Source organism: Pelobates fuscus, chromosome 1 (assembly GCF_036172605.1).
Source record: "Pelobates fuscus isolate aPelFus1 chromosome 1, aPelFus1.pri, whole genome shotgun sequence".
Taxonomy (NCBI): domain Eukaryota; kingdom Metazoa; phylum Chordata; class Amphibia; order Anura; family Pelobatidae; genus Pelobates; species Pelobates fuscus.
Window position 1 is genome coordinate 69,042,167 of NC_086317.1, and position 135,908 is coordinate 69,178,074.

General features: G+C 42.0%; 3 protein-coding genes across 3 annotated transcripts; 2 read left to right on the plus strand and 1 right to left on the minus strand.

Annotated features, from left to right (window-relative positions):
* Nucleotides 1–57,781: 57,781 nt before the first annotated feature.
* On the minus strand, nucleotides 57,782–80,493 carry FKBP6 (FKBP prolyl isomerase family member 6 (inactive)). The gene is made up of 9 exons (XM_063443748.1): nucleotides 80,447–80,493; nucleotides 76,234–76,351; nucleotides 72,701–72,790; nucleotides 72,050–72,252; nucleotides 71,845–71,964; nucleotides 63,823–64,014; nucleotides 63,170–63,279; nucleotides 62,365–62,454; nucleotides 57,782–57,841 (listed from the first exon to the last, which is right to left on the minus strand). The coding sequence occupies exons 1-8, from the start codon at nucleotides 80,477–80,479 to the stop codon at nucleotides 62,370–62,372; spliced, it is 951 nt and encodes a 316-aa protein (XP_063299818.1). The 5' UTR covers nucleotides 80,480–80,493; the 3' UTR covers nucleotides 57,782–57,841; nucleotides 62,365–62,369.
* Nucleotides 80,494–85,997: 5,504 nt separating this feature from the next.
* TRIM50 (tripartite motif containing 50) lies at nucleotides 85,998–108,853 on the plus strand. Its single transcript, XM_063449585.1, has 7 exons — nucleotides 85,998–86,076; nucleotides 89,044–89,463; nucleotides 90,012–90,107; nucleotides 93,450–93,680; nucleotides 105,412–105,434; nucleotides 105,523–105,647; nucleotides 106,942–108,853. Exons 2-7 carry the CDS (start codon nucleotides 89,059–89,061, stop codon nucleotides 107,487–107,489), a joined length of 1,428 nt encoding a protein of 475 aa, XP_063305655.1. The 5' UTR covers nucleotides 85,998–86,076; nucleotides 89,044–89,058; the 3' UTR covers nucleotides 107,490–108,853.
* Nucleotides 108,854–112,705: 3,852 nt separating this feature from the next.
* On the plus strand, nucleotides 112,706–124,101 carry NSUN5 (NOP2/Sun RNA methyltransferase 5). The gene is made up of 10 exons (XM_063443757.1): nucleotides 112,706–112,871; nucleotides 115,542–115,664; nucleotides 116,439–116,610; nucleotides 117,216–117,324; nucleotides 118,364–118,511; nucleotides 118,825–118,940; nucleotides 119,895–120,073; nucleotides 121,253–121,466; nucleotides 122,550–122,696; nucleotides 123,920–124,101. Exons 1-10 carry the CDS (start codon nucleotides 112,779–112,781, stop codon nucleotides 124,092–124,094), a joined length of 1,476 nt encoding a protein of 491 aa, XP_063299827.1. The 5' UTR covers nucleotides 112,706–112,778; the 3' UTR covers nucleotides 124,095–124,101.
* The last annotated feature ends 11,807 nt before the right edge of the window (nucleotides 124,102–135,908 follow it).

The window sequence follows — 135,908 nt, forward strand, 5'->3', positions numbered from 1 at the left end:
GCTGATGTGGATTTGGCCTTCCGTCTACTGTCTGTGCACCCGGAATGTCACCATCTTCTGGGCTGTGTTTTGTAGGCATGTATTACATGGATATGTGCCTCCCTGTGGGTAGTTCCATATTCTGTTGTTACTTTGCATGCTTCAGCATGTTCTTGGACTGGGTGGTGAGGGAGGAGACTGGGATAGACTCCTTGCTACACTTCCTCGCTGATTTCATTTGTGTGGGTCCTGCCAATTCGACAGCCTGTGCGCTGCTGCAACAGGTTCTGGGTGAGGTGTTCCATTAGTTTGGGATCCCGTTGGCACACAGCGAGACGGTGAGCCCGGTCACTTGTCTCAGCTTTCTGGGCATTGAGATTGACCCTTTGGCGGGGGACTGCCGCTTGCCTTTGAATGTGATTCAAGGCTGGCGGCGCGAGGGGAACTTGGCCATGGGGCGGCACGAGATTCAGCTGCACTGCCTGCAGTCGCACCTGGGTGAGCTGAATTTTGCCTGTCGGTTCATGCCTGTGGGGCGGGTCTTTAACCGGCGTCTGGCTGCGGCGACAGCTGGGTTCTCCGGGCCTCACCATTTCATTCGACTCAGTCGGCCGCTGCGGGAGATTTTGGCGGTTTGGGACTCCTTCTTAGCTGCATATCATGGCCGGTCCTCCTGGCAAAGGCCCGAGGTTTCTAACGCCGACCTCCACCTATTTACGGACGCGGCTGGCGCGGTGGGGTTTGGGGCCATTCTGATCTCACAAAGAATGTGGCCTTTTTGGAGCGTTTCCCCATTTTGGTGATGGGGGAGGTCTGGCGGTCGCATTTTAAGGATCTAAGGGTAGTGTTTCAATGTGACAATTTAGGGGTTGTTCAAGCCATTACTCGGCTCACAGCCTCCTTCCCTCCAGTGGTTCACTTGCTTAAGGGGCAATCGCCTCACAGGCGGATCTGGAGGGGACGCCTTGCCGGCGGACTCATGGTCGCTCAGTCTGTCAGAGTGACGGAATGGGTCCGTGGATCAGTTTCCACGGCCACCTGGACGTTATGCTCCTGGGGGCCGTGCATGTTGGGGTATTGGTGATTCCTAGCAGGCCATGCGGTGGTGGGGTATTGTTTGCCACCATTCGGCGCCCTGCGGGTCATATCACTATAGGTATTTGACAATCCAGTTTGGATGTTTTTCAAAAAGGGTATGGCGGTTCGGCTGTTGCACTTTTCCTTTGTAGAGAACTGTGAGCTGCGCCCAGTATGCACGGGCCCTCTTTTGGGTTATGCGGATGGGATTTTTTCTTTCCCATTCCCAATTTTTTGGGGTCTTTCGCTCAAGTCTGATGGTTCTGGGGATTGTCGGCAAGGAATCTTGTGGCATTCCTTTCGGTTTAGCGCTGCCTTGGAGGCTTTTAGGATGGGTATGTCAGCGCACGTGGCGCAAAGAACCAGGAAGGGGTATGGTGAGATGTCTCGGTGAAGTAATGCTGGTTTTCTGGAATTTGTTCAATCCTTGGGGGGGGTTCGGATTCAATTCTCAGCGGCGGTGGCTCATCCATTCATTCCTTTGAGGTAGATAATTAAGTACCGCTTCCTTGGGTACAAGTAACAATTCCCAGGGTGCACTTGGAAAACAGATAATATCTGGATGTCCTTTTCCTGGTTATACTCCCAGGTGGGATGCGGGTGTCCGTCCGGGAGGTGAGCTATTGGGTTGTGCGCCTTCTGGAGCGGAGGTTCGTTGGTTTGGTACCAGAGGTATGAAATGTGTTCGGCTCCTCCCGGAGCAGGTTCAGCTGTCTCACCTGTCCCTAATGTTCGGGTTATCCACCTGGCGGGAATTGAGCTTGGGACGATACCAAGGTGGTGTTTGGCGTCTGCCCCTAAAAGGTTATTGGTACGTGTTTTAGTTGTTTCGTGATGCGTGGTGTTGGGTTCACTGTATGACCCTGTGTGTTAAGTTATATATGTTAAGTTATGGTTATTTATGTTTAACGTTTTGGTTTCAGAAAAGAAGAGAGATTATGGTTATAGAGATTATTATAATAAGTTCGGGATGTGTTTTACAGGACTTGTCGTATGTTATAACAACAGCAGTTAAAAAAAAATTTTTTTTTAATAATAAATAATAAAAATAAGGTAATTTCCCGTATCTTTTGGCAGTGGGCCCATAATCAGTGCATGGTACGCTGCCGTATGAAGCAAAATTGGAGGGCCTTTCGAGGTGTTTGAAGGTAAGGAGATTTTGGTTTGCCACGGGGTGTTTTTGCGCATGTGGCAGCTACTGTGTTTCTGGGTGATGAAGGTCGGGCTAGACCTTTTTTCGTCATGCCATGCAGGAAGTGGTGGAACAGGCCTGGTTGGTTTTGGTGGGGCTCCCCGCTGATTTTAGGTTTAAAACAGCGGGGTTTGTGGCGGGGAGCATGTCCTTGCCAACAGGGTTGGGGACCAGATGGAATGTCAGGAGATGGACAAGGTGGGTCTCGACCTCCCCTGCTCTGTAAGGTAAACTTTTAAGTTACCGAATAGGACGTGCCCACCGAGCAAAAAGCCGGCTGGTGGTAGAGCATTTAAGATGATGGGAATTTTTGGTTTGGACGAGGGGGGAGGCGAGACACCAGTGGGTAAAGTTTTGGTGCATAAGCACCTGGTTAAGTTCGTTGGCAAGGACGGTTATTTAAGTTGGAGGCTGTAGGGCAATAAGTGTAATTTATATGTTAATTATGGTATGTATATATTTATATGTTTATTTATATTTGAATTAAAGAAAAAGAATAAAGTTCGGATGAGTCCTACAGTTGTAAGTTTAATAAATGCTGTGGCCTGTTTCATCCAATATTCGTTGTTTGTCATTATTGGGGGGAGAATTGGGGTAGTCTCCTTACTCTTAGTCGCACCACATTCCCCGCTACGTACATACATAGAGACAGGGACTGCTGCGGTGGGAGCAGCACAGCATGGATGGAAACAGGCGAGTAAAAAATCCTTACCTGTGTGATTGGAGGGGAACCGGTCACCTAATCACACACTCACTCACTCACTGACACACACACACACACACTCTTACTCACTGACACTCACCACTCACTGGCACACACTCACTCACAGTCTCAGTCACTGCCATAACAACACACATTAAGGTGACCACCCAGCCTCCTTACAGTGTGTGTATTGGGGTGCAGTGTGTGTATGGGGGGGTAGTTGCAGCTCCTGGGCTAGAGTTCACTCTTGCGAGAATGGAGCGTTGCCATGGTAACCACAGAAACACTCCTTCCTTGTTAGAGGAGACCTGGCGGAGCTGCAAGCTAGAGTGTAAGTTAACCACACATTTATTGGTTGTTGGGCTATCACAATACACATCTTAAAATTAGGGAAACATTAAAGTGTATTAAAATATTAGGAATATAAAACTGTATTCCTATTGCGTTAGTGTCCCTGTCCTTACTAATACACATAATCCCCACCATTAGTTAAACAAATGGAATATTTTCTTAATTTTTACAACATTTTCCAGCGCCGAGTCTCTCTCTGTGTAGTCAAGGAATAGGCATGGCCTTCTCCATGATAGTCCAATCCAATGCTCCTCATGGAGCTGATGCATATCTGGGACTACACATTCAAGCTTTTAAATGGGAAAGCATTCAACTAATGCTTTCCTATGGGTGTTTCATGTGACTGTTTTAAATGGCAAATATAATTTTTGTACTGTTCTAATGCTGTTGTCATGTATTTTTGGGATATGTAAAAATTGTATGTAAGTTTTCCTATTTGAGATATAATTGGATTAGCTTAATTGGAGTTCAACTATCTCTCATACACAATGGCTTGTGGGAAGGAAACCCCTGTGATTTTGTATTAAAAACCCCATGCTAGAGGCACTGCATGCATAAGAAACAGAGTGTGGCCTAATAAAGTTCAGATTGCTGCTTTTACCCAATACTACTGGTCTTGTCCACTATATTTGGGAATTTTACAACGTTCCAGAGGGCTAGAATCACTGTATGCTGTAGCTGAATCCGGAACCAGCGGAGGATTAGAAAAGCGGCGACCAAGGGACACTAAGAGACCCTGAAACCCATGACAGATATTTTTCCAGCTGGGCTATTTTGACTTAGAATTTGCAGTTCTGTGATAAGTCTAACAACTGCAATAGTGAATAACCCGGTTTTAGCAGTCAAATAAATTAGGATACAGATAATAGTATCCAGTGCAGAAAATTAGATGAAAATGACTAAGGTTTAACAAAATAAAGTGTTTCATGTTGCATTCAAGTTAGCCAAGTCTGCAATGGAGGATGACCTTGGAAAATTACTAGCGGCTTCAATGTTATTTGAACATAGAACTAAAAAATGCTGTGGATCACAAAGATGATATTGTTGAGTTGGTTTTGACTTAAAATGAGAAGAATGTTTTGATTTTTATAGGTTTTTACAATAAAATTTCTCGGAGAGTAAAAAAAGACATAAAAAAGCTGTGATTTATTCAAGACTCCACCACTTTCCAAACAAATATAGATTTTTCTCAAGCATGCTAAGGTATTTATTTCATAGAATAGGGTGAAGCAGACTTGCTCAACTGGCCTACAAGCCAGATATGGCCCTCATGGGCCATATCACTGTTTTAACAGGATCTGGTTGCCCAGTGTATGCTTATGCACAAATGTTGGACAACACTGGTGTAAAGAATTCACGCACAAAATAGGATGCATTACAAATTTAACAGTCACTAAAATCTGCAATCCATTTAACTAGCACGTGTCTGTTCATCATAGTGCTAGGTTTAACATACACAATAAGTAAACAATTGCAATTATTCTGCGCGCTGTACAATAAGTAAACAATTAAACATTCTATTCTATGAAACCATATATGTTATACGGGTACAGTAGGTAAAGAGTTACAATCTAAAGATAAAATTGTGTAATATTATACAGTTAGTTAACATTCTATATGTCACGCTCTAGAATAGGAGAACACAAAGACACTACTTTATATGGCTAACTAAACAACAAACAAACAAACAAAATATTAAGATAATAGGTACAGTGGAATGCTAAGCCTATGCTTACTAACTGTAAGGCTTGTGAGGCATCCAGCAATAAATCAAGCATTTTATCTCTATGTCCCAATTGTATAGATGTATCAAAGCAACAGGGACCCCGTAGGTCCTGCTACATAAAGTGGGCATGTCAGCATCATGGGAGTGGATTGTCCTGCTTGGGAAAGAATAAAGCTACAATCATGGCAGCTTTGGACTAGAGGTAAGTAATTGGCAAGAAACAAATTGCAATTTAATATATAATTTGTGGTCGGTTAATATCGTATATTGAAATACCTTGTGATTGGAAATAAGTCGGTGTGGTGTGCCGGAACCGACGTAGGGGGTAGGCCTGTAAAAGAGGGCCTCCCCGAATGAATTGTTTAAGAGGGAGAGGTGGGTGGGGTGAACAGCGTGCGTACGGCAGGTAGGAAGGGGGGAGTAGCGTTTATATAGGAATGCTTAACTCCTCCCACAAATACAGGCCTTACGGCCTTAAACTTGTGGTCGGTTAATATCATATAGTGAAATACCTTGTGATTGGAATTAAGTCGGTGTGGTGTGCCGGAACCGACGTAGGGGGTAGGCCTGTAAAAAAGGGCCTCCCCGAATGAATTGTATAAGAGGGAGAGGTGGGTGGGGTGAACAGTGTGCGTACGGCAGGTAGGAAGGGGGGAGTAGCGTTTATATAGGAATGCTTAACTCCTCCCACAAATACAGGCCTTACGGCCTTAAACTTGTGGTCGGTTAATATCATATAGTGAAATACCTTGTGATTGGAATTAAGTCGGTGTGGTGTGCCGGAACCGACGTAGGGGGTAGGCCTGTAAAAGAGGGCCTCCCCGAATGAATTGTATAAGAGGGAGAGGTGGGTGGGGTGAACAGCGTGCGTACGGCAGGTAGGAAGGGGGGAGTAGCGTTTATATAGGAATGCTTAACTCCTCCCACAAATACAGGCCTTACGGCCTTAAGCTTGTGGTCGGTTAATATCATATAGTGAAATACCTTGTGATTGGAATTAAGTCGGTGTGGTGTGCCGGAACCGACGTAGGGGGTAAACCTGTAAAAGAGGGCAAAAAGAAATGCAAAAAACACACTTATTGCACTATAATTATCATATAAAATCCGTTTGCCTTACTTCTTATGCGTTAGGAATGTTCCTGTATAATGTAGCTGATTCCTAGTGACTCTAATTATGTGTACCGGCGTACTGCTACTGGATGCCGTGCTTATTGAAAAGATGTGCTAAATAGGAGCCAGTGGTCCTAACCTGCTCTAATGACAGGAGTATGAATGTAGAATCGTATTTAGAAGTAGTTAGGGAATGATTAGTAGGTCAAGTGTCTTGATTGTCTGGTTTGAATGTTGGCGTGACACGATGTAGTGTTTGTACCTTCTAAAATCTTCCTTGAGCAGACATGATTTGCCAGTCTGATTAGTTGTGATCGTGGAGTTGTAGGGTTCCAGAACCCTTGTACGGTTGCAGGCACATAGATTTAAGACCTGGTTGTGTGGTGCAAATGCTGTTTAGGGAGTCTGATACTGCCCAGAATTCCCATCTGTGGACGTACGTTACTGTAGAGTGATAAACCAATGATTTATCTTTTGATATCTTATGTTAAGATGGGGTATGGTTTGAAAGGCTTGTCAGAACGTGTATGTCAGTTCGGTATAGTGCGATCGTGTGCGTATGAAGGTTTGAATAAAAGGTGGCAAAAAATGTAGAAAAGACTACAAGTTGATCAGTATGCCTGTGGATGTCGTGCTCCACTGAGTCTTGGAAGAATGTCACGACTCTGTCATATGTATCTTAGAGCAAACGAATAATGCTCTAGGTGATAACTTGTGTCGAGCCCCAATAGCAGAGTGACCGGAAGGGGATGCTGACATGCGGATTATGCTTGAGTGTTGTGAGTTGGGTGAGGTACGAGACTGAGCGTCTCTTGGTCAGTTAACCCTAATAGTTATGTAAATGCTGCAATCCCCTGTCCGATGTTGCCTTCTTAGGACATACTGAAAAAGAACAAGACAACAACAATGAACTCAAATAACAACAATACGGTTAAGTAATATGGAACTGTCTGGCTAACTAGTGCCGAAGCGAAAAGCTCTCTACCCCGTGACAAGTGAGGCCCTGCTAGTAGCCAAGCGGCTGGTGAGAGGCTCTACCTACGATTCGGGTGTGGGGCTCGAGCCACTAGCGTGGTGGCGGGGAGTCGGCCTCTCGGTGACAGTAAAAGATCCAAAACGTGTGGCCGTGTCAGGTGAGGCCCTAACTATAAACCCGATAGGTGGGTGAATGCGAGGCTCTAACTATGATTTGGCCCGAGGGGCGAAAATCTCCGTGTTGAAATTGGGGAGTTGACCTCGTGGGACCAGCTACGTTGTACAGCTAAGCCCAGCTCCTAACCCTAGATAGCCAGTTCTCTGACCCTAGACGGGGGCTTGATAAGGGGGTAACGTAACGTGCTTGGTAAACCCAAGTTGTGGTTAATGATAGGCACCTGGAGATTCCCAGTCAGAGACAGAGGAAAAGAAGGGAGTAAAAGGAGGAAGAAAGAAGAGGAAAGGAACTGTGGTCGAGGGAAAGAAAATGATGTGCAGTATAGTGCAGTTCTTGGAGATATAGCTGATAGTACAGTATCCTTAGACCCTGAGGGTGCTGAAGATTCTCGTGATGGCTACTATATAATCCTGAAGGGAGATGTAGGAAGGCGTAGTGCCAAGAAAGTGTGCTAGTACCTGACGGAGAGAGAAGGTTGAAATTAGCAAGGTAGTGAGTAATAGGACGAATGTTATGGATAGTGAGTTTGAATGAACGTATGAAGAGTTGTTGAGTGAAGCCGTGGCCTGACGAGGCAAGGCAGGAATCAAGCCCCCGTACCCCAATACCCAATCATGTAACAACGTGGCCTTGTAGAGGCAGTTGTTTGGAATGTGAACAAAAAACTTATTTAAACCTGATAGAAACAGGCGACAATCGTTTGACTAATGGTGGTATTATGAACATAATTCAAGTTAGCCTTAAAATATGGCAATTCATGGCAGAAAAGGCAACATCTGGTACTGGTGTATTCTAAATATCACGTTACGTTAGTTACAAGTCAGTTCATGCAAAGCAAGCATACAATTGGCACAGGAAGCTCTGTGCATACATAAAGTGACCTACCTATCTCACACCTAGCCGAAAGGACCGTAAAGCACACATTGACATGTAGTATGAATTGACGAACAACCTGGTATAGCAGGTATTGAGGGTTTGTGAGTTTCGAGTGTTCATGAGTTTCAAGTGTTCGTGAGTTTGAGCGTATGAAATATAGGACATAACGCACAAGTGTCGTATGGCGGGAATAGCCCGAACGAAGCTATTCCCACCGATTACCTGAACGTTCGTTTGTTTGTCGGTTCGTGAGTTTGCACGAATGGGCGGAAGGCAGAAGGATGACGGGAAACCGGAAGTGCGGCTGGCAGGAACCGGAAGTTTTCTGCTGACGGAGAGGCGGCAGCTGTCACAGAGAGACGAGATCAGGGTGAACAGCGTGCGTACGGCAGGTAGGAAGGGGGGAGTAGCGTTTATATAGGAACGCTTAACTCCTCCCACAAATACAGGCCTTACGGCCTTAAACTTATTTCAATATCCATTGCTTATAGGACCACCCCAAACTCCTAAAGCACTTTAGTATCCTATTTTCATCTCAGTTTATAAAAGTGCCGATTCCTATGAGAAATTGGCACTTTTATAAATAAATTATGGGACACCCCCACCAGCTGTCAAACAGCCAGGAAGGTTTGGAACCTCATGCAAGCTATTTTTTTTTAGGATATACTCACAATGCACACATGGTTGAAAAAAAACAAAAACATGCATGTATTCATTAAACATTGATCTACTAAACAGTGATTTCAACTTGTTTGCCCATTTGGGAAGAGGAGTGTTCCTTTAAGGAGCTATTAAACAGTGAACCTGTCATGACATCTTAGATCTGAATTGGGCTTAAAGTCCAGAATGTCTTGGAATATAAAAAACATAGTTTGAACTACGATTTTCTGATGATTTTATGATTGATGCAATGATAGCAACCACTTTCTATATATTAGGAAAGTGGTAATGTATGAAAACCATCCAAAATCTTTAATCCATAATTTCCAGGTTTCATTGCATAATATAGATATACATTACTTATTTCCTTTTGAGTGACTATTTAAAGGGGCACTATAACCATGTCAGCTTTTGTAGAGGTTATGGTGTCATAAGTCTATTGGGTTTTGCTGTATAGGTCATGTCCCTGCAGTCTTACTGTTCCATTCTCTACCATTTAGGAGTTTAATCACTTTTGTCACGTTAATCACGTTTATGCAGCCTTACTCACACCTCCCTGTATGTGACATACACAGCCTTCCTAAACACTTCCTGTAAAGAGTCATCTAATTTTTACACTTTCTCTATTGCAAAATCTACTTAATTTAGAATTTCTGATCTCCTGTTCTGTTAACAGCTTGCTGGACCCTGCAGGAGCCTCATGTATGTCCTTAAAGTTCAGTTTACATAGAAAGAGTTAAAAATGTTTAACCCCTTAAGGACTGAGCCAAATGTACACGTTGTGAACAGAACAAAACGTAAACAAAACATGGCATTTGCGCTATATGTCTGTCCAACCGTAATTCACCTCTTTCATATTTCTTATTATATATAATTTTATTCAGGGGAAACAGGGCTTTCATTTAATATCAAATATTTAGCTATGAAACATAATTTAATATGAAAAAAATGGGAGAAAATAAGAATTTTTAAAAAATTTTTTAGTTCTACATGACATTTTAACTGTCAATGTCATAATACTGTTTGCTTTTACTGCAATAAAATACACATATTTGTATTCAGCAAAGTCTCACGTGTAAAACAGTACCCCCTATGTACATGTTTTATGGTGTTTTGGGAAGTTACAGGGTCAAATATAGCACGTTACATTTGAAATTGAAATTTGCCAGATTGCTTACGTTGCCTTTGTGACCCTATGGTAGCCCAAGAATGAAAATTACCCCTATGATGGCATACCATTTGCAATAGTAGACAACCCAAGGTATTGCAAATGGGGTATGTCCAGTCTTTTTTAGTAGCCATTTGGTCACAAACACTGGCCAAAGTTAGCGTTAGTATTTGTTTGTGTGTGAAAAATGCAAAATCCGCCAATTTTGGCCAGTGTTTGTGACTAAGTGGCTACTAAAAAAGACTGGACATACCCCATTTGCAATACCTTGGGTTGTCTACTATTGCAAATGGTATGCCATCATAGGGGTAATTTTCATTCTTGGGCTACCATAGGGTCACAAAGGCAACGTTAGCAATCTGGAGAATTTTAATGTGAAAAAAATGAAACACAAGCCTTATATTTGAAGCTGTAACTTTTGAAAACACCATAAAACCTGTACATGAGGGGTACTGTTGTACTCGGGAGACTTCACTGAACACAAATATATGTGTTTCAAAACAGTAAAAAGTATCACAGCAATAATATCGTCCGTGTAAGTGCTGTTTGTGCGTGAAAAATGCAAAAAAACGTCACTTTTACTGGCGATATCATCGTTGTAATATATTTTACGGTTTTGAAACACTAATATTTGTGTTCAGCGAAGTCTCCAGAGTAAAACAGTACCCCCCATGTACAGGTTTTATGGTGTCTTGGAAAGTTAGAGGGTTAAATATAGTGCTAGCAAATTAAATTCCCTATACTTTCGACATGGGTTGTCAGGCAGGTCCCGCTAATTGTAATTAATTAGGATACCTAATTATGTAAAAAATATTACATAAATATATGTGTAGACTATATATATAATTTTTTTAAAATAATTTTATTTATATATAGATATATACGTATATATTTATGTATATAGATATATATATTATTTCGTTCTACGTGTATTTTGATATAAATATATATATATTAATATCACAATACAGTTAGAACGAAATAACACACATCTATATATTTTTTAATTATTTATTTGTAATTATTTTTTTAATTTTATTTTTTTTACGTATTTACATATTTTTTATATTATATATAAATATATATATATAACAATAATTATATATATATTGAATCAGTATCAGTCTACGTGTAATTTGATATTAATATATATATATATATATATATATAATTATATATATATTAATAGTAAAATACACCTAGACAGTGTATATGTGTGTATGTATATGTGTATATATATATACACTTAGATCATATATATATATATATATATATATATATATATATATATATAAAATATGTATATATATTTATTTTTTACACTGATTAATTTCATTTTATTTTATTTCCAGCCAGCAGGGGGACTAACTGTCATTACAGTTAGTCCTCCTGCTGGCAATACCTGAGCCAGCTATCCCGGCCATGTGATTGTGAGGTCCTCGCAAGGACCTCACTCTCACATGGCCGGGGGGGGCTGAAGAGGACGGATGTGCCGCGGGGGGCTCCCTGGGAGTCCCCCCAACCGCGATCGCTGGCGTGGGATCGCCGGCGGCAGGGTAAGTAAGAAAAGACCGGAGGGCGTACAATTACACCCGGCGGCGTTTAGAGCTGCTCAAAATAGGGCGTAATTGTACGCCCTCCGGTCTTAAGGGGTTAAAGTAAGCTACATCAGATTGGTAATGTAACTATTTATTTTTTTCATGCAGGCTGTGTGAATCACAGCCAGGGGAGGTGTGGCTAGGGCTGCATGGACAGAAACAAAACTTAATTAACTCCTAAATGGCAGAGAATTGAGCAGCGAAAGATGCATGATCTATACACAAAGACTACTTTAGTAGGCTAAAGTGTTTTTTCTGTGTAAATTAATTTTACCTTAGGTGGCAATAATAGATTACGAATCCGGGGAGCAGGTCAGCCCAACACTCTCAGCCTGATGTTCAGGACTGCTGGATACACACTTGATAATGTGAAAGTCTAATTACTGCAATATCAGCTCCAGGGTTTTGGTGACAGGGAGAGACAGTGCTGTCAAACAGTTTCAAAAGAGTTTGACAGAAACTCAGGTGATGATGACCATGTACTATAACCACTATAATGAACTGTAGTGGTTATGGTGCTTAGAGCATCCATTTAATGTAGGAAATTATGTTGCTCTTCAAAAGTACTGCAAATAGGGGGGTAGGGGGCAATAATCAAAACATCACATGAAAAAGCTGTGAAGTAACTAAAATACAATTATATATACAGCTGTAAAGATGAGTCATATTAACTTCATTGCCAATTAGTGGTATGTGTCAACTTTAAAAGAGGCCAGATAACTAGCACTTCAACATGCCAGTTTTCAAATAAACAAGACCACAAATAGAGTCCGAGGAACTAAATAGCTGGAATCTGGATTCACTTAAAGGAACTCTCCAAAGCATCATAACCACTACAGCTCACTGTAGTAGTTAGTGTCTGGAGTGCCCTGGTGTCCTCCCAGAGTAGGTAGTTAAACCGTAGAAGAACCGCATTGGGCACCTATCTTTGCCTCCCTCGGAGGCTGCTGCAATGAGCGTCTGTTAGCTCTTACAAGGCAAGCCCTGCCAAGCAAGTCCATCTCACTGGCTAAGAAAGTGATTTGAGTGCTCTCAGCCAATGAAAGCACTCCTGCACCACCGGTGTACTGTCAGATTTCCCTACGTTATCTGCTGACGCGGGTCACCTCTTCCCTGTGCTACACATGCGTGTTTTCACTCCTGTTGGTTATAGAAATCTGATATTGGGAGCATGCACGAGACCATTGTGTCAGTCCCAATAACGAGTCATCCGCTGGAATGGTAACTCCTCCTCAGCAAGGTCAGTAAAGCTAGTTTCACTCTGACATTATAGTTAAGGCATTCACTAAGCACAGGCGCATGGGACATTTGGGGTTCAGTGAGAGTTAATCCTAGGGTTAGATTTAGGGAATAATTTTAATTTAGAGATTTTTATACCTGTTAGAAGTGCTACCACGCATGACGGACGTGATCTGGGTACAGATTTCTGACGGGTATCAAATTCTAAAAGAACACCTGGATACTCCAGAAGAATGGGAGGCACTGGTGTCCCAGCGGAAACCAAGCGAAGTAGTTTCAACATTCTTAAAAGGAATATAACTAGAAGATGCCATGGCACCTCTGGCACCATAACTACTATAGTCAGCTATAGTAGTTATGGTGTTCCTTTAAATCAAAAATAGAAGTAACCAATAATGTCACTATAATTGTAGATTGTTTCTATTCATGGGTAATATAAGGATGGTAAAATGTCCTTAGCAATTCCATAGGAACTCTACAACTTTAAAGAAAAAATACAAAAGCATAAAACATAAAAAATAAACCTACATAGAAAAGCAAAATGACATGCTTCTTCTTTAAGGCTCTTGTGATCATTGGGTTCTTGTAATAAAATATCACTGGGGAAAAATATGCTCGGGGAATGATTGGGAAGGAACCATAACACAACCAAGAATCTGCATTAAAAACAAAAAACTTTCCACAAGGAGCTTATTCAATTTCATTTTAAATTCGCTTACTGAATATGTAGAAAGAAAAACAAAAACACAAAAAACTACAATATGTTCCATCGAGAATCATGGAGCAAATCTGCACATGTATTCTAAAGCAGAAAACATTTATTGCGTACCTTAGTTTTGACAGATAAATTAAGTTTTCTAAACAGAGCTGTAAACCATCTGTCTACTCTGACACTAGCAACGTCTCGTACAGGACTAGAAACATTTCCTTTTTTTATTACATTTCATGTCAACATTACTGTTCGACTGTCTGACAACGCACAAATATCCTCTATTGCTCTCCCCTCCACACCCCCCTTAGAACCTTGTTAAAAAAAAAAGTCAAGGGAGCCCTCTGGAAAAATTAAGCAACGGTGGCAATATGCCTGAACGTTCTTAAAGGAGAATTACCATGAGGATTTCTTTCCCTCCAATTTGACTTTAAGCACAGCCTAAACTAAAAAATCTTTTTCACAGAATCTAGATGTCAGATATCAGTTGTGTTTTGTCTGGAACCTTTGTGCTTCACTATGCTAAGAAAAGATATTCAAATTCTATTTTTACCTGCCCAGCGTATAAACGTTGTTTAAAGGGACACTATAGTCACTAGAACAACTACAGCTTATTGAATTTGTTCTGGTGAGTAAAATCATTCCCTTCAGGCTTTTTTCTGTAAACACTGTATTTTCAGAGAAAATGCAGTGTTTACATTACAGCCTAGTGATAACTGCACTGGCCACTCCTCCGATAGCTGTTAGCGATCCTTCCTGGGTCATGGCTGCCTAAAATGCATCCAAACATTCAGTGTCTTCACCATCTGCATGCAGACACTGAACTTTCCTCATGGAGATTCATTGATTCAATTCTTCTCTATGAGGAGATGCTCATTGGTCAGGGCTGTGTTAGAATTGTGCAGCCCCGATCTGCCTCCTTGTCAGTCTCAGCCAATCCTAAGGGGAAGTATTGTGATTGGATCAGGCCACCACTTCTGATGTCAGCAGACAGCTTGCTATTCTGAGGCAAACAGCATGCAGAGCTACAGCTTCAGGCTTGAATACAAGTAAGATTTTGCTATATTTAAGGAGGCATGAGGGGCCCAGGGGGGCTAGATGGTGGTTTTAACACTATAGAGTCAGGAATACATGTTTGTGTTCCTGACCCTATAGGGTTCCTTTAATCTACAAACAAAATCTGAATATAGTTCTATAAGAGATGACATTATCATGACACGGAATACAAAAATAGTAATTCTTCTCATTCTTCCCATATCCCTCTAATGTTAGTGGTCCATGGTAAAGAAAGAGTGTATTAGCAATGAAATAAAGTCACAATTTAATGTGTGACATACAGAAATCGCATATACCTGCAATCAAAATCACAGATAGCATATAAAGGGTAAGATGCAGTTGACAAGTAGAGAATTCACACCATCTACCTAATAAACATATTAGTGACCAACTATAGAGCATGTAAAAAATATACAAGGGTATCATTTGTATCAACAAATACTCCCTCAAATCAACAAATAAATCACACCGGTTTCTAGTAGTGTCATAGGCGTGCGCAGCCTATTGCAATAGGTGTATATATTGTATATGTGTGTGTGTATGTATATATATATATATATATATATATATATATATACACACACACACACATACATACACTGCTGTGTGTGCTGTGTGAGAGTGCTGTGTGTGTGTGCTGTTAGTGTGATGTGTGGGTGAGGGTGTTTGTGTGTGTGTGTTTGTGAGGGTGCTGTTTGTGTGTGAGGGTGTTTGTCCGGTGAGGGTGCTGTGTGTGTGAGGGTGCTGTTTGTGTGAGGGTGCTGTTTGTGTGAGTGTCGTGCATTTGTGAGGGTGCTGTTTGTGTGTGTGTCGTGTATTTGTGAGGGTGCTGTTAGTGTGCTGTGTGTGAGGGTGTTGTGTGTTTGTAAAGGTGCTGTGTGTGTTTGTGAGGGTGCGGTTAGTGTGCTGTGTGTGTGAGCGTGCTGTGTGTGTGAGGGTGCTGTATGTGTGAGGGTGCAGTGTGTGTGCTGTATGTGTGTAGGTGCTGTATGTGTGTGTCTGCTGTATGTTTGGAAGTATTGTGGAGGTGGGGGCAGATTAGTAAATATCCCCCCTCCTTTCTGACCTTATGTAGGGAGGGGGGATCCTTGCTGCCATGTGCCATCCCTGGTGGTCCAGTGGAGAATGAACTCTAGCCTGCGGTGCTAGAGTAAACTCTTGCGAACCTGGGGTCCTCTCCTGCCTCCCTCCATGCTGCTTTGGGCCGGTGAGGTAGATCTTTGATCTCCCCGCCGGCCCATGGAGGCTTAGAGCAGAGCCGGCACTCAGATAGTGCCAGCTCTGCGTGAGCCAACAGGGGAGATCTCCAGTCCCGGCAGGGTACAAGTCCTGTGGAATAAGGTGTGGGATCTCTCCCAAGATTCCCACCCCCCCAAAAAAATAATACACACTCGTGCACTCGTGTGTGTATGTGTGTGTGTATATATATATATATATATATAAAAATCAAAAATAGGAAAAAGCACTCCAAGGACTTCTTTCAATGTTGAAAAAATAAATAACTTAACTTTATTCGGCAACTGCCATGAGAAATCAACGTTGATTTCTCATGGCAGTTGCCGAATAAAGTTAAGTTATTTATTTTTTCAACATTGAAAGAAGTCCTTGGAGTGCTTTTTCCTATTTTTGATTTCTATTAATTTTGCTGATAAGCACCGGGCTATATCCATATAATTGTACTGGAGTGCAAGCATTGGACAGTATTGTGTATATATATATATATATATATATATATATATATATATATATATATATATATATATATACATACATACATACATATGCGTACACACACTCATACATTCACAGACACACATACATTCACAGACACACATACGCTCACAGACACACATTCGCTCACAGACACACTTATACATTCACAGACACACACTCACACATACACATTCACACACACTCACAAATGATTTTTTAAAAATTAATAAATGTCCACCAAGCCTCCCTACCTGGAGTGCTGGCGTGGACTTGTCCCTGGGGTCCAGTGGGTCGGGTGCCTGTCTCCATCTCAGCCGCGGCGGGGGAGCTGTGTCCTCTCTGCTCCCTCTCGGCTGCACGGGTTGTCTGCTGTAGCTGGGAGCCGGAATATGACATCATATTCCGGCTCCCGGCATCAGCAAACGGCGTGCGGCGAGAGGGAGCAGAAAGGACACAGCTCCCTTGCCGCGGCTGAGATGGAGAGGGGGGGGGGATCCATCACCTCTTTCCCCCCCCATGACAGGGGGAACACGGGGGGAGGAAGGGGGGGCATTTGGGGGTGCTGAGTGCCTGCAGGAACAGCGTTCCTGCTCAAAAAAAAAAAACCGCTGTTCCTGCAGGACTCAATCCATAGGCGTGCCATAGGGCATTGCACCCAGACCACTTCAATGAGCTGAAGTGGCCTGGGTGCCTACAGTGTCCCTTTAAGTCATTTGAAACAATTAAACCTAAATCCCTTTCCTCAGATGTTGAGGTTAGTCAAATATTCTATAACCATTCTTATGCAATAATGTTATTTTGTGATTTCAGTTCTGCTTTTAACATTGTTACACCAATGGAGCTAATACGTAAGTTTACACAGTTGAATATGAATACCTCCCTTTGTAATCTGATACTGGATTTTAGTATAGATAGGCTACAGACTGTGATGTTTGGGGATATGACGTCCACTACTTTGACTTTAAGCACTGGTGTCGCGGAGGGATGTGTGCTCAGTCCTCTCCTTTTTTCTTTGCACACCTATGACTGTGTCCCCGTTTATTACACCAATTAAATAATTACGTTTACGGATGACACTACAGTGATTGACCTGTAGAAATTAAAATGAAAGGGCCTACAGGAACGAGATCCAGTGTCTCTATGAATGGTGTACTAAAAACCACTTGGCTCTTAACATCAAAAAGACCATTGTGGACTTTATGTAAATATGTAAATGGAGATAAGGTTGAACGTGTAACAAATTTTAAGTTTCTGGGAGTACATATTTCAGATGACTAGTCTTGGAGCACCATTTCTACTGCTGTAGTTAAGAAAGCACATCAGCATCTTTTTTTTTTTAAAGAAAACTGAAGAAAGCATGTTTATCACCACAGATAATGATAAACTTTTACCGTTGTACAATTGAAAGCATTTTGAAAAAAATTATTTTATCATGGTATGGGAACAGTTTCGAAGCGGATAGGCTCTTCAACGAGTAGTGAAGACTGCTCAATATATTATTGGTGCTCAACTCCCATCAATTGAAAAAATCTACAACAAGCAGGGTGCTCGGAGAGTAAGTGGAATTATTAAGGACACATTCCAACCCAAATATGGATTTGTCAATCTACTTCCCTCATGGAAACCTTATAAGAGTCTGTATTGTAGGACCCATACGTTTGGGAATAGTTCTGTTCCCTCTGGGGTGATGTTTTTGAATTTGATCTATAAGCGATAGTTTCCAAGGAATATAATTGTATTAAGATTTAGTTATACTGGTTTGTCTGCTAGGAGAATACATGAGGCATGTAAGTTTTTTTTTGTATATGAATTGGTAATCTGCACTTAGTGGTTTTTATTTTGCACTTGTGTATGCTTAATATATAATTACACTTCATGTATGTGGCATTGCACACACCTGCACATCTTGTGCTCACATCTGCACTTATGCACATGATTGTGTGCTCACATTTTGCACTTTATATGCATTATGTATTTTTGCACATGATTTATGTGTTCACATTTTTATATTTGCACATTTTATGTGATTACATTTTTCACTTACCATATGTGCTCTTTATTGAACTTTATGTATATGGTTTATGTGCTTTTACTTTGCACCTTATGCACGAGCCCTTGAGCTCACATTAAGCACTTTATGTCACATGACTAAGATATTGGACTGGGTATTTATTTGCACTAAAGTATTAACTGGTATTTCGTACACTTATTGCACAGATATACTGGTCTTACGGGATAGAAATATTTATTTAGATTGGGGTTTTGGGTAGTGTGTTGAATGTTTATATGGTGATACTATTGTTAAATGTCTAACTATTTTTAGGCTGTTTCTCCATCTGAGATCAGTTCCTCCCAGCACTGCCACGTTCAAATTGCTCTTACTGTAATCAGGCACCAGTGGATATCTGAGGAAGTACCACTGGAATCTCTGTGTGTGTATCCTCTGTGGGTGAATCCTCCAAAATCTTCAGCTTACTTGGGATTGGCAACCTCATATGCTGTGCAAATGCACCATATGTGTCATAAGCTGCTGACCCCTGTCACAGAGTAATAAAACACCCACAAGGATAAGAGAAAAACTATTCCAAAGTAAATTTCAAACTTAATTTCCACACTGGCATAGAGCGGAAAGGAACTGACAGATTAGATCGTTCAACAAACAATTATGGTTTAGGAGTTAAAAGCCACAAATGCAAACCAGAGGCCTACCTGCACCTACAATCCGGGACCTTGAGGAATTCCTGCTCAGACAACCAACGGAGTGAGAGGGGCTCCCTCCATCCCCCTCATTGACTGCCACTCCAGCTCATCCGCCGGCCATGGGACGAAGATCCTAAAAACCAGCAGAGACAGCAGAGTGCTGCTGCAGCGGTCCATGCAGCAGAGGCCCGCGCCAACAACTGCAGGAGATGAGCGGGAAACAGACCGCGCTCCCAGCCCAGAGCAGGAACGACCAGAGACATCTCCAATCATAAGGGCAATGCAGCCCCAGAGGCTTGAAACCTCAGACGACGCGGCCCCAAGGGAGATTTAAAACTCCTGCTAGCCAACATCCACAAGCTCTTAGCAGCCAACTCGCCCCTTCTCAAAACAGAAATTTGTCTGTTTGTCTGTTACTGACTGTGTGAAAGCCACGGAGGAAGATGTGGTGGAGGTCAAAACTCTTCTAACATCCCTCGATGACAAGGTACATCCAGCTTAACCAGAAACTCATGGCACTCAAAATGGCCACCAGAGAGGACCGGCAAAGGCGCACACACACATTAAAATCAGAGGAATCCCCACCGCCATCTCGGCAGAGTAGTTGCCACACTACGTTAGGCGCCTCTTGGCCACCATACTCCCCCCACGTAGCTGCAAAGAAAATCGCAATAGATGGAATATACCGTCTCCCGACCTACACTCGCCTAAAGTCCCCCGCAGTATGAGACATAATCCTAACATGCGTTACAATCCAAGACAAACTCCATATTATGACTGCGCTTAAGGGCAAGACGCCCCAAACCTTTGAGGACTCAGAATTTACCTTTTATCAGGACTTACAGGCTACCCTACTGTGGCGCAAATCACATGGCCCGGCCACCACACAGTTATGCGCAGCCGGCATAGCCTACAGGTGGGGAACAGGAGGTTTCTTGGAGGTCACCCACAAAGGGACAACACATGTCCTCAACTCAATGGATGAAGCTACCAATTTCCCGAAAACCCTCAGCTTGTCAAACACGACCACAACAAGGCCAGCAAAACCCAGTGGAGAGCACTGGGACCCAGCAACCACCTCACCTTGTATCCCAGGAGGTTCCATGAACACTCACGTTAACCTAGGTCTAACAGTAATGGACTACCTCACCATGAATGGTCCATACCTCTAACGCTCCAGCTAATTATATGTTATTTTCTGCTGGTTTAACAGTTTTAATTTCTTTATTTTTTATGTTATGTGTTTCACATGATTACTCACTTATGCACAGGCAGGTTTTAGCCCCTGGGGAACATAACGGCCAGACACACGCCTCAGAACCCACATGGGCACTAGGCCCTAAAACCCAGCATTTCTTGAGGAACACACAGCACTGAGGCCACACTGTCAGGCACCTACTGGCCAACCCCCCCACCCCACGTAGCCCCTTTGGTTAGGGGTCATCACCCTCAGTGCAGAGACAGAGCAGGGCACTCCTAACACCAGAATAGCTCAAAGATCCATCATACCTGCCCTCACGGGAGCAGACCACCAGCCAGCCGTCCTGCAGAGACAGGACAACGCAGTACGCGAGACCCACCCTGCCTGCCCAACATTTGCTCCACCACGACTATCTTTTCACGTAGTAGATATGAAAGTCGATCACACAGGCTACATAGCTGCATAACCAAACTGTAGATTAAGCCCGACCATGAACTGTAGCACACAACCAGAACCATCTGGCTCCGCTAAGTCTAAACCACTATGTAGATGTGACTAACCAAACTGTTTACTGTTCCTGTTTTGTGCATATTGAAAAAGGTGCAATGACTTTCTGTGCCATACTAACCTTCTTGTATACCGATTCAATGTTTTATCTTTGTACTATGGCAACATGTGCTTGTTTGAAAATATTTTGTGCAACAAAATAAAGAATTATAAAAAAAATTTAAAGCCGCAAACGCAAACAAAATTAATTTAAAAAAAAAAGCATTTTCCCGGACTGGTCTCTTTGCCCACATACATTAGCTAATGCGGCATCCTGAAAAAGTCATTATCACTGAACACATAAATCTTTATCATATACATCAGTTACTTTAACAACAGCATGTTGTGGTTAGAGGACAATCGGGATGCAAAATTAAATCCAAAAAAGCAGGGTTGGAAAAATAGCAGAGGTAATTAATATTTCCAACTTGGTTAACTCACTATAATTAGCTACATAGTAAAGATTGTAAATGATTAATATGATTTTATTAAAAGACACGGCGGCTCCTATTATGCTTTTATCTCTTTCTCAGCAGCAAAGAAAGGATACTGTAAATATTCTTAGAAAAAAAACCAACATATACCGCCAAAGGTTTAACCAACATAACATCTAATGACAATGCTCCTTGGGCAGTAAATCCCCATGGGACCTTAGACCACTCCTCTTTCTTTATTGCTGTTTCCTCAGCTAAGTATACAGTGGGACCTCGGTTTACAAGCGACTCGGTTAACATAATTTTCAGTTTACAAATGAAAATCCATTGAAAATAATGCCTCGGTTTACAAATTTTTTTCACAATACAAAGCAAGTTTCCCCAGGATGCACTGCACCTGTGAGGTTTATAGCACTGCCCCCTGCATGCTGGAGCCTCGCCACGTCGAGTGTGGAGGTGTTGGAGCGGCTTTTGCATCGAGTTTTGGAGCCATTCTGGAAATTGTTTGCAGTTGTTTTGGGACTTTTTGGTGCATTTCTCCAGTTGTGGAAAGGTAGGGAGCTGAGCTTTGTCGTTTGCATGCCTTTTATTGTTTGTTCAGCATTGTGGGTTGGTTTCCATGCCAGCTTATTTTGACTTTTTTTTACCTCCAGAAGGGATTAATTGGTTTTAAATGCATTCCTATGGGAAACTGCGTTTCGGTTGACAAATTTTTTGCAATAAGAAACATCCCGTAGGGGGGGCGGAGCCTGACCAACGAACAGGGCAGACGTGCTCTGGACGAGCTCCCAAACACCAGGCACTAAAACGAGCATGAAACGGGATACTAAGTGCTCACCCTCCCACAAGGGGACCCACTGGACTGGGGAGACCGGCCCGAACCCAGAGACACCAAATTCGATGTCCAGGGTAACCGGGCACCGCATCGGCAGATCGGGGCCTACCGTGGGAGGCGGCGGAGAAAGGCGGCCGCTTTCCCGCCGGACGCACGCAGCTAACAGCGAGCCTGGTGAGCTGCCTCCCCCCCCCCTATGGACCGGTGGGGGATATCCCGGTCCCCGCCAACCGGTGCACCCCGAGCCCGGCATCTCCCGCAAGAGCCAGCGACACCTCCAAGCACCACGGGGGAAGGGGCATCCAAAATGGCGGAAGCACATAACTCGGCCACGCTAGCCAGACAGAGGCCTACCAAGTCGGACTGCCCAATGCTGGCCTTACCGGCCGGGCAGTCAGCAGGGAGACCATCCAAGCGAGACATGGCCCAGATGGCAACTCAGCAAAGGCCCAGACCAATCGACTCAAACGCCCATCCGCCAAAGCAGAGCTTGGAGCAGTTTGACAAAATCTGCAAAAGCTTCTGGACGACACTCTGCTCCAAGGGAATGACATACAGCCAAGCGGTGAGAGCGGTAGCAAGGCTGATCCGCCCGGACACCCGGCGCCATCACTACGACCCCCGGCCGCAAGCCCTCAGAACGATCTCCAGGCCTCTCAGAGACAAGAGACCGATAAACCGGGAAATGGCACCAGGAGGCTCAGATATGAACACTCACACACGCTGGAGCCTAGAGCAAGCCACACGCGCAAGCAACCCACAGGACCAAGGCCTCAGGCACCAGCATGGCGCACCTATGCCCCGTGGGATTACAGCCTCCAGCCGGGCCACAAAACAAGACCACACTACACAGCCTACGGACAAAGCCAGTTTCCAAGGCGGAGACGCCATCAAGGTGATACCCGGCGGGGTAACGGCTTTGCCGCTGACAGGGGTTGGCTGAACTTTCCCTAGGGACTGCCATCTGACTAACCACCCTCTCCGACGACCAGATGCACAATCGATATGTACCACGCATTGACTTTTATCTTTATAATTTACAGTATGATTTTCCTTTTTGTTGCTATCTCTCAAACGATCACTAACCCTTTGCTATGTGATTCTATGTTATCGTATATGTTAAGACATCTCACACTGTGTCAGACTCAGAGAAAGCTCCCATTGACATATCACTCATTTCTAGCACTACCAAGCGACGTTAATATGGTCTTTTTTTTTTTTAATGCTGCCCAGTTAGCGACACTCATACTGGTTTATCATATTCTCTAACGGGTCAGTCATAGACAGAGGGATATTTTGAAGTTAAACTTAAACCTGTAAAAAACAGCGGTGGACCCGATAATCTATTCCTGCAGTTAACAACGGCCAACCAATACTTTAACGTAAAAGCTGTCTTATTAATTAATGCAACGCAATACATGTCTAAGCTCCAGTGTTATATTATTTACTCGTTTACCCTAGCATGCTAAACTAATAATTATTAATGTTTACTGACCTGTTAACCTCATGTTAAATTCTTATTTTTTAAAAATATGTACACATTTAACTCACTCCGGTTAACCGTAACACTTCATGCTAGCCTGACCATTCCAGTACTAGTATTGTTTTATTACCTAATCTTAATGTCAGTATACGTCCAGATCTTCAATGTTTTATGTTGCCTGTTATACTGACACAAGCTGTAGTTTAACCCTGAACTAAGCATGACACTTATAACAAAAAATGTGCAGATGTAACCTATGTCGATTAAGGGCCGGTACCTGCTGTTGTGGCAGTGCCGGCGTGTTTGTTATCACTATGCATGTCAAAATAAAAAATTTAAAAAAAAAAAAGGAAACATCCCGTAGAACGCACTAAATTTGTAAACCGAGGTCCCACTGTACTACCAATTTTCTCCTTGTCATATCATTGCTTTTTTGATGTAACTTTTTTTCTGTTTATACTTTTATTGGTATCGGTTTGTGTTCTCATGCATTTTTGCCACACATTTTTGCTAGAGCATTATTGCTCTATCATTTCCATTTCCTGCTGGTTTTTAGCCCCCCCACCCCAAGTCACCGTTAACAGTTCTTCCACCAGTGCCACCTTTTACCCCAGGCTGTATCCAAGCCCCGTACCCATTCTGGAGTGGCTTAAGCATCACAGGAGTAAATGGACTCGGAAAAGTTTTATTCCCTCCTTGATGCTACTATGACTAAATCGGTGATGCACGCCATTTATAACGCTATGGGAGTCATGTCAGACAATCTGTCCCACTCCATTAGTAATGCCCTGATGTCCACTCAGCGGTCATATCACATTTCTACACCTAACCCCACGGAAAATAAACGAGCAGTTCCCAGTGGGTGTAAATCCACCAAAAAGTCTTGTCACGTGGACAAGTAGGCCTCCAAAACTTTAAAGACGGACAGTGTACGTCCGGTCACAAATGATGTGGTTGCAGCACAACAAAGAGCCACCCACAGGGTAAGATCGGTGAGGAGTTGGAAGAGGGCAAAAGCCCTGTCTGAGTCTTCCGAATCTGAGTCGGAACTGGAGTAGTGTCACGTATGCATCCTCACCTTATGATATCTGCGATAGTAACTGCCTTCCTGACATTAACGGCAGTACTGCTCAGCAGCCCTGTGCCAGTATATCTGACTCCTGCAACATGTTGATGGCCGCTGCGGATCCACGCCATTTTATAGCCCCACGTCCGCCCACAGTAATGACCACGTGCGTGTGACGTCACACAAAAGACACACACGCACGTTCTAGGGTCAAAGGCTGGTTACTGCCAATCGGATCTGAAGGAGGCTTATTTAAACTCATTTTTACTTTCCCTCATGGCCCTGTTGTGGTTTCCCTTAGATGACTATCCGAGAATGCGTTCCTGATTGTGTGTATCTGCTTATTGACTTTGGCTTCATTGACTTCCCTGACTTCTGGTATCCTTGATTATTGGCTTTCCCTTATCACTGTGTCCCATTCTGTGTCCCATTCTGTGTCCCTGACCTCGGCTAGTATATTGACTATTCATCTGAGATATTCTGATTACCCCTTAGACCACGTGGCGAGATATATTGCCGCATGTATTAGAAAGTTATTTAAAAAATTATACACGGAATAAACTACGGACAGAATGCTTGCGTCACCCCTGACGTTGACCCTAAAATCACCCAATTGCTAGGCAAGACTGGGTGGAAGGCTAGAAATGCTTTCCTATGGACTGATTGAATGCGCACGCTGCTCTTGCCGTGCATGCACATTCGGCGGATGACGTCAGAAGAGGGAGGAGAGTCCCCAGGGCCGAGGCAGCCTAAAGGCCTAAATTTGTCCCTATGAAAATGCCAAGATAAAATTCTTGACGTTCTTGGATCCACGGCTTTAGCGGGTGGCACACCAGCGGACTTAATGCCCATCAGAGGTTGGATCCAATGATCCGTATGCTTGCTTGGCAATGCAAATATGGTATTAGTCACTGGAAGACGCAAGGCCACACTGATTAAAATAGAGCCAAAGCTAGTTAACCTTGTTATATCTGAGCCTTGGCCCCAGACAAAAGGCCTCCTTTTTGGAGACTATTGCGTTAAGGAATTATGCACCTACTTATGGACAATTACGGCAATTGATAAGATGCAAACAAATATGAAAAGGGTGTTCTCCCAAACAATTTTTTCCGAAAATGGAAGATATCAGGGCCATCTGCACGGCCATTCTTCCTGGAGCCAGTACCGGAGTTCTCAAGGATCCGCTCCTTCCAAATTCCAGGTTCCTGAGACCAAGTCCACCTCACCATTCTTCCCAGTCAGGGGCAGGCCTTGACAGTCTTGTGGAACCAGAGGGTCTTTCTATGGCTGGCCTTATGATGAGTTTACTACCTTACCATTTTTCTTCCCTATCACTTGTGGGGAGCAGACTGTGTCATTTTGTTGATGCCTGGTGCAGCTTAACAACAGATGCTTGGGTTCTACAAACTGTTCTGGGTTACAGCATACATTTTATACAATGCCCTGTTCAACAGTTTTTTCAATGGCGAATCGATTTTTCTGTGCACGAACATACCTTAGTGTCAACATTAATGCGGACTATTACGTCCAAAGGCGCAATTGCGGAAGTTCCCTCTCACACTCCAGATTTACTAAGCAACCTATTCCTGGTCCCCAAGAAAGGAGGAGGTGTTTGACCAGTCATCAACTTATGCCCCCTAAACGCGTTTGTCACATACCACCATTTCAAAATGGAAGGTATTCACTACCTCAGTGAATATTCTCCTGTTGGGGGACTGGATGGTCTAACTCAACTTACAAGAAGCATACCTCAATGTTCTGATGGCCGAAAATTGCCAGCAATTCCTACAGTTCTGATGGGAGGAGACCATGTCAAATGCCTTCACTTCGGTCTTTCATCGCCCCCTTGGTATTTCACCAAATTACTGAAACCAGTGGTTTCATATTTGGAAATTATACTTGTTATGGCACATGATCCTCACCTGCTCGTCTAACACCTGTCTTGGACGATGGCAGTACTTTGCAACCTGGGCTTCTTAATCAACTGGGACAAGTCGGTCCTCGAACCTTCTCAATCCATGGAATTCATACGTTTCACAATGGATCCACCAAGGTCAAGTCAATCAAGAACGAAATCCGTAGGACGCTGGCCCATCCTGTTCTTACACTGAGACAATTGGCAAGGATAATCGTCCTCCTCTCACCCTCACTACAGAGCCCTACAGCGTTTAAAAGCCAAACACCTTTGCTTTGGTCACTCACTCTCAGACTCTGTTCCTCTCGACTGAGCTGCCAATGAGAAACTCACTTGATGGCTACAATACATGGAGGCATGGAACGGCCAGGCAAGTTTTGGAACTCCCTCGGATTTCATGGTGGAATCAGAAGCCCAGCGGAGCTTCCTTAGGGTATCGACAAACTGCTCCATCCTATTACATATGGACAACATTTCAGCTGTACATAACATCAACCATCTCAGTGGCAGGAGGTCGATGGTCTTGGCAGACATGGCAAAGGAATTCTGGCAATTCTGCCTGGATCATAATCTCTCAATACAAGCGGAACACATTTTGGAATGTCCAATGTAGTAGCAGATTGTCATTCCCGACATCTAAGAGATGCCAGCGATTGATGACTGAATTTTACAATTTTTCTCAGTTTACAGTCACTCTGGGCCCCACTGGATATAGATCTCTTTGCATCACGGTTAAATTCCCAACTACCAACGTTATTCAGTTGGAGACCAAACCCAGAGCCTCTGGCATCCAATGGTTTCCCGTGGATCCCGTATGTGTATCTGTGAGTCACATTTTGACGTTCCTTCACTTTTTTTCGACCAAGGCCTAGCCTATCGCACAATAAATGTATATCGTTCAGCTATTTCTGCATGTCACCATGGTTTGGATGGCTTTCCGGCAAGTCAAGGAGCTTTCCTCCTTCGCGGGATCAGATTTGCACTCCTAACCTCGTCCTAGGTACTCCTCATTATGGGATGTAAGCCTTGTTCTTCTCCTTTTTGAAAATTGACCAGAGAATTTGGTGCTTTCGCTCAAACAACTTGCACGTTCATTTACCTCTAATGGCGTTTCGTTTGATATTTCTAAACATATGAAAACCTGTATTATTTTAGTTATTATCCTTGTTTTCCTCAGAATAGTCAACAGTGTCCAGTTGCCTGTCTCAAGAAACATGAATCTCGGATCCATCATGTTTTTAGCACATTAATATCCTCATCATTCTGTTTCTACAGTTACATTGTTTGGTTGGGTTAAGTGGATAATGGCAACGGCTGACATTGAGGTTTCGGCTTAAGGAGCACACCCTGCTAGGGGTGCCATGGCGTCTAAGGCTTTCTCCTTGGGCTGCAGGCTGGAAGACATTCTCCGTGCTGCTGATTGGTCACGTGAATCTACTTTCCATGAGTTATATTTTCATCTAACATCTAATTTTTCCGTTACGGTTATTTCACAGCTTTGAACTAGCATAATAGGAGCCTCTGTGTCCTTTAATAAAATTACCAGATTTTACTATTTACATGACATAAAGTCACGAGATTAAGGACACGGAGGCAAGTATTATCCCACCCGATACAGGTATGCTTATGCCCTCCCCAAGGGTTTTATTTATATGTTGCTGTACGGTCTTCATATTACTATTTTGTATTCAGTTATTTGTACTACTGTGTCATGGTACTATTCCAATTTTCTATTTGGCTATATTATTATGCTTATTTTGTGCCATGTGGGTATGTTTATTATCAATGAACACATTTTACTACTTTGTTTTTGCTCTGTTCCTTTCAGCTTCGCAATTGGTTTTGGCACTATTTGGACCAGTCCCTTCCACATTCTGGCGGATACGTACCATTGGAGGACGTCTTCTTCCTCGGAGAACCAGTGTTGCCAACTATTGAGTTCAGGGCAAGGATTTCTGACGCCCTAGGCAAAGATCCATTTTGCCGCCCCCTCATGTCACTCTCTCACTGACAGATACACACTAGCAGCCACACTCACTGACTCACTGACAGATACACACACACACACACACACTGACATACATACACTCACCCACTCACAGGCACACACAGGCATACACACACTCACTGACAGATACAAACACAGGCAGACACACACATACACACACACACACTGACAGTCAAACACTTACACATCCTGACACATACTCAGACATCCAGCCTCCTTACCTCCCTGGGGTCCAGTGTGGGGCAGCTCCTCACTCCAGCGCGCTGTTTAGTATGCCAGGGGCCGGAATGACGTCATATTCCGGCTCCAGGCATCACAGAGGGTGCGCGAGGGAGGAGTGGGAAGCTGCAAAAAGAGCCTCCTTGCTGCCCACACTGCCTCCTCTCCTCCGCCGGCATTCATTGGCAAAGGAAGTGATATGTTATGTTGGTTAACCCTTTGGGGTATATGCTTTTTTTTCTATGAATACATACAGTATCCTTTCTTTGCTGCTGAGGAATAAAGAAAGAGATACATCATAATACTCACCTCTGTGTCCTTACCCTCTAGGTCCCACTCCCGCCGGGCTGAAGGGGGAGGAAGAGGTAAAATTCTTACCTTTCTCCAGTGCCAGGCTGCCTCGGCCCTGGGGACTCTCCTCCCTCTTCTGACGTCATCCGCCGAATGTGCATGCACGGCAAGAGCAGTGTGCGCATTCAATCAGTCCATAGGAAAGCATTTCTAGCGTCTGTCAATGAGACAGCCACTAGAGGCTGGATTAACCCTAATGTAAACATAGCAGTTTCTCTGAAACTGCTATGTTTACAGCTGCAGGGTTAACCCTAGATGGACCTGGCACCCAGACCACTTCATTAAGCTGAAGTGGTCTGGGTGCCTATAATGGTCCTCCAATCAAAATCATGATTTTACGTCATGTAAATAGTAAAATCTGGTGATTGTTAGTTAACAACTAAGACTCCAATTCAAATTAACATAACAGCAGCTATTTAATTCAAGAAAAAAAACAAAATATTTCACTTATTTTAAAACCTTTTAGTGCAAGACTTTGCAAAACCCACAAACACGAAAAGCAAATAAATAAACCTGACAGTCACCTCTCATGTATTGCTCTTTCTGCACTCATTCTTAGCCAAACCTCTGCACAAAAACAAGAGCACAATAGGCAGCGTTATTTAAAATGTAAGGCCAATTTAGCCAAACTGGAAAAGAAAAAGCTCAGATCAGCTCCTAGTTTGGATACTATAACCTAAATTAAAAAAAAAAGTAACTTTGAATCACAATGTAAGAGTTCACAATTCCCACTTTAGCAAATAATAATAATAATAATAATAATTTACAGGGTCAGACCAGCAGTGGCTCAGAAACAAAAGGAAAGATGGTGGAACAAAAAGATGAAAAGTTCTTCATTGGACAGGTCTACAAAACCAAAGATAGTTCTCAAATACAAAGTGAAAAAAAGTTAAACATGCAGAGTAGAAATAGCCTCAAAAACAGCCCTTGGAGATGCCCCAGTATACTCCAGTAAACCTTGCTACCACGTGATAAATAAAATATTAGATTAAATCACTTCTGAGAAATATACTAATTTAGATACTTTTTACAATATAGTTTTCACTTATAGATAAAACTCATTTGATTCACGGAAGGAGATTTACATTACTATGGATCACGGAGAGACTATATGTATACATTTTTTATGTATTATATTTTAGTAGTCTTTTCTTTTGTCCAATTTTTCCTCGATGATAATCTCCAGTAGGGGCTTTATAACAAACGTAATACTAAGGCATCATGGATGATAGCCTGGTTACACGGCTGAAAATGAAAACAACAGCTGCGAAGAATAGAAGAAAGATTGCATTAACCACAAGAGGTGACTGAAACCAACACAGGTCCAATCAGAAGAAAGAATATGCCCACTTGATCTCATATGGACTCAGGGATTAGACCTATTTAAGAGACTTGCAGGAGGGGGTTGTTAGGCTGCATTTTTAATTTTTTGTTAATGCTTTTATTGCTTGGTCCCTGAGGAAGTCCTGTATCTCTAGGACGAAACGCGTTGGACCGACCATACATTTAGTATTATTTTTAAGACGTTTATATTGTACCGATTAAAGTTGCTATCTTTCAACCTACCACCTGGAGTCCTGCAACTTAGTGGTGAACGTCCGGAGAAGTGGATAATAGCCCCCTATCACCATCCGGGGAGGCACCTTATATATGCCTGATTACACTACTATCTTGTGAGTGCATTTGATAACAGCGCATATAATTTAATTAATGTGGATTTACACTGTTTTGTATATTTCCTTATTCTTAGATTATCAGCTGGTTCCCTCTTTTTCTGTATATATTCTTTAAAAACAAGACTTGAAAACATTAACATAATTACATAAAAGAAATGATCAATTTATCCAGAAAGAATGACTCATGAACATCATAGTTGTAAATAGCGTTCATTTCAGAAATACTGACATAACTCTCTGCTCTAGATACATGCTCAATAACGTTGAAGAGTTTCCCATTATTTTTCTTGCTATAGAAAATAAAATTTTACTACTATTTAATAGCTGTTTAAACACTAGCTGCAGATGGATATCAGTATTTTTTCTATAGCTGTGTCCTTGTGGCCTTTTCCATTAAGCAATCCATTATTGGGAGGGGGGTGTAAATCCCCCCTCTCCCTGAACCATTTCATTCAGGATGCACAAGAAGAGCAGTCTGTGTTCACAGGGCTGCCTGTGGCTTTTTGCTAGGGCTGGGACAGAAAAGCTTTTCATCGCACCGGCCACAATCTGTGAGCCAGTAAAATCTTAGGCATGAGGTTACCTGCCAACACAAACCAGGGGGGTGATGGAAGGAAGCAAGAGGGGGTGGAGGTGCTAGGATTTCACAGCTCCCTCTTCCCACAGGCGCCAGGAATCAGCAGCACCGACAATCTGTGCCTAGGGAAAGATAGGAGGAGGTACTGAAATTTCAACCTGGGCTAGTAAACAGAGAATTCCACGAAATGGCCAGAATACATGAGACAAAGGATGCAATAGACACTAGAAGTAAATCCATATTGTGATTTAAGTACTGGCAAATCACAAAGGTGAATTATTGGTTTTAAAAAAAAGGTTTTAAAAAGAGAATGGTATGCTCTGCTCTTAGAATGTTCAATGACTTTGCTTTTCAACCAATGGCAGGTCAATTCTTAAAGGAGAAGTATATTTCAAAATATTGCAAAGCAATACCATTCCACCTTCATTTGATGGCCCAGCAATATTGCTCTTGCAGAACCGAATGATCCAGTAATGTCGTCATGGAAGAACCGGATGATGCAGCAATGTCAACACGTACCACGAGTAATAAAAAATAATTGCATGATTTGCAAGTCCAATAAGCCCATACCTTTGGTCTGCAAGAAGAAATATTGATGGTCTATACCTGATCTTTTATTAGACACTAAACTGCTAACGGACCACAGTATTTCAAAATGTTAAGCCAATGTGTCCAAGCTGGAAAAATAGCAGAGTTGGATTATTTTTTTCAATTTCCGCTTTTACGACCTACAAAAGTAAATATTTCTTAGTGAATTTGTTACAATACTCCATTTAGGGATCAATCCTTACAAGTGAATATATAGGCTAAAATATCCAAGCTTGGGGGCGGAGCCAACAGCCGAACTGACTGGTCGCACCTTTTGAGAGCTCCGAGATCTACAGGCCCGAATCAAGCGAAAATCAACGTTTTTACCCCCCAAAAAGCTACCAAAGTCCACCTACTGTTGCAGGCGGCACACCAATGGGCAGGAAACACAAAAAGCCGAAACCTGACCCGCCAAGGCCAGGCACCAGCATAGGGGATCTATGGAGGCGAGCACGTGGCGCTCCAGAGCCCGACTTAGACGCCTACATGGATGACTTCGTAGACTCTGACGAAGGACTCTCCGAGCCTGAGGAGACGTGCCAGCCGGCAATACATACCCCGACACAGCCTCAGGCAAAGCCGGACACTGCCCCGGTCACTAAGGCTGAGATGAGGGAGCTGCTAGCAGAGCTCCGCAGAAACATACAGGGAGATATGGCTGAAATGAAAAAGGACATTCAGGGCCTAACACACCGCGTGAGCACCGTGGAGCAAGACTGTCGTAACCACACGAAACAAATGTCTACGCTCCGACAGGAGGTGCATACGCTACAATTACAGCAACAAAGGGTGGAACAGACTATGGCGGCACTGGAAGACTCACGCCGAGCCCAAAACATAAAGGTTAGAGGCATAACGGAGACGGTCCCAGAGTCTGAACTTCCCCACCTCATACGGCGTCTGATTAGCAAACTACTACCGCCGAAGCATGCCAAAGGGGTTATTCTGGACGGCATGTTCAGAATTCCGAAACCGCCTACAGCTCCCCAGACGGCAACCAGGGACTTAATCATCAAATTTCAAAAGCGTCAGGACAAGATGGCGGTGATGGCCGCCGCCAGAGGTAACACACCCCTCACTTTCGAAGACATGGCCCTCTCGCTTTACGCAGATCTCTCTAGAGGGACTGTGGCCTGGCGCGCAACTCTCCGGCCCTTCACCACTCTGCTCCGCGCACATACCATCAAATATCAATGGCGCTCCCCGCACAAACTCCTGGTGACCCAGGGGGAAAATACCTACCTTATAACCGACCTGCAGGAAGCGACGACGCACCTGGCCGCCTTGGGCCTCCCACCGGACTCGCTACAACAGTCCCGCGCTCCTTCCAAACCGCACGAGTGGAACCCGGCCACCGCAGCGACCTTTGTCCCGAGAGGCACAGCCCGCACTACACGGACAGTAGTTCCTACCTAAGCGCTCCGGATGGGAACACTCACAACACAGAATCCTGTTTTACTGCCGCTCCACAATCCTGTTACTATGATTTGACTATCTCTATATATGGATGGGCTGGATCAGCCACAATACCCTCACCCGTCCGCCATACTCAAGTGCAACGACCCTCAAGCCTAAAAGGACTACCATCACACCTCTCTCGCCCACTGACCGACTGACTTGTTCTGTGGAGGGAAGGCCTGACCAGCACGTTACGACCCGCAGAGATGGCCATTCGGGACACTGATTGAAAGGTGACTAAGACAGGACTCTATGGGACTCATGGCCCCCGTATGGTTACCCACACACTTACGGTGGGCGATACAGCTGAACACTTACCACAAACTATGGGCCGCCATCTGACCAGAGTGAATTGACTTTTGGGTTGAATTTCGTTCCCTTTTGATTTTTCGTTATTCGTTGATTTCTCGTTATTCATTTATTTTGTTTCTTCTTATGATTGTACTTGTATAAACGAGGTAAAACACAATGCAAAAAACTTTCCCACCCAGGGATCCCACTTCTCAGCCCTAGACAATCTCCTATGAGCAGGATGCTTAAGACATGGTATTGGAAAATCTTTTATTAAGGGGATGTACACACCTACGGAAGTAGCAATAGGCGATAACCTGAGTTGAGAAGCTATTCCCCCACGGCTAGTTAGCACTGAGTTACATGACTGCTCTAACAATATTACCATCTCTCCCACATCACAACTCACACACGACAAACCGACGAGCTACCACACTCACACTGACTAGCCCTGCAACCCACCCACGCCATACCTCCCGATATCTGGCCATACAGTCTCCCGGAACAACCGGCAATAATGACCACACACAGCCTTTGCACCCACCTAGCCATGGAGGGTTCACTACCCGCGTTGGCATTTCATATTAAAGTATCCCCGAGATCCTCCAAGCTGTCTACTCTGACCCACATAGACGTAACTAAACTTAGGATACTGTTTCCTATCATGGTCTTGCATTATTGGAGACTGCCTAACCAAGCTGTTTAGTCAGAGCGTTTACCGCGGCATAGCCGACCATCAGCACCTAGTCAGGTTGCATGTTATATATGAGTTTCCTGCACACCGGGTTAACCGACAATAGGCGATATGACCGAGGGACTTCCTCAGGTAGGCAATGACGCAAATTGTCCCCACTGCAAAATCGCTAGTGTCACTCATTGTGCCCGGGTAACTTGGCATACCCCTATTCTACCACGATAGCTTCCAGACCTCTACCATAGGGACTCAAGACGCAGTCGGCAGTAATGCACATAAGCAGAATGTTATGTTTCTCTCACTGGCTCAACCCCCTTTGATAGAAATTACAAATGTGTTGCCTGATCATATACCAAGTTACGTTTAACGTGAAGGTTACTACACTGTCTGTTCCTGTGATTGCGACCGAGCAAAAATGTTAAACTATGTACAATCACTCACACTCACACATAACTCTCACTCTGCCTCACTCTCTTTCCTCTGTACCAGACGCGTGCCATGTTGTTCCCTATATACTGCTGGTTACTTATCGACTTTTACGCATGGGGCCATGGGCCACAGCTCTAACTAGTCATAATATTATGCAGCTTGCCACACTCCCATTATGCCGCATAACACTGCAAGTAGCCATTAGTCATGAAGGTTTAGTCTTTGATGCATGTTCTGTTCCTTAATTTTAAAAAAAAAAACTGTGCGGAACTCTCAGATGTCACATTATGCACTGTATGTTGAAACACCATATATCAGTTTACCACTACTGTGACGAATTGAAACTGTCTGTTAATTTGTGCACAACAAAAATAAAGAATTTAAAAAAAAAAAAAAAATATCCAAGCTTTGGAAGAAAGGAAAAAGCAAGGGGCTAGAAGGTACAACCCTCTCTCTAATCCTCAGTAAAAAGTACACAAAAATCCTAAACAGACCAAAAATTTATTTTCACCATAATTTGGAAAAATATTCATATTAAAATCCTATTTTGAAACATTGTCCAAAGAGATATTTTTAACACATTCCATGTGTTCCACCTTTCAATTTTTTGGGACGTCTTTTAAATAGTCTTTATAAAAAATGATATAGCTCAATATTGCTATTTAATCTGAAGAGTAGTTGGGAGGTTTTTTTTTTGGGTTTTTTTAAATAGCAGTGAATAGACATTTTTTGGTCTGTTTAGGATTTTTGTGTACTTTTTACTGAGGATATTTTGTACTTTCTACTAAGAATATGTATCTTTTGGAGGATATTTAAAATATATTTGTTTTACAGTGGAATACTATTTAAATAATTGTTATCAAGATTTTTAACATACTTTTATTATGTGTCTTTTACTATTTTCCCTCCCAGGAAAAAGAAATAAAATATATATATGATAGTCTATACATACATATGTGTTTTCCATTACATCCGACTATCATGTCCTCAGTAGTGATGTCCCGAACGGTTCACTGGCGAATAGTTCCAGGCGAACATAGCGTCCGCCCCCTATTCGTCCTCATTGAGTAAACTTTGACCCAGTACCTCACAGTCAGCAGACACATTCCAGCCAATCAGCAGCAGACCCTCCCTCCCAGACCCTCCCACCTCCTATACCGCATACAATTTAGATTAATTCTGAAGCTGCATTCATTTTTTGTTGTTGTTGTGTTTGTGTTTATTATACATTATCCTCCATAGCCAGTAACCTATGTTTATTATACATTATCCCCCATAGCCAGTAACCTGTGTTTATTATACATTATCTCCCCCATAGCCAGTAACCTGTGTTTATTATACATTATCTCCCCCATAGCCAGTAACCTGTGTTTATTATACATTATCCCCCCATAGCCAGTAACCTGTGTTTATTATACATTATCCCCCCCATAGCCAGTAACCTGTGTTTATTATACATTATCCCTCCCATAGCCAGTAACCTGTGTTTATTATACATTATCCCCCCCCCCATAGCCAGTAACCTGTGTTTATTATAATTAGAAAAAAAGGGAACGGAGGATATGGGGTGCTGGAAGAAACCAGCTGCCCAGACTCTGAAGTGGTTACAAGGGGTATAGGGGGCTTAACCCCGGGAAAATTGAAAAAGAAATGAAAGAATGGGCAGAACGACCACCAAACATAAAGCTATATGAAGGTGGGAGATTGCTCACTCAATGGTCTATACCCCTTTGAGTAATGGTACTTATAGGGAAAAGGGGGGGACACGAACAAAAAACAAAAAGTGAAAAATGGGGAAAAGACGTGGGTATTGAACCTTTAATAGAACAACATCTACAAATAGTAGTGAGATATAAAACTGGCTCCACCGGTAGCCAGAAAAGGATTCCCCTAATGGGGTGTATGCGTAAGTGAGGTAAGTACTCACAGATGCTGACTAGAACTAATGCAGTAAATAAGTGCTGAAGACCAGTGGGAAAAAGGTCCCTGATAATAATGCACATTAATATGTCAAACTTAACATAGTGGTATTGCCAGGAACCTGGCAAGCAGGGCTGAGGGCTATAGTGGATAGGGATAAATAGTAAGCCTTGGTAGGTGAGGTACCCCTGGAGGGAGTGAAATAGTCACTAAAACGGGCTAAAGTACTGGTGTGAAGGAAAGAGCAATGCATCCAAGTGGTCAGTTCAGGAAGTGCATGCATGCCCCACAGAGCATAAAAGTGTAGCTTACTGCCAAGTGGACCTTAAGATCATGCCCAACCCTCACCCTGAGTAGCCCTGAGCTAATTGACTGTCTGTGTTTATTATACATTATCCCCCCATAGCCAGTAACCTATGTTTATTATACATTATCCCTCCCATAGCCAGTAACCTGTGTTTATTAAACATTATCCCCCCATAGCCAGTAACCTGTGTTTATTAAACATTATCCCCCCATAGCCAGTAACCTATGTTTATTAAACATTATCCCCCCATAGCCAGTAACCTGTGTTTATTATAGATTATCCCCCCATAGCCAGTAACCTGTGTTTATTATACATTATCCCCCCATAGCCAGTAACCTGTGTTTATTATACATTATCCCCCATAGCCAGTAACCTGTGTTTATTATACATTATCCTCCCATAGCCAGTAACCTATGTTTATTAAACATTATCCCCCCATAGCCAGTAACCTGTGTTTATTATACATTATCCCCCATAGCCAGTAACCTATGTTTATTAAACATTATCCCCCATAGCCAGTGACCTGTGTTTATTATACATTATCCCCCCATAGCCAGTAGCCTGTGTTTATTATACATTATCCCCCCATAGCCAGTAACCTGTGTTTATTATACATTATCCACCATAGCCAGTAACCTGTGTTTATTATACATTATCCCCCATAGTCATTTATCGTTGGATCTAGGCAGCATGAGGTCTTAGGCCGGCCCAGAGAGTGAGTGAGTGAGTGAATAATATAATATATATGTTCAGAAACATATTAGTAATATATGTAAATCGGGTTCATGCAAAGAGGGTGAAAAGGAATTAAAGAAAAACACACTTATTGCATCAAATTTACAAAGCCAACCTATTAAAAGTTTTCCTCATTTCTTTCTCGGGATGAGGAATATATCGGTTGTAGACTGAGGATTTCAATCTGCCCAATCTTTTAATAATATGCACTGGAGTGTCCGTGTTGAAGCTGCCCCTATTCTAAATGAAAGACCCGAGACATGGATACAACCCAATCTTAGGAGTAGTGTTCTGATGTAGAAGATGAATTTAGCCGTAGTCAGAGGGATTCAGTGAGAGTAGTGGTGAAATGTGTGTGGCATGACTGAGTGTTGGTAAGTAAGAGTCAAGTATTTTAACTGGGCACTAGTTCTGGGTGGGATAAAGTGGTATAGCGGATGGATGAGTAGTTTGGTTCATTTTAGAGGTTTGCAGAGAAAGTATATAGTGATCATGATTTTTAGCGATATCCAATATTTTTAAGGTAGTCCCAGTGCCACCACTCATATCTGGTGTCACAATAGCTTGCATTTAAAAAAAAACAACTTTTTTGACTGTAATATAATAGCAGTCAGTTTCCTTCACACGTGTGTGTTTCAGGGCCTGCCAGGGCACAGTTTCACACCAGTGCAACTCATATCTGGTGTAACAGTAGTGTACATTTAAAAAAAAATAAAAAAATACAGGGGGCTTGTTGTCACCTTTCGGGGACCCTTGGTGTTGTACGTGGCTGGGTGGAGGAAGAGACCTTCAATGACATCATTGAGGACAAGGAATGGGACATGGCTAGCTTGGTATCCAACCTCTGCATCAACTATGTAATTTTTCATGGGAGTTTTGCCATGGATCCCCCTCCGGCATGCCACAATCCAGGTGTTAGTCCCCTTGAAACAACTTTTCCATCACTATTGTGGCCAGAAAGAGTCCCTGTGGGTTTTAAAATTCGCCTGCCTATTGAAGTCTATGGCGGTTCACCGGGTTCGCCCGTTCGCGAACATTTGCGGAAGTTCGCCTTTGCCATTTGCGAAAGGAAAATGTCATGTTCGCGACATCACTAGTCCTCAGTAGTAATTTATAAATGAGATGATATGTTTTATCTTCTGTTTTTCTGTTATATTTTTTCATCTAATGTATACTCCTAAACATAACATGCAACCTCTGAGTACCGGCCACGGACCCATTGAATGGGACTAAATGCCAGGACTTTATTTCAATATGAAATAACAGCTATATCAGAGATGATCACATCAAAAATGTCCGAAACAGGAAATCCGGTAACACAATACATGATCATTCTTCGGAAGGACTGTTCCCATAAGTAAAATGGCTACGGAAGAAGTCAGGAGTGACGCGATCGGATAAGACGTCACTTCCGCCATAACAATGGAGATCAGCTGGGCGATCAACGATGTCATCAGCCGCACTTGTAATTGGTGCAAGACAGAAGGCGGGAACCTATGAGGACGAAGCCGGTAATTTAAAAGAAGAGGCAAACTGGGAAGGAGAAACTCTGATTGAAAATGCCCAAGGACCGCGCGAAACGCGTCTTAGAGAACCAGACAACAATTGCGGACAAGTGAAAATCACACCGGAGAGCGCAACTATTTGAGAGCGCAACTATATTAAATTAAAACTGCATAAAATATCTTCAAATAAAAATAATATAATCAAGCAGCTATACACAAAATAAAGTTTCTTAAAATCTTTACATAAATAATATTTGCAAAATGAGTGTCAGCGCTATGTTTGATAACCTTTAAATAGGCGATCAATATAAGTATGTAAACCAACAACTTATAACTGTGGATTCATAATATATACAATCAAACCATATGTACCAGAATAAGTGTACATATGGATAAAACTTGCTCAAGGGTCCAAAAAGTCCTGGGTGATAGTCTTTAAAGGGCTAATATTGACTTGCAGTTGAGGTGTAACATCTATGGATACAGTGTAGCTCAGTGAAGGTTGCACCTTAAAAAGATACAAGACAAACTTGCCATAGTATAATACTGCTATTTATTCATATTAAACAAGATTCCCTCTCCCAAAAAAAACCCTTACATCAGCAAGTGGTGGTACTCGTCTCCAACATACCACATATACACTCAAATGACAGCCGTTTACCGTCCACAGTCCTTGCAGTGCCAAATTCCGCACCGATCTCAGTGCTGATAAGGCAGAGTGTTCGTGCAGAAAGGCGACTGCAGCTTGGAATCAATGTTTGCCAGGCTGTGATTCTCAGACCTCTGACTGTGAATGCCAATCGCACTTCAACGCGTTTCGCCCGCTGTACCGGGCTTTCTCAAGATAGTGTGTCGGCTGTGAGGAGCGTTGTTATATACGTTCCTATCTAATCTGTTGATGGCAACAGATTAAATCGCAAACTGCTAGTCTGATCTTTCATTACACATGTTTTCTACACATGAGCAACCATAACTTAAGCACGGTATGCCATAAGTACTAATGTTCTATCTTCATAGATGGATAATTACATTAGTATAAATCATAAAAATTGTACCATAATAAAAATAATTTAATGCATAAATTTCCATAAAATGCAATAAAAGAATTACACAAATTACATAGTAAACAAATATAATAAAATTGTGATTTGTTAATGCGAAGGGGCAAGGCTTGCAGGAAAAAAGTGCTCAAAAATATGCTGGACAGTGAAATTTGTAGACTGAATGTGAAAGAACGTTTGTTCTTGACAAAATCTGTGAAAGTTACTTAGAAGTAACCAAACTTTTTTCCACCTAAGCACACAAAAAAAGTGTATAAAATACCCGCATTGTGCATGAGGATGGGTTGAAGGGGGAAAGACATGAGGAGGGGTGGGAAGCGTTCTGCAGGACTTCTGGAATAAGCACCTAGACTGGGCACAGCCAACATGACTTTCGAGAGATGCTGTCATCATTGTACTTAAAGGGACACTCCAGGCACCCAGACCACTTCTGTTCATTGGAGTGGTCTGGGTGCCAACTCCCACTACTCTTAACCCTGCAAGTGTAATTATTGCAGTTTTAAGGTTAACTCCACCTCTAGTGGCTGTCTACTAGACAGCCACTAGAGGTCACTTCCTGATTTCTAGCAAAGATTTTCTTTGCTAGAGCGTCGCTGGACGTCCTCACGCTGTGTGAGGACCTCCAGCGTCGCTCATTTCCTCATAGGAAAGCATTGAAAATCTTTTTCAATGCTTTCCTATGGGGAGCATTAGGTCTCATCGACCGGTGGGCGGGATCAGTCTCGCACACCGGCCGACGAAGACAGTAGGAGGAGCGGCGCGGAGGAGGAGACAGCGACGAGGGACATCGTCGCTGCCTCAGGTAAGTGAGGGGTAAGTTTTCATCCCTTCAGTAACCGGGGAGTGGGGAGTGGGGGAGGGAGAGGGTACCTCCAGTGCCAGGAAAACAATTAGTTTTCCTGGCACTAATTGTTTTCCTGGCACTGGAGTTTTCCTTTAAATCTTTTTTTCTTATTAATCCATTCTGCCACAAGTTCTTTTCAGACAAAAAGGATTGTGGGGCACACCCGAAAAATGCATTCTACATGAATGGTGCTGCCGTAGTGACCAATATTTCTACAAGATACAAATTAAATTACGGCGCACACATAAAAATACACTTATAATCTTATAAGGATACTTAATTCGCCTATCTAAGAAGACAAAATATGGGGAATCAGTTCCACCACATGGCCATATTGTATTAAGCCCACTACTACTTCACAGTACCCGAATATTAGTGGGTCCTACACTAAATCCAAATGTGGGAGACAAATAAATAGTGCTAAATAAGCTAAAGTGTATTACAATTAACCTATTGCAAGAGCATTGTAAGTATACAAAATTAATGTGATGAAAGCAATTAAAAACAGTGTCAAAACTACACAATTAAAGTGTAATTGTATTTTTATGTGTGCACCGTAATTTAATTTGTAGAAGTTCTTTTCCAGACAGATATCATGGACTTGACCACAGTTGTTGGATTTTGGGGCACAGCACCATATATGCAGTAGTACTTCCCTGGTACACAAGTAGTACACTTGCCAGGTTGGGGAGATAAATGTTTATGGAGTACCAGAGGCATTTTCATGCAAGCCTGTAACTAATTTCAAATAGCCTCCTGAATTTTGGAACAGATCATTAGATCCTCAATGATTGAGCATTGGGACCACAAACCTTTTAGGGTACCATTGGGTCATGTTGTAAGATGAATCGCTATGATGTGGATCTCTCTTGATCTAGTATTTTCCCATTTAGATAAAATTGATTGTAGTTAAGTGGGATGAGAAATTCAACTTTATGGGACAAAAGTGAGATGTATTGCATTTGCCTATAACAAAAGAGCTGTAACTCCAGAAAGGGACATTGTGGAAGAAAGTCACAGAGGAGTTAAAGCCCTGTCTTTGTAATGATATTGGAAATTCTGATTTGGAGAGGAGACTGAGGAAGCAAAGTCTGATGTTTGAGTTAAATTGCCGTAAAGTAATAATGTTATTTTGGGGATACCTGATGTGGTGAGAGTGAATTGGAATCTAATGGAATACCACACTCTCAGAATGGCGCTTAGACTTCTACTCGCAGACTAAATGCAGACTGAATAGGTCAGCCACAGCCAGTCATTCAATGCAAACTGTATCATGTAGCCCAGAGTTATATGGAATCATTAGAGAAGACAACACAATTATCTCAACCTGCAAACCTGACTGTTAATTAAGCCTAAGAAGCTGTCAAGAGGTTGCTAGTATGGCAAGTCTATAACAATGTATCTTCAACGGAACATTTAAAGGGACACTATAGACACAAAACAACTTTAGCTTTATGAAGCAGTTTTGCTGTATAGATCATGACTACTCAATTCTCTCCCATTTTGGAGTTAAATCACTTTGTTAATACAGCCCTAGGAACACCTCCCTGCAAGTGACCTGCACAGCCTTCCTAAACACTTCCTGTAAAGAGTAATCTAATGTTTACACTTAATTTATAGCAAAATTCTGTTTAATTTACAATTTCTTATCTCCTGCACTCTTCATTGCTTGCTAGACCCTGCAAGAGCCTCCTGTATGTAATTGAAGTTCAAATTACAAAGCAGGAGTTGAGAACTGTTAAAGTAAGTTACATCTGATTGAAAATTAAACCATTTTGTTTTCATGCAGGTTGTGTCAGTCACAGCTAGGGAGTGTGTGGCTGGGGATGCATGGACAGAAATAACATTAATTTAAATCTAAATGGCAGAGAACTGGGCACTTAGACTTCAGAGGCATGATTTATACACAAACGCTGCTTCATTAAGCTAAAGTTGTTTTGGTGCCTATATTGTCCCTTTAAGTATTACTGCATGCCAACAGCAAGTTTATTTTAATGAGTGCCTCTTTAAAGATGCAAAGGTGTTATGTCACTTTTGAGAGGCAGTTCTAAAAATAAAAACATTTTACATAAGGAATATATAATTAGCACCCACTTAAATAAACCAAGTACTCCTAATGTAAATATGTTCATGATAACGTAAAGTTTGGCAAAACACTGGGTGTATGACATCATTAAGAATATTGAATTGAGCATACTGTAGCCAGGAATGTTACTATAGGCTACTGCCACAAAACTGCATTTCAAATCAAGCAGGTTAACAGGAAGACAGCAGGCTGTTCAGTTTATCTAGGAAAACAGATTCCTGCTTACCAGTATCATATATATTTAGAGCCCGTTGTAGATCAGTCTCCACTTAAAACTCCTTTCTTTGGTATTGCCAATGTTTCTATTCTTTTTCATTCTACATCTATATTGCCTCTCGAGTTCTTTTGAAATCCAATACCATTTTTATGCCAATGATACTCATGTCTACCTGTCCACTACTGAACCCTATCCTCCCTTCTTTAAACAAGTCATTAACTGCAAAACTGACCATCTTGTTTTTATCTCCTCTGCTAAACATAACTTTAACCGTAATTACAACTATTTATATAGCACCAGCATGTTCTGCGCCACTATGCAATAAGTAAAATTTAACAATTATAATCAATGTATGACAGGGCGGAGCTGGCCAACCAGCTAGGACAGATGCACATTTTACAGCTCCTGTGGCCAAAGTCTGTAAATAGCAATTATTTTACATATTTTTGAACCTTGGGCCAGGAGTGACCAATTATTCAACTTCGGTTTTACTCATGCCTACAGAGATTACGTTTTTCCTGACGTCCAGGATGAAAAGACCACGACGCAGGGCCACGGAATACTGCACGCCCCTCCTATCGGCCTTCGGGACCCTCCATAGCAGTGTTTAAACAGGCACAGCTACGTGCCCATCTCCCAGAAATTTTCAGACGTCGGCAGAAAGTGTTCCTGGTAAGGGGAGCAGAACACAATAGCTATCAATTAGTGCACCCGCAGAAACCCGAGACATCAGGACACTACTCCAGTTCCAGAATACAAAAAAGGCACTCCTAGGCTCAGAGCAGGCAATTTTTTGGAACCCACAGCAAAGTTTCGACATTTACGGACTTTGTCAAGCTTGACAAAGACCACAAAGGTCGAAACATTGCTGTGGGTTCCAATGAAATTGCCTGCTCTGAACCTAGGAGTGCCTGAACCTTTTTTGTTTTCTACACCATTGCCATTGGAACCTGACGCTTGGTTCTGGTTTAGTTAAGCACCCTGGCTCAGATTGATGGGATTGAGTACAGTTCCTTGTGTATGTTGAAACTACTCCAGTCCCAGGCGCAGCCGAAGATGGACACAGCGGAAAACTCAGAGGCCTCCGCCTCACCACCACCACTTAATCCTAATGGTATACCCAAGCAGCCAGTGGGTCATGTTGCCCCAGAAACCCATATACTGACTTGGAGGATTCTGCCCCAGCTACAAAGCAGGATATCCAAAACCTCCTGCAGGACCTTCAGAAACTGCAGGCTGCTGATATCACTCTTGTTAAAGTGGACGACCATGCAATCATTGACAGAGTTCGAGCCAATGAGGAAGACCTCACAGACCTTCATGCAGGTATGTCCAACTTAAAGGACTCTGTCCATTAGCTACAAACTGCTCACAGCACAGTTTATAAGCAAATGTCCATGATGGAGGACCGAAACTGACGAAATCACATAAAAATCCAGGGCTCATTAAAATGGAGCAGCGTCTTGGTCTCTTCTTTTATTAATAAGTACATGTATTTATGCCTTAGATGTTCAATTAGGTCATTTTAGGACCTACCTTAACCTGGCAAAAATACGAGGCCATAACTTGGTCATTTCACATGGGAACATCTTATCTAGGTTTAGACTAAAACGTATGGGTACACATGACGTGGGAAATTCCCTGACTTGGGGAATTACACAAACCTAGGACAAGATGGCGTCCTAAAGTCTGAACACCAAATTCACTGAATATGGGTAAGAGGTCATGTATTAAAGAAACATTGTATGAAAAACAATATGTTCCATTTCCAACAACTTGTTAGTTTGCAAAATGTCTTAAAGACAAAGTACACAGTTTAAGAAATACAACTTTTAATTTTAAAACTTGTAATATTTGCATATGCCCATAACACCATCACCCATGAGGAACTGCCTCATTACCTTAGTCGCCTGGTGGCATCCATTCTTCCACCGGCTCAGGGAAAGAAGATAGCTGTGACGGGGCATATCGCTTTCCGCTGGCAAGACAGGCTGTATATAAATTAGTGATGTGATGTCAGTCTGTTGTCCATCTTCACACCACAAGCCTCATCATGGCAGCACTATGGGTCAAGACGTCATACCAATTCAAGGACGCTAATCTAACCTATCAAGACCTCACAAGTTCCACACTTCAACAATGCAGATTTCTCACATCTGTCACAAGACAGTTGTGGACATCTCCAGCTCAATGGTGCTACCATCAACTACAGGGAGTGCAGAATTATTAGGCAAATTAGTATTTTGACCACATCATCCTCTTTATGCATGTTGTCTTACTCCAAGTTGTATAGCCTCGAAAGACTACTACCAAATAAGCATATTAGGTGATGTGCATCTCTGTAATGAGAAGGGGTGTGGTCTAATGACATCAACACCCTATATCAGGTAATTATTAGGCAACTTCCTTTCCTTTGGCAAAATGGATCAAAAGAAGGACAAAAATGGGTCAAGAGAAGGACAAAAGAAGGACTTGACAGGCTCAGAAAAGTCAAAAATAGTGAGATATCTTGCAGAGGGATGCAGCACTCTTAAAATTGCAAATTTTCTGAAGCGTGATCATCGAACAATCAAGCGTTTCATTCAAAATAGTCAACAGGGTCGCAAGAAGCGTGTGGAGAAACCAAGGCGCAAAATAACTGCCCATGAACTGAGAAAAGTCAAGCGTGCAGCTGCCAAGATGCCACTTGCCACCAGTTTGGCCATATTTCAAAGCTGCAACATCACTGGAGTGCCCAAAAGCACAAGGTGTGCAATACTCAGAGACATGGCCAAGGTAAGAAAGGCTGAAAGACGACCACCACTGAACAAGACACACAAGCTGAAACGTCAAGACTGGGCCAAGAAATATCTCAAGACTGATTTTTCTAAGGTTTTACGGACTGATGAAATGAGAGTGAGTCTTGATGGGCCAGATGGATGGGCACGTGGCTGGATTGGTAAAGTGCAGAGAGCTCCAGTCCGACTCAGACGCCAGCAAGGTGGAGGTGGAGTACTAGTTTGGGCTGGTATCATCAAAGATGAGCTTGTGGGGCCTTTTCGGGTTGAGGATGGAGTCAAGCTCAACTCCCAGTCCTACTGCCAGTTTCTGGAAGACACCTTCTTCAAGCAGTGGTACAGGAAGAAGTCTGCATCCTTCAAGAAAAACATGATTTTCATGCAGGACAACGCTCTATCACACGCGTCCAAGTACTCCACAGCGTGGCTGGCAAGAAAGGGTATAAAAGAAGAAAATCTAATGACATGGCCTCCTTGTTCACCTGATCTGAACCCCATTGAGAACCTGTGGTCCATCATCAAATGTGAGATTTACAAGGAGGGAAAACAGTACACCTCTCTGAACAGTGTCTGGGAGGCTGTGGTTGCTGCTGCTCGCAATGTTGATGGTGAACAGATCAAAACACTGACAGAATCCATGGATGGCAGGCTTTTGAGTGTCCTTGCAAAGAAAGGTGGCTATATTGGTCACTGATTTGTTTTTGAATGTCAGAAATGTATATTTGTGAATGTTGAGATGTTATATTGGTTTCACTGGTAAAAATAAATAATTGAAATGGGTATATATTTGTTTTTTGTTAAGTTGCCTAGTAATTATACACAGTATTAGTCACCTGCACACACAGATATCCCCCTAAAATAGCTATAACTAAAAACAAACTAAAAACTACTTCCAAAAATATTCAGCTTTGATATTAAGGAGTTTTTTGGGTTCATTGAGAACATGGTTGTTGTTCAATAATAAAATTAATCCTCAAAAATACAACTTGCCTAATAATTCTGCACTCCCTGTATTTACCACAGGCTAATTTCCTTTGCATTCTCTTTCTTCACTCCTCACATCCAGTCACCTTCCAAACCCTGTCATTTAGATATACACATTATAGTTCTCATCTACCTTTTTCCAAGTGTCTCTGGTTGTGATGGTCTCCTCGTTGGTCTTACTTGTGACCAGATTATCGCTTACAATCTTTAATGAAAGATTCCACATGCATCTCCCTAAGAACCTGCTCTTCCCACCCTTCAACCCTCCGTCAGTCCTTATTTTAGCTTTCTGTACCATTAACTGTTCACTAGTTTTGCGGCTTATTAAAAGGAAAAAAAAAACCTCATTACATGAACTTTTTACTAATATATAGGTGTGCATCAACATCCGTCTCCATTCCTTTAAAAATGTACTTCTTTAAAAGGTGTATCAATAAAATAACTCCCATTCCAAACTCTTCACTAACCGTCTTTTCTGCTTTTTTCCTCTAAAAGGTGTCATATGCAGAGTTATTCACCAAAGTTAGAATTCTCAGGAAACCAAAGTTAAATTTAAAGCGGCTCTGCCACCTTCTGGGGTCTTCGCATATTTTGCAGTGATTCACAATGGTGACTTTAACGCTTGCAGTGAGGTGGCCGAGGGGTGCAGGGAAAGGTGAGCTTTTTTGTTTTTTGTCAATCTTTCTTTTATTGTGATGATTGCAGTACACATCAAGACAAAAACAACAGAGTATGAAAGCTCGGCAGACAATGCTGGTTTTCAGTGAAACATGTCAGACAATACTCCATGTAAGAAAGACATCACATTTTTTGTTTTTGAGAAAAGAGTAACACACAGTCAGGCAGATCATGTATGCTTAAACACAGAATAATAATTGGTGAAGAGCTTTTAGTTGCATACAACAATAAGAATACCACTGGGAGTAGGGGAAAGGTAAGTTTTAATTAACTGAATTAATTTTCAATTCCCAACAATTCTCACTTTAAAGCATATATTCACCTTGCAACCAGTCTTGAATTTCAAATCACCTTTTCTTCCTAGACATCCATCACTACAGAATATGTTGTTGCGTTATAAAAATAATACTAGCATGCCATTCAGACTTTAACATTGCCATCTAAGAACTCATAAAAGTAGAATGTGGTGGCTCTGAAGGTATTAACCACACCTTCCCATTGTGACAAACTAAAACCCAGTCTATCCAACTTGGGACATCAGTTACAGGGTTGAAATAGCACTATACTATCATGACCTCTGCAATATCAGGCTATAATTGACAGACACCCAGAGTTGAACAGACTAATGCTAAAATTATTTTCTGCATTACTCAAGATGATGACAACATCTGTCCACCACTGAAAGAGCCTTCAATGGGGACATAAGTAACAGAACTGGACCATGGATCAATGGAAGAAGGCTGACTGGTGTGACTAATTACGTTTTCTTTTAGATGGCCGCATGCATTTGCGTCATTTACCAGGGGAAGAGATGGCAGTAGAATGCACTATGGGAAGAAAGCAGGATGGCGCAAGCTGTGTTATGCTCTTTGCAATGTTCAGATGGGTAACCTTGTGTCCTGGCATTCATGTGGATGTGACTTTGACAGGTACCACCCAGAGATTGTCGCAGAGCACGTACACCCATCCATGGAAATGGAGATCCTGATGGCAGTGGCCCCTTTCAGCAGGATAATGCACCCTGTTACAGTGCAAACATTGTTCAGGAATGGTTTGAGGAACATGACAGCAGTTCAAGGTGTTGCCTTAGCCTCCAAATGCCACATATCTTAATCTAATTGAGCATCTGTGGGATGTGTTGGAACAACAAATCCAATCTCGCAACTTGCAGGACTTAAAAAAAGGATATGCTGCTAATGTCTTGGTGCCAGATCCCACAGGGCACATTCAGATGTCTTGTGGAGTCCATGCCCTAATGCATCAGAGCTGTTTTGGCACCACAAGGTAGACCTTCACTATATTAGACAGGTGGTGTTAATGTTGTGGTTGTTTAGTTTATATTACAGTGACAAAACCGGAGAAGTAAATACTACTAACTACTGAGGGATATGCATAATGTTTGGTTTTACTACACAGAGGTCCGCTCAGCAGTGGTTCCAACCCACTTGCACAAGAAATGTCAACAGCCTAGGTTTTGTCAGTATCCACATTGAATAGTATTGGGAATTGTCTTAATAGTAGACTGTTAGTGTGGACTGGGCTGAGAACCACTAGCTTAGATGCTTTGATGCTTTGAAAAGGAATCCATTCATATATACACTTTAGAGAAAAAGAAAAAAAAAATTATATAATACTACCAGGTTTGTTAACATAGGTATACACTGGGGGATTATTTCTTGAACTCCCTCCTCCTCGCATTTTTACTGGCACAAACTTCAATTACCCAATGCCAGAGAGGAATTTTTAACAGTACACCGAATAAGATTTGCTTTGCTAGACTTACATGGAAAGAAAAAGGAAATTAAATACTTCAAAAGGGACAGGGGTAACATGCCAACTTCAGTTGCTGGTGAGTTTCCCTGATCAATGATGGGGCATAACATGAATAACGGAATACATGAATACTTGGAGTTTTTTTGTTACCGCCAACATTGAAACAGAGAAGACATTTTAAAATAACGTGCACATTCTTTTTCTCTGTATCAACATCCTTAACATAAACATTCTGGAAAATAACATTTGAAAAACAACCTCGTCATGCAGGTTTCCAAGACTTGAGCACAAATCCATTTCAGCTATGCTTAATGAATCAAATGCCTATTCATCATTTGACATTAAATTGATTTGTTGAGATCAATTTGTTCACCAGTAGAGCATTTGATTGGTTCAAACAATTGAAAGTGATGGCTCCGTGTATGATAGTGTCCCCGTGGGTATCTAGGGTGGCTGGTGTGGTGGCGTCGGGGCAGCCCAGAGCCTACAGACCGTGTTTTTACGGGGGTCACTTCCCAGTGTCCAAGGGTCCCTTTACCTTGTTTGGTGGGACCGTGGGCGCTCTGGAGCTCCACTGCCCCGAAGCCCCTCCGAGAATGTGGACGGTGGGTCGAACCGTGGCCCTGTATGACTTCATGCCCAGAAGGAGGTTTATTGCTCCGAGCAGTCGCTGGGATTCGCGGGTTGTTGTGCAGGGGTGAGCAGTGTTGCTGGCTCTGTGCGCGCTGAGATTGTTTTGCAGCAGCCATTTTACTCTCTCCTCGTGGCGGCTTTATTAGCTGGGTTTCGTGTTTGATTTCCGCGCGTTTTGGCATGTGCTTTTCAAGCTTATGCCAGAATGCTGCAAAGAGTGCATCCAACCTTGCTGTGTAATCCGCGTAGTCTGACAGTCTTCTGGTTGCTCCGTGCTCTCCGTGGGTTGATTCAGTGCTTTTGCAGCTGTAATTCCAGGGGCACCCTGAGTCTGTTGGGTTTCACACTTTAGTGTGGGGTTGTTCGTCCCCGGCGAGGACCGGGATATCCCCCACCGGTCTGGGGGGATGGGGGTAGCAGGGCTGTTTCGGACTCTCGCTTGTGAGCGTGCCCCCCGTTGGGAGAGCGGACGTCTCCCCCAGACTTCAGGCTCCGCTCTAGTTTAGGCAGTTTCATGACGTTTCTGTTCAGGATGGGTATCATCCTGTTCTTCCCCGGTCGGTACTGTGTCGCTTTCCGTGCACCGTGAGCCGAAGGCGGTGATTCTTTTAATCAAAATTAGTGTGTTTTGTTCTCCAGGGCTGGAGCTCTCATGAAATGCGACCGGCCATCTTGGCTGACAAGCCCCGCCCCCTTCACTTTGAATTCTTACTTAGATTAATAACACTGTAGAACATTACACTGCATTTAAAAAGATGACACAGATGGGTGCATTTTTTTATTTTTAAATAATCAAATAAAAAAATCCCACCACTATCTCCCGATTAATGAATTATCAAAACTAAGAAAACGTATGGAGCATTTGACCTTTACGTTTAAACCCACCCTCTTCACCCATAATAATGCCCTTCCCAGATACAACACAGTATAGCCGACAAACAAACAAAAACAAAGTAGCAATGTGCCTTGCCAGTGGTACTGCAGAAGGTCTCATACATTCTTGGTCCCCCTTTGTTCTCTCTCTATACTGCCTCTCTTAGCAAACTCATTAATTCACTTGGATTCCACTACCACCTGTACGCTGACGACACCCAGATATATCTCTCCTCCCCTGCTGTCCTACAAAGTGTCACCAATTACTTTTCTTCTATCTCTGATTGGATGTCCTCCCGCTTTCTGAAACTCAATCTCAAACAGAGTTTCTTATTTTCCTCCACATAACACTGATCCTCCCTCCTTCACTCTCCCTGCAGGTTGACGGTACCTGCCTCACTCCATCCTTTCAAGCTCGCTGTCCTGGTGTCACTTTTGATCCTGACCTCACCTTTGCGTCTCATGTCCAGTCTGTTGCAAAAACCTGTCGATTCCAACTTAAAAACATTGCCTGCATACGCAAGATGCTGCCAAGGAGCTTGTTCATGCTCTAGTAATCAGCCTGGCAGCAGCACCCAGCCTGTGGTGAATGCTGCTGCCAAGCTGATCTTTCTGTCCGGTCGCTCCCCTTACACCTCACCCCTCTGTCGATCCTTACAATGGCTTCCTGTCCCCTACAGGTGTCAATTTAAAATACTAACGCTTACTAATAAAGCTCTAACCCACTCTAAAATTTCTTTACTGATTCATATGTATGCCCCCTCTCTGTCTCTCCGCTCTACTGATGACCACCTCCTTTCTGCTGCTCACACCCTTACTGCAAATTCATGCCTGCAAGACGTCTCACGGACGGCTCCTTTCCTGTGAAACAGCCTGCCTACTCGTCAGACTCTCTCCTAGTCTTCAATCCTTTAAGAAGTCCCTCAAAACTTTCAGGAATACTTCTGGCCTCCAAGAGTAACTTCTATCTCTCAAACCTTCCTCTCGCTCTCCTGTAGGGCCACACTCCACTCTCACCTCCAGCTCTGCTACTTTCCCACCATGTCTATTTGCTGCCTCTCTCAATACCCTTCCAATTGTGTTTTTAACCCCACCTCCTCTTGACTGTAAGCTCGTTTGAGTCAGGTCGTCCTTTTGTTATGGTCTCATTTGGTAAATGCCCCTTCTATTGTAAAGCGCTGCAGAATAAGCTGGCGCTATATCAACACCAATAATAATAATAATTTACACATATATATTTCCACGTGTCAATTAATATTGACAAGCTTCTCTTGTTTACAAAGCTCATGCAGTTATTCTCTGGTAGGATTGTGTCATCTTGTGCTTCAAAGGTGTGGAAGAAACCATAACCACTAAAATTATTTACAATGACCCTCAACAGAAACCCCTTCCTCATAGATTGTAAGCTTGTTTGAGCAGAGCCTTCTTTACCTAGTCTGTTATATTTTGTATGTGAATTACTTGTCAAATATCCCCTTTTTATAATTGTAAAGTGCTGCAGAACATGTTAGTGCCACATAAATGCTAAGAATGATAAGTAATTATGTGTTTAAAAGACTACAACAGCTGGTAGGGCTGCAGCAAGTGTATGCTCATACACATAGAATGATCAGTTTTACTCCAGCTTTCTCCATGTCGATACGATTATCTTACAGTATGATTTACTTTATGTTTGTATTACTCCGACATGAACCATCTCTGTTACTAGTAAAGTTTAATGTTCTACATATTTTTAAATCTCGCTTATACGGACACTATACACACCCAGACCATTTCAGCTCATTGAAGTGGTCTGGGTGCACTGTCCCTGTCCAATAAGTCCTTCAATGTCAAACACTGCAGGTTTAGAGAAACTGCAATGTTTACATTGCAGGGTTAAGACTGCCTCTAGTGATTTTCTACCAGAGAGCATTTAACGCCATGAAACACTTACTGTGCAGGAGGACATCCAGCATCTTGCAAATCCCCATAGTCAAGTATGGATTCAATACTTTCCTATGAGAAAGGCCTAAACTGTGCGTGGCACTTGCGGCACAGACGCACTAGGTTCTCCCTCATGCTGACGTCGGATTAGGTGGAGCCAGCACTGAGGGACCCCACTGCTGGAAACAGGTAAGTGGGTAATGTGTTTTTAACCCTTTCATTGTGGGAGGTGAGGAGCAGGGCCAGTAGGACACTGTAATGTTGGGAATACAGCTTTGTATTCAGAACACTAAAGTGTTCTTTTAAAGGGACACTCCAGTGGCAAGAAAACAAATAGTTTTCCTGGCACTGCAGCTCCCCTATCCCTCCCACCCCCCATCCAAGGCTGCTGAAGGGGTTCATTGACTCACCGGAGTCCAGCGCAGATGTCCCTCGGCGCTGGTCCAGGGTCCGCCCACACCTCTCCCCCGCCGACGTCATCCGGCGAGGGAGACCGATTGCGAATGCGCGGCCGCCGGCAGGGTGATTGAAAAATGGCATTGAAAAATGCTTTCCTATAGGGATTTTAGCGACGCTGGAGGTCCTCAAATTTCTGTGCTAGAAACCTGGAAGTGCCCTCTAATGGCTGTCTAGGAGACAGCCACTAGAGGAGGAGTTAACCCTGCAAGGTAAATATTGCAGTTTATGAAAACTGCAATATTTACAGTTGCAGGGTTATGGGTAGAGGGAGTTGGCACCCAGACCATTCCAATGGGCAGAAGTGGTCTGGGTGCCTGGAGTGTCCCTTTAAGGGCTTCCAACAAAGCATAAGGCAGCAAGATGCTAATTCTTCTCTGAAGCACTTTGCACAGTATCAAGAGTAGTATTGAGGCTTGACAAGTTATGAGGATTATTTTCTACATTCCCAGACATTTTTACTTGCCATAGTTATGTGGAGATTGTCGAGCCCAACTAAACATTAAGAGTCAAGAAATGGTCTTAAAGTAAAGAACGTCATAGCAACTGTACAAGACAACACCATTTAAAATGTACAATAGATCACAGAACGTGTGTTTGCCAGCAGCACACGGCTGGTAACATCTTCCAAACCTCATTAAACGAGAATCGAGGTTGTTTGTTTATGGTCCCTAGAAGACGCCATTCTACTCCACTCCGTCTTTCGTAGAGTAAAGAAAACACACTGAATCATATTCAACTAAAATTGGAATTTATTTAATACTACGGTTACTGAACCACACCTTTAGGAAGGAGCGCATCTAAAATAGGTTTAATGTCTGACTGCAGGAAAGTGGTCTTATTCAGCTCTGCTGGGAAAGAAAACAGCAGCCATTTAAATAGGTTGAAGCGCCTCTCACTAAATCATAAAATAAATAAATTTCACTTCACATTTCAGACTGATCAGAAAAGAAAATTGAATCAGTGGTCTTGAACGAATCCTACTAAAAATTGACAAAAGATAGATTGACCATAAAGCTTAGACCAATACAGCAAATGTTAAACGAAAAAAATGTGTTGAATGGAGCATGTGAGAAATTGATTTCTAGGTTCGTTTTAAAACTGCAAGCCCACTACCAGTACAACACTCTGTAGGGGTTACGTAGCAAAAGGTGCCTTGGTGCCCCCCAAATGGAAGTAGCTAAACCATTTGCGAACGGTTGGACATCGTACCTGGGGTCCACTGGGCACCTCCTCTAAGAGAGCCGGAAGCTCTCTGCATCGAGCCAAGCTCAAGTGTGTGTGTACTGCAGATTTCACTAAAAAGCTGAGTGCAGGTAGTAGAGTGAACATTTCTTGACCGTGCCGATTTAATATTAAATGAACTGAGCAAAGTTTTCAACAGATTCTTTAGAAAACCATGCAAAAATGAAGAATTTGCAAAGACCCCTTAACAATCTGATTCAAATAAGGTAGTTTGTATACATAAAAAGATTTATATTATAAATGTCAAGCTAATAACATTCAATAAACTGTACAAATGACAAATTCCTGTTCAGTCAATGTGTAAATATTTTAAATTAAGTCTTTGTGGCTTTCGGTGTGAGTGTGCTGCCTTCTGCTGGCAGAAGATATTAATTCACTTAGGAGGCATTGTGTAATACTTTGTTTCAAATAGTATGCAATTAAGAAGCAGCGTTGCTGAACCAACCAATTATGTACTATTTGCCCACATGTGGCATCAGAAACCGTATAATTTCCACAAATTATATTGTGAATTTAATTCGGAATTGCGTGTTTACAACCTTGCAAGATGAGATTCATGTAGGAAAGTGATGGGATTTCAGGTTAGTATATATTGGTCTAGTGTGTATAGAAAAGCTTGAAACCCAGTTAATATCCGCTAAGGTCTTGATAAAGTTCTGTACAGTGAGCAAAGCGTGTTGACCAGGAGTCTGCTACAGCTGAATAATGGATGGTCCACCTTTGACGGAGCACTTGTGTTACGTGGAGTAATTTGCCTAATACAGAGATTAATTTCCTCTACACTCTGCTATCCTGTTTGAAGTGCTACTGGGAGCAGCATCGGAGAGTCTGGATTCATTTGCGGGTTTGTAAAGAGACAGCATGTCCCACACAGGAATAAGCCGATAAATACCAGTGTAGGGGCTGTGCCAATTCTAAATTCTACCTTCACATGGTGTGCAATTTACTCCCTGAACACTGAGCTAGGACATACCATCTCTGCCATTGCATCAGCCAAGCAACGGTTATATTGCAGATTCGTTGTGCGCATTTCCCCCTCATCATTATAGACTTCCTATAACTTTGTAAATGGTTAATTATTTATTTTTACATGTTTATTTTTTTTTTATTTAGTGATACTGTATAGCTGTGTACATGCATAATTAGATTTGCTGTTATTATATTGTTGTTACTATCCATTTGTAAAGTGTTTAGCTGAGGTGAGATACACCTACTATATTATGACAGAATAGGTTATTTTGATATAGTTTGGATTGATGAGGTTTGTATTCTCCAACTATTTTATTTGATTCACCAATTTGATTCACTGAGCCACCCACAGTGCATTTTAAAGTAACACTGTAGTCCCTATAAACATTTAATCTAATTGAATTGGTTATAAAGCCTGGAGTTCCCTCTCACTGTCCCACAATTCAGTGAGAAACAATTTTAGAGCAGTTTAACACTAAATAAGGGTCCCTGGCCCCCGGAGACCAGCTCCTTCGGAAGGTGTTGCTGAGGCAGAGATAACACACTTTCTTGTTCTCATACCCATTCATATGGTCAGTTGAAGCTCTGATAGGCTAAAAGAAGTCAGCTGACAAGTCTCAGTCTGTCACTGTTCCTTAATCTGTATTATTATTATAGATATACACACAGTGGGAAAATGGTTGGAGAAGACTATACAGAAAAACGCCTGTAGAATTTTCTTCACAGAGCATTAATTCATTGAGAACACCAAAAAGGTAATTTCTGGCACAAAAGGGGTGCACAAATTACCCAATGGTTGCTTGCAGATCTGCTCCATGTCACAGCTGCAAAATAATGGTACTGTTCTAGGAAATAGACAATCAAAAAAGGAAGAAGTCTGTCAAATCAAAGATTCAAGCCAGAATTCCACCAAACAAGACTTTAAAGCCTTTTTTTCTTTTTGCACAAGCTCTGGTCAAGCATGCCCTGGATACAAAGTATAACCCTTAAAACACACACACCTGTATTTGTGGTAGGAACACCACAGAAAAAGTATGCTTGCAGCACCCGAAAGCTAAAATGGACTTCAAGGCTTGCAGAATGGTGCAAATGCCATATGATCCCATTGTCTGAACCAGATAGTTTGGGCATATGGAAAGAATCCGAGGTGCCAACCTTAACTTCTTGTTCAAATCTGCAAACCAAGCTTGGCAGAGCTACCTAGGGGTTATTAGGATCATTACTGCCAACTGCAGTCGAAATTCACAGGAGCATCAAAGAAGCATAAGAGACTGTAATGCATCAGAACTAACAGATTATTGGTCTGTGGGGCCTTGGTCAGGGCACAATTTCTCCAGAGCTTTGCAGCAAGTTGAGAAGTAATCATATCTGTGGGATTCTAAATCGGTCCACCAGATAGGTGACCACTGGATGGAAATCCACTCCCCGTAGTAAGACAGTTGGAGAGTATAAACGTGTTGTCTTATGCAAAATGAAGAATCTTTGATACCTTCACCAAGGCAGCTGGACTTCGTCCACGTTTGTCACTGAAATAGTTCACAGTATGTCATACTGTAGTAAAACATGCTTGACCTACCAAAGGCAAGGTCAGAACCTGAAAGCATGGAAGTTCACCCAAAGCTCTGGCATACGGATTTGCAACCATGCAACTAGAGAAGACCAAGTCCCATTAGTTTGAAGAAGCCTCCACTCTGCTCACTGTTTCACTATGGATGAGCAGGGTCTACAAAATGGAGCAACCCTGCATCAGAGTGTATTGGGAGTCACAGAATCTCTATTCCACTGCCTAAGAAGGACAAAAAAGAAAAGAAAAAGTGAGACACTGTAAAGGGTATGCGTAGTAGGAGACCTACAGTCCTATGTGGTTGAATGCAATTAGTAAAGGCTCAGACAGAATGAAACATTAAAATACGAGCATCTGTAAGGAAGACTTATGAAGGTCATATCCAGAAATAAAGTCTAGAAAAGGTTCACCATGCTACTGGTTATAGTAGACTCACTTACCAGCAATGTTCTGGATATAAGCAAGATGGCTGGTCTGTGGGCAGGACCCCTTTTGTCCATAATAGTCCATCTGGAGAAGGAGTAAACAGAGGGGTTTATGGTTTGGGTCCCAAGTCAAAGCACCCAATGCGGATGTAAAAACTTGAGACATGGCTATACAAAGTTCAAGCATCACCAACTGGTAACAACTGTCCATTAAGGAAAAGAGGAATAACCAGCAGTTGTGGACAGGAATATGAAGATAAGCATCCTTTCAATCCACAGTGGTCATGTATATACCTGGTTACAGTGAGGGATGGACCGTGATATTTTCACCCTGAAATTGAGAGTTCTGGAAGTGGTTTAAGATCTTGAGATGCTGGATGGATCAGAAAGAAGATTCATTCCTTATGACCACAAGACAGGTTTGAGAAGAAGTCTAGTCCAATTTTTTTAATTGAGAAGCACAGAGTAGAATGCCTCTCAATGACAAGCATTTGATACTGAATGTATATAAGATTGCGCATGAAACTAACAAAATGTCATGCACAACATGATACCGAATGAAAAAAAAAAAAAAAAACACACACCCCAGCAACACAAACCACAAAAGAACTTACAATAAACTGGACAGTTACATGTGAGTAATCAACAATGGTTTATTACTAAGCATTCCTATACAGCAAACATTCTGCTTCTTGAGTAAAACGGTCCATATATTAGAATTTCTCTTTCAATACATGCAATCAGAATATAAGATATACAAGACAGAACTACCATGGAAAAATTTCAAGTGATAATGGAACTACGAATTTTTTTTTATTATTATTTTTACACCGTAGGTTTACACAATTTTTATATGTATTACTTATTTTTGGCTCTTTAATAAGGGTCAATACCACTACATGATAATTTCAGGAAGTTATCTTAGTGGAGTGGGTCCCATCTACTTGAGGTGGATCCCTCACTCCACTCCTTTTTCTGTTCTATTAATGTTTCAGGGGTTCATGCCCTTCATTACCTCCGTAACCTACTTTGTGGCAATAGTGTAGGTTTGTCCTACATCTGTAGCCCTATCTTCTGCAGAACTAATACAACCACTAAAGTCCATTGTAAAGGTTATAGAGTCTTCAGGTGCCATCCAATTTCGTATTTATTTTTGAAGAAAAGAAAAAAAAAAAAAAGAGGGGGGTGGGGGGGGAGAGATCAAGGAAGTTCCTTGTCTGTTACATGGACTGTTACACAGAAGTTAAAACACTTATTGCTTGAGAAGCAGATGAGGAGCTGGATTTTGGTTGCCAAAAACACAGATACATAAAATATATAGAAAATTGCATAATAAATGTGTACAATGCGCTTAGAAGCCATGCCAATACAGAACAGAAATGTTAGTTCTTAACATAAAACTACTTAAGAATCAAGTTATATTCGGTAAAATATAGAGCAATTGTTACAAGCATGGGGAAAAAAATTAAATAAATACCAAAGGAAAAAAAAAAAACCCACAAACAATTATATGTTACTTTGAAAGTATTTTCAAGAGAGAAAGTGTACCACATATTCAACCCTCATATGCTTATTTACATTTGCCAACAATGAAAAACCATGGGGACCTGTATAGTCTCTTCAGGAACATAGTTTTCCTGACTGGGTCACCCAGACCGGTTTTCAGATGATGTCATGAACTTTTTTGTTATATTCATTCACAACTATATTTATTAAAAAAAAAAAAAAAATAATAATAATATTTTACAGGTAAACATTTGTGTAAAAATAACAACTTTATAGTAAAACATTCCCCCCCCCCCCCCCTCTTTTTTTCTCCAGGAGGTTAGAACAGAGAGGAAACCAGCCAGTAGGGCACTTGTCACATAAGATATGCAAAGTCTGAGCGTGCCAGAGCCAGAAAGACTTTATAGCAACATTTCATCTAAAAGGTTAGTCTTACATAGGCTGGTATAAAAACAATAAACTAGTTTTGCGATTACCAATCAAATTAACTATCTGCATACTGCCATCAGTAATTTTAAGGAAGGATCTTTGGATAACTCACAAAAGAAAGGTCCCCACTATATTCATAAAAAATACCAGGAACTTTTATTTTTTTCTCATATTATACAAAAATGATTATCTATGGGGGAACTAGGAACAACTCATCGCTTATTCTACCGATTTGCCAAATAAGCAAGGTGAAACTTCATTACATTGGCATCAGATGGCAGGGTTTGGAATGAAGGAAGAGCCTACCTTTAAAGCAAATTAAAAATAAATATAAAAAAAATAAAATCAACTACAGCTTCCTTACACAATAACCACTAAAGTAACCTGTAGTTCCTGTGTTGAGTGTCCCCCCAATGTAAAAACTGAAATCCATTACACAATATTTAAAGTTAACCTTATATCACATAAGTGGCATAGAGGAGGATTATTTTCTATTACATTTACTCTCAAGGAGTTGTCCCATTTCTAAAATGTTATGAGACTTTCAGGAGGTGTGTGCAAAACGATTAGTGTCTCAAAAGATAAAACACCTAGGTCAAATATGTGCTTGATCAATGCAGCATGTTCAAGTCTTCGTTTTTAGAATGAGAGCACAATTAAAAATTCACGTTACCGGGGCGGGACCAACGCTGGAGCCGAGCAGACGCCATTTCTGCTTGCTCCTCATCTATCCTCACAAATTTCGCCCAAAAAACTGCCTCGATCAACACAGAAACAAACCGCAAATCTGCAAACTAGGCGACGGACTGCACCGATCGATGCCTTTTTTGTACACGCCGAGACACACAAAGCAAAAACGCAAACCTGGGGCCTACCACGCTCCACAGACACGAGGCCTGGATAAGCTCTTTAATGGCCTACTGGAGGCATACGACAGGAACGAGCCGGACTCCTATCTACTGACGCCGCAGCCCCACACACAGCTAATGGGGCGTTGCACACAAAAGCATGACAGGGACATTGGAGTCATGCTCCAACGACCAGCAGCACCAAAAACAGTCTATAGAGCACGAGGAAACACCGGTACCGGCACCCGAAACCCGGAGCACTACAGGGGATACCTCACCATCTCCACCACCTGAGCACACCCTGAGTCTGCAACTAACAGACAGCTCAGATCCGACCACAAAGGGAGACCTTAAAATGCTCCTCTCGGACTTACACAAGATGATGGAGGCAGACCGAGAACTGCTCAGGCGAGAGATCCAAGCTAACACCGTTCGCATAACAGCAACGGAGGACGGCCTCAAATCTGCCCAATCTACGGTGACCTCCCTGAGCAGCACAGTAGAACAACTCCACACCCAGCAGACTCACATTTGACAACGCCGCAACAACTTAAAAATAAGGGGCGTACCGGCCGACATAACGGCGGAGGAACTACCACACTATGCCCGGCGGCTGCTGGGGACCATCCTATCACCCGGAGCAGCCAAGAAAATCACCCTAGCAGGCATATACCGCCTCACCACTACCACTAACTCTTCCACCACACCAAGGGATGTTATAATCCGCTTCACATCCATCTCTGACAAAGCTCACATTATGGCGGCTCTACGTGGCAAAACACCCCTGCAGTTTGAAGGCACACACCTGAACTTTTTCCAAGACCTCTCCAAGACAACCCTGCAGTGGTGCGGATCCATGGGGCCTGTCACAGCCCTCCTCCGGTCCTCAGGGGTACCGTACAGATGGGGAACGATGGGATCCCTAGTGGTGACACACAATTGAGCTACACACACGCTTCACTCGATGACCAACTCACAAACGTTCCTAGCAGCCCTGGGACGATCACTTCCAGACACAGAAGCATCGGCTGGAACCTCCGGCAGCAGCTGGGACCCAGCCACCATCACACCCTTTGTGCCCAGAGGACTGAACACACAAGGGACTTGATTACCCAACCCCTGACCGGGACTTGAGCCGATACACCGACCTCAAGAACATGGACATGACTTTGTTGGCTAAAAGTTGTTTGGTTCACTGTTTAATAATGTTTAGTTTAAGCTTGCCGTAATGATCTTACACAAACACCATGAGCAACCCACTTAGACGCGGTATAACCAAAGCTGACAGATCGAGACCACACACACCTGCACCGACCCAGGCGAGTTAAACCGCCCCCCCCCCCCCTCCACGACGCCCCCTAGGTAAGGGGTATACTACTCAACAGAGAAAGGGGCCATAAAACAACCCACACAACGCCACAGCACTGTAGACGAGCTATGAGTAACCGGACAAAAGACCCACAGCATGGCACCTTACTCACACTGTGAAAGCCTGACCGAACCTACACAAACACTAATATGCGGAATAAACCCACATACCCTGCTTCCCCACAGCCCGCATAAACCCAGGTCCACCAACCCAGGTCTCTTGGAACACCACTCACTCACACAAAAACCCAACCTTAGCAAGCTAGACCCCGACTGACCTGGAGAGACAAATCCTGGAAAATAAAACATAAAATGGTGCGGATACCCGACTTTACACCACTAGAACCGTTGTTACAAACCCTTACCTGATTCTTATGTTACATGATGACAACTGTTTCTGTCAATGATGCATGCACTACAAAAAATAAAGAATTAAAAAAAAAAAAATTCACGTTACCATTACTAAATCAATGTGGCTGCGGCAGTTTGTGGAGAAAACATACGGCGGCACATCTTTTTTTGCTGGTCCTTGTACTCCTGATAACAACTGGTGACAAAAAGGATAAAAATTAAACCACAGCACAAAGTATGAGCACATTCACAAATCAGTTTTTTGTTTTGTTTTTTTAGAAAGGTTCATGCCAATTGTTCTGCCCTCATTATGCTTACAAATAAAAAATGAATAAATAAAAAGTTTATACTAAAAGCTTGAGGGTTTTTTTCCCACCCACCAACAGTGAAGTGTAGTGAAAGATAAAGTCCTTTCCAACAAGCCATTTGGCAGATAGCCATTTGGCATAAATTCTGAAATCCAGTTTTCAGTTCATCATGATTCACACTGTTTAGTGACCAAACCCCTTGAATATCATTAACAGTCGTGAGCAATACGGATTCACGTTTTATACTCACCAATGCCCCCGCTCCCCTCCAAAAAAATAGAAAATACAACAATGTAATTTAATAAGTCACCCGGGGTGGAGCAGTTTCTTTTAAATTATTATTTTTTTCAATTAAAAAAAAATTCTGTCTATTTTTTTTTTTTAAAGACAAAACTCCAAATAAATAAATTACCAGCTATATATTTCCCTCTAGTGCTCTTGCCATTATACATGTTTTATCTTTTGGGATACTACTCTATTGAATGGCTAGTATTTTCTTACGCTTGACAAGTATACTAACAAAATGAATATGTAGTCAATAACCAATCACAAATGCGGTGTTGATCTGAGAAAACAGGTCCATGCCAACATTAGAACACAAACCTTGAAAGCCTTTTCAACTCATTGTTAATTTCCAGGTTAAATGGCTCCATCTTTTGTGCAGCCAGTAAGAAATGTTGAGCCTTCTCATATTCTCTTAAGTCTAGAGAGGCCTAAAAAGAGAAAAAATAAATATGTAAAAATTAATATAAGTAGGATTCACAATAAAAGGACCAACTAGGCAATTACTCGTGACTATTCCATCATGGTAAAAATAAAGTGAAGTGACAACATAACAGAGAGGTAGAGAGCACTGGGTAGGTGACTATGCGGTTAGTATCGTTTATAGTTGATCTTCTGCTCACTGGGAGAGTATAGGCAAGGAGTTGCATCATGTAATTTATGTCAAGTTACATACTCATTGCTTTAGGAGCACTTTGTTTTTCCCCTCAATGTTAAACCACCATTTGATTGCCCCTAAACTACTATTATGGACAAAATATAAACTGAATCGGATAGCAGTGTTTTCATTTCATGAGTACCATTAAATTGGGTGATAGTAACAACCCCTGGATGTTGGGCTAAGGCAACATCCCCAGGACGTACTTGGAAACCAGAGTAATCTGAATGTACCTTTCCTGGTTAAATACTTTGTTATTATTATTATTATTATTTTGAAGGATCTCTGGTCTAACACATAAAGTACATTTGCTGACCTGCCCACAGCGGTACAGTGCTTTGGTGTTGTTTCCATCAATGGCCAAGGCTTTTTCTCCATAGGTTAGGGCACGAGAAGGGCGCTCCAGCTTCAGGTAAGTGAGAGACAAATTTAAATTTACATAAAGGAGAGCAGAGTTTAGACTACCACATTCATCAAGGAAGGATCGATGAGATAGTAGAGTGAATGCCTAGAAATAAAACAGATCATACAAAACTTTACTTCATTAGGTTCAAACCTACATTTGTCACTTTTATGTCAAAACAAGCTCCTATTCATGGTACAGGGTCACCAACTATTTTATTTAATAGCAATTTTCATAGTACCGCTAAAGTGAACACCACAGCATTTGAAGCACAGTTCTGTGTCTAGTAGGTCAAAAGGAGTGCATTTCCTCCCCTGATGTAGGTGAAATCTAAATCTCGCGAGTCCCGCGACAGTCAGTTGCCACAGGTTACCATGGCAACGCTCCGCACGGCACGCTGGCCGTGAGATTTTGTCAGGGGAGCTGAAGGGAGCTACTGGGAAGGTAAGTAAGAGGGTGCTGCGGGCCCCCACTGCACCGGACCAGTCCATGCCACCGGACCACCAGGTAATGACATATCTCCCCTCCATGGCCAAGTAAGAAGCAGGGAGGGGGGACTAAATTTAAAAATAAATGCATTTTAAAAAAAATGTGCCCCCCCCCCTCCAATATACAAGCAAGCGCGCGCACACACACTGCATTCACTAATCAAATACTGTCAATGCATCCACTACACTACAAAAAAAAAAAAAAAAAAAACAATATTGGTCGATCTCTAGTAAGCGCAGCCACTGCTGTTTTTGGCAATCTGTGACTGTCTATTCCTTCTCATGCAGTTTGATGTAAGTGAGGCTTGACACGACTTGTGAGGATATTCTGCCCAATAACAGTTTCTCTCACACTGAATAGTTAGAGAAAGAAGCAGTGACAAGGAGACAGATTTGTAAGTGTTCTTACAAACAGCCTGTGGGTCGCATGCAGCCAGCAGATCCTATGAATCTGGCTCGCAGTCTAAATGTATGCGGACAGCCCAGCTAGGGAGTTCTACCAAGGAGAACTCTGACCGCCCACAGGGTCATTCTCCAGCATGGCTGAGCTGACATTTCCTACTAACAGCAGAGGGATATATAGACAGCCTCTTCACAAAACGCTATTCTGCAAATAGTTCTGGTGGCAATTACTCCATCCTTATCATGGAAATGGCGGAGAAATTTCTTATTATTTTGTTGCCATATTATCGTGTTACCACTTATACCTGTAGTTTGCCAGTGTAATTTTCTGTGCCCGAATTTTTTTTTTTTTTTTTTTAAATTGCCTTGAATGTACTCCACCAATATTTCATTTACACAGTTAATATTTTGCATGATAGAAATTGGTTGGTAAATGTTTTCAGTTGTATACAACAAATTTTAATTCTACCCACGGCATCTTTTTCCATCCTTTGCCTCTGCTAGTCGGAAATACATTCATAGAATGGTCTTATCTCCTTCTCTGTTCCTTAGGCCTCACTTTTCACACCCAGAACCAAGCAATACAGAATCTCTCCATTCCGACTTCCTGAACACCCTTTCCTACCAAATTTATTTTGGAGGAAAGAAGAGAAAGAGGGATATGATCGAAACATTTACATACATAAAAAGGAATCAGCAGAGTAAAGGAGGCTCACCTTTGAGTCTCACATCCAGTTTGTTGCCAAGTCCTGTAGGTTCCAACTCAAAAACATAGCCCGCATCCGCCCCTTTCTTACACAAGATGCTACCAAGGAGCTTGTCCATGCTCTAGTAATTTCCCGCATGGATTACTGTAACCCTCTCCTGATTGGTCTCCCCAAAAGCCGTATTGCCCCGCTACAGTCTGTAATGAATGCTGCAGCTAGACTGATTTTCCTCTCCAGTCGGTCCTCTCACACCTCGCCCCTCTGCCAGTCCTTACATTGGCTCCCTGTATCCTATCGGAGTCAATTCAAAGTGCTAACCCATACATTTAAAGCACTGAACAATTCCAGCCCCTCTTATATCTCTTCACTGATCCAGAGGTATGCCCCTCCTCGTACCCTCCGCTCTGCCCGCAACCACCTCCTGACCGCTGCTCGCACCCGTACGGCCAACTCGCGCTTGCAGGACCTCTCGCGGGCTGCTCCTCTCCTATGGAATAACTTGCCTACTGCCATCAGAATCTCCCCTAGTCTTCAATCATTTAAGAAGGGCCTTAAAACCCATCTCTTCAGGAAAGCGTATGGCCTCCCAGAATAATCTGTCCCTTACATACCTGTCTCTTGCTCTCCCCTATGGGACAGTGCTTTGCTCTCTCCTCCAGCTCTGCTTCACTCCTACTTGATATTTCCTATCCTAATGTTTCTAATACCCCACCTCCTATAGACTGTAAGCTCATTTGAGCAGGGTCCTCTTCAACCTATTGTTCCTGTACGTTTTCTTGTAATTGTCCTATTTATTGTTACATCCCCACCCCTCTCAAAATATTGTAAAGCGCTACGGAATCTGTTGGCGCTATAAAAATGGCAATAATAATAATAATAATTTAAAAGAAGAAAAAACTACCACAACAAGAGGACATCGTCTCAAATTAGAGGGGCAAAGGTTTAAAACCAATATTTCTTTACTGAGATGGTAGTGGATGCATGGAATAGCCTTCCAGCTGAAGTGGTAGAGGTTAAGACAGTGAAGGAGTTTAAAGGACCAATATAGTGCCAGGAAAACAAACCTGGCACTATAGGATCATTAGGTCCATCCCCCACCCTCATGGCCCCCCTACCACTGGGCTGAAGGGGTCAGTGAGACAGCCACTAGAGGCTGGATTAACCCTCAGTGAAACATAGTTTCTCTGAAACTGCTAGGTTTTCAGCTGCAGTGTTTAAACTAGAGGGACCTGGCACCCAGACCACTTTAAGCATGCGTGGGATAGTCATATGGCTATCTTAGCTATAAGATAAGGCCAGGGACTAATGAAAGTATTTAGAAAATTGGGCTAACCAGATGGGCTGAATGGTTCTTATCTGCCATCACATTCTATGTTTCCATGTTTCTAGCATGCTCCAACTGCTTGAGATCATACTCCATTACTGGCTCATTCTCTTTACCAGTAGCTGCAACTCTACGTTAACTTACTTTAGCTATCACTTCCAAATTTTCCCTTCTACCTCATCTGTAAGGGATAAAAAAAAAAAAAAAAAAAAAAATCTACACAAAACACAAGTATAACTGCCAAATGATGAGTTAAAGGAACACTCCAGGCACCCAAACCACTTCTGCCCATTGGCAGTCCTGCTCCAGCTCCCACTCCCTTTGGACCAGGAATGTCAGATCTGCTACAGGTCTATCCTGTAGTCCATAATGTGGACTCTCCCGTGCTCCCAAAATTCATATCGTCAAAGGCCTCCCACAATAAACCAGGGTCATTGTAATCCTCACCATCGGGTCTGTGGTACTCCTCCATCCAGGGAGCCTGTCGCACTGTGTCCCACCATAGTGCCCGTATGCGTCATCCAACCAGGTCTCCTGCTATACCAGGGTCTCGAGCTCCGACACCCACTCCTGCAGGGGCTGCTCTCCCAGTAAAGGCTTTCGCAGCACCAACCGCATTCGCAACCTCTGCTCCTCACTGGGGAGACTCTCGCCCTGTCGTCGCTGCACTTCCTCCAGGGCCTTGCCTAGGGATCGACCGATATTGATTTTTTAGAGCCGATACCGATACCGATATTCTGTGAACTTTCAGGCCGATAGCCGATATAATTTGCCGATATTCTGTACATTTACCATTTTGGAAAATAAAAAACAATTTCTAAAGGTAAATGCACAAAATATACATGCCACGTGTAGTGGATGCAGTGTGTTTAGACAGGGGAGCTGTGTATGTGTGTGTAGTGGATGCAGTGTGTGTGTTGTGGATGCAGTGTGTGTTTGTGTAGTGTGAGTGGTGTGGAGGCAGTGTGTGTTTGTGTAGTGGATGCAGTGTGTATTTGTCTAGTGTGTATATAATGAAAGCAGAGTGTTTGTGTGGTGTGTGGGTAGTGTGCGTAAAGTGAATGCAGTATGTGTAAAATGAATGCTGTATATACTAAATGCAAAGTGTGTGTGTTTGTGCAGTGTGTGTGTGTGTATAGTGAATGCAGTGTGTGTGTGTTTGAATAGTATGTATATAATGCAGAGTGTGTGTGTGTAGTGTGCATTATATAAACACACTACACAAACACACTGTGTATTTAATGCAGTGTGTTTGTGTAGTGTTTATATAATGCAGTGTGTTTGTGTAGTGTTTATATAATGCAGTGTGTTTGTATAGTGTGTTTATATAATGCAGTGTGTTTGTATAGTGTGTGTATATAATGCAGTGTGTGTGTGTATATAATGCAGTGTGTGTGTATATAATGCAGTGTGTGTGTGTGTATATATAATGCAGTGTGTGTGTATATATAATGCAGTGTGTTTATAATGCAGTGTGTGTTTGTATAGTGTGTGTGTATATAATGCAGTGTGTGTTTGTATAGTGTGTATATATAATGCAGTGTGTGTTTGTATAGTGTGTGTGTATATAATGTAGTGTGTATATAATGCAGTGTGTGTAGTGTGTTTGTATAGTGTGTGTGTGTGTATATAATGCAGTGTGTGTGTTTGTATAGTGTGTGTATATAATGCAGTGTGTGTTTGTATAGTGTGTGTGTATATAATACAGTGTGTTTGTGTAGTGCGCATTATATACACACACTATACAAACACACTGCATTATATACACACACACACACACACACACTATACAAACACACTGAATTATATACACACACTATACAAACACACACACTATACAAACACACTGAATTATATACACAGTGTGTTTGTGTAGTGTATGTGTATAATAATAGAGTGTGTGTGAGGGGGCATTATTTATTAATTTTTTTAATATTAAATTATTATTTTTTTTATATATTTAATTATTATTAATTATTTTTTGTTGTCCCCCCTCCCTGCTTGTTGCCTTGCCAGGGAGGGGGGATATGTTAATCCCTGGTGGTCCAGTGGCATTGGCTTAGCTGGGGGAGGGGAGGAGGGGGGGTGGGCAGCAGGCGTTTACTCACCTCCCAGCAGCTCCTCCAGCTCCCCAGTGTAAATCTCGCGAGACCCGCGGCCGTCAGAGCTGGCCGCGGGTCTCGCGAGATTTACACTGGGGAGCTGCTGGGAGGTGAGTAAACGCTTGCTGCCCGCCCCCCCAGGCTTGTAATGAGCCCGGCGGTCCTGGGAGGTATTATCGGCAATATCGGTATCCCTATTGGCCGATACCGATATTGCCGAAAATACCGAATATCGGCCGATTATATCGGTAAAACCGATAATCGGTCGATCCCTAGCCTTGCCATACGTCTTTCCGGGCTGCATCCTTGTAATCTGGGTGCTCATCCTCATGGAACGCGGTCTAGGAACTAGCTGATTCCATGCTGCTGTAGCCAGTACTAGAGTTGCCCTAATTGTAAATCCACGGTACCGTGTGTGGTGTATCACCAAATTAATATAAATATTTTACACAAGGTTCGTCTACATTAAAAGGTATTTATTTAGAAGACAACACAATACTATAAATGTATCACAAACACACAGCCCAGACCCACGGAGCAACAACCCTTTTAAATCTATCTATATAGTAATCCCCTTCCCCACATGTTTGATCTCACCCACGGTTAGGCCTTCACATCTAGTAATGGCTCACTGCTGCAAGTCCAACATCACATCCACCAAGGAAGAAAAGGAAGCAACAGAGTATAACATGGTTCACCAAGATAGCACATGGCGTCTGCACATCTGCTCAGGAGCACAGCCAAGAAGGAACAGAGAGGAACGAGGATAGAGGGGGAGTGGTTATCTGTTTCCTGACTTGTAAAGGTATTGAATTACCATATCAAAGGTTAAGCTTATCCCCTGTAAGAAAGATCTACATAAACTTTGTCACATGACCCCTGGTCACCATGTTAGTTTGATGACAGAATGTCACCACACCGTGTCGCTAGGATGCTTCTCCTTGCACTAGGACGCCATCCCGCCGCTGCCACCAGTGTAACAGATCACCTGGCACCCCGACTGGGTAACTGTTGATGGATGTTCCTAGTGCTTCCCGAGGGCTCCAAGCACTCCACAACCACCGCCAACCCCACAAACCGCCTTAGCTTGGTTGGGGTTTCGCCATCCTCCACCCACCCAGGACCCAAGACCGGGCTCCAACTTCCAGTGGGTGAACCTCTCCTAAATCCAGAGAGCAGGAATCAGGAACAAGCTCTTACAAGAGCTTACTCTGGGGAGTATGGCGATATAGCAATCCCCAGAGTTGTAGCCAATTCTCCAATCCTTCAAACCTGAGTCGAAACTGCATGAAAGTACAAGATGATCTGTTTAATGAGCACCAAAGTACTTTTTATACAAGTTTTCCCACAAAGTTACCACCCACGTGGACCTTGTAGTACACAGGACATACAGTTACAGCAGCCAATCAAAACATTACAGTCCAGTCAGACACTCCCAGCCAAGGCATACAAACTCTCCCTTCTGCCTGTCATAACTATTTAACACAATGGGTTAACTTAATTATCAGAGGCAGGAAAATACACAGTTTCATACAATATTCATAACTTCCAAACCATACATGCAATTCACATAAGTCACATATTCTGAACCAGCATAAGCAGTATACAAACATATGTCACAATCATACAAATTGGTCCAGTGGTTTGGTTAGGTGGAAGTCCTATTTGACCAACTGCAAGCATGGCTTTCCTGCCAAAAAAACAGTTCCACAGATTTAGGCTGTTCAGCGGTGCTAGCTTCTCCTCTATCCTGGTGATAATTGGCTTAAGTGGGTGTGGTAACTTAATTATCTCCAGTTACAGGGAAGATCTCCATTTACAACAGTAAAAATACATTAAAATACATAATTCCTATTATACTGAACAGAACCCCCACATTCAACCTATCCCCAGATAGCTAGGATTTGAGTACTCAATATATCCGAACAGCGCTCAGATCCCATGAACAGAATAAAAATCGCCATAGGGTTAAAGTTTAGCAAGGGCTGATGAGAGATTGAGGAGGGACAAAGCAGCCAGTTTAAACTGGTCTGGCAGTGTCCCTGGGACAACGCCCTGCTGGAGAAACAATAGACAGGAAAAAGGGGGAGGGGAAGAGGCAAATTTTCTCATGCAATTAAAGGGGCAGAAAAAGTGTGTTACAATCCCACATGCCCAAATAATATTTTTAAAGGGCTTTACACCCCAGGGCCATAGTCATAAGGCAGGAGGATGGCAATCAGGCTCCTCCAAAAGCCAGGGGCAAAGGGCAGTTGGTCACAGTTAATTATTATCATCATCGCCATTTATATAATCGCCAACAGATCCGAAGCGCTTTACAATATTATGAGAGGGGGGATGGAACTATAAATAGGACAATTACAAGAAAACTTACAGGAACGATAGGTTGAAGAGGACCCTGTTTAAACAAGCTTATAGTCTTTAGGAGGTGGGGATTTAAACTTCCTTTATTGCACAGAGTGTTCAATTTGTTAACTCTGTCAATAGCCTACACTAGAGCATGAAATAAAAACTTCTAAAGTAAACACTAGGTTGTCACATCCAACTGAAAGTGAAACTAATTTTTCCACGAGGACTGTGTGAGTCGAGGCAGGGAATGTGTGGCTAGTGCTGCATAAACAAACAAGTGATTTTAATTCAAAGTGGCAGAGAATGGAGCAGGGATATAGCAGGAGCATGATCTATACCAGGGTCATGCCATCTTTATGTCAAAGCTTTGTAGAGACCTGTTCAATAAAAGAAAATGACTGCTGCACTCCTATGGGAGTTCTCCAAACTGTTAAGGAGTTTATGGTAGAATCTCTAACAGATCTGGCATTGCCAATGATATTTCTAGCATATCACCACAAAATCATCTGAGGCCTCATTTTGGGAAAGCATTTATGTTAGGTACTTGGTGGATGAGGACTTACCCGTTTATATCTATCTTTGGCATCATCAAATCTGCTTTGTTTAAATAGGTAGTTTCCAAACTCTTTTTCCGTTTTAGCAATCTTGAGAACTTTATCCAGTGGAAACCTGGACTGCTGCTCCTAAAACCGCAAAGACATGTTCCAATAACCATGCTACAATGCCCCCGCCATGCTTCATACTGCATGAGAGATTACTACAGATTACCTGCGTGTAGTTACAGAAAGAATCAGATTCAGCGGTATCTAGAAAATCCAGAAGCTCAATTTCAAAAAGGACAGTGGCTGCGGGAGGAATGAGTGGTGGACAGCCTAGATTTCCAAATGCATATCTGGGAAAGTACAGGAACCTGGAGAGCTCACCCTTCTGCATGGTCAACAACCCAATTTCCATTCCAAGAAGAGTAATATCTGCAGGAAATCAAAACACAGTAAAAATTACTACACACACGCTCAGCTCAAACAGTTTCTACAGGAGAACTGCATTTTCCTGGCAGCTCCAGGGTGTCAGAATTCCATGCTGATGTAGCACGATGGCAGCAATGGAATTGGTTGAGAAACATTTTTGCTGCACTCAGTGAATTCAGGAACCAAAATGGCAGTCCGGTCCAGTAATGGGATGTAAGCAAGCACTGGAGTCTGGCTCCTTTTTATAGCTATATGTACTTACACGGCAATAGACGGGACATCTGTGCTATAGCATTTCTATGCCACTTGCTAACATATAAGCAATAACACATTGTGTTTAAGAAAAGGAAAAGGTTTTCCAAAAATATGCAGCTGTTTTGTTCAGTGGATTCTGTTTTTTAAAAAGCATAAAATATCTGCAGTTCCTATTAAGATACTGCACGTTTCTCACCTTCACCAAGTTTCATTAATTTTGGGAAACGCTGAAAGCAATTGGTGTTGAAAGGTCTTTCTGCATGTTCCAGGTACCCAGAGTACTTTACTGTAGAGACACAATTTCACAAACAAAAAAAAAAAAAAATACATCACACATTCTAGTACAGTGCTATCCAACTGGTTATCAATCATATTGAGGTCCTGCAATGATCAGTAGGTTTCTAAATGCCCAATTTTTGTTAAAAATGTATATAATGTAGCGCTGACAGTCATCATCAAAATCATTATTTGCAGTGCGGCTCCATATCACAAGGATAACCACAGCGTCCTTTTAACGATTTTGTAAGTAGCAATCGTGTTAGAGCAGTGAAGGTCTGTACTGTCGGTCACTACTCTTCCCTCATTTCACTATTCACAGTGTGAGAGACTGTTAGTGAGATACCTTCCCCCAATTAATTAATGCTCTCTCATACTGCACATCATGCAAGGAGGAATAAGCAATAACAAAGCTTTGACAGGTCTGTGAAGCGTAACATGAATGCCACCTACAGAAGGGTGAATGAAATATATTTTTTCTACTTCCACTATTCAATTTTTTTCAAAAAAAGCCTCAGGTGGAAAGAAGTATGCATGTTGTTTTCAATATGATATACATTCATTGAACCAGTGCCAAAAACCAAGCACAAATAGTAAACGAAGTTCTAAAATACAAGAATGTGTTTTTGTCTATAAAAACCTCTGCCTTTTGACCGGTTAACATCAATACATTCTATTTGCCCCTTTCAATTACTTGAACCTTCAGATCTTAAATGAAGGAGCAGTGATGAGATACCACGATGTAAAAATGTTTAAGAACACTCCAAATATACAGGGAGTGCAGAATTATTAGGCAAATGAGTATTTTGACCACATCATCCTCTTTATGCATGTTGTCTTACTCCAAGCTGTATAGGCTCGAAAGCCTACTACCAATTAAGCATATTAGGTGATGTGCATCTCTGTAATGAGAAGGGGTGTGGTCTAATGACATCAACACCCTATATCAGGTGTGCATAATTATTAGGCAACTTCCTTTCCTTTGGCAAAATGGGTCAAAAGAAGGACTTGACAGGCTCAGAAAAGTCAAAAATAGTGAGATATCTTGCAGAGGGATGCAGCACTCTTAAAATTGCAAAGCTTCTGAAGCGTGATCATCGAACAATCAAGCGTTTCATTCAAAATAGTCAACAGGGTCGCAAGAAGTGTGTGGAAAAACCAAGGCGCAAAATAACTGCCCATGAACTGAGAAAAGTCAAGCGTGCAGCTGCCAAGATGCCACTTGCCACCAGTTTGGCCATATTTCAGAGCTGCAACATCACTGGAGTGCCCAAAAGCACAAGGTGTGCAATACTCAGAGACATGGCCAAGGTAAGAAAGGCTGAAAGACGACCACCACTGAACAAGACACACAAGCTGAAACGTCAAGACTGGGCCAAGAAATATCTCAAGACTGATTTTTCTAAGGTTTTATGGACTGATGAAATGAGAGTGAGTCTTGATGGGCCAGATGGATGGGCACGTGGCTGGATTGGTAAAGGGCAGAGAGCTCCAGTCCGACTCAGACGCCAGCAAGGTGGAGGTGGAGTACTGGTTTGGGCTGGTATCATCAAAGATGAGCTTGTGGGGCCTTTTCGGGTTGAGGATGGAGTCAAGCTCAACTCCCAGTCCTACTGCCAGTTTCTGGAAGACACCTTCTTCAAGCAGTGGTACAGGAAGAAGTCTGCATCCTTCAAGAAAAACAGGATTTTCATGCAGGACAATGCTCCATCACACGCGTCCAAGTACTCCACAGCGTGGCTGGCAAGAAAGGGTATAAAAGAAGAAAATCTAATGACATGGCCTCCTTGTTCACCTGATCTGAACCCCATTGAGAACCTGTGGTCCATCATCAAATGTGAGATTTACAAGGAGGGAAAACAGTACACCTCTCTGAACAGTGTCTGTGAGGCTGTGGTTGCTGCTGCACACAATGTTGATGGTGAACAGATCAAAACACTGACAGAATCCATGGATGGCAGGCTTTTGAGTGTCCTTGCAAAGAAAGGTGGCTATATTGGTCACTGGTTTGTTTTTGAATGTCAGAAATGTATATTTGTGAATGTTGAGATGTTATATTGGTTTCACTGGTAAAAATAAATAATTGAAATGGGTATATATTTGTTTTTTGTTAAGTTGCCTAATAATTATGCACAGTAATAGTCACCTGCACACACAGATATCCCCCTAAAATAGCTATAACTAAAAACAAACTAAAAACTACTTCCAAAAATATTCAGCTTTGATATTAATGAGTTTTTTGGGTTCATTGAGAACATGGTTGTTGTTCAATAATAAAATTAATCCTCAAAAATACAACTTGCCTAATAAGTCTGCACTCCCTGTATAAAGCCCCTAGCTTGCTTGACTTCATGTGTGAGAAAAAGGGTGTACTCTACAAACTGTTCCTCTTCCTCATTTCATAAAAGATGCAGATTTAAATAAGTGACAGTTACAGTAGACATGGTCACTTCTATAAGTTAAAGGAACACTATAGTCACCTAAATAAAGCAGTTTTAGTGTATAGATCATTCCCCTGCAATTTCACTGCTCAATTCACTGTCATTTAGGAGTTAAATCACTTTGTTTCTGTTTATGCAGCCCTAGCCACACCTCCCCTGGCTATGATTGACAGAGCCTGCTTGAAAAAAAACAAAAAACTGGTTTCACTTTCAAACAGATGTAATTTACCCTAAATAATTGAATCTCAATCTCTAAATTGAAATTTAATCACATGCAGGAGGCCTTTGCAGGGTCTAGCAAGCTATTAACATAGCAGGGGATAAGAAAATCTTAATTCAACAGAACTTGCAATAAAGAAAGCCTAAATAGGGCTCTCTTTACAGGAAGTGTTTATGGAAGGCTGTGCAAGTCACATGCAGGGAGGTTTGACTAGGGTTCATAAACAAAGGGATTTAACTCCTAAATGGCAGAGGATTGAGCAGTGAGGCTGCAGGGGCATGTTCTATACACCAAAACTGCTTCATTAAGCTAAAGTTGTTTAGGTGACTATAGTGTCCCTTTAAATCTGTTACAACTCCCTGGCTATCAGACAGCTTGGTAGAAGGTTTGTGGCTATTACAAGCTAAGATTTCATATGCCCAGAAAGAAAACATGCAAAACTGATTCTATGCTTTTGGGGTACGGCTACTAAGTTCTTTGCTTAAGGAGTTAGTTTAGCAGTGTAGTGCACAGGGTTTGTTGGCATCGATAACTATGGCTTAAGCCAGTGCCGGTCAACTAAAGAAAAATAGGGACAAACCATGGACAAAGTACCAGGATGTGAAGCCCATGGTTGTAAGTAGACACAAAGAAGACCCCCCAAAAAAACAAAAAAAAAAAACAGATAGATTTAGGTTTCATACATAAATCTGCAATACTAAAAGCCATGTCACAACATATATACCTTAAAATAAGATGCTTTGTAATATATCAGAGATCAATGGCAACCACAGAATAGGTACTTTCACATACCTATCACTGTTGCATCATGGGGTACTGTCTCACCACTTCCTGCCCTGATCACCTCCTTTAACACCCCTCTGTCTCCAGACACATCTTCCATGCGCTGTCCTAGCTGTTCAAACACAGACTGGGGGAAGAAAATAATAGAGAAAATTTATGACAAACTTACCGTAATTTTCCTTTTCCTGGCTATTTCTCATGGCAGCATTACTTATGGGTAGCTCCTCCCTTAGCAGTCACAGGACAGGAATTTATTAGACTGATAGGTATAAAGAGTCCCTCTCCCCCTTACACCACAGCCCATTTATAAAGCTAAAAAAATAAAATAAAAAGGTGGGAACCCTGATGCTGCCATGAGAAATAGCCAGGAAAAGAAAATTACGGTAAGTTTGTCATAAACTTTCTATTCCTGGCTGATCAAGGCAGCATCACTTATGGGTAATACCCAAGCTCACAGAAATATATGGGGGGGGGGGGGGGGGGAGAGAGAATAAAGAAACCGAAAGAAGAGAAACAAACAAAAGAAAAAAGAAAAACCACACACACACACACACACACTCATACTGAAATTTAATATCAGTGGGATAAAGAAACCATAGACAGAACACTCTTCCAGAAGGAGGTGGAAGGAGAGGCCACGTCCAGTTTGTAGCGTTTTATGAACGTCATCGGGGAAGACCGCGTGGCTGCTCTGCAAATATCGTATGGAACCTCTGCCCAATTAGCCCATGAAGTCGATAATGCTCTGGTAGAATGTGTTCTTATCTTTATTGGTGGAGACTGACTTTTAGAGACATAAGCTTTCCTAAATATTAGAAAAATCGAACGTAGATAAAGAAACTGCCTCACCTCTTCTAGCTCCTGAAGGAATAACGAAGAGTTGGTCAGTCTTTCTGTAGGACTTGGAACGAAAAAAAAGGTAGAGACAGACCACTTTAACATCTAAACGTTGCCACATAACTTCTTCACTAGAAGTTGAATTGGGATAGAATAATGGAAGGACCACTTCAGGAAGAAACTCAGGTTTTGGTATCAGACAAACCCTAACGAACAGATCATCAGTCAGGTAGTTGAGAACAAGAGGAAGGTCCCAAGGAGGGGTACCGGATCTGGAAGGTCTCAACCTGAAAGCTGCCTTGATGAATCTGGAGTTTAACCCCTTAAGGACCAAACTTCTGGAATAAAAGGGAATCATGACATGTTACACATGTCATGTGTCCTTAAGGGGTTAAAGGATCTGAAGCCCATGAGAAATTGCATGATGCTGAAAGAGCAAAAAGGACTGAATTCTAAGTGCTCAGGCCAAGGCCTTGGTCCAGACCTTCTTGGAGGAAATCCAGGATCTGAGCATTACGAGGTTGCAAGAAGTCAATGTTCTTTGCCGATGCCCATTCTCTGAATATATCCCAGATTCTATGGTAGCACGAGGAAGTGGAACCCTTCCTAGGCTGCAAAAGGATATTGACCACTGCTTCCGAAAGGCCCAATTGTCGAAGGCCAGATCGGGATTATGGCAATTACTTTTTTTGCCTCCCGTCCAAACCTTCCGCAGGAATCTGGGTGTCATGGGTAGGGGAGGGAACGCATACCCGAGATCGAATGACCAAGGAAGGGAGAGAGCATCCTGGCCCACTGCCCCCATTGTCTGCAGGAAGAGAGAAATAATTCTCTACCTGACAATTCTGGTAAGTTACCATCAGGTCGGATCTGGGGTATGCCCCACCGATTGGCAATCCATGAGAAGACGGTCGGGTGAAGCCTCCATTCTCCTGAAAGAATTTCTGTTCTGCTGAGGAAGTCTGCAGTAACGTTCTCTGAACCCGGAAAATAGATTTCCTTCAGACCTTGGAGACGGTTCATGGCCACTTTCTTCAAGGGAGCTAGTTCCTTCAAGAGCAATCTGCTTCTTGTGCCTCCTTGGTTGTTCACATACGAGGCAACCACTCGGTTGTCAGTTTTGATCAGGACCCAATATTTTTCGATCATCGGAAGGAATTCCAAAATTGCTCTGGAAATGGCCCTTCTCTCCCTTAAATTTGAGTGTAGACAACTCTTCTTAGGTCCACTTCCCTTGTTCCCGTGTGGAATTGAAGTGGGCACCCCATCCAAAAGAACTTGCATCTGTTGTAATAACGTTCCAAGGAGATTCCTTTAACGGGAAGCCTTTCGACAAATTCTTCTTGCCCCTCCACCAGTTCAACTCTTTTCTTACCGGCAGGGGAAGAGTTATCCTTTATCCTTCGAATTGAAGGAGGAAGCAATTCTGAATAGGACGAAACTTCCATTGTGCCCATTTTACCAGCCCCATTGTTGATGTCATGACTTCTCTCGCTACAGTATGATGAGCTACTATCCTTTGGGATGGACCTATGATGAGGATATCGTCCAAGTAATGGAAGAATTAGATACCTCTTACTCTTTTGAAGGCTATTAAAGGGACAAGAACGTTTGAGAAAGCTCTTAGTGCCAAGCTGAGGCCAAACGGGAGGCCCCGGAATTGAAAGTGTCTTCGTAGAGCCCATAATCTGAGAAATTTTACACGATCGCAGTTTATAGTGATTTGGTAGCAGCCGTCCCTCAAGTCTTATCAAATAATAAATTCCCCTGGAACAAAGGCCACACAAAGATGCCTTGGAGGCATAGTCGACTCCCCATGAATGAAGCCATAGGGCCCTTCTAGAGGCCACAGACAGGGTCATACCTTTAGCAATCATACAAGTGAGGTCTAAAAGAGGCTTCTGAGCAGAATTCTGTAGCAAGGCTGAAGTCCTTGAGACTTTCCAGGAGATGTTCCATGCGGACTCCACGGTCAATGCCCTCCTCCAGATTTGCGAGCCATACTCTTAAGGCCCTTGAAAGAGTGGTTAGTGCCATGGCAGGATGGAGAGCGGAGTCTAGGGCTAAATAAGATCTTATAAGATCCCATCCATACGTTTTTCCATAGGTTCTCAAAGGTAGGCCATGAAGTCAATGGGGAGCGTAGTTTTCTTAGCCATATGAATCACATATGCATAAGACCCTACTTTGATAGTAGGGTGGAATGTTAGTTAGTTGTTTAACGGTACTAAAATGACTTTACAAATTTTACTGTGACTGCCCCAGATCACCATTAGCAGTAGTGAGCTTGGAGCATTTTTAGAGCTCCTTAAAAAGACCAATCCAGCAACCTTTATAAGTATGAAAAAAGAAATTCAGAAGCCATTTAAATAAAAAGGCACTTTGCATTCCTAGAAAAATAATATGGGAGAAGACAGCCGAGAAAAATAATAATAATATATATATAAAAAAGAATTGCCTAGCTATATACAAATCATTTCAATCTGGGGTCTCAAATTCATTACTTACTGAGAGCTGATAGTCTTTTCACAGTGAACAGAGACACAAAAGTAATATTTAAAGGAACACTATAGTCACCAGAACAACTAAACAACCAAAGCTTAGTGTAGTGGTTCATTTGTCTATTAGCCTGTAGGCTTTGCAATTGGGTCTTGTAATAGTTACTCAGAAGGTCACTAGAGGTGCGTCCTTCCATAAAGATGAATTGATTCAATACATCTCTATGAGGAGATGCGGATTGGCGCGGCATTTCAACGCGCATCTGCCATAGCCTCCCAATGGCTTCTTAAGGGAAAGCATTGGATTGGCTCAAGATTGATGATCTCAGTCCAGCCATGAAAGAAGGCAGGGCCAGCCCCAGCAAGACAGGCGATCATAGCAGGGCCAGTTGCCTAAACAGCCACACCAGCACTATAGTGTGAGGAATACATATACATACCGTATTTGAATTCCTGACACTATAGTGGTCCCTTAAAAATGTGTGCGAGCTTAGCCATTATGTCCCAAACTTTAGAATTCCACTGTGAATTTCTGAACATTTAAACTTCAGTAAACCAGTGATTCGCAACATTATTGGCATAAAGATTTAAAAAAAAAAAAAAAAATTCAGATTTGGGAAATATTCTTCTTACTCTACTATCGTTTCAGCTGGGATATTTTAGGGTGAATTTTATTACTTAGTTTCCATTTCACAGTTTTGGGGATTAAACCTTGCTGTTGTATTAATCCATGCATTGGAACTACAGAGCATAATGTGATATTATATCAAAAATGGCCCAGACTGCAACAAATCCATGCAAGCAAATCTAATTAAACTATATAAAACGCCATTACTTTCAGTCTGAGTGTTCCCCCATATAACTAGCCATGCAGTGCCCTCTCTTACCAGCCCGTTACTGCACTTGCTGCTTCTCTCCATTTTGTCCACGCTTTGCCTTTCAGGCTCCCACGTGACTGGCCGAGCAGCACGTCCCCCGCCTAACTAGCTCGCCTTTTAACCAATCAGCGCTCTCGGACTCTGAGACAGTTCGCTGCCTTCCAATAGCCACGCTGCGAGATGGCAGGAGAGCTCTAAATGCTAGAGACACAGCCAGTGTTTACATTTGGAGCTGGAGTTTAGGGCCACAGCTTGATGGCAGCTGTATGAGAGTGGGCCTTTCAGATTTACTTTAAAGCAGCAGGTGTAGTTTCTAATATGGAATACTTTGCAGGACATTGGAAATCAGTGCAGAATGTGATTTAGTTTCTATTTATTCCACACACCCTTCAGTGTCATGTTTCAGTGCAGCATTCATTGTGAAATCAACCACCTTTTTGTGACATTGCTTTGAGCTGGAGAAGAGTAGATCCACAGCTATGCTTGGCTACAGCTGCTTTAAATGGATACTCCAATCACCATCACCACTTCTGAACGCTGTAGTGGTTATGGTGCCATGGATCTCCTGGTAAACCGTGAAACCACTCATAAATGGAGACTTACCTTGCTCTGTCAGGTGGCCATGGACGGACCTTTTGGTTGGCACAGTAGTGCTAAAGCGGAGGTTTATATTAGTAGACCAACTTTAGACATTGTTTATTGACCTACAGTTGTCATCTTGTCCAGTGTCCAATTAGATTGCTATTACTATTGACCAAAGATGTACAGTATATGTCTGAAATGGAAATCAATCAATAAATTGATTATTTTGTGTATCTGCCCCTGGCCAAATTAAAGAAACAGTGCGTGCACGCTCGCTGAAGTAATTCACACCGGACACAAGTTTCAGGTTAATCAAAAACTTGAGGAATGTTTATTAGAGGGGGTGGCATGCCCCTTATAAAGCAAAATTACATCATAAGCATTGTCAGAGATAACATGAAATAATACATTAATAATTGGTTAGGGGTTAAGTGGTTGATTCATTGCTCGTCCTACCGGGTGTGATGTCACTGGCATCTTGCGGGTCTCCCCCAGATTCCAGCGCCATCTTGTTAGTGAGGGTGTTATTCGATGACTAAGGGAAACTCCCTGGCCCTAGCAGCCATTTTAGGTAAATCACAAAGATTAATAAATGCTGATCAAGAACTATATAAAGTAAATAGACATTTTACTGACTAAAAAAATTAGGATAATATTTCATGTCCACAACAATGTCATTTTTAATCAACTGTATAACTGATGACAGCGCACGTATGCGTTGGGCGGGACAGCCCCGATTTCAGGGTCCCGCATTGTCGTGATATACTTCCCTGAAGTCCCGCATCTTTGGACTAAGGAACTGTCCTTGGGCAATACTGGAAAAGTGGCATTTAAGGGGTCCTGCAAGTAAGAGGCAGGCTAAAAGGAATTCTGTCAGCCTGGTGTACTTCATGCCAGGCTGACATGACCCATTTTGAAGGTGGGCACATCAACTTCCTGGGCAGACCTTCCCATTGCGGGTTTCACCAGTGACACAAATTTCCCCCTAGAAGGCCCGCCCACACTTTCCATTACATACCTCACAATGTTGAGTACACTGTTAGTCAGAAAGGGACATTATACTCACTAAAACAACTTTATATTAATGAAGCAGTTTTTGTGTATAGATCATGTCTCTGAGATCTGTCACTGCTCGCTCAATCCTCTGCCATTTGGGAGTTTAATCACTTTTTGTTTCTGTCACTGCAGCCCGACCCACACCTCCACTGGCTGTGACTGACACAGCCTGCATGAAAAAAAAGTTTAATTTTCAATCAGATGTAAACTTACTTTAGAAGTTTTTGTCTCCTGCACTGTAAATGAAACTTTAACCACACAGAGGAGTCTTCTGCAAGGTCTAGCAAGCTATTAACAGTGCAGGAGATAATAAATGATACATTAAACAGACTGTGCAATAAAGATCTCGCTTTACAGGAAGTGTTTAGGAAGGCTGTGCATGTTACAAGCATGGTGGTGTGAGTAGCAGTGGCGGAACTACCGCTGGTGTGGCTGCATCAGGGCCCAGAGCGCTAGGGGATCCCAGCACCGGGCATTGGCGGATCCAGGGGGGGCAACGGGGCAATTGCCCCCCCCCCTGAGATTCCCCCCTGCCGGCTAGTGCAGGGCTGGCATTGCCCAAGCGCCAGCCCTGCAATGTGCCTGCGGACCGGGGAGGGTGAGTGATCTCCCTCCCCGGTCCGCAGACACTGTGCTGACAGCCGGCAGGGGAGGGAGAGGGAGGAGAGAGGACCCGGGAGCTCAGCCCGCAGCTCCTCCGGGTCCTCCTCTCGCGAGATTTGGAGCGTTGCCACGGTTACCACGGCAATGCTCCAAATCTCGCGAGAGTGAACTCTAGCCCTGGAGCTGCGGGCTAGAGTTCACTGTAACCACTGGACCACCAGGGATCCAGAAATGTCCCCCCTCCTTCTCAATAAAGGTAAGAAGGGAGGGGGGACATAAATATATTTATTTTATTAAATACATATTTTTTTGTTATTAAAGAGCCTCCCTTCCCCCCCCCCCATACACACACTGCCCCACATACAAACACTGACCCCATACACACACTGCCCCATACACACACTGCCCCACATACAAACTGACCCCATACACACAAACACTGCCCCCATACACACAAACACTGCCACCATACACACACTGTCCCACAAACACTGTCTCCCCATACACACACTGTCCCACAAACACTGTCCCCATACACACTGCCCCACAAACACTGCCCCATACACATACTGCACCGCACACACTGCACACCCATACACACACCGACAAATACAGTGTCCTACACACACTGCTGCCCCCATACACACATTGCCCCACACACACACACGACCCCCCCATACACACAGTGCCCCCAATACACACACTGCCCCACACATACATACAGTGCCCCCCATACACACACTGCCCCACACAGACATACAGTGCCCCCATACACACACTGCCATCCTCACACACACACTGCCACCCTTACGCACTTACACTCACTTCACCGCTCACACACACACTGCACCTTTCACACACACTTCACCCCTAACACACACCACTTCTCCTATGCCCTATATCCCAGCAGACCCCAGGTAAGTTGTCAAACTGTTCTTAAACGGTATGCCTACTTACTCTGGGGTGGGATCCTGGCACTACTGGCACCATAACTACTACACTGAGCTGTAGTGGTTATTGTGCCAGGATTATTTATTTAAATAATCTACAAGTGCCCCTCCAGAGATCAGGCTCTGGATCCGCCACTGGCACCGGTAGTTCCGCCACTGTGTCTGCTGAGTCTAACTGTTGCTGCCTGGTGATGGGCCACCTCTAGAGTCCAAGGCCTAGAGCGTTTGGGGAGCACAGCCCAGCACAACGCATATTCTTAACATGGGCCCAGTCCGGTGTCGCAGCTTCTTAAGAGCCTGACCGTGCCTCTGTTATCTCAGCCATCTGGGAGGAAGTGACAGTATTTCCAACAAGACATAAGAAGTATAACCGCGAGGGAGGAGAGAGGAAGCACAGGGAGGAGGAAGGAGTGAGCTGCTGCCCACACATCAGCCTCAGCCAGCAGCACCTGAAGCAAGCCACCCTCCTACAGAAGGTAAGCTAGCAGGAGGGTGGCTTTAAATATAAAAAATAATGACATATGTGTGTGTTTATATCAGTGTGTGTGTGTATGTCTGTCAGTCAGTGTGTGCTTCTGAGTGTGTATCTTTGTGTCAGTGTATGTATCTATGTGTCAAGGTGTGTGTATGTGTCAGTGTTTGTGAGTGTGTACATAAATGTGTGTCAGTGTGTGTATCTGTGTGTCAAGGTGTGTGTATGCGTCAATGTTTCTGAGTGTGTGTATCTTTGTGTCACTGTGGGTAAATGTGTATCACTGTGTGTATGTATGTGTGCCAGTATTTGTATCTATGTGTCACTGTATGTTTATGAGTATGTATCTTTGGGCCTGTTAGTGTTTCTGAGTGTTTGTGTGTGTATGTGTGTCAGTGTGTGTATCTTTGTGTCAGTGTGTGCATCTGTGTCACTGTGTATATGTATGTGTGCCAGTATGTGTATCTGGGTGTCACTATGTGTATCTGAGTGTGTTTCTTTTTGTCAGTGTGTGTATCTGTGTGTCAAAGTGTGTGTATCTGCCAGTGTGTATCTGTGTGTGTATATTTGTATACATGTATGTGTTAGTGTGTGTATCTGAGTGTGTGTATGTGTACCAGTGTATGTGTATGTGTCAGTTTGTGTGTATGGGTGCCAGTGTGTGTCTCTGTGTGCCAGTGTATGTATCTGTGTGTCAGTGTGTGCATCTGTGTGTCCATCTCTGTGTGTTTATCAGTGCGTATATGAATGTGTGTGTATCTGTGTGTTAATGTGTATGTATATCTGTGTATTTATGTATGTGGTAATGTATGTGCATATATCATAGCAAACACCAACACAGCATGCAAACACAACCCTGCAATCAAATACAAACACACTGGTGCATTTAAAATCCAAAATTATATGCAACCACACACTTTCACTCAAACACCAATACTATACACAATTGTACATCCACATTTAGAAGCCAACGCTACATCCAAACAGACCACTGCACTCAAATGCAAACATTACATACAAACACACCCTTGTGTTAAAACACCAATATGCAAACACCAACACTACACACAAGTATACTACTGAACCAATGGCAACAGTACATACAAATACATTCTTACATGCACACACATACTCTAGACAAAAGCATGCTTACATTCAAATGCACAAACACTGCTCAAAAATACAACCCTGCAATAATGGGCAATCGGTAGAGCTCCAACTAGCATCACGGAGTTGTATGATAGATGGGGATCTATCTTTTCACCACTCTTGCGCTAGAAGGGCCAAAATAAATTCTTGCACTATGGCTCTGTCTACACTTGTTCCAGCACTGGTGACTAGGGCTGCATTAAAAAGGTTATTTAACTCCTATATGGCAGATAATTGAGCAGTGAGACTGCAGGGGCATGATCTATACACCAAAACTGCTTCATTAAGCTAACGTTGCTTTTGTGACTTAAAGAACAGATTGCTATGATGATATAGACCTGGGATAGGCATAGGCAACCTGTGGCACTCCAGATGTTATGGACTACATCCCCCATAATGCTGACAAAAGCATCATGGGAGGTGTAGGCCAAAACATCTGGAGTGCCGAAGGTTGCCTATGCCTGGTATAGACTGTCATTTGCCTTTAAGATGGTTAAAGTACTCTTATATTCCAAAACTCATAAAATATAGTTTATAAGAAACCACATTTAAAAACTGCATTTTAGTGTCAAAGTTGATATAAACATCTTTTGTGTATTACATGTACTGAAACACGTGATGTATTTTGTGCTCTTATGGGGTTAATAAGTGGGGCTGGTATTTTACAGGCTTATTGTTCTCTGCATGGCTCTGCCTCCTTTAATACAGGTACATAACACATATCGACCTTAACCACATCATCACATGACTTAATCGCAGAGAAAGTCACAGCAGCACCCTGGCCACTGCTACAGAAAATACTGGGAGCTCCTTGAAAACAGCAGCAGGTCTGTATCTCAATCTAGGGTAAAAGGGATCTTTTGGGGTCATTTACTAAATTGAGAATTATGAAGAATTGTCAAGGAAATTGCTAATACTTTGGTAATAAATTTGCACTTCCCACTCCCTCTGCCGATTAGTTACATTTTCCAGTTTAGTCAATAGCCCCGGGATTAGTACCTAAACTGTGAATTGTCACGATTTCAAAAGGGAATAGCAGAGTAGAAAGTTCCAACATATAAGTATGCAGCTCAGCTATTCTGGCCTTAAATGTTACCTACTACCTGGTAAAAATATGCCGAATCACAATTTAGTAAATAAACCCTGTATATTTGCAACATACATAGGTCAACATAAATGGACCCTACAATTTTAAAATTGGTTTTATATGTATTCCTTATGTAAAGTGGGAAGGAACTTCTTCCTTTTCTGCACTTTATAATGTTCATTTTTATTATTGATGATGGTGGGTGTATGGAACAGTTTCTAGCGGAGGAGGAAATAGAATACATTAGGGATAATTCATTAAACAAGGAAATGAAAAACAAATTGCAAAATTTAGGCAAAAATTACCTTGCACTAACTATAGCTGAGTGGGAGATTTTTCTTTTTCAAAATTGGCTAATTTGGTACAAACGTTGTAACTTGGTTTCTGGTACAATTACAATTATTTATATAGCGCCAACCTATTACGCAGCGCTGTACCATAGGTAAACAAGACAAACACTTAATTCTAACAAAATATGATTCACATACTGGAGCAGTAGGTAAAAAGGGCACTGCTTAAATTAGCTTACATTCTAAAAGTTCACTGTAATATACCGTTAAGTCATACTTCCTAACATTTACAATGCTAAGGTACTAAGGTCCTCTATAGTTTTAAGGGTGTGAGTGGGAGTGTGACCAGGGGTGGGGCTGTTCTGAAACATTTTTGGTAATTTAGGAATAACAAGTTATGCAACTAAAATGCAATATAGAAACAAAAATAATGCATACTATTTACACAAACTGATTTCTAAACACATTTATTGTAATTTAAAGACACATTGCTGTATTATTGCTGTAGAGCTCTGTTCTACTTTCAAACACATCAACAATATGGAGCTTCTAATAGGGACTTTCCTTCCTAAATAGTGACACTTGGGAACTATGGTTAAGCCAGTAAATCTCAAAAAGTGAAGTAACAGTGACATTTTTGTGCAGGATTTCTCAAATGTTGGTCCATGGATTATCAGAATCCCCGGCCTAGAGCTTTTCATGGTTGTTCTCGGAATTCTGACAAATATAGATATTTATATCTAAAGGTAATACAGTTGCAGGGTTATTCAATAAAGTGAGAATTTCGGGAATTCAAACTGAATTTCTAAATTTATGCTTAAATAGTCAGATTCAAAATCAGTTCCGTTTTCCATTTGGCTATTTTATTCTTAAATTTGAAATTCAATTTGATTTCCAGTCAGTTCTCACTTTAGTGGATAACACTGTTGGTGTACAAGGTGGAACTGGTAGGAACCGTTTAACACCTGGAAATGGGTTATAGTTTTGAAAGATACTGAATTATTTAAATAAAGAAAGTGGTTGGATGTTCAGAATGGATTATATTGATATTTCACAAATATATTAGTTTGTTTCACTGCACCACCTGCAACAACTTTTGTTGTATGTAGAATTAACCGATTTTGGCGGGACAGTTTTGGGGTCCTGTCTGCTGTCCCAATGAAACACCTCAAGAGTCATGGAGTGTCAAAGTGTCAAAGTTGCCCAATACCCAGTAGTGCACAGCAGATAAGTATGTCTTTTATGTACTTCCACTGCATAATTCACCTCAGTAAATGCTACAATAACGATAACTGGGGTGAGGAATCAAGCAACTGTCACTTCCAATAAATTAAAGTTATGATTTAAAATCACAACGTTTTGCACTGGTAAAAATTATTCGCTATCTGTGGAGGTTAAAAGTGGAGCACTGCTATTTTTTGGGGGGGGGGGGTTATGTGTAGCAATTTTTTATTTATTTATTTTTACTTTACATAGAATTATATTGGTGTTTTGAGAAAAGAATAACTGTAGATTTCTTCTAGCCTCATCTTGCTCTCTAAACTTCTGTAAATATGCATTTTCTCACAACAAATCAGTTCTCTATTCATCCAAACATAAGATGGCTTGGCCAGATACAATATTTTGTAAGAAAACATAAGCAAGTGTTGTGAGAAAATCAAACCTGGAAGGTGTGTGAATATCTGATGCCAATAAACATCCAATGGTAGGTTCTGAAAGTTGCCAGTCCCCTACAGACCAAACCCATTTTATCATCTACATTGTTCTATGTTTTCCGGTGAATCAGAGGTCACCCATGTCTAGTACCAGCAACTGTTTGCTTAATAATCTCATTGCAATGTGGATTAATGCCGTGAAGGTCCAATGAAAAAAATAATTCCTTTCTCTCAGGGTATCCCTGGAATTTAATTAGCTCTAAAATGTTAAAGCATATCTGCAGACTGACATTTAATGGTAACTGTTTTACTGCAGTATCAGAATCAGAATATGTGCATCCCAAATCAAGATCATATTTTCTGTTTTGTGAAAACGTTAACACATTAAAGGGGCAGTCTAATGATCAGAACTACTTTAGTGTATTGTAGTGGTAATAGTGCAAGGACTCTGTGGGTACTGTCTCCGCATTTTCGTTCAGCCTGCTCAGATAATACGGAAGATTTACTTCCACATTATCTTTCCAGAACCATCTTTAGACAAAAATGAAGAGCTGCAAATATTGGATACACGGTTGGATAAAAACATTTGTTTCAGATGATAATTACTGGCATAAAGTCAGGTTGTGCGGTCGTAGATCTCTTAGCTAGACATTAATTTAACTTTGATGGGTCTTAAACTAATTTGATGCAAATATTAGTTTGGAATTATGCCTAACAGAATACCTTATGCAGCATGTATGTAATTCCAGTCTTGTGTTGCAGATCTGTCAACTTGGGATGGCATGTAACATAAGGCTCCCTCTTTTGGAGACCCAGTTGACGTGCCCAATCTGCCTGGAAGTCTTTAAGGACCCTCTTATGTTACAGTGTGGACACTCCTTCTGTAGGGACTGTTTGTGGGGCCTACTGAAAGAAACCGAGATCAATCTTTTGTGCCCTGTGTGCCGGCAAGCGGTCGACGACAGCTGCTTCCCTTCCAATGTTACTGTTAAACACCTCATCGAAACATTGAAGTTGTTGAACGAGCAACAAACAGGGGCTGAGAACTGCCCCATTCATCACGATCCACTGAGCTTGTACTGTGAGCAAGACCAGGAAATTATCTGCGGTCTATGTGGCATTATTGGTGATCACCACCATCACCACATCACACCGTTGACCAGTGTATACAGCAGGATGAAGGTAAACATATTTGGGAAGGCCTCTAGGGGCAGGAAGTCAATAGTTATGTGAGTTCCTTTTGTATTTATTTCAAAAATCACTTGTGTTAGTAATGGGCCCAATATATTTAATTTAACATAGGGTTATTAAAACATATAACTACCCCTATTTGTAACGTATATTTTACTTATTCTTTGTAAAAGAAAAATGGAAAATATATTTAAAAGACTGGAAATGTATACTTACATGAAATTTGTTTTTTTTCATTAAATAAAGTAAAAAGAATGTTTACACATATCATTAACTAAATAATCACATCAGAACCAGAATACAGTATTCAACATGTACAGGGATTCCATATACATTGATTGGGGGGGGGGGGGGGGGGAGCTGCTAATTTTTTTATTTTTATTTTTTCTAGAGAGTGCAAATGAGAATCTCTTGAGAATCTCTTGATTTGCCTTGCTGTATGTGTAATAAACAATTGGAAATGCAGATATTGATGTTGTATAAAATATAAATTATGCTTGTAGTATTTATATTATGTACTGTCACTTGCTTTGTCTTAGGAGGAAGTGTCTACACTAATAACCGATGTACAGAAAGAAAGGAGAAATTTGGAGGAGCACATTAGTAAACTCACCAACAACAAGACCCGCATTTCAGTAAGTGGTAAAGTGCAATCTGACATGTCACAAGAGTGTGAGTGATTTATCATATCTATCTTAGTGAGTAAGTGTTAAATGTATCACAGATTGTATCTATTGTAGTGAGTGATCATAAATATAACAGTGTGTCTGACAGACTGTTTCTATCATAATGAGTGGCTGAGGGATCATAAGAATTACAGTGTGTCACTGACTTTGTGAATGAGTTTATCTGTTACTTGGTGAGTGACTGAGTAATCTCGTCTATCAGTGAGTGGCCGAATAAACATATCTGTGACAATGAATGGCTTACTTATTGTATCCGCCATATTTAATGTGATCATCTTTCTCACAGTGGTTACTTGGCTGTGTGACCTTGATTTTCACTTAGAATCACTGGCGGTGTAATCTGTTCAAATCTATTCAAAGGCACTAACCCAAATGGCCATTTACAGAAACAGGATTTACTGCATCAATACATGGAGAGGCATTGAAAAAGAATAATATAGGAAAGTTGACAGTAGGGAAAAAGAACGAGGAAAGATATTCCATCTTTTCAATTAAGCAGCTGAAGCCGGGGTGTCATCAAAGAGCATGAATCTCACTGCCCCATCTCAAGGCTCAGGGCTATGTATCCGTTGATGGGGCTTCTTCCTCCAGCATGGAGAGAGGGAAGAAAAGGGAGGACAACTCAAATGCACACACACTGTTATGTTTGTATCCATCTCACAAAATGGATGCTTGCAGTCAGACATCTCAATAGTGGCTGAACTGCATGCATAACTCCCAACATTTTAGAGGGTCCCTTTAATTTTAGGAGCATGACCAGGGCCTGTTCTGAGAAACTTTAGGTGATTTACTAATAATAATTTATGTAACTGAAATATAATTCAAGACAAGAATAATGTGTTTACACAGACTGATTTCTAAACACATTTATTATAGTTTAAAGGCACATTACTGTGCTTATTATTGCTCTGGGGTTCTATTATACACTCAGACACACCAACAAATATGGAGCTTCTTGAAAAGAGGTACAGGGGGATTTGCAGCAAAAATAAGGAATGTCCCTCTTAAATAGGGATACTCGGGAGGTATGCCGTGTGGAGCTACAGCATGGCCACTGGGAAGGGCAACCAATTGTACCACTACTGCATGAGAGTCCTGTAATAGCTGAGTAGGAACTAGTGTGATTTTGGCCCTAATGCTACAAGAGGACTTCATCTATGTGATTATTGCTGCTATAACTCTTTAAATAGTGAGGCCATTTGCCATATTCTATTTAGTGGCACTTCATTTGGAGTTAGTATTGTTATATTTGGCTGAATCCATTTGAGGTGTAATGTGTTGAGTCAAAACTTTCCACACCATAGTGGTGAACATGCAGGTTTCTGTTTACTGAAAAAATGCTGTGTGCTTGTGACTAGGAGTGTGAGATCATTGTGTACTTTTTTTTCATTTACACAATGAAATGCCCACATACCCATTAACACACAGAGATTAGGGAACCAGTCACAAATAGGTAGACAGATGTCCTTGTGGATTGTCCTCTACAAAGTTTGTGATAAGACTTTGCTATGGGAAAAGCAACCGTGTAGGTGAGATAAAAATAAAAGGAGTGGTGAAAATATTAACAATACAAATGACTAATAAGCACATATTGTTCCAAAACGGAAAAACAGAGATTTGTTACAACTCCGGATAACATGACTCTACGTGTAGGCGGGAAGCAGGGGTGTATAAATCTGAATCATATATATTTATTTTGCATTTCCCACAACCCCATATTTCCCTATTTTGAAAAAAATATATATTGTTTTTACTGTGACCTCATTGGCTTATACACTAAATGTAAAGCTTGTTAAAAACTTCAGAGATGAAATGTTATTCCTAGCAGTGTCAACCATGGCTGGGTAATAAAAAGAGCTGGGCAAAAGCAACATATTTTGGAATTCTTAGTATAGCCTTTCAGGTAAAACAACTTGCTATTATTATTATTATTAGAATTAGAATAGTTGTGCCAAATTTAGATTTTTTTTAATCTCTCAATACAGAATGTTTGTTTATTGCGTTGTTTTCATTTCCCACTATTATATGTGAAACATTTGCGGTTGAAGCAAATTGTCAACTAAGCAGCTGAATAAAAATGGTTAACATTTTGAAAAAGTGCAGCATTTTATTTATTTATTTTGAGAAATGTGATTTCAATTGTGTCTATACTATATAAATAATAAGTAACGCAATGAAGCATAACATCTACCCATAGGACTGTCTGGGCTATGTGCCGTGCCTTTAGCTGGGTGATATAATAACCTACAAACAGTTCAGATACAAGCTGATGTCAAGAACAGAACCAGGGTGGGAGCCAGGATAGATACGAGAGATCAAGACTAGACAAATAATAGGTGGATATACCAAATTCAATATAATAGAAATACATGCTCAAGCCACAATAAGGCAGCAGTGAGTCATCTGTGGCTCTGAGTTTACATGCTATTATATTTGGTGCTAATTTGTAGGGCTATTCACTAAGAATTGCAGGGAATTCAAAGTGAATTCTAAATTTAAAGGACCACTATAGTGCCAGGAAAACACTAGTTTTCCTGGCACTATAGTGCCATGAGGGTGCCCCCACCCTCAGGGTCCCACTCCCGTGGCGCTGAAGGGGGAGGAAGGGGTTAATCCCTTACCTTTTTACCAGCGCCCGGCGCTGGGGACTCTCCTCCTCCTTTCCCGTCATCGGCACGAGCCACGCGAGCATTCAGCCAGTCCATAGGAAAGCATTCTCAATGCTTTCCTATGGACGCTGGCGTCATCTGCTGTGAAAATCACAATGAGAAGCGCAGAAGCGCCTCTAGCGGCTGTCAATGAGACAGCCACTAGAGGCTGGATTAACCCATAGGTTTACAGCAGAAAGGGTTAATTCTAGATGGACTAGGCACCCAGACCACTTCATTAAGCTGAAGTGGTCTGGGTTCCTATAGTGGTCCTTTAAGACCAAAATGGAAGTCAACTAAGCTTCCAACTCAGCTACTGCGGCCTTTGAAATTCACTTTGAATTCCCAACATTTCTCCATTTAGTAAATGACCCAGTAGGTTACACCAAATGTACCTGGTGCGCATCTTATTTTTCCAATTCAACATGGCCAAATTGTAAAATATTATAGCTATAAACTGTGTACAATAGAGCATTGGACATGCTGTCAGAGCTGGAGTGGGTACCAGATATACTGGTAAATGTTGGGGCATGTTGTGACATTAGTTAACTGTAAGTTCAAATTAGGTTAGAACCATAACTTATGTACATTATTTATTTAACCTTTCAATATTCAGTGTGTTCTTCTGCCGTTTTCCTTACAGAATGAGTCTGATGTGTTCCAGCGCTTGATTAGCAAAGAGTTTCGGGAGCTACACAAATACATTGCAGAGGAGGAGTCACACTTCCTGGACATGGTAGCGAGGAAGGCTGCTGAGCTCATCAGATCCATTGAGTCTCAGCTCATGCAGAAAAATGAGATCCTGAGAACAGTGCGTGAACGAGAAAGACAGCTGGAAAACTTGGGAAATGAAAACCACCTGCATTTCATTCAGGTGACATAGCCTGCCTGATACCACATAAATTAAGACTATAGTCACTAAACTGGTCATAGTGGAAAATTGGTGATAGAATTGCCAATTTTGAAATATTATTAAAATTAGTTAATAGGAAACATTTAACATGTCAACAGCTATATGGGCCTAAATTGTGTGATTCCCTCATTTTTCCCCCTACATTTTCCATGTTCTCATATAGAAAATATATAATTTCAGTTCAATTCTATCATATATTATACACCATGTGGGTTTTATTTTTATAAGAGCATGTTACAGTCTATCATAAAATACTTGCACTAACATAAACACTACACAATTAATCTATAGAACATTTCCTGAAGGAATCTGTTTAACTGCTCAAGTAACTGAATAGCAATGCAGCTGTTTGACAAATCTCTAGAATCACAGAGGAATTCGGCATCAGTTCATCTGATAAACTATCATCTGACCATAACAGCTGCCAAATTATTTTGGGGAAAATGGCTTATACTTCCAGTTAATAGAGACAGGCATGTATACATATGATGAAATTAGGCCAGAATATAGTAGAAAAGTATGTATTTTCTTTATAATAACATGGGATTGTAGGTATTTGACAACAAAGTCGCTAAACTAAGGTCAAAGTCACCGAATTATAAGAACAGCGGAATTGGTGAATATATGGCCCTACATTTTAGAAATATGCTCATCAATTCACAACAAATCACTGCTTGGTGACAAACCCCGAAATTATGTTTGGAGTCTGCAATAACCAACTTTGTGCACCTAAGGAATGTGGGTATTATAAATTCCATATTTTAAAATCCTGAGTACATTTTTTATATCTCCCAAAGTTTCAAATGGACAGAGAGGGACACTTTAGTTACAGGTGAATGGGGATGTGGCCAGTGGCAGGGTTGTTCAGATAAATTGTTTGTGATTTACTAATTACAATTTATAGAACTTAAATGTAATTTAGCTAAAAACAAAGTATCTAATGTACACAGCACAATTTTTAAACACATTTATTGGTCAGATGGAGATCTGGGGAATTTGAGGTCAAGGCAACACCTTCAACTCTTTGTCATATTTCTTAAATCATTCCTAAACAATTTTCACAGTGTTGCAGAGTGCATTCTATTGCTGAAAGAGACCACTGCCATCAGGCAACACAATTGCCATGGTATGTGGTCTGCAACAATCTCTAGGTAGGTGGTACGTGTCAAATTACCATCCACATTATTATCAAGACCCAAGGATTCCCAGCAGAACATTGCTTCAAGCATAACACTGCTACTCCTGGCCTGCCTTCTTCCTATAGTACGTCCTGCTGCCATCTATTCTCCAGTTAAATGACGCACACGCACCAGGGCATCCACATGATCTAGAAGAAAATATAATTCATCAGACAAGGCAACCTTATTCCATTTCTCCATGGTCCACTTCTGATACTCATGTCCCCATTGTAGGTGCTTTTGGTGGTGGACAAGAGTCATCATAGGAACTCTGACCAGTGTGTGGCTATGCAGACCCATACACAGCAAACTGCAATACACTGTGTGTTCTGACTCCTTTCTATCATGGCCAGCATTACATTTGTCAGCAATTTGAGCATCACTAGCTCTTCTGTGTGATCGGACCAGACGGGCTAGCCTTTGCTTCCAAAGTGTGTCAATAAGCCTTGGGTGCCCATGACCGTGAAGCCAGTTCACCTACTGTCTTAGCTTGCACCACTTTTGGTAGGTAGTAAACACTTCATTCCAGGAACACACCACAAAAATGACTGTTTTTTTGATGGTGTGACCCAATCATCGAGTCATCACTATTTGTCCCTTGTCAAAGTCACTCAGGTCTTTTTCTCTTGCACATTTTTTCCTGCTTCCAACACAAGAGATTCAAGAACGGACTGTTCATTTATTGCCTAATATATCCCACCCATTGAAAAGTACCACTGTAACAATAAAATCCATGCTATTCTTTTCACTAGTCAGTGGTTTTAATGTTGAGGCTGATCAGTGAATGTAGTTCTCTATATTTGTCATACATAAATATATGTGCCAAAATGTTTTATTTCATTTTCACTAGTATTTAGTTTGAAAGCCTGCTGTCTGTCTGTATAACAGCAATTCACTAAAATAGTAACTTAACAGAAATACTCCAATGTAGGTATTGTAATCTAAATTTTCAATTTGACTTTTAATTTACTTTGAATTCTTGAAAACTCACAGTTTACTCTATAACCCTGATAGTATATAAAGTTTCTACAAAACCAGCAGAGTTCTCTAGTCAGGTTCTATATGTCTAGTTATATATTTCTCTGTCCGTAGGTCCTACTTTGATTATTTGCTAAATATGTGCTTTTTCACTCAATGTTAATGTGCTATGTTTCAAATAAATATTATCCTGATTTTTTTCCAGTAGCTTACTGAAGGAGGTATTTTTGCAGAGTAGAAACATCACATTAGAGTGTTTAAAGGCCATATTGTAATAACTGTACATAAAATGCCTTTGGTTTTCTAGAGGATAAACAAAAGTGTAATTTTATTATGCTTTTTCTTTCTTTTATTTCGCTCAGCACCAAAAAATTAAACATGAGAGAAATCATATAAAAATAAAAACAAAACTGTATAGACACATCATAATCATTTACAACTGAGTATGATTCATCACAGATGTGACATCACCAACTCTTTCTTTGTTGCACCTTCAGTGCAGTACAGATCATCTCAATCTACTCCCATTTTTCATTCAGAAAGTCTGGGTTCTAACGCATAGTCTGCCCTTGGGTAATGCCAGCACTGCCTGGTCTAATAAGCCCGAAAGGCTTTCGAAAGTTGGACTTAAGTTAGTCAACATGGCAATTAATGAGCCTGGGGCGGCCAGTAAAGGCTTATTGCTTGGCGAGTTTTTCGTGAAAGATTTAGGAAATTTTGTGAAGACGTTTACGGCCTTGGATAAGGCAGAAAGCTGCATAAAAGGGTGTTCTCACCCAAGAGTTTTTAGGGGCCGAAAAAGCAAGAAGCGACTGGCCGGCGTTGGGCCCATGGTTTCCATTTCTATCCAACAAAGCTTGGAGGGGCAGACTTGCTCTTTCTTCTCATATATGGGCTATATCTTGGTTCTGCAAACTGTTCAGGGGCATCGTTTAAAATTAATTTCTGTTCTGATACAGATATCTCCGCCTCCAGAACTGATGATGATCCAAAACGACTGATAATGGATTTCCAGCAAGAACATCTAATTACTTGCAAAGAACGCTATACAAAACAAATCCATGGCAAATGCTGAAATTTGTGAGAAATCTTTAACTGTTCCCAAAGAAAAGAGGCTGTTTGTCCTGTTATTAACCTGAAACTGTTGAATGCCTTTGTCCAATATCAGCATTTCAAAATGGAATGTATTCATTATCTAAGAATGTATTCATTATCTACTGCTGCCATCAGACTGGATGGTCCATTTGTTTAAATATACATAGGGACTTGGGAGAGAGTACAGGTAACTTTTTTTCTTTTTGTATTTAGATGGTCGAGATGCTTATGTGACTGTTCTGATTGCAGAAAAACACCAAGATTTTCTACAATTCTTTTGGCACATAAAGATTTTGAGATTAATTTGCCTACCATTCGGCCTGTCATCGGCTCCTTGGTGTTTCACCAATGTCATGAAACCAGTAGTGTCGTTCCTTCTTGGGACACCTGGGGTGTCCAATTAATTATCTACATGAACAACATCCTCATTGTCTCTAAAACGATGTCTCTGCTCCAAACATATTTGTCCTGGACCAGCCACCTTCTGCAGAATCTTAGTTTTCTTGTAAACCGGGAGAAATCCATCCTTCACCTGTCTCAGAATGTGGAGTTCCTAGGGTTCATGGTCGATTCTGTGCAACAGACTTTGTGCTTACCAAGGATCAAAATCACATTGATCAAGAAAGAAATCAAACTCCTCCAGTGGTGCAATATATATTTGTGACAAACTCCCCTTTTCAAGTGAGTTTGACACGAGTTCTTGGAGGGGACTACTTGCCAACCTTTTACCCTGTGACTATGGCCCCTGCAATAGAACTGGTTAATATACTTTAAACAGGCTCTATTTGTGCAATTGGGACTATATGGTTCGTTTACCGAACAACCGCATGAACAGAGACCACCCTGGAGCTTGTTAACACCTATTAATAACTTGGAACGTTTCTCACCGCATTGTTCTAATTGTTCATCTGGATGGCCGTGATTCCTATGAAAAACCACAAGGTGGCGGCCATCTTGTACACATGAATGCAGGCAGCGGTGTTTGGGCATGAATCTCATGGAACTGAAATCGGATACAGAAAGTCCCGAACACCGCTGAACTTCTGTAATGAAAATATACCCCAACACGCAGGATTCAACTAAACAGAAGACAACACAGAGGGGAGATACGTCTACTGGACCTTAGAGTGGCCGGACTCGACGTATATAGGAGAAGTACAGAGGTCACTGCCCGCCCGCAATCCAAGGTCACTGCCCGCCTTCCTGTTGCAGCCGTCGGATGAGCCGCGCGCGCGGCTTGAACAGAGGACCCCGGCCGGCCCCTGGAAAGGGTAAGTACCGCTACAGTACCCCCCTGAGGACACGCCCTCTGGGCGGAGAGGGCCAGGCCTGGCAGGAAAACGAGAATGGAAGGAACGCACAAGGCGAGGAGCGTGAACAGCGTAAGCGGAAATCCAACTGTGCTCCTCAGGCCCATAGCCCTTCCAATGCACCAGGTATTGAAGTCGACCCCTAAGGAAACGAGAGTCAAGAACGGCAGAAACTTCAAACTCCTCATGACCCTCCACAGAGACAGGAGGGGGAGGAGGAGTATGCCTGGTATAGTGGTTGCGTACGTAAGGCTTCAACAATGAAGTGTGAAAGACATTAGGAATATGCAGATTTTTAGGAAGACCCAAGGCATACGAATATCCCGTCTCTCGGGAACATCAACGAATAGTTTATCAGTAGGCCTCTCGCTAGGTGCCATGCTTTGTTTCGCTTGTATGGTCTGCAAGAGGGACGAGGAAATAGGCAAAATAGTAGTAGCTATTATCCTGTCTGGGGGAATGACAGGAGTAACATCAATCTCCTGTTTGTCAGCAGTTTCGAACTGTCTGGACAGAGCGTCTGCTTTAGTGTTGCGATTACCTGGCCTATAGGTGATAATATAATTGAAATGGGACAAAAACAGTGACCACCTAGCCTGCCTAGAAGACAATCTTTTAGCCTCACTAAGGTAGGATAGGTTCTTGTGATCCGTAAATATGAGGATGGGATCCTTAGTTCCTTCTAACAAATGTCTTTGAGTGCTAAAATAATAGCAAGGAGTTTGCGATTACCCACATCATAATTCTTTTCTGCTTTGGACATTTGTTTGGAAAAGAAACCACAAGGATGCAATGGCTTTTCAGGCGACTCTCTTTGGGATAAGACAGCACCTACCCCGATATCGGAAGCATCAACTTCAAGAATATAGGGCAGTGAGGGGACAGGATGCTGTAAAATAGGTGCAGATGCGAACGTAGTTTTAAGAAATTCAAAAGCCTGAAGTGCCTCGGGAGACCAGACACGAGTATTGCCATCCTTTTTTGTCATACGGGTGATAGGCGCTACAATAGAGGAAAAAACTCTAATAAAGCGTCTATAATAGTTAGAGAAACCAAGAAAACGCTGAATGGCTTTCAAACCTTGTGGTAGAGGCCATTCTATGACAGCAGAAAGCTTCTGGGGATCCATACGGAAACCTTTAGCAGAAATCAAATATCCCAAAAACTGGACTTCGGATTGGTCGAATAGACATTTTTCCAGTTTACAATAAAGACCATTAGCAAGAAGGGTCTTCAGAACTGTTGTAACATGTCTGTGATGAGTGTGTAAATCTGTAGAGTATATTAATATGTCGTCCAAGTACACAATTACAAATGTGTGAATAAAGTCTCTTAGGACGTCATTAATAAATTCTTGAAATACTGCTGGGGCATTACATAGACCAAATGGCATCACAGTATACTCATAATGGCCAGATCTAGTGTTGAATGCCGTCTTCCATTTGTGGTCTTTCTTAATACGTATTAAATTGTATGCACGTCTAAGATCCAATTTAGTGAATACAGTAGCATGTTTTAGCCTGTCAAATAATTCCGTGATTAAGGGTATAGGGTATGCATTTTTGATGGTGATTTTATTTAGACCTCTATAATCGATGCACGGTCTTAAATTACCTTCTTTCTTCGATAAAAAGAAGAACCCCTCTCCAGCCGGAGAAGAGGATCTCCTAATAAACCCCTTTTCTAGTGATTCCTTAATATATTCCTCCATGACACAGTTTTCTTGAACAGATAAAGGGTACACCCTGCCCTTAGGAGGTATAGTGCCAGGCAATAAATCAATAGCACAATCGTAGGGTCTGTGAGGCGGTAATTTGTCAGCCTCCCTTTTATCAAAGACAGTCTTAAGAAACAAGTACTGAGGGGGTATTAAAGTAGACAAAGGAGGAGGAGTTGGAATATTAATAGAACTCAAAGGGGTTTCAATAGTACAAGACTCGTGGCAGGCTTCGCTCCATGATTTTATTTGCCCTGACTCCCAGTCGAAAATGGGATTGTGAGCACGTAACCATGGGTACCCTAACACGACGTGAGAAGAGGGAGAGGTAATGACCTGGAAGCGAATGGTTTCAAAGTGTAAAACCCCTGTATACATGTGTAACGGTACAGTTTCATGAGTAACAACTGGAGAACTTAATGGTCTACCATCTATGGCCTCAACTGCCAAGGGTATCTCCTTCTCTCTGATGGGAATGTTGTTTTTCTTAACAAAACCAGAGTCTATGAAATTTTCAGCTGCCCCGGAGTCAACCAGAGCGTATATGTGCTCAGCTATGCAACTCTCTCCCATATGTAAAGAAACAGGGAGAAGCAAATGGTTAGGAGGCAATTTAGGAGACTTAGATATCACACCCAAGGCCAGTCCCCTATAAGGTCTTAGGTGCGAGAGTTTTCCGGAAGCAAAGGACATTCCTTTACCATATGGTCTCTCCTACCACAGTATAGGCAGAGTCCGTACCTTCTCCTATGTAATTTTTCAGTATCAGAGAGTTTGGCAACCCCTAATTGCATGGGTTCCTCCTCCGATACTTTAACACTCTCAGGTTTATCAACTCTGGGGTTAATAGGTGTAACCAAACGTCTATTCCTGTTCTTAGTATAGAGCCTGTCACGAATCCTATTATCTATATCAATGAGGTAGTCAATAAGGTCCTCTAATGCAATAGGAAGCTCCTTAGCTGCTACCTCATCCAATATAGTGTCAGATAAACCTTCCATGAATGCAGTAGTTAACCCATTGTTGGTCCAATCTACCTGTGAAGCAAGGGTACGAAACTGAATAGCATAGTCAGCCACAGACCTAGAACCCTGTTTAATTCTCATTAATGCTCATTAATGCGGCATTTTTTGACCTTTTCGTTGTGTCAAAAGTTCTACGAAAAGCCGTAAGAAAACTATTGAAATCATGCACCATAGGTCCATTAGCCTCCCAAATAGGATTTGCCCACTCAAGTGCTTTATTTGTAAGCTGGTGCATAAGGAACCCCACCTTAGACCTTTCTGTGGGAAAGGAACGTGGATACATCTCAAAGTGGAATTCTATTTGATTAATGAAACCTCTGCATGTCTTAGTGTCCCCTCCATTCCTAGGAGGAGGTGTTAAATGGGCCGAAGTATTAGGCAAAGTAGATACTTCAGGAAGAAGAGGTGTAGGAGGGTTAGGTGTGGTTGCTGGAATAGTTCTAGATAAGAGCGTCTGGAGAGCCTGGGCTATCTGATCCATACGGTGATCCTGCTCTACAAATCTAGCCTCATGAGACACCATTTGCTGAGTCAAATCTGTGGGGTCCATGGCCCTATCGTAATGTAACGAAAATATACCCCAACACGCAGGATTCAACTAAACAGAAGACAACACAGAGGGGAGATACGTCTACCAGACCTTAGAGTGGCCGGACTCGACGTATATAGGAGAAGTACAGAGTCAGGAGCAATCCGAGGTCAAGAGCACAAAGAGACAGCGTAAACTAGGGCTAGCCGGGGTCTGGTACACAGTAAACAGCAAGCCGGCAAACAGAACAGATAAGGATAAAGAGATAACGTAGTCAGAAAACAAAGCCAAGGTCAAGTACGAAGGAACACAACTGAATACAACAAGCGCTAAAGGGAACTGAAACAGAAACCACGATAGGGCAAGGAACTAAGGGGAAAAGGTGAGTATATATATATTAACATCTATTTTGATTGGTCCCTGTCACATCCACGCCCCCAAAAGGTAAGTGTATGGGGAGTGTGGCATGACAGGGACCAATGGGCGGCCTTTGCCAATTTAGGCTCCCACTGTCCCTTTAAGAGCGCGCCCGAGACCCGCGGCGCACTCTTAGTGTCAGGCGGGACACGTGACCGCTTCTCGCGGTCACTGCCCGCCTTCCTGTTGCAGTCGTCAGATGAGCCGCACGCGGCTCGTGCAGCAGCAGGGCTGCGCGCGGCTTGAACAGAGGACCCCGGCCGGCCCCTGGAAAGGGTAAGTACCGCTACAACTTCCAACATCGCCCGCATTCGTTTCTATTTAGCTTAGAAGGGCGCTGTTCGGTGAGATCATTCGTCTGCATGAAGGGAACAAGCTCCAGGGTAAGACTATTGACTCAGTTCGGTAGTTTGTTCGTTTGATTGTTCGTTTGCAAACTACCAAACTAGCCTGGCCGCACAGCCTAATTCTTTGGAACTGTTTTGGGCATGAAACCATGCGCGCGGTCGGTCAAAAGAGACTTCCAGGAATTTCCTGAACCCCTGCTCTGATTTGGGTGATTTTGGGATATGTTGTTCACCCAGATCAGGGCTATCATGGGGATGTGACTTGTATGAGGATATGTTGGATTTTGGGGTACTTGTTGGACTTAATAAAATATGTGTGTTTTTCTGCCTGTGGATAATTAGGTTATTGTATTATCTACCTTAATTGTATCACAGGCAGAGGGAAGGGATTGTGTAATGTATGTGGGAGTGTTGCTCATTGTTACACTATTTTTATTGTCTTGCATGTTTTGTGTCCTGTGCCCCACAAGGTCCACCTGGGCGTCAACCTTGTTGGGAAAATTGTATAAAAGGCCAGTTTGTCCCATTAAAGTGAGATTCCTGCTTACACTCCAAAACTGTGTGTCGTCCAGTTATTGGAGGGAAAGAAGATTTTCTCCTGTGTCTGCTGTTCCAGCTTACAGGAGAGTCAACAGGGAAAGTCCTTTTAAGGACTAGAGCTAATTCCCCAGGACTGAGTATCGTCCAGTGCCTGGAGGTGTCAGAGCGAATTTCCCCTTCGGCTCCAGGAGGGAGGTGGCGGTTCCAGGGCCCCAATCAAGCTACGGCAACTGAAGGCAAGAAGTGCTGCGGTTTGTCCCCTGGTCCAGCTAGGAAGTGGTCCTTTGGTGGAGGTACCCAGTCGGGGTGCCAGGTGATCCGTTATAATATTCTTCAAACATCTTGCTTACATAATCGGCCTGCTTGCGTCATTCATTCAAACAATTTTCCCAGGCCCTACATTATCAGGTGTTTTAATGCTTTAAAACATGTTATCTATGCTCCGGTCATTCCTACGAAGCCTGTATTTCTCTAGATCCAGAATTCAGGGGAAAACTGACATGGAGGTTCGCTTACATGTGGAATGGATAGGCCATCATTGGATCCACACCAGATCTTACACTGTTGGAATGCACACTGTGGGACCATTTCCACTGATGGCAGATGGTTCGTCAAAGAATCTTATCTCCACATCAGCTGTCTGGAGTCACTGGCGTACTCCATTGCCATTCACAGTTTTTCCCCCAAAGACATATCGTGTTCGATGTTTCTCAAGATGGACAACATGTCAGCAGTCTGATACATAAATCACCTAGAAGGCACAAAATTGAAAGTCTTAGCTGTTGTGGCTCGAGGTTTCTGCCATTATTGTTTTCTTCACAACATCTCTTTTGTGGCAGAACACATCCCAGGTCTAGCCAACTCAACAGCAGATTGGAATTCATGTTACCTCCAGGATTCCACAAATGGCGTCTACACTGTTTGATATTATTGAAGCTCTACAAACTGTGGGCTCCTCTGCACATCAACCTATTTGCTTCCTGGCTGAATGCTTATCCTTCGTTTCTTCAGACTGGGTCAAGCAGCTTCAGTGGTAGAGGCATTTCTACAGGATTGCTCTTCGGCATGACATTATGCATTCCTGCCGTTCAACCTCATCTCGAGGGTCCTTACCCACCTTCGTCTTCACTAAGGTATAGTGGTTCTTATCACTTTCTTCTGGAGATCTCGAACTTGGTTCCCACAACTTCTGGAAATATTGATAGATTTTTCACAATTGTTACCAGACATGGTTTCTTTCCAGCTTGATCCAGAAGTTACACGATTTACTCGATCAAGGGCTAACTCGTCTTGGCTTGGCTGATTTCTGAGCACTCTGGACAATTGTTGGAGTTACACAAACAACTCTCCATTTCCTCGTACATGCCTAGGCACCAAGACCTAGACGCTCATACCATGCAGTGTGGTAGTCATGGTCTCATTGGTGCATGGGACTGTCTTTGGATTTTTTTTAAATCTGGCTATTCCGACCAAACCAAATCTCTGTTCGGTTTTTAATGTTTTCAGGATATGAATTGCACACAGAATCTGTTTGATCTTCGGTAGACCCTTCCTTTTTTATCTGTTTTCATAACTCATCAACCACCTTGACCCGATGGGTAAAATGTCTGTTGTCGTTGGCACATTCTGTTCTAGGGGTCATGGCTTCAAAAGCATCAGTGGTGGCTTGCCGTTTGGACGACACCTGTCCACCTTTTTTTCTTTTTTGGCCTTCTGCTGTTTTATTTTCCATTTCTCATGGCAAGTTGGTGTTTCTAGGAATTTTTGCTGAAAGGTTGAACTGCTTCTGAATATTGTCTTATTCTTCTGCCTTTTCTCTGACATTCATTATTGATTTCATAAAAATGTTTGTCTCATATGGTCAAGATTCTATGCATGTATAATGGATATATACATACATATAGATAGAAATACTGTAGAAATATTACCATATTTCTTTTCTCTAGTCTGAATCATCGTCATCATTTCTTTAACCCCTTAAGGACACATGACATGTGTGACATGTCATGATTCCCTTTTATTCCAGAAGTTTGGTCCTTAAGGGGTTAAAGATCTGTTGGTTGGTCGGTTCTTTGTTCGAATCCTGTTGGTGGTATTTCTGGTTCCTGTGATCTGGTTTTTATGGTCTCCGGAATCCGCAAGAAAGAGGAGGTGCTCGATGATGTCACACTCTCTATGGTTCATAACTCAGTTGTCATTGGTTATGATCTTTCTATGCAGTTTTGTTTTTACCTTTATATGATTTATCTCGTGTTTTTCTTTGTTGCTGAGGTAAATAAAAGAAAGAGAATGCATAATATTTGCCTCTGTGTCATTATTAAAATCATCACTTTACGTCATGCTAATAGTAAAATATGGGAATTATTGTATATAATCACTGATCCAAAACAATCTAAGAAAAAAACATTGCACAATTATTTAGTACTACCATGGTGACCACTGTTTTACAACTTCCCACAAGATTGGCATTAGAAAGGCAGATTAACCCTTTAGGTCCATCTGTGTCTTACCTGTATTTTTCATTTATTTAACTCTTGCATTTGTTTTTGTTTACAGAATTATGCTGTGGTCACATCTAAGTAAGTATGTGAGAAAATAGGTCCCGCCAGGTAGTGTTTAAAGGTAATAGGCAAACAAAGAACTGATGGTCTATATCTTCTCTCCCAGTTCACAGACACCTCTCCCACGCTCCGTTGAAAAGCCTTACACTGCTGTCTCTTTTAAGCCAGGGTTCCGACAAGATGACATCAAGCTCACCGTCTGGAAGCGCCTACACCGCAGAATACTGCCAAGTGAGAAATATTCTCCTATGTCATCCTATGCATGTACAATGTTACACATAATCACCCAGCACATTTCAAGTGTCACATAACCTTCTGTCATTAAAGGGACACTGTAGGCACCCAGACCACTAACTGAAGTAGCCTGGGTGCTGTGACCCTTTTGCACTTAGTGCTGCAATGTAAAACATTGCAGTTCCAGCACTACGTTTGCCCTCTGTGGCTGTCTCACAGACAGCCACTAGAGGGCTTCCGGAATCCAAATATTGCTAGTGCATCTGGGTTTATCATTATAAGTGTTTTCTGTAGGCAATTATACACACATGCTCATAGCTAGGATATGTCCAGAGGCTCATTAAAACTTGAGTTTTCATTTTTTATCTTGGCCAGCATTGGGAGGCTTAATGTTGGTATGGAAAAAGGAAAGGGTTGAAAGTGGTGACGTGCCACTGGTGCCTCTTGTGTCACTGTTGTGTTCGTGGATATGCAAGGGAAAGTCATTCCAATGCAAATGGAAGCCATAATGACAGGTCGTTTTACAAACAGGGCCCCACAATATGCAGAGATCAGGTGAAGTACTCTTTTACAAGTAGAAATACTGTAGAAAGCATTTAAGCACGAGCTTGCATTCCACTCCAGGGAAAACCAAGACCCTAACCCGGTGACAGGGCCCAAGTAGTGAATGTCCCACTGTATCCAGGGCAATTATAGCTTCACATTAAGATTGATAGGAGTGTCAAAGTGTTAAAATGTCGAAATTTGACAGAATTACACTGATCAACCACAACTTTAAAACCACTGGAAAACCTTGGGTCCTGGCATTCTTGTGAATGTTACTTTAACACGCACCACCTACGTAGAGATTGTTGCAGACCACACACACCCCTCCAAGGAAATGATGTTCACTGATGGCAGTGGCCTCTTTCAGCAGGATAATGCACCTTGGCACACTGCAAAAATTGTTCAGGAATGGTTTGAGGAACATGAGATGTTGTCTTGGCCTCCAAATTCCCTAGATCTCAATCCAGTTGAGCATCTGTGGGATGTGCTGGAACAACAAATCTGATCCATGAAGGCCCAACTTCGCAACTTAAACGTTGCCGTAACCCCACTTTAGAACAGGCTTAGGAGTACTAGTTAGAAGTTGTTTAGGGTTATTGAGGACTTAGGGTTTAGTGGTTTTAAGGCTAAGGACCAAAGTTTAGGTTGTACTGGGTTTGTTGTGTTTAAGATGTCACTTTTATTGCTCTCAATCAAGTTTCACCTGGATTTTACTTTTAATCATCATATTGGTTATCTTCTTTAGGTCCAGAGATTTTGAGGTTGGATCCACTCACTGCACATCCCCTTTTAGAGCTATCCAAAGGAGACACTTTGGTGCAATGCCGCTCACTTGCCTCCCGTCGGGGGAGCAACCCAGAAGGCTTTGGCCACAGCAGTTGTGTACTGGCAACACGTGGTTTTTCTACTGGGAAACATTACTGGGAAGTTATTGTTGGTTCGAAACAGAAATGGAGAATTGGTGTGGTCAAGGGCACAGTGAGTCGCAAAGGAAAGCTGATTCGAGCCCCTGACGCTGGAGCTTGGCTCATTGGACTTAAAGAGGGACGGTTCTATGAAGCCTTTACATCCCCCAGTGTCTCTCTACCCATCAACACACGGCCACAGCGTATTGGTATCTTCCTGGATTATGAGAAGGGGGAGCTAACCTTTTATAATGCAGACAGCCCAGATGAGCTGATGCAAATATATACCTTCCAAACAGAATTCCATGGCAAGCTCTATCCTCTGTTTGATGTATGCTGGCAGGATAGGGGCCCCAATCCTCTGCCTATTATACTACCACAAGTATAAATAAGGGATAATGCCACGTTTGTGTAGATGCCATTAAAATATATATAAAATGTCATTCTGCCCCAGTGCTAGATCTGTTTCTGGTCCTATAGAAATCTTAAGGATGTAACATTTCAAAGGGGTTGGATTTAAGGGCAGCAAGAACAAATTATTATTTTGATAATTATGTGTTTTATTGATCTTTTCTGAAGACTGCTTTTTCAGAAACAAGGACAGGTTCATGATTATGCTTCCAAAATGTATATTAGAATCTGAAAAAAACAAAAACTAATAGTCTCTTCAAAACTGTATTCGTGAAATAATTATTGAGTTCATATGTTCGTAAATCTATCCTTCTAAATGCATGGCCAGTTGTTTTTTTTCTTTGAAAGTATAAATACGGCTAAACAAACAGTTTTAAAATCATTTAATCTTTTAATCCAGGACACCTATAAGAAATAAATCTAGAATTCAGGCCTGTATATAGAAAAACAGACTATAGTGTCCCAAACATTTGTAACCTAAAACCTGCATTTTTATAATAATTCCCTGTTTAAAGATTTGATTAGACACCCAACCTTTATGTTCACCTTTAAGTACATTTAACATTGGCAGTGTTTGGTTTTTATGTACTCAATTATTATTATTTTGTAATTTAACAAATGGAACTGTGAACTAATCGTATGGAATCGACAATATGTGGATTGTATATGACTGGGTAATAAGTGTTTTTCTTATTTATTTTGCTAACATCTATAGCTAATTACTGACAACATACATTAAATAAATCATTTAAAAGAGTAATTAGATTAAACAGTTTTGTGATGGGTGAGTTTTGAGCTGAATCTGCCTGATAATATATTATACTGGGCTTTTACTAAATCTAGTGCATGTAAATAGCTATACCTGTCATTGGATATATAGGGATTGCCACAGGATATAGCAGAAGTGGTTGTACCTCCAAGTGAATATATCGAGAGATTCTGGACTGTCATTTAATCTAAGGAATTTAAGAGGCTGTACTTGCTATGCCTCTAAGGATTGATGGGAATGAATTTCCAGTGGTCCTGGAATTCTACATCAGTTTTAAAACCCGGTTCTGCTGCAAAGACATTATCTGATGGTAGCTGACACAAGGACTTGGGTCTTTTAGGACCTACAATATGTCAGGCCTATGACGATAACATGGGATTTGCTAAACTCTGAATTAATTTTTTGTTCCAAGGACTGTTCTCCTCTGTTTGCGATTCTACACTAATGAACTTTAAAGCAAATGCCTGGACATTTTAATACATGAATCACATGTAGTCACTCTTGAAGCAGATTTACTGATTAAACTAATAGCTTTATGTTCTGTGACTGAATAAAGGCCCAATGTCTCCGTCCACTGACCACATTATTCACTAAACTGTAAATTGTCGGGGATTCAAAGTGAATTTCAAGTTTTAGGTTCAACAGATCTGAAATGAAAGTGTACATGTTTTGGTCCACACAAGTTAGATTAAATTTAAAGAGTATTAAAGTTCATGTAGAAATTGTGCTAGCAAATGTATACATATTTTCTCTTAACATTCTTTAAAAGTATAGCCCCTCTCCTACCTGTACTTACACTTACTCTCTGAGCCATCAGGACAGATGTCTGTGAGCAACATTGAATGACAGGGAAAGCAGGAGAACCGTCTGAAAGGTGGTACTTCTGCTCTGTCACACTTGTTCTGGTGCAAGGTAATGTACTGGCTATAAAGTGTTATCAGGGAATTGTCCCCAAGCAGAACCAATCAATATGCAGAGGTGAACATAGTTTGTGTGTTAAAATAGTATAACATCTGTGGATCTTGTGGGAACGTCAGTACTGTAGTAAATAGACTGCAGGTAAGTAGGAAAATATCAGCTTCCAATACAATGAAAAAGATCATTTATCTTAATGAAAAATGATATATTTGTTGCTTTGGGAATTGTTATACATTTAGTTGAACCTGGCATGATTGACTTGCTTTAAAAGATGGCTGCCAATTCAACATTCATCGTTTTGTGAATAACTCTGTCTGGGTAATGCTGACTGAATTTAAAATTTTAGGCTAGGAAAAAATAAATCTCCAAGTCAGCTATGTTTTCAAGTTGCCATTTTGGCTTACAATTTAAAAATGACTATGGATTCCCATTAATTCACACAGAAGTAAATAACTCCATCACTAAACTCCAAACTGTATCAAATTGAAAACAGAATGGCAAAATGTGAGCCAACAAAAAGAAAGCCTAAAATGTGACCTAAATTATGCTATTTAGATATCAGTTTGCTATAATTTGGAGATTAGTGAATAAATGCCTATGCAGCTTTGTGAAGGATACTTACGCTCTGCATTCAGAGATAGGCACAAACAACTTTTGTTGAGGTAAGCCAAATGTTCCATTTAAAGGACCACTATATTGCCAAGAAAACAAAATTGTTTTCCTGGCACTATAGTGCCCTGAGGGTGCCCCCACCCTCAGGGTCCCACTCCCGCCGGGCTGGAGTTGGAGGAAGGGGTTAAACACTTACCTTTCTCCAGCGCCAGGCTCCCTCGGCGCTGAGAACTCTCCTCCTCCGTTGGCCGCCATCGGCTGAATGCGCATTCAGCCAGTACATAGGAAAGCATTCTCAATGCTTTCCTATGGACGCTGGCGTCTTCTCACTGTGAAAATCACAGTGAGATGCGCAGAAGCGCCTCTAGCGGCTGTAAATGAGACAGCCACTAGAGGCTGGATTAACCAATTTGTAAACATAGCAGTTTCTCTTAAACTGCTATGTTTACAGCAGGCAGGGTTTTGGACCTGGCACCTAGACCACTTTATTAAGCTGAATTGGTCTGGGTGCCTATAGTGGTCCTTTAAGGGATCAGCAGTATGTCTAATTTGGAGATATTTGAAGCATAAAGTAAATGAAATTGATGTACATTTGATCTCTTTTGTTTGTTTTTATTATTTTTAAACAATGAAACATTTTAATGCTTCTAAATTTGATTTTGTGTTAACAAGGAAATAATATTAAGTAAAAAATTACTTGTTGAAATATCTGGTCATGTAGAATTTAAATGGAGGAATGCGCAAACAGACATTTCTCTGTACTTTTCCATTAAAGTGCAGCATGATGGGTTAGTACTACATGGCAATTTCCTTCTGGTCCTTCGTCCTTCCATTCAGCAATAATGCTAAATGAGAGTCCCCAGCAACCCATCCTCTCTGAGCTACTTCGGGATAATGAGGAAGTATTAGCCTAAGCAGCAATGGGCAGCTGTGATTGGATGAGAGTGTTAGGTGACCGCTTTCAGCCTATCACAGCTCCTATTGCTGGTATGAATTAGTATAGAAGGAAGTGTATAATCTCTGCCTTAGCCTTACCTTCTGTGTGGGCTGGCCTCTAGGTGGCCAGGGACCCTAATTTAGCGTTAAACTGTTTAACAAAAATGGTTTAACACTGAATGGCAGGACAGATTCTTAGGACTCCAAGCCAGAGGTGTAACTACACCGGTTGCAGTTGTGACCAGGCCCATCAATCCAGGGGGTCTGGTCGCACCTGTGACCCCTGCGACCGTGGGTCATTTTTACATCAGGGCCAGTGTGGCTGTGCATATGGTATCAGAGTGACAGGCAGGAGGGGAGCGCAGAGCACAGCGGTCCCCTCCTGCCAGTCACAGCAAGTAGCATGGCCAAGCGGACCGTGGGTAGAGGGGCCTATGTTTTCCTCTGCCTGGTCTAGCAAGAAGTTCTCACTGAGAACACTTCCAGACAGATCAGGTATCACGGTCGGCTCAACCACGCTACATGGACAGCAGAGAGCAGGTACAGAGAGGGATGGGGGAGGGACATATAGAAGGACTGGGGGGGAATTGACACATGGAGGGACTGGGTGTGATTTGAGACACATGGAAGGGACTGGGGTGGGATTGAGACACACGGAAGGGACTGTAGGAGAATTGAAACACATGGAAGGGATTAGGGTGGGGGGAATTGAGACACAACTTGGGACAGGAGGGAAATTAATACATGGAAGGTACTGGGGGGGATTGAGACACATGAAGGAACTGGGGGGGAATGAGACACATAGAAGGACGGGGGTGGGGGGGGTGAGACACATGGAAGGACAAGGGGATAATTGAGACACAAGGAAGGGATTGGGGAAAATTGACACATGGTAGGGAAGTGGGTGGGGGGATTGAGACACATGGAAGGGGGGAATGAGACACATGGGGGTCCCAGGCAAATCTTTGCACCGGGGCCCATTAGTTTTTAGTTACGCATGTGCTCCAAACACTATAGCCAAAATAATGAGGCAAAATGGTTATAGTACCTACAGTGACTCTTTAATAATTGGAATAACCTGGGAGACAGCCACTGGAGGTATACTTAAAGGGACACTCCAGGCACCCAGACCTCTTCTGCCCATTGCAGTGGTCTGGGTGCCAACTCCCACTACTCTTAACGCTGCAGCTGTAAATATTGCAGTTTTCATAAACTGCAATATTTACATTGCAGGGTTAACTCCTCCTCTAGTGGTTGTCTACTAGACAGCCACTAAAGGGCACTTCCTGGTTTATAGCACAGATTTTCTGTGCTATAGTGTCACTGAAATCTCCATAGGAAAGCAATGCCGTGCACGCGCATTAGGTCTCCCCCGCCGGATGACGTCGTTGGCGGGGGAGGAGCGTGGGCAGACCCTGAACCAGTGCCGAGGGCCATCGGCGCTGGATACAGGTAAGACACTGAAGGGGTTTTAACCCCTTCAGCAACTTGGGGTGGGAGGGAGAGGGGACCTGCAGTGCCAGGAAAACGGTTTGTTTTCCTGGCACTGGAGTCCCTTTGATGCTGCAATGTAAACATTGCAGTTTCTCTGGATCTGCAATGTTTTACATTGCAGCAATAAGTTCAAAAGGGACACAGCACCCAGACCACTTCAATTAGCTGAAGTGGTCTGGGTGCCTATTGTGTCCCTTTAAAGGAACACTCCAGGCACCATAACAACTAAATTTAGATGCAGTTCTTATGGTGCCTTAATGTGACCAAACGGTCCCTTTAAGGGTTCATATTCCTTATTGTGCATTATGATCATAACCAAAATAACTGCATTTGGATGAACTACAAACTATAACAGCTATCCTCACTGACTCTATTTCCTGAACTGCTGTAAACAAAGTCTTGGAGGAACTTTGGAATGGAGCTCACTTTGTGGCAAGCGCCTGTCGTACTGCACAGGTCTCAGTCTCGAGTTTGCAGCAGTGCCGGAAAGCGCTCGTATGAGGAAACACGTGTGCAGCTGACCATTTCCCTGTAATCATGTCTGTGTACCAGGTAGCTGCAAAGATCCTGGATAAACTGCAGCGAAAGGAGGGGGCATTGAAGACACTGGTATATGACAGCAAGTACAAGGTTTGTATTTAATGTCCTATAATCTGCTCCTGTACACACAGGACACATCTCTCACTTGTATATTTATTCTAAGATACATCCCAGGCTTCGTGATATCAGCATGTTGTATCTGTTTGTGTTCTAAACCCTAAATATCCACAATCTGGGAACTTTACCGCAATGTAATGAAAATCTGAGAAATCTCAGTGGGGTTTACTCATTAAACAGCAAAAAAGGATAATTTGACTTGGAGATTGTTACCCTATTACCTTGATACCTTTTATTCATAGGTAGGTTGCTTTAGTTTTTCAGCTCGGTATGTAGCATCTCCAGTGTGAGATTTATCAGCTCTGGGGTAATTTATCGGCCACTTGGAGGAGACTTCCAGGCTGGCATAACTATTTGAGGTAGATCGACCTGGCTGTTGTATTTCATACAGGCGCAAAGTGAAAACCTCAGAAGAAGATCTGTATTTCAGTCCTTGTACTCACCTTAAATAGTTGAAGGGATTTCTGTGTTCTTCCAGATATACTTTTTTTTTTTTTTCTCCTTTCTTTTTCTTCCCTTTGGAGTGAGCATAGGAAATCTATATAATGGGCAGATACCAGTACATTGACACAAAGTATCCAACAGTGATACACAATCTGTTTATTACTGCTTCAGACAAGTTATCGTGAATGCATTTGCCAGACTGCAATGATTTCACTATAACCAAGCTCATTGATTTTTTTGATACCTCCTAGTTAAAAATCAACAGGGCTATGTAAAGAACACTCCCTGTGCAATTGTGGTGTTTTAGGGGTTTATTATTAAAGGGACACTCCAATTTTTCATTTTACAAAAAGTGCAGATTTCAATAGAAATGAGTACTTAACCTTGTTTATATCCCCCTAGCTGTCACTCAGACACCCAGTCTTGTTACTTCCTGGTTTTTGTAGGTCAGTGAAGCTAAACTCAAGAGTCTAGACCAGGGATAGGCAACCTTTGACACTGCAGATGTTGTGGACTACATCCCCCATAATGCTGGCAAAGAATCATGGGAGGTGTAGTCCAGAACATCTGGAGTGCCAAAGGTTGCCTATGCCTGGTCTAGACAATTGTTCAGAAGACCTGCCTTGCAAAGACTTCATAATTGAAGCTGCATTGGGAAGTCTGTGATTGGACAGCAATAGCAAGTCTAGGCTTGGGAAGACTAGGAGGGGTTGTAAAGGCTGCAGACAAGAGATCTTTTTTTTATCTTAATTCTTTTCCGAGGTTATGATTTATCAGAATATTCAAGGATACATGTATGTATTTTCTGCATATATAAATCACTAGGCGCGGTATACGCCACTTCTGTCTTAGACAAGAGATCTGCAACTTTTCAAGCAATTTTTAGATATATCTAGAATGGAAAAAAAGTCATGCATGTTCTCATTTGGGTTTAGCTACTAAACAGTAACTTTCTTTTTTGTTTTGTATCTGGGTAGTGGAGTGTCCCGTTTAAAGTGGCACTGTCACTCTCTTGAACAATTAGTATTTTATACAGATGGAATCTTTATGAAATATTTATTTTGACTATGTTATAATTACACTGTAGGGGCTACTTTGTCTCTGTATATTTTCTTGGCCTGGCTTTCTTAGACTCTGGGTAGAGCTAATGTCAATCCTGACAACTGTCACCAGTGACGGCTACAGTGAATTAGCTCTGCCTATGGAGGATCACACAGTCTTGTGGGATCTTCCATAGATCTCACTGCTGTACTCTCCCGCATATGTTGGAGTACAGTAGTGACATCGACACCTGAAGTAGAAGAGGACCCACCAGAATCAGGTGGCCGTGTCTGAGAGGAACAGGTTCGGGTAAGTAAATCTTACCTTTACCTTCCCTTCCTTTCGCCAACGGACCCCCAGTGGTGATGTCACTGTCAGGGGTATGCACATTCGGCAAAGTCCTCAGACGGTGACAGTTCCACTCTCTTTTTTTTTTTTATAAATGCAAGCTAGTTTTGTTTTTGACATGACCTAGTTAAAAACCATCAGCATTATGCAAAGAGCACTCTCTGTGCAGGACTGGTAGAGGTTTGGTATTTTTTTTTAGAAGTTTATTATTAATTGATGCAGCCTAGTTTAGAGATAAGAGATCACATCATGGGTTTAATTAATATTAATATCCTTTTTACCATTTGACTATGTAATCTCAATAAAGTTTTCATCTGGATTTACCAAAGGGCTCTCTTCACTTTATCTCCTTAATTTGAGGATATCTTTTCAAGTTAAAGATAGTGTTTTACCCTGGGAAAGGTCCCTTTAGAATAACCTTTCCCATCTCTTATAGACAGTGTTCAGTTTCACTGTAAATTATTAACTTGATTTTTAAGTCATCCCTACTTGCTGCTTCACAGAGTGGTCTGCAATATATTCTTTATGATAGAACGCTTTCAAAATCAATAATAACTAATAACATCCTCTTTAAAAATATTCTTTTGTGATTTATTCATTTTAAATGTCAGACGTCGCTCAGGTGGAAGGTACCCAGGTATGTGCATTTAATTGATACATCTGTTATCTGGAACTGTGCATAGTTGTAATTCTGTCAATATTTTAGTAAACCTGTATTTTGGGACAGTACAGACAAATGTAAAAGAGCAACGTGTAAGGAATACATCAAAGGATCTGCTTAACATTCCTTGTGATTCTTGTTGGTATCAGAATATACGGCAGCTCTATGCCCTGCTCTGTGAGACCGTTCGCTATTCGGCAGTTTTGGAGGAGATCATCCAGAGTTCGTCATTCCTTAAGGGAGATGTGAAAATGACTCGAAATCTAGCCAAGGTAAGGGAAACAACCAGACTGTGGCAAAAGGTATTCACTAAACTAGGACAGCGGAGAACTGACAAAGGGAATGTAGATTGTATTATTTGATGGAAAATTAACTGTGCTGGAAAAAAAATTCTAATCCGCTATTTTAATTTCAAGCTTGCAAATGTTCCTGAAGTAGGGAATAAGCCTTTGTGTGAGGAATGTTTTTTTCCGGTTTTAACACAATGTGTGAAGAATGTAGATTACGATACCATAAACTACCCTATTGCCAGCAATAAACACAGATAATAAATACTATGACGAATTGGCACTGTAAATTTTGGTTACTTTTTTATTTTTTCCATTAGAAAAAACAGACCATTAAATTACACGGTTTGAACTATTTTCACTTTAGTGTTTTCTTTAATGGCATTAATGACCCCAAAGGTACACTCCAAGTACCATAGTTGCACAGTAAACTGTAGTGATTATAGTATCAAGAGCTGATCTGGAATTGCTGTTGCAATTCATGGTTTAGTGAGTTACCGTATTCTGTTTTTGTGGGCACATTGCAAAGTTTGAAAGAGGGTTGTGTAAGGATTTTTTTTCTTTGTTACATACTCAGATTTTTGTCTTGATCTATTATGATGGCTGAACAGTGGGGGTGACCAGTACTTATATTTGCCTCCAGTAGTAGAGACAGTAAGCTAGTAATAAAGTTCTATGTAAATTCCTTTTAATGTAAAGCTCTTTGGTGTAAGGAAGAAGCAGTGTTTTTGAAAGTAAATCCATTTCATTCATCTTTAGGTGGTTGTTTATGATTTGCTGTTTGGGAAAGGTGTGCAGTGTGGAGGTCGTTTAAAAGCAGTGGTCATTGCGCACCGAACGCGGCTTCGAGCTGAACTTGCTCGAATGAAGGTGAAGAAGAATGTTAGCAGCAATAAGGACTTGGTGACCTCTTTGGGTGGTCCATCTGCAGGTTAGTGTAATTATTATTATTATTATAATTATGATATTTATAGAGCGCCGTCAAATTCCGCAGCGCTTTACAATGGGTGGACGAACAGACATGTAGTTGTAACCAGACAAGATGGACACGCAGGAACAGAGGGGTTGAGGGCCCTGCTCAATGAGCTTACATGCCAGAGGGAGTGGGGTAAAATTACACAAAAAGGTAAGGATAGTATTAGACTAGTGGCAGTTGCAGAAGAGGAATCAGTTGGGACTTATTAACAGTTTAATTGATACGCTTTTATAAAGAAGTGGGTTTTTAACGATTTTTTGAACGAGTGGAGACTGGGTGAGCATCTAATGGAGGGGGGAAGCGACTTCCACAGGAACGGTGCAGCCCTCGAGAAGTCTTGAAGGCGAGCATCAGAGGTGGGAGTACGGACAGAAGATAGACATAAGTCTTCAGCAGATCGTAAGGGCCTAGACGAGACATACTTGTGTATAAGGGAGGATAGATAGGTGGGAGCAGCATCATGTAGAGATTTGAAAGCAAGAACCAGAATTTTAATTCCCTAATTGCGATACTATTGGAACTGTTGGTGTTTGATAACCATCTGATCTCTCTCATTACAGGCCCTGCCATGCCACGGTATGTCCGTGTCAACACACTTAAGACTTCCACTAATGAGATCATTACTTACTTTAAGCGTCAAGACTACACCTACTTGGGCAAAGCACGCAGGTGAATAATTAATTTTTTTAATCGAAGCAGAAGACTTCATTCTCAAATTCTCCATGCACAAACAGTATTATTCACCAAAATGTTAATTGTCAGAAATTCAAAAGTTATTTTAAAGTGTAAAATGTCCAAACTGAAAACATGGCTTAGAAATGTTTCTAATGTAGCTGTGTTGTGCTAATACTATAAATTGATAAATTCTGACTTTATTGGCTGAATGACAAAGTTATTCCCTAACACCGTAGTGGAGAAAATTAGATTTGAGGTTCTGAGGCAAAAAGTGTGTTTTAAACCTTGATGTGTTTCAATCCTCACTCTCCTGAGAGCCACATTATATGACTGTCGTTCAACACACTTGACATCCTCTTTTTTTTTTTTTGTAGAGATCTGTCTTATGTCAACTAACATTGTTACAACGATTCTGACTGATACCTAATAAGTCACAGTAAGAGACTTGTTCAAGGAATCAGTGATATCTAAGACTGTCCTGCAGTGCAGTAAAATGATAATATACAACGTAACCACTGCAGCTTGGTGTAGTGGTGCCAGGAGTTCCTGGTGCTGCACATTGGTAAACAGTCAGACTGTTTTCAAACTGTTTGACACCTGGCTTTTTCGAGCCCTGCACTGCTTCCATTCTGAGCTGATATGCTAATGTGGGCGCAGGTTTGGGCTTTATTCATTGGCGGAGTGTGTCAGCTGACCGCTCTTAATTGTCTATGTCCAATGTTGGTATGACAGTGCGAACGTATTGGCCAAGACAGTCTTCCGACACAACAATGTAAGTGTAAACTGTTTGTGAACAGTGTGGCAGTTTACCATTAGATGGCGCTAGGGGACTTATTGCAGGACAACCACTACTGCACACTGTAGAGATTATGATGGTTAGAGTAGCTCTTTAACAGGTTGTGTTGGGTGCTTTCAGAGTTCTTTTACAATAGGAATATTGAAATAAGAGTTAAAAAATAAAAAAATTAGATCTTTCATGAAACGCTGATCTAATGAACACAATTGTACTAACATGGACTTCTCCATCATGTAGGATTGAGGAACTATCAGAGCTTGGACAGAGGAAAGGGAAGAAGTTCCTGCAGGATCTTCATGTTCCAGATCTATTGGCGTTCCCTCCAGACACAGATTTCCACAAAGATGCCTTATACCTAGCAGGGCACCTTATACTGCAGGACAAGGTAGGATTTCCAGCTCATAGATCGGGCCCCAATCAGGAAATGCCAGAAACAAAAAACAGCCTCACACTCAATAAGATTAAATATCTTTATTTCATCATATCAAACGTAAGACAGGCTGAAGACCGCACAGGGAACCACGAAGTAGGGAAACTGGAACCACCGTCTACCACATTTTATACTGTTAGCACATAGACCTGGCGTTTCCTGACTGGGGCCCAATGTCTGACCTATAGGACACACAGACCTTCCAGCTCCCTAGGCCCTAATAATTATTGTCCAAAAAAATCCCATCATGCAATGTCATTTACCCTAGGCAAGCTGCCTCCCTGCTTTGCTGCTGTCTCCTCCTGTGGGATCCTTTGTCATTGATGCATGTGCTGCACCCGGGAACAAGACAAGCCACATAGCTGCCATTTTGCAGAACAAGGGGTACGTAGAACAAATCAAAGGAGCTAAATCAAGGCCAAATTGATGCATCAATTAGAACTTTTTTGTTTACAGCAGTATGGAGATATGTAGATTAAATGTAATGTTAACCAATCATAAGTCAGGATCCTGTTTGTTCATCGATGGAGGATTCATAGCCAATAGATTGCTTACAATGATAGGTGCCCTACTTGCTTATTTAGTAAAGTAAGAATTCAAAGTGAATTTAACATTTATAGCCAAACTGGAAACAAAATCTCTTAAGTCAGCGATGCTTTCAATTCCGCTATTCTGAATTCACTTTGAATTCTCACTTTAGTGAATGACGGTGTTAGTGTTCCTTTGTGTCATTGTTTGTGCATCCTATAACCACGCTCCCTTTGGCTGTTCTTCATAATGTCCAGTTTCTGTGTTCTGGTTTCAGGGAGCGTCCAGGTAACCTTTATTTGCAGTCTTAAAATTAGGTGGATGGTCTGTTTGACAAAACTTGTCTATGGTCTTCACCAAATGTGAAATTATGGAACAAATCGTAGACATTCTATTGTTGTGCAATGGGAAGCTGTGCCTCGTCAGGTCTCACACTTTCCATTAGCTGTTGTTGACTAGAAATGTACCCCCGGTGAGTGTGCTATGCACCCTCCAGGCTTGCAGTGGAGAAATAACTTTTAATGCCTGGGTAGTAATACAGGTCTTGAATTTTAACTCCTGGTTGTGCTACAACAAATATATTCTGTCTGTTGTATATCCTTACTTTGTTTCATGTCTTTACACTGACCTCTGTAATGTTCAGTTGTATTAATAAAGCTTTATAAAAAAAATCTTCAGGTCAGGCTTGCATCGTATTCAGTTCTTCCACAGCAGTTGAAGAAGGGAATCTGAATTCACTTTAGTAGGAGGACAGTTCCTACAGGGACATTGTTATATTAGTGTTTTGCTACATGCCTTTTCTGCTTCTAGGAGAGTTTTTGCTTTTGACCTGGATACCAAGCGTGTATCCACTATGAGCACGCTGCTGTTACGAGCTGGAGTCACATGTCAGGAGCTGGCGAATCAAGACTTCCTTACCGTCAGACTAGATGATCCTAAATATCAGAAAGTGAGCCATATCCTGGTGGATCCTTCATGTAGCGGTTCAGGTAAATAAGATTAACAGAAATTGGCAATGGGCGGTGAAACAGCCTTCTGACTGGATGGTATATCTAACCAGGTAGTAGAGTGCTGCACACTAGTATCGTGATGCAAAAGAGCTCTGTGGGGGAGGTCTGCTAGCCCCTAATGTAAACCAAGAAGTAAAGAGGCAATAATCGTGTATTAGCCTGACACCCCTCCCAATGTGTCCCATTCCCTTAGCTCCTCACATGTGTCTCATTCCCTTGGCCCCTCCCCATATGTGTAATATCTTTCCCTTACCCTCCCATGTGTCTCATTCCCTTAGCCCTCCACCCTTTCTCCTACCCCCCTTAGCCCCCTACCCTGTGTTTTCTACCCTTTTCTACCCTTAGCTTCCCTATGTGTCTCATTCAGGTTTTTCATTCCCAACCTAATCCCCCTGCCCCCCATTGTGTCTCATTTCCCTAGCACCCCCTTTGTGTCTCACCTCCACTGTGGACTGTGCTAGAAGATCTTGTTTCCCTCCAGCCGGTCTGACAGGTAGCAGCTTGCCGCTCTCAGTAGGTGCACCTCCTGTCAGACCGGGTAGAGGGAAACAAGCTCCTCTACCACGGTCTGCGGCTCGGACACACTACAAATAACAACAGGCAGGAAGGGATCGCTGTGCAGTGCGTTCAGTTGGATCCTTAACCCTAAGGCAGCTACGTGTTCTGCCTTATGGTAGCACCAGCCCTGAAAAGTTTTGCGAGCCACATTGGACCGTCTTAAGAACCACATGCGGTTCACGAGCCATAGTTTGACCGTGACGGTCGTAGACTGATAATTATATGCCTAGGTCACAGATTACCGCTGCCATGCAGCAATCAATCCCTATTACTCCATCCCAGTGTGATTTTATGCCGTCTGCTCCCATACTGCTTCAGTATTATGACAGGTGTCCTGGTTGGGCCACATACTTAATATACATGGTAGAAGAGAATCACAGTGTAATTGGATAAATGCACTGTAAGAGGAAGATAAGCGTTCTGCAATTATGGTGTTAAAGGACTCTGCAGGCTTTAGCACTTACAACCAGCTTGAGCATTGTGGAATAGCCAATGATATGCTGTATATTTATACATAAATATCTTCTGCCACTATGAATCTTACAGCACTTTTGGCCATCATTCTTCACTTTTTTGTGATAAGTGTTATCTCTTCGCCAGGAATGCCCGATCTAATGAGAGTTCACACAGATGCATCATCAGGCCCAGAGCAGGAGAAACGTCTGCAGGCGCTGTCAGGATTCCAGTGTCGTGCTGTGTCCCATGCACTGAGTTTCCCATCCGTACAACGTGTTGTATACTCCACCTGCTCCATCCACCAGCAGGAGAATGAAGATGTGGTGATGAAATGTCTGGAGCAAAACCCAGATTTTAGGTTAGTAGTTGCTCTAGGAAGTATCCCTTACCTAACTAGGAACCTACCTATTTAACAAAAAATGTTCCCGAAAAAAGTACTGAAACCACTCTAAGCACCATAATGTGAGGTCTCACAAGTGGCCAATTTTTTGAGGAAAGTGCTGTAAAACATTCAGATTGACCTTGCTGTGGCCAATGTGATCTTAAATAATCAATATAATAATAGTATTTTTATTCTGAATGCCTACTGCACCAATAATGTTTATCAATACACCTATAGTACTAACTCCAAAAAGTAGTCAAACGGACTGTGATATCACAAATGAGCCATTAAAATATCATGATATTAAAAATGATTGAGAAATACCGTATTTATCGGCGTATAACACGCACCTCATTTTAAGAAGGAAATTCCAGGAAATGTCCCCCCCTCCCATAGTATCCCCCCCCCTTTCCATAGTATTCTCCACCCCCTCCCATAGTGTTCCCCCCCCCTCATCCCATAGTATGCCCCCCCCTTCCATAGTATTCTCCCCCCCTCATCCCATAGTATTCTCCCCCCCCCCTTTCCCTCTCCTTGTCCCATATTTACTTACCTGTCTTGAAGCGTGGGCCGGTGTTCAGCGCGCACCGCGGTACTGGAACTTCAATTTCAGGTTCTGGTTTCCGGCAGGACTGAAAGGAAGTGTGCACACTTCCTTTCAGTCCAGCCGGAAACCGGAACCTGAAATTGAAGTTCCAGTACCGCGGTGCGCGCTGAACACCGGCCCACGCTTCAAGACAGGTAAGTAAATATGGTATATCGGCGTATAACACGCACCCATCATTTCCCCCCTATTTTCAGGGAGAAAAAGTGCGTGTTATACGCCGATAAATAAGATAGTTAAAGGAACTTAACATTGAATTATGTATTGACATTACTTTTAAAGTGTACATTAAGTAGCAGATTTATGGATTTTTAATAAGTCTGAATATAAATACAGTGCATTTCTTCTGTCAGTCTGTTCTGTGCAAACATGGCTATGTGACTGGCTAAATGTGCCATATGATTATCTGCTGTCAAATTTAAGGATCATGTCATGATAACATGCTTATCTTGCAGGTTGGTAAATGCTTTACCATCATGGCCATTACGAGGATTCAATACCTTCCCAGAGTCAAGTTACTGTTTACGAGCTTCGCTTTCTGACACTTTCACCAATGGGTTTTTCATTGCAGTCTTTGAGCGCAAAAGCAATCAAAATGAAAGGTATATAGCAAATTTTATTTTTTCATTAAACCCTGTGCATACACATGTTAGACATATTTTTAATAAGCTCCACTTACTTTAACCTTTGCTCTAAAGTCAGTCTTTGATAGAGGGGTAAAAAAAACAAACCCTAAATTTAAAGGAACACTGTAGTCACCAAAACAAGTCCAGCTTATTGTATTTGTGCTGGTGCGTATAATCATTCCCTTCAGGCCTTTAGCAGTAAACACTGACTTTTCAGAGCAAATGCAGTGTTTACATTACAGCCTAGGAATACCTCCACTGGCCACTCTTCAGATGGCTGTTCGAGGTGCTTCCCGGGGCAATGCTGCACAGTGTCTCCACCCTCTGCATGGAGGCACTGAACTTTCCGCATAGAGATGCATTGATTCAATGCATTTCTATGAGGAGATACAGATTGGTCAGGGCTGTGTTTGACTTGTGCTAGCTTTGACCCTGAAGCAGTCCTTGGCAAGCTCAGCCAATTCAATGCTTTCCAGTGGGAAAGCATTGTGCTTGGCCAGATCACCACTTTTGATGATGTCAGTCAAGCAGGCAGATAAGGGGCATACTAAAATAAAGGTAAGATTACTATATTTCCTAATGTGATTTATACCCCACCTCCTATAGCTTGTTTGAGCAGGGTCCTCTTCAACCTATTGTTCCTGTAAGTTTTCTTGTAATTGTCCTATTTATAGTTAAATCCCCCCTCTCATAATATTGTAAAGCGCTATATAAATGGCAAGAATAAAAATATTTAGGTGGGCAAGTGAATTAGGGGGGCCAGGAATAGGTTTGTGTTCCTGACCCTATAGTGTTCCTTTAAGCTTCATTCAGGCCTTTTGTGTTATGCAGCGGAAGTATATTTGATATTTTTAAAATGAAAAACTGGCAGCAGGTACAAAACCATAATGACTATGTAACATAATTGTCTTAATGTGTTGGTATTTCAAACCTTTTTTGAAGCATTGCAAGGGACACTAACTTTTGACTTTATCCCAAAAGATTTCTTTGAATTTAGAGTTTTTGTTTGGAATAACCGAACAGCAATCTATGCAAATAATAATAAAGGTTATTCTTAATTTAAGAACCATTTTATAGTAAATTGTTTGACTACTTTGGCAACTAGTCTTTATTTTTTATATTATTATAAGAAACTTATGCATGACTTGCAAATGAAAATTGTACATGCTACAGGTGATAATGAGCGTTTATTATTTCAGTTCTACTCCGACTACAGTGGAGAAAAACTGCCATAGTGCTGCCCAGACAAAAGACGATTTAAAAGTGTCACAGGGCGGGGATGAAAGGCAAAACGGTCCAGTCGTAGACTCTGGAAACTGTATAAAAAAGAAAACTCGCAAGAGGAAAAAGAAACGCAAGACAGAATTGCAGTAAATAAAAATCTGACCTATTTAAAGTTCCTGTGTGGGTTTTTTGTGAGAGAGAGATTAAGCACTAGCTATAAATATGTCCCAGACAAATCTTAATTTGGTGAGTGGCAGTGTAACCACATACTGCGGAACAAGTGGACAGTATGGAAGTGAGGTCCTGCTGCTAATTTAATACACAGTACTGGTAATCGGCAGAGACAGCTTTCTAATTCTGTCAGGGTTACCTTTCCACAGAGTGACTCCATTTCTGATCAATCCATCACATTTCTATCTTAATTTGGGTATTTTGCATTAATTAACACGGCAATGGTTTGGACAGTAAAATGGTTTTCGTGCTTAGAATAATTTTCTTTAGCAGATCAATCACAATGGCAGCTTTATGGTCCCACCTTTATATTATGTTAAGACAACCCTTCTTCCCAAACAGTTTTTCATGTCCTTTCTGCTGTGAGTGAGAGCAAATGACTCATTCATTAATATTGCTATGGCAATTGCACAAGAAAAAAAAAACAACCTAAAACCTAGCTCCATACAGCTTTTGTTAAAGGAACACTATAAGGTTGGGGATACACCTTTATATTCCTGACCATATAGTGTTCCTTTAACAAAAGTGTTATTATTGCGGTGGCCAACACCCTTAAAAAGCTGTGAAGCTCACCTTTATTCAACACTGGTTCCACCACCACCTCCTTGGCTGACATAATCAGAATTGATGATCTCAGCCAAGGAGGCGGGCGGAGCCAGACACCGCACTGGTCAATCAGAATCTCCTCAGATGCATTGAATCAATGCATTTCTGAGGAATGTTCAGCGTGACGCTAAACGTCAATGCTGCACTGACCACTACTGGAGGTGTCTCTAAGGAGCAATGTAAACACTCTTTTCTCAAACAAAAAAACAAAAAAAAGCAGTGTTTATATTAAAAACAGGGACCTAATATACTCACCAGAACTACATTAAGCTGCAGTTATTATAGTGACTAGATTATCCCTTTCAATTATTCTAGAAATAACTTGAAAATAAATCTATGCCTGTATATGGATATATGAAGGGGTGGCTCCACATTCAAATTGCTGGTTGCACTGGTGTGTTGTTGGATAGTTAAAGGGACACTCCAGTGCCAGGAAAACAAATCGTTTTTCTGGCAATGCAGGTCCCCTCTCCCTCCCACACCCCATCCCATGTTGCTGAAGGGGTGAAAACCCCTCCAGTGACTTACCTCAGACCACCACCGATGTCCCTCGGTGGTGGTTTAGGGTCCGCCCACGCTCCTCCCCCGACGGCTGACCGATTGGCGCGCACGCGCATTAGACCTCCCTATAGGAAAGCATTGTAAATGCTTTCCTATGGGGATTTTAGCAACCCTGGAGTTCCTCACATAGCGTGAGGACGTCCAGCGACGCTCTAGCACAGAAAACCTATGCTAGAAACCAGGTAGTGCCCTCTAGTGGCTGTCTAGTAGACAGCCACTTGAGAAGGAGTTAACCCTGCAAGGTAATTATTGCAGTTTATAAAAACTGCAAAAATTACACTTGCAGGGTTAAGAGTAGTGGGAGTTGGCACCCAGACCACTCCAATGGGCAGAAGTGATCTGGGTGCCTGGAGTGTCCCTTTAAATGAAAAGCATGTGGATTTACTCATATTGCTCAAATAATGAGTTATAAGGTGTGACATATATCCCTGAAGGAGCATTCAAATATTTATGCATACCAAAGTGAATGGTTTTTCCATGGACAACACTGTCCTCTCAACCTGCATTTACTTCTCTCTCTCTCCTCCTCCCTCCCCCCCCCCCCCTCCCCTCCCCTCCCGGGCGTGCATTCCACCACTGTAAGCAGTCGCAAAGCCTGCGCACAGTAGGCAAGTCGCCCGGGAACACCCCCAAAAATTGCTGGCTCTGTAACCTCCATTGGAAGAGGTGTCTTTCAACTAACAACCCAGGGAACCATCAGACAGGACCCCCTGGCAGAAGCCTGTGCGCCTCCCCAGCCTTCATTCCTGCAGTCCGCCCCAGTGATGGGATAACTGCAATTTTACGCACCGTAAATTCCTTTTTCCTTAATATGGTGGCAGTACAATAGGGATGTACTCTTCCCTTAGGGCAAGCATCTGAAAGAAATAATTAACATAAAAAGTTCCTCCCCTTACCAGGTATAAGAGACCCTGCAGCCTTAGGACCTCAGTACGTATCAAGAACACCACAGTGGAACCACAAAAACCTCAGAAAACTTATTAGATAAAGGGAGGGTGTGCTGTACTGCCACCATATTAAGGAAAAAGGAATTTACGGTGAGTAAAATTGCAGTTTTTCCTGGCATATGGTGGCAGTACAATAGGGATATATCGAGATCCCAGAGTAAGGGCGGGAATTTAGGCCATAACAGCTTGTAACACCCTGTGCCCGAAATCCGCGTCAGAGGCAGAGAATACATCTAGCCTGTAATGTTTCAAAAGGTGTTGAAAGAAGACCAGGAAACCCCTTTACATCTCTTCCTGAGATGCACATGCTTTTTTTGGCCCAAGACGTAGCCATGGCTCTAGTGGAATGTGCTTTCAAGGAAGCAGGCATAGGAAGGGTCGATGAAGAATAAGCTAACTTTATAACCTCTATCACCCATCTTGCCAAAGTGGCTTTGGATGCCACTTGACCTTTGAATTTTCAAAAAAAATTTACGAAAAGATGATCCGTCTTCCTATATGCAGAGGAGCGTTCTAAGTAGATTTTAAGCGACCTCCCTACATCCAGTAGGTTCCAATCAAACTCCCAATCAGACTTAGCCGGACCAATGAAGGAAGGTAGACAAATAGGTTGGTTTATAACTTTGGAGGAGACGACTTTAGGAAGAAAGGAAGGTTTAGGGAACATAACCACTTTATCCGGGTAAAAATTAGTAAAGTCAGGCGAGGAGGACAGTGCCTGTAGTTCCCCAACTCTTAGCTGAAGTAATTGCTACCAAAAACACGGATTTTAGGGACACATTCTTCAAAGAGGCCTTTTCTAAAGGCTCAAATGGCTGAGAACACAGAAATTTTAAAACCAAGGACAAATCCCAAGAGGGAAAACGGATTTTAATAGGAGGCTTTAAGAGCACAACTGCTTTAAAAAACCTCCTAATGAGGATTAGAAGCTCAATTTTTCACCAAAAAATGACAAAGCAGAAACTTGGACCTTGAGGGTAGAAAGACTAAAACCCTGTTCAAGACAATCTTGCAAAAAATGAAGGATTGTGTCAGACGGATGGGATCTAATGCAATCTTTAGCAATGCACCAGTGAAGAAATCTTGTCCAAATCTTCAAGTATATAGAAGAGGTAGAGCTCCTGGCGGAATTTAAAAGCAATTGAAACCTCTTTCTTAATACCCTTATGATGCAGAATCAGCCTTGCAGCAGCCAAGCTATCAATTTGAACATCTTCAACACTCCCACTGGGACCTCCGCGTTTTCCAGGAAATCCAGCGTAACCGGAAGAGTCCAGTCCTCTAAAGTCATATTCTTCAAAACCAAGAACCAGCTGCGATTTGGCCAGCACGGCAGTATGGCCAGGAGACGTGTCTGATCTGATACCACTTTTTGCAGAATTCTCAGGATTAAGCTTACCGGGGGAAAGATGTACGCAAGGGGAAATTCCCACCGGATTGAAAGACCATCTATTACCAGAGGCCTGTCCACCGTGAAGAGGGAGGCAAACAAACTCACTTTTGCATTGGATCTTCTTGCCATAAGGTCTATAACTGGAAGACCCGAATCTCTCCACCAGCTGAGCAAAAACTTCTTGATTGAGAGACCACTCGTTCTGGGACCATTTTGATCTGCTCAAATAGTCTACAACCACGAATGTGAACTGCTGAAATGTCGTCCAGATGGTACTGAGCCCAAGACCTGATCCGTGAGCAAAGGAGATTTTTTTACTTTTGTACCGCCTTGTTTGTTCAGGTAGGACACAGTAGTCTGATTGTCTGACTGGATCTTTACAGCTTTCCCCCAAATAAAAACTTTGAACTGTTGAAGGGCGTAGAAGACAGCTAGCATTTCTCTGAAATTTGAAGATTCCTTTGTTTCGTCTTTTGGCCAAACACCCTGTCTTAAGTGATATCCTAGGTGAGCTCCCAACCTGTGAGGAGTCTGTCGAAATTACTACCCAAGATTTTAGATGAAAGGACCGGCCTTTTGTAAGGAATTTTTCCTCCAGCCACCAAGAGATTCTCTCTTTTGTATGATCTGATATAAACATGGTTGCATCCAAGTCTTCTTCCTTTTTTGACCACTGCGCAAGGATTTCCCATTGTAAGGGCCTTGATTCCGCTCTGGCCCATTTTACTGCTGGAATCGTAGGTCAGATGACCCAAAACCTGCATGGCTTTTCTTACGGAACATTCCGATACTTGAAGTAGTTTTGTTAACAAATTTTTTAATCTTTTTCTTCTTCTTGCTTGAAAGATGAATTGACAGAGTGTCTGACTTGATCAAAAACCCTAAAAACAGGATGGACTTTGAAGGGGTAAGGTGTGACTTTTCTAGATTTATAATCCAACCATGTTCTTCCAGGACTTTTAGAGTGTAGGTCACATCTGAGTTCAGCGTGGTTCTTGAATCTGCTTTTATCCACCAGTCGTCCAAATAGGGCACGATTGTGATACCTTGTAGCCTTAAGAGTGCTGTGATAGGCGTGAGGATCTTTGTAAAAATCCTAGGTGCCGAGGCTAGCCTGAACGGGAGAGCTTTGAACTGGAAATGGATGCTTTTCCCTTTCTTTATAGCAAACCTGAGGTATCTTCTTGAGTTCACATCCATAGGAACATGCAGATAGGCATCCGTCAGATCCAAGGTGGCCATATATTCTCCTTTTCGAAGGATGTGTGTGACAGACTATTGTCTCCATTCTGAAGACAAGTCTGGTTTTGGAACAAGGAACAAACAGGAGTATACCCCTTGATAAACTTGGGAATTTGGAACCTTTTCTATAACACCCTTTCTTGAAAAGGAAACCGTGGCAGAAAAAATGGCTTGGTTTTTTTAATTTTGACCGGTAGGAGGAGACAAGGAAAGTTGACCTTGGAGCATCCAAGAAATCTATTCAGTAACCTTTTTAGACTAGATTCAAAACCCATGGATTTGTAGTAGTCTCTCTCCATTTGTGAACAAAATTCTGCAACCTTCCGCCCACTCTGATGGCGTCAGAAATGTTTGTTTGTCAATTTTATCTTTGTGTGTGTCAAACTTCGGATTTTTCCTTTGTTGACAAAAACCCCTCCGATGCCTAAGTTGGAAATTTCTGTACCTGGGCTTGCAGGAATACTTTGTCTTGAGGCAAGGCCTTTTTAGTGTCCGACATCTGTCGGACTAACTCTTCTAGGGGAGAACCAAACAACTTTTTCTTCTCCAAGGGAAGTTCACATAATGCAGATTTTGAAGCAGTGTCTGCTGCCCAGGCCTTAAGCCACAGTGCCCTTCGGGTTACTGACGACAAACCCATGACACGAGCTGATCGTTTAATCACCTCCGTAACAATATCCATAAGGTACTCATTGGACAACCTCAAATTTTGGAATAGGAGGGACAGGCCTTTGTCCTGGGTATCACCCAGACATTCTTCCAAGGTATTCAACCAAAGATTCTGAGCTCTCGCCACTGAAGCCCCGGCTAATGCAGCTTTAGCCTGAAAACCTGCTGCCTGATAGGCCCTTCTGCTGGAAGTTTCAGCTCTTATCCATAGGGTCTTTCAGACCCGAAATTTCCCCAATGGGCAAGGTAGTTTTTTTAGACAATTGAGCAACTTGTACATCAACTACCGGTAAATCTTCCAATTTATCTTCCTCCTGTATTTTAACAATACTTTTAAAATGACTGGAGATAAAGGCCCTTTTTTCTGGGTTCTTCAATTCCCTGGAAATTAAATCCAGCATATTTTGTTGGATTGGAAGAGCTTTACTCCTGGTTTTATCTACCGTCTCATCAGAAAGGACCATCGACACCTCTTTAATAAATTTCCTCAGCTCGTCACGAGGAAACCCCACCTCGTTATCAGAAGAGTCGCTAGAGGATTCTGAATCCAAAAAGGAACATTCCCCTGAAGAGAGTTCTGAGCCCGATGGTGTCCTCTTCCTTTTAGCTCTCTGCTTAGTAGCTTTAACTGGAGAAGTGTGAGCTGTTTCTTTAAAAAAGACTCAAAAGGTCTGGGCTAGATTATCCTGAAACCAAGACAAAAAAGACTTCTTGTTGCTTGGATTTTTCTAGCGATAATGAGGAGCAAATATTACAGATTTTCCTCTTAAACCCATCTGGCAAAGGAGTGAAGCATTCACTACAACAGAGATGCTTAGACTTGGAACTAGCTTTTTTTTTTTAAGCAGGAGTAGGAACCTTGTCTTTATCCATATTGTCAGTAGAAACAGGGCTAGACATATCTGTAATACACAAAATGTAAACAAAATTTGTATTCGAAAAATTTAAATACCTAGAGAATTTGAAAGAATAGAAACCAGCAGGATCCTACCTCTAAAACCTCTGACCCATGTGGGGGGGCTGGTGACACAGGAGATCTTCACTGCCTAGCATCCATGCTGACAAAGATCTGCACAGCATATATAGGCAGATCGTTTCAAATCTGGCGCCATTTCCGGGGAGTTCAGCCCGCGCGATAGCGCGGTCGGAACTCCGGTGGAACGCAAAACCACCAGGGCGTGCGTTCCACCGCTGTGCGCATGCTCCTCCGATGGACAGGGATTCGCTGCCCTAATGGACCGCCTCCTTGCGTAGCCGGTGACCTCACGCGGCATAAAAGCAGGCTTTCATACCTGCCTCCGTAACTGCAGTATGTCCCATGGCCACTCAGCGCTCCACCCGGGAGGCTATCAGGCCGAATCCCCCTGGCAGCAACCCATGTGCCTCACCAATCTCTCCAACTTCCAGATGCCGTCCGTTCCTGTTGGAACAAGAAAGAGAACTGAGATCCTAAGGCTGCAGGGTCTTATACCTGGTAAGGGGAGGAACTTATGTTAATTATTTCTTTCAGATGCTTGCCCTAAGGGAAGAGTACATCCCTATTGTACTGCCACCATATGCCAGGAAAAAAAATACTAAAAGGAGCAAGGAGGATTCTGAATTTATAAGGCAACGAGGAGGGGTTACTTTTACAGTGGAACCTCTGCTCTGGAACGCTCCGTAATCAGGCAATTCAGTATTCAAACAAAATATTTGAGGAAAAAACTAAATTTGACTCACCGTAAATTTATTTTTCCTTAGTCCAAGTGGCAGTCATAACAAGTGGGATGTAGTTGCCCATTTCTCACAGGACAGGTAGCATTGCAAAGGTTAAAACAAAATGCAGTCCCCACCCCTAGGCTCCTCCCCTCCTAGCCTTATAAAGGGCAACTCGACCCTGAGCTCCCCAGTATATAACAAGCTGAGAGAAGGAAATAGGTTTACACTTTTATTCATTAATTTTTATAGTATAAAGGGAGGGAAAGCACAACTGCTGCTGGGACTAAGGAAAAATACATTTACGGTGAGTAAAATTTAGTTTTTTCCTAAATGTCCAAGCGGCAGTCTTAACAAGTGGGATGATATATCAAGAAAAAAGACAGGGTGGGAACTATTTTACCTAGAGAACCCACCCTACAGGAGCCTGTGGATTATGGCTCCTGAACCAGAAAGTATACCATCCCCAGCTGATGTGACTGCCTACTGGAGTAATTCTGGAACAACACCAGTATTAAACTAAGTTAGAACCTTATTCATACCTGCAGGGGTAAGAAAATACACAGTTGGTAATCAGCTCTTCCAGAGCTCAAAATCCAATTTGACATACCACACTTTTCAATTAAATAAGCAAATAAATGGAAATAAAAAGTAATACAGACATTAGTCAAGATTTGGAGGAATCTTATACTCTCCAGTTTTCAGAATTGCTCATTATCCATATATTCACTGGTGGCATACAAGGCGTTTGGTTTAGTGTATTTTGTCATATATACATATATGAAAATTACGTACATACACACCCCATAAAATAGCGTGATTAATATAACCCAATACCAAACAGAAAATAGGAAAAAATGATAAATCCCATCAGTGATTTACATGCAGGCTAAAAATGTTTTATATAATATATATCTATCTCCACTAACCCTTAGCGTGGCTAGGATCATAGCTAGCCATTTTAGAGATCTTCTCAACATTAGGAAAATAAATGTTAGACCTACTAAGGGCCCCCTAAAATTAAAGGTAAGAACACAGATATAGTTAAAGAATAGACCCAGAAGAGGATGGAGTTTGTGGTTAAAAATTAGGATGAGTGAAGTGTAATAACTTAACATAGCAAGCTTATTACAGTCCTGATATAAACATGTACGCAGTACCCAGAATACTGTACACCATGGCTTGATCTTTGGAAATCGCTTGCGAAAAAGATAAAAGGAAAGCTGCAAGATATATCGGCACATAGGTAATGTGATAGAACTAGAAACAAATATAGGATTCCACAAAATTAAATCCTACATAGATATGCATACAAAATAGTACATACATTTTAGAAGTACAAATAACAAAAAAATGCATATATCCCCAACTCTACACCTCTAGACCTTTAGTATGGTTGACTGCGGCTAGGTGCACAGCACATGCGGCGTAGCGGAAAACTGATGATAAAGTCAGTATGATCCGATAGTAGCCCCCTTTGAGGGGGTGCAGCTCATTTCAGAATGAAACAAAATTCATAAATACAACTGTCCACATATATTGAGGCCATTTGAGCTTATTTTAAAGCATAGGCCTGGACTAGCTACTCTAGCAATACCTATAATCTGGCCCTGCTGGGCCACGCAACAGACCCTTGTGGTGTAAGATTGGGTATTTCAATAAATAGGTGAGGTAAACTCAAACCATGAAGATACTGCAACCTGGTTTGATAAAATACCAATTAACCTCTTAAAGAAGTACAAACAGGAATTTAATATTCTAGTCTTATCCCAACTCACAGAAGTGGGGATTATTAAAAGAAACAAGGAACACAAAATGTTCACTGTGGACATAAAGTAGAAATAAAAATAAAAGGCTGTGAATTGCTAATACCAGCAAATCTGGGTTTCATACTAGACAGGAATACACATCCTAAAACTGTACTATGTATAGTTTAAAATATAAACTTGGGAAAATAAACCGTTTTAAACAGTTGATTGGTTCAAGTGAGGAACTACCTATTACCCAACTCAAAGCTAAGACGGAACGTAGAAATCCACAGAAGGGCCAACAAGCTGATGCTTGAATGTTCAGTGACTGACTTGGTAACAGTCAGAGGAAAGAAAGAACGACTCTAAGACAGCTTAGTACCAGAACCCTTTCTCTGCACCTGACCCGAATTGTACAAATCACAAGTGTGAAATAGGGGGTCAATTAAATGTAGGTGTAACTCAATTGTATTAGTAGCTGCCAATTTAACCCTTATAAGACCAGGTCAGCATAGAAAAATTTGATCCAAATATAGATGATTTACAGGAAGGTAAATCACAGTCTAACAGCTCTCGTCTTGATGCTGCATCTCATATCTTATTGGAGTTATAATCAAGGGTAAGAGATATCTTATCACATTAAACCCTTTCCTGCACAGATAGCAGGGGATCTGATACTAATCAGACAAATGGAGGATAACCACAGGTTAGAATAAAATTCCACCAGTTGGCAGCAAACCGTTTTTTTTTTTTTTTTTAATGTTGTTTGTGTTATTTAACTTATTGCACAGCATCACAGAGTATGTTGGTACTATATACATAATTGCAATTTGGGAGAAATATCCCTGATGGAAAAGTTCACATACACCCAGTATGTATATACACACACACACCTTAATATAAACAAGTGTATGAAGTGTGTTTAAAGGCAAGAAAGGAAAAACACAGGTAATCTGAACACTGACACACAGAAATGCAGTTATGTATAGCCTAAGAGGGCCAGAGCATTGCACACAGATAGGCCATTAGGCTGTACATAAGTGGTCTTACCATTGCACACAAACATGCATTTAGGCTGTACATAGACGAGCCCGAGTATTGCATACACAGGCATTTAGGCTGTACAAATGCAGAAAGAAAAGTCCTGCGCTCAACTCCCATCACTACTGGGCGGCTGCAATGACTACAGTACACATCAGCCCCAATACATAGTAAAAACCAAAGAAAAACATGTTACTTGCGCTCTCTCCTTTATCCCTATGTATTTTTTAAAACAAATGGAGGTCTTTTAGTTACCTCCAATGGCCACGTTGCACACCATAAATAGGTGGGTAATTTTTCACCAAAACAGAAGAAATACTGTGCACATGCATTTGCTGGTAGAGGAGAGATGAATCACAACCTGTGTGTACATTCCTTTTCTGTTCTAATTGGCACAGAGCAACCTGTGCGTGTGTTCAAGGGGGTTGACTTTCATAGGCATTATAGGAAACCCAATGCTGAAAAAATAAACCAGTAGGTTCTTACCTTAAACGTGCTTGTGCCTTCTCTATATGGATAACGAGGCTATAAGTTGTGTGTGTTTTTTTTTTTTAAACTTACAGCACCTGAGGTTCCTAGTTGGTCTCCCATACAATTACTCAGAGTTTAGATGGCTTCTAAGATCTCACGAGATCAGGCACTTTCAGACTGGTAAGGCCGTAGGCTTATTTAGCAAAGAAAGATTAAGATGAAAGCTACTTGTCTCACCCTAATGAGCCTCTGGTGTGCTGAGAGAGCACACTGGTAACTCATCTGAAACACACCCGGTGGCCAGATCGTTACTGATGGGTTTAATTATCTTGCATTAGGCTCCAGATTCAAGAGTTCTCACCAGGTGCCGAGACCGCTTTGCGATTCATAAGTGTAATGCAACACCCCAGTGTGTTGTCCACATATGGAGCCTCCCAGCTGTGCTTACAGACGCACTTTCACCTCTGTCACCAGTTACAGATTAGGCAGAATGAAAAAAGGAGTAAAACACAGGAACCGGTCATGTGTTCACATAATCTGATAATTGAAGGACCAGAGCACTGACTAAGCACCCTTCAAAAGCAAGACGGAGCCCTCCAGGAGCCACAGCCCCCTCACCACATCTATACAGAACACACAAAAAAAAAAAAAAAGGTGAATAACTTCACCATTTCTGCCAAGGGAAGGCAGAACGCTGCTACCTGACCTGTCTCTCTCGAGGACATGTAAATACTGGGGAGCTCAGGGTCGAGTTGCCCTTTATAAGGCTGGGGGGGGGAGGAGCCTGTGGGTGGGGACTGCATGTTGTCGTTTTAACCTTTTCAATGCTACCTGCCCTGTGAGAAATGGGCAACTACATCCCACTTATGACTGCCGCTTGTACGTTTAAAAAAATAAAATAATAAAGCTATTGGAACAAAAATCACAGCATTAACCTCGATGGTACAACGTATCAGCCTCCTAAAACTAGACAAAGCGAACAGAGCTCCATGGTAAAGTGAAGCAAAATTTTACTTTACATTGTATTGACAGGTTCTGTATGATTGTATGCATTTAAAAGGTATTAAACGGTTTACATGCTGTACTTTTGGGGGGGTCTGGAAAAGTATCCAATTGACATGAATTCTTATGGAAAATTTGGATTCAGTTTTCGAACAACTGTTCTCAAAACAGCCTTCTGGAACAGATTAAGTTAGAGATCCCACTGTATTTTATTTTGCAGTCAGTTTGTCCCACTAAATACAGACCCCACTGCACTGCCACTATATAACAAACAAAAAAAAGCAAAAAAAACTTTGCAACATGCTATGCGTTTGCACCCTTTTGAATTTTGGGTCTTCAGCATGAAACATGCCAAAAA

Excerpts from the sequence above, each read along its gene's own strand:
- FKBP6 (XM_063443748.1), bottom strand. The coding sequence starts at position 80,479 with ATGGAGAGAAGCAGCAAGTGCAGTAACGGGCTG. Across the intron at positions 76,352-80,446 it reads GCAAGTGCAGTAACGGGCTG|TCTGTGTTTGAACAGCTAGG; the intron begins GTAAGAGAGGGC and ends TTCTTCCCCCAG. Across the intron at positions 71,965-72,049 it reads CTTTCTGTAACTACACGCAG|GAGCAGCAGTCCAGGTTTCC; the intron begins GTAATCTGTAGT and ends TTGCGGTTTTAG.
- TRIM50 (XM_063449585.1), top strand. The coding sequence starts at position 89,059 with ATGGCATGTAACATAAGGCTCCCTCTTTTGGAGACCCAGTTGACGTGC. Across the intron at positions 89,464-90,011 it reads GTGTATACAGCAGGATGAAG|GAGGAAGTGTCTACACTAAT; the intron begins GTAAACATATTT and ends GCTTTGTCTTAG. Across the intron at positions 105,435-105,522 it reads TATGCTGTGGTCACATCTAA|TTCACAGACACCTCTCCCAC; the intron begins GTAAGTATGTGA and ends CTTCTCTCCCAG.
- NSUN5 (XM_063443757.1), top strand. The coding sequence starts at position 112,779 with ATGTCTGTGTACCAGGTAGCTGCAAAGATCCTGGATAAACTGCAGCGA. Across the intron at positions 116,611-117,215 it reads TTTGGGTGGTCCATCTGCAG|GCCCTGCCATGCCACGGTAT; the intron begins GTTAGTGTAATT and ends CTCTCATTACAG. Across the intron at positions 120,074-121,252 it reads TCCTTCATGTAGCGGTTCAG|GAATGCCCGATCTAATGAGA; the intron begins GTAAATAAGATT and ends TCTCTTCGCCAG.